This window comes from Cannabis sativa, chromosome 7, assembly GCF_029168945.1.
Source record: "Cannabis sativa cultivar Pink pepper isolate KNU-18-1 chromosome 7, ASM2916894v1, whole genome shotgun sequence".
NCBI classification, from domain to species: Eukaryota; Viridiplantae; Streptophyta; class Magnoliopsida; order Rosales; family Cannabaceae; genus Cannabis; species Cannabis sativa.
Window position 1 is genome coordinate 52,453,482 of NC_083607.1, and position 144,179 is coordinate 52,597,660.

The following is a 144,179-nucleotide window of genomic DNA, read 5'->3' on the forward strand; positions in this document are numbered from 1 at the left end:
CTCGACCTGACATTAGTTTCTCTGTCAACAAACTAAGTCAGTTCCTCAAAGCACCAACTGATGTCCATTGGTCTGCAGCCAAAAGAATTTTACGATATTTGAAGAACACTCAAGATCACGGCCTGCATATCAAACCCAGTGACAGATTAACTCTTACTAGTTTCACTGATGCAGATTGGGCTTGCTGCCCAGATGATAGGAGATCAGTGGCTGGTTATTGTGTCTACTTTGGAGACTCTCTTGTGTCATGGTCATCAAAGAAACAGGCTGTTGTTTCCAGATCCAGCACTGAGTCCGAATACAGAGCACTTGCTCAAGTGACAGCCGAACTTACATGGATTCAATCCTTACTTCAGGAAGTGCAATTTCCTCTCAAACATACCCCGATCATCTGGTGTGACAACATGGGGGCAAGTGCTTTGGCTTCAAATCCAGTTTATCATGCAAGAACTAAACATATTGAGTTGGATGTGCACTTTGTTAGAGATAAAGTCCTTGCTAAAGCCCTTGACATTAGATACATTCCCTCTCACGATCAAGTTGCAGATTGTTTAACAAAGAGTCTGTCCAATTCCAGATTTCATTTTCTTGTTGACAAACTAGGTGTGGTTCACACCCCACTTAGTTTGAGAGGAGGTGTTAGAAAATGAAAGTGTTACTAGTTACCAGCTTCTTTTCATTTACCTGTTACTATTTACTGCACTGATGTATATTTGTACAATTATTAGGCACATGATTTTCCAATCATTGCCAATCATTCTTTCTCTCTCCTTTCCGTTATTTGTCAGAGAATGTTCTTTGTATTCCAACCTTTTGGGGTGAGGTGTCCCCCTTCTAGATTGTACCATTCTTGATGCTCTAGTGGTTATATAATGTAAAGTTTGCAGCTGTGCTCAGTGAGCTAAATTTCACAAATACTTGTGCTATTATTTTATCTAGTATAACTATAATTTTTCAATTAAGAAGGTTAAACTATAACAAGCATAAAAGTATAAAGAATTTAACTACAAATTATTTTATGTTTTATTAAGGTGTATTATGTTTGGTGTGCAATAATAGTTTATTGTATTGTATTACTAAATTAAATAAAAATTAATATTTTCAAACTATTTCAACCACCATGGCCCGGACTCGATTCCAACTCCAACCGTGTCAGGACACTTATCCATTCTCACTAACCAGCCAATCGAGATATTTACATAATACTAGTGAAGCTATACGTGCTCCGCACATGCATAGCACACATAGAATGTAGAATATTGAGATTATAATTATTCACTTTATATTAATTTTAAGTGACAAATTTTCAATGTTCGAAAGCCTATATATAAGAGGAGCACATCCAAGCTTTTTATTACATCTAATCTTCATTAGAAGCCTTATTTATGTTTCTTCGTCAGTAATTTTATGTTTCTTCTTTTTATCATCAGTAAACTTATTTATGTTTCTTCTTTTCACCATAAGCCTATATATATATATATATATCAGCAAAATTTTATAAGAAGGAGAAAGTAGAATGAGTGTTCCTTACAGAACACAGCATTTTCAATTCATCACTGTCTAAACACAAATCTTTAACTGTCTGTTATTCTTAACTATGATCAACCATCTCTAGCATCATTCCAGCTTAATTAACTCATAAGAGATCAACAAATTTATTCATAGCCATATAGCAAATTTTAACAACATTGTAATCTCTACGAATTGGGTCAACTCCAGAGTAAACCTTTGTTTATTATTAGTTTTTTTTTTTCAAAAATTAATTCAAAATTCCAATAGATTCAACAGTTCAAAACAAGTACCAGTATCACCTAAGCAGGTAGCTATTAATTTCTGTTTATTAGATTTAATGTCAATTATTCATTCTCAAATATATACATCCATTCATACTAAAACAGATAAAAAAGAAGAAAAAAAACTATCAAATCATAACTAAATTAAAATTACACTAAAGGAACACAAAAGTATATTGATCTCAGAAGAAGACCCACTTGACTATGTTAATATGATTCTAGATAACCCTTCAACTTCGTTTATTAGATTTAACTGCATAATCGTTTTGAGACATAAAATCTCTTTAATACTACTTGTTCACTTTCCCTTTTCTCTTCTCCTGCTATAACAACACCAGAAATTTTTTCTCATCAACACCTGTCATTGGATAGTTGACACGTGAGAGAAAAATAAACTTGTCAACATTTTGTATATCCTTTTCAGAAAAGAAAACATTTATGTGCATAAATATATGGTCAAATAACTATTCTATTTTACTATAAAGGATATGGATAATAAATAAGGGTTTTTTGGTAAATTAACTATGAAAGGCCGAAACTAAATTATTCTCCTTTTTATAAAGGTTATAGATAAATATACTATAATTGGAATTTGATCACGTCGAGTCTCGACTTCAAAAGTTTTTATTAGGTGTCTTTTTTTCGTTTTTTCAAAGCAACTTGTCATCTTCTTCTTAATTTAATATATGAATATATAGGGAAGATTTCAACTGTTATGTCATCCTTTCTAAAAATTAAAAGATGTTCAGAAGCTCTTGCTAGAAAAAAGAAGCTACTGTCATTGCTCCACATAGTACATGAAAAATATTTTTTTAATCCTTCTTTCTTTTTTTTTTTTGTTTTTTTTTTTTTGATGATACAAATACAAGCCACACATGCATATAGAGATAAGGAAATGCAATATGAGAAACAATAGTCGAACTTTGTTTGCAATGAAGTAGGGCAAACCAAAAAAAAAAAAAAATAGACAACTAATCAATAGATAGATAAAAAAGACCAACAGTCTTAATACCAATCATTAAGAAAAATAAAATTAGCATGGATATTTTACTTATATATAAAATTATATATTTTAGTTTTGACCTCAATTTAACATAAAGAGAAGAGAAAAAGATAAATCTATATTTGAAGCAACTTAATTAGGAAAAGAACTACTGAAAAAAATATCACTTTTACTTAAAATTTCTATCAAACAGATTGTGTACCAATAAACAATAATATAAAAAAAATAGAATATATATATATATATATATATTTATATACTAGCAAAAATTACGTGCGAGGCACGTATACTAAATTTTATGCTAGTTTTTTTCTATGTTATTTAAAAGTGATACAATAAAAAATTAAAGAAAAATATTATTAGTTATTAGGTGAAATTATTATTATGTGTATCTAAATATTATAATTTATAATGTTGTCAATTAAAAGTGAATACCGAATGCAATATATTAGTGTTTAAGAAAGCTTTGATGATTTAAATATGTTCTTAAGTTAATCCAAAAATAAATTAAAAATTGATGTTCCAATACTTAAAGAAACATTACTTAAATGGGTGTAAGATAAAAAGAAAATTAAAAATCAATCTCTAAATTATTGATAATTGAAGATAGCATTTGTCTAAAAATTGTAGATAAGAAAACTAATGATAGTCATTGGTGGATTTCAATCTTCCTTTGCTTCGATAGTGTAATTTTTGTATTTTGCACTTTTTTATTCTAGCCGGTTCCGCATATATGTGGATTGTCTATTTTTTCGTTGATAAATTGAATATGTTAGTGTCGACAAAAAGAAGAAACCATGTTTAACATAAAGCGATAGTATTCTATAACAAAATACTATTAAATTATTAAAATAAAACTCTATACGATTAAAATTTCATATTTATCTTTATTCAAAAAGAAAAAAAATTGATAAAAAAAATGAAAAGTTTCTATTATTTGAATTTCTCATAAACCATTTTATTTTTAATAATAAACCATTTTATTTTTAATATAAATAAAAAGTCACCCATGAATTTCTCATACACCAAGAATTTTGTTATATAGAAACACTTTATATAGAATAGATATATAATATATATATATATTGCTGAAAAAGTTCTTGAACATATATTTGAAGAAAAATCTAGGTGTATGTAAGATGAAAGAATCAAATGATAACTTAGTTAGTTTGGGGTTAGCACTATTTTTTTTTTCACATCTAAATGATCAACAAAAAAAAATAACTTTCATTCATTATTTCCTACCATTTTTATCTTTTCTCAAGAATTACCAATTTAAGCAATATTTTCTATTTTTTTATATTATTGTTTATTGGTACACCATCTGATTGAAATTTTGAGTAAAAGTAATATTTTTTTGAGTAGTTCTTTTCCTAATTAAGTTGCATCAATTATAGATTTGTCTTTTTCTCTTCTCCTTATGTTAAATTGAGGTCAAAACTAAAATATATAATTTTATTTAAGTAAAATATTCATGCTAATTTTATTTTTCTTAATGATTGGTATTAAGACTGTTGGTCTTTTTTTTGTTTCTCATATTGCATTTCTTTACATGTGTGGCTTGTATTTGTATAGATGTTGAGAATATATTTTTTTTGTATCTTTCTGTATACCATGTGTATTTTTTTCCTGGTTATATTTTTTATGACATGGGTTTTTGTTCCTTCTCTTATGCTATTTTTTATGTATGAAAAGAAAATAAAAAGACTATTGTGCTTGAGAATGTATATATATATTGTGTTTTCAAACATTCCTTCTATATGAGCAACTGTTGAGTTTGTTTTTCTGCTACTGTGTGTGGCTTTAAAACATTTAAGAGTTTTGTATTTTTTTTTTCTTTTTTTGGTAATATTTACTTTCAAGGAAAATCAAGAGAATTTTAGTTGTTGGAAGCAAGGTTTATAGGCTTACACTTTTCTTTTTGCTGTTTCATATAATGATGATTTCTTCAATAACTTTTGTTAAATATCCTTACAGATGGATTCTAAGGAAGATTGTGAATCTAGAACTAGCAGTCACACCTCCAACTTCAAAGTATTCTATTACAAATAGAGAAGGAAGTGTACAAGTTGGGCGTCCTACACCTTTAGTACAAATCATTTTTCTTTCCCTTAAAATCCCAGACACTATTTTATGTATGTTTTAATTGTATGTTTTTTTTTGTGCTTAATTTAATTATGTTATATTACTACCTTCGGGTATCTATTACTTCAAAAGATAGTAAATAAATCAATCTTACAAGAATTGGAAGAAAAAATTACTGATAGGCTATACCAAACTTATTCTTTTGAATTTTCTGTATAAGGTTTACATATGGTGGAGATAAAAGGCAATACCCAATATTTATTTGAAATTCAAATATTTATTAATCTATCCATGTATTTTTTCTTAAACTTTATTATAAGTGCCCGTGCAACGCATAAGTCCTTTAACTAGTATTAAATATATAATCTATATTTTTTTTTAATTGTTGAATTATTATTAATAGTTGTGATTAATATAAAAATTAAATAAAATAATTAAAATATATTTATAATCGGATATTAACTTAATTTTATTTATTTTTTATAAATAAAAAATATTTATAACTATTAATTGTGAAAAATATTTTATTAAATATTTTAATTAAAAAATTATTATATTTTATGTATATAATTAAGGGAAATTATTCTTATATATTATTTTTTTTAACCTTTTTTTTTAAAATTATGAGTTGATATACGAATTTTAGTTGCGATTTAGTCTGCTAAATGAATTTGTATGTGTTATAACCGAAATTTGGATGTACTTCAGAGAGTGACACGTGTCGAACAAATGGAATGTGAACCACCATATATAATAACGATTATGTTATTAAATGCAAAATAAAATAACTCATCAAATATAGAATTAATAGAGTATATTCATAACTCGCTGACTGTATAGTCTTAGGTGAGACAAGGATACACAAACTATCAATTCGTGTATTGACGAGAAACTATCCTGCCTCGAAAGACATAATCCCGAGGGAACCATGTGTTGGGTTTTGTGCCCTAAATAAAACACATTTCAATATAATCAGATTTACTTATTAATAAAGATCAGAAATAACATTTTATGTTGCATGGTTCACATGATTTATTTCATGATTATATATATAATGTATGAATTCTATTTAAGTCCAGAACATATGAATTTGTTAAAGATTATAGTGTTGTCAGCACAGTGGAATATAATCTTAATTATATGTTCGAAAGTTTATTCCCTGATTTGTCAGAACACTAGATTTAGACTGACATGGTATAATCAGCGATAGGTATTCTTACACCTTGGAAAAGTGTTATGTCCTTTCCAAGACATTGGCAAAGTTTACCAGTATCGGATGTATGGAGTATACATCGGAAGGGACCGATATTGAACTTTGATTAGATATATTAAAATTTACCGTAATATCTATTCAATTCAATATCACCCGTTGATCCTACTTTTATAAGAATTAACAAATACATCCTCCATTAAAAAAAATACATCCTAAATATTAATTCTAATATTTAACATAAGAATTCTATTAATTTATTTTAAGTAAAACAACAAAATTAAAATATAGTACATTATTTATTATTTAAAATATTAATTATTATATAAAACATAACTTAAAGAATTATAAAAATGATACTAATATACTAGAAAAATACAAACACATATTATAAAATTTAAATGTATAAAAATATTAAATTACATAAAAATTAAAATATTACATATTGTATTTACTATTCAATATACTAATTATTATACAAAACATAACATAACAAATTATAAAAATGATACTAAAATAAAATACAAACACATATTATAAAATATAAAATATTAATAAAAAAAATAGCTTATATACAAACACTGTATTTATTTAACTTTTTAATTTAATTTTTATTTATACTTATTATATATAATTTATACTTAATTTAATTATACTAATAATAAAATAATATATATATAAAAATAAAATTAGATTTTTAATAAAAATAAAAAAAAAAATGTTAAAACACAAAATTTTAAAGCTGAAAAAAATTATAGGAAGCCCCTATAGAGTCAGCTATTTCATAATAACCCTACGGAGTCGGTTATTTCATAATAACCGACACCATAGGGATCCTACGGAGGCATTTTTTTATAATAACCGACTCCATAAGGTCCTTACAGCGTCGATTGTTTTTAACCCTTATAGTGTCGCCTTGTACAACATCGGTAGCGAATTTTACTAAAATTGACGCTGAGAGGCCTTAAAAACCATCTCTAAAGCCCAATTTTGTAGTAGTGTTTAAATTTGAAAGTTTCATAAGAATATTGTTGTAGTGTGATTGTTTATTATTAATTTTACTGATTTGCCCTCAAATTTTGTGAATTTTTTCTTCTTCTTTAAGTTAATTTTTTTTATATGTATATAAGGGCACACCTTCCATGTGTTTGACAAAATGCCTAACATAGTTATTCTTAATCATTAGCCTAAAGAAAGAGGGCATCTTCAATTGTGCTATTGTAGTTTTTATTTTTCTTCAAACTGGGATTTTCATATTGTTCCTCCGATGTTATTTATGTTCATTTTGATTTTATGAATTAGTAAATTTAACAATAAATTTGATGCAATATTGTTTATATTTTTTTTATACGTGTTGTTTTGCTATTGCAATAGAAAGAAAAAAATATTGATTCTTAGTGTTGAAGTACTTCCAAGTGGATTAGGATAACTTTGTGACAATTTCTATTCCTTTGGTAGAATAAAGTAAGTTGAACACATTGAGAGTGTACAAGAAAATGCTCTATAGCTGTGTGTGTGTGTGTACAATATATAAAAATACACATGACACGTGTTTGGTGAAATACCCGAGAGAATTGAGTTTTCACTAACATAATGAAAGAGAACATATTCAATTATATTTTTTCTTCTTCTTTAAGTTAAACTTTTATATTGCTAATCTTGTTATTTTTTGTTCATTTTGGTTTTATGAATTTGTCAAGTTTTATTTATAGATTTTTAATAATTTTTTTGATATAGTATTGTGTTAACGTTGTTTACATGTTATTTTGTAAATATTTTCAATGATTATGTTGATATATCATTGTTTATAAGATGTTTATATGTTATTTTGTAAAGGCTTTAATTTTTTTATTTTGTTGTTTTGCTACTGCAGTTGAATGCAAGAAACTTACTTTTCAGTGATGATGTACTTCTATGTTGATCAGAATAGGCGCTCCGTCCATTTCTATTCCTTAGGTAGAATGAAGTGAGTTGCATACATTAAAAATGTACAAGAAAATATTCCAATCTTCTTAGAAGGTTCAAGCTATTGTGGATGAATTAGTGATTGAGAAGTGTGCTTAGTTTTGATAATGCGCTAAAGAGTAACATTTTTCAAGAAATTTTTCTTTTATATATTTTAAAATTTTTTTCTAGTTAATTTTACATGTATCTTGGACATGATATTGAACATTATAATTTTACTTAATTTGTTTATATATTTTTTTAGTACAGTGAAAAATAACTATTATTATATTTTTAATTTATACATTAAGTATTTGTATAATTGTATTCTTCTTTTTTTTTTTTCAGAAAAAGACAATAGTTGTTAATAATTTTTTTAACTGTTAACAATATTTAGCCATGATATAAAAATATAAAAAATAATTGTATATATAATTTAAGGAATCTAAAATTTTTAACTACTGAAATTCAACATACAAACAATATAAAATTAACATGTTTAAAAAGTAACGAAATTAAACAATGTGTTTACAATTTTAAAACAACTATAAAACAACAAACAATGATATTACCAAACATAAGTAATTTTTATTCATACTTACAATCTCTTTCTATCAATGCCCCCACATGATTCAAAATTGACATAATGTATGTTCTCTTATTTATTTTCCATGTCTGAATGTAAGAGATAAAATAAGTTTTTATTTTAACATGTAAAACTCTGTTGCTTTAATTGTTGAACAACCAGTGTAATGTATAAGAAATTCATAACAAACTTTACAATAATGATTTTATTTTCAAGTTAAAATTATACATCTCTGCTCTGACAACATCGACAATATTGTGGCCCGAGGGTATATGTACGAGCATGTGGGTATGATCAAAGTTCACTGCCAGGATTACGATGATTCACATGCCCGGATCATGGTTTCGGAAATCCTGCAAGAGGACGCTGAAATCCCAGTCCCAATTGAAGAGTGCAGATATGTTAGGGACGTATACCAGATGTTCCTTCCTTGGCCTAAACACTTAATTTTAACAACCGAGGTAACTTCTCAACTCAAATTAATTATTAATGATTAGTGGAGTTTGAATATCTTCAATATTCATCCGTAGTGAAGTAGGTTCTGCGAATATATGTGTTGCGGTGGGATGGATGAACAAACTACTGTTATATATGTGTTATTTATCGTTATACAGCCATGTTCAAAATTTTTGGGGTCATTCAATTACAACCGTTATGCTGCCAAAATTTCGGTAGAATTTGGATAAAATTTGATATATATATATATTATGTTCTGTTTTGTTTAGGGTCCACTCGCTCAACCGCCCTCAAGACGTGATGCGTCAAAGGGGAAAGCTCCGATGCTTTCTTCACAAGGCCGTGGTGCACGGGAAGATGACTTGTTCACGGAAGAGAAGATGGCGTTGATCCCTAATTCGCTAAAATGGATGATTCATGAATTCCTAAGGCTCAAAGATAAACGTGATATAATCACAATTCCTGTCTCCCGAGGATTCATTGCACCGCGTACCCAGATCACGTTATCTGGAGAGGATTTGCAGCAGGTTGCTACGTGTGACTACATCGGCAACCAGGGAATGCTGTTTGGAATGATGTATACTCTTCTTTAATCTAATTAACCTTATATCAAATTATAGTTAAATTATTATAATGCACTAACACTTTTTTTGGCAGGCACATATGGGAGAGAATCAACGGTCTAAGAAAAATTTTCAAGTTTTACGACCCAGAGCTTCTCACAGTGCATGGGATCAACGATGAAGAACAGAGTCAGTCTTTTGACGATGCGGCAAGAAGATTGGCTAATTGGTTATCATTAATGAACAACAACCACCAAATGTTCTTTATTCCTTGGAATATCGGGTAAACTTTATTAAATTCTTTAGTGCTAATTGTTCATTTCTATATTATGTCTTCAAATTATTTTTATACTATCTTACTTATATTCCAATATAATTTTCTAGGATGCATTGGACGCTAGTGGTGGTTGCGCCAAGGAAAATTATCCATTTAAACCCTGTAAAAGGCCGCCCAATTCCCGAAGAAATAGAACAAATGATCGGAAGGTAATAATTTAATGACTTCTTATGTAACGAATTTAAATTAACTAACGAATTGAAATGCTAATATAATTTTCCCAAACAGGGCATTCATGTATATAGGGGACGCACATCAGTATCTTGGCCCGTGGCAAGGAATTTCACAAGCAAACTGTCCAAGACAACCTAAAAGCCAAGAATGCGGTTTTTATGTTTTGAAATATATCACTGACATCGTTGCACGTGCCAACCCCACCCGTTACATACAAGATCAAAAAGCTGTAAGTTTTAATTATTGATTATAGTATATAAATTTTATAATAATAAATATATAATATACATATACATAAACTAATATAAATTTTTAATTTTTTTAACAGTTTGGGGGTAAGAAGCAATATGATCCAAAAACAGAATTGTTACCACTACAGCGAAAGTGGATCGAACAATTGATGGCGGTGATTCACGGTGATTGAGGTTCAAAGGTCGAAGAATTTTTTTTTCATTATGTAATTTTTATAGATTAACTTGTAGTTAGATTTATTAACTTATTAATATTTTTAACCAATTTTACATGTTTGTGTAATATTTAATTACTTTTATGAAATCAAATTATGTTTTTACCCAAATTTAATTACTATTTAATTTAAAATGTAATTAATATATAATTAAATTAAATAAATATGTAATTTAAAATTTAAATAAATATGTAATTTAAATTAAATAAAATAATATATAAATTAATAAATATAAAATTAAAATAATATAATTAAATTAAAAAAAATGAAAAAAACTGAAATCTGCTCACTTTTAGCGTCGGTTGCTACGCCACATATGGCGTCGGTTCATATAAACCCTTTAGCGTCGCCCTGATCAGCGTCGGTAGCGAATTTCGCGAAAACCGACGCTGAAAGGGCTTAAAAACTGCCTCTAAAGGGTGTTTTTGTAGTAGTGGATGTTGCAAAAACAACACAAAAGAAACTTCATAATAGCATGAAAATAACAATTATTTTTTATGTAGATATTGTGTAGTTTTGCACCAAAAATAATATCAATTGATGAACAAATAAATATAGATTTTTCAATATTCAACTTCTTCAGGGATTTTCTTTTGGTTGTTTTTCTAGTTGATGTATGGTTTGTTTCTGGTGTCAAAGTGTTAATATCAACCAAAATAATATCTTTTGAAATTGATCCCCTCCTTAAAGTAGATAAAAGTTATTTAGCTGTTGTTGTTGTGTTGTTATCATGTTGCTGTACATCTGAGTGTATTGAGTGATTGCCATTTTCTTTCGTTATCACATTGTTGCACACTATTGTTTGGGTAACTGTAAAAAAAAATTTGCTTTTCTATGTTGATGAATATGTTCACACGTAATGGATATTGCGTGAAATTAGTTTCCTTGGTTAATAGCTTTATGTAAAACATCAAACTTTTGTCACCCTTGAGTTGGAGTGGTTGACAACCTTCCTTCAGTTAGTATTTTAATTGTTTCACTATTGCATTGTAGCTTCTCCATCATTACCTGCACTAGTTTAATAAAAGTGCAATCTCTTGATACTAGTTCTCCACTTAATTCGTAATTAGCATAGTGCTTATTGTCATCTCAATGACTATTGCTCTGTACCAAAATTTACAGAGGTTCCATAACTGAAACTAATGTATCAATTTTTTAATTTTGTTAAGCAACTATTTTAATACATGAGAACAATGTATAAACAACTATTCTGTGACAGTAATCAGTAAATAATCTTAAATATATAGCTCCTCTCTCTATATATATATCTCTCTCTTTCTCTCTCTCATTTTGTAAAGACCGCTTAGTTTAATTTGGAAATTAGCAGTTAATCATGTTTAATTATGAAAATTATTTATAGCTATTTAAATAATTATTTATACTGTTATTGTTGAATTCTGAGATGCATTTTATGTCATTTAGTAGTTTTCATAATTTTGCATTAACGGTGTCCGGTAACATGGAACTCGGTGTTTGGCTCAGTAAAATCACAACTTAGTATGTTAGTAGATTGGGACGGTTTATTAGACATTGGGAGTGTCGGAAATGGCCAGGAATTTAGAATTTCCCAAAAATACCCCTTTAGTGTTATTTATGTGATTTTAGTGTGAAGGGGCAAAATGGTCATTTTGCCCCATTGTTAGTTTGTCTTTTTGTGACTTATTAATTGGATTATATATGTTTAATAATGCTTTATGTTGGCTGAAGTAAAAGGGGTTAAGTGGCATGTTATTTCAGTTATTCAAAATTTCAAACTTAGAAAAAAATAGAAAAAAATAGAAAAAAATTTCAAAGCTCTCTTTTCCTCTCTCTCTCTCTCTCGGCTGGTAGGGTGTTTCTAGGGCTGGGATTTCTTGATTTTAAAGCTCTTTCTCCTTCAATCTAAGTGTTCTTAAAGCTTTGGTAAGGTCTCTAAACCTTTCCCTTTTGTAATTTATGGAAAATGTTTAAAAAATGATTGTTGCATGTTGATTTGTTGTGATGCTTGCTGCTGTGATTTGTTGTGGTTTTCAGAGGATTATTCTTGTGATTTTAAGTAGATTAGAGCTAGTTTAAAGCATGATATTTGCTTTGATTCAAGATTGAAAGTTTTGAGCTCAAAAATATGATTTTCAAAGAAATGTGTTGAATCTGTTAATTGATTGCTGTAGATGGTTGCTATTGGTTTCCAGAGGTTAAATTATGCATGTTTATGTAGATTTGGGCTGAATTGAATGCATGTTAGTAGGGTTTGATCAAGTTTGAGTTTAGAACTCAAAGCTTGATGCTTTAATGGTGGTTTTGGTTTGGTTGCATGAAGCTTGGTTTTTATGCTTTAGAATTGTTCCTTAGGGTCTAAATAGCAGGTCTGGAAGTTTTGGTATTGTTTGGATTAGTCTTGTGCAATGTGTGAATTTTTGAAGTTCTGCCTGCGAGGAACCGGAATTCCGGTTGTGCATCCGGAATTCCGGATGGGTTTTGAAAATTCCCAGAACTGGAATTCCGGTTGGACAACCGGTCTGCCGGTTGGGGAAATTTCAGAAACCCTAGTTTTCCTCGTTTTTATGTTATTTGGGGTATTGCCATGCTTTTTATCGATAGGGAAACTTTTAGTTCCAAGTTTAAGTCCCCGGGAAGTGATTTAGCGTATCACTTATAGTGTTGTGATTTTTATGGTTTAGGAGCCTGTAATCCGCCACGCAGATAGTTCCAGTCAGGTTGACCGGCACACCTGAATTCAGAATTGAGGTAAGATTAGAATAACAGTATGCATATATAGATTACATGTTTAGCGTGCATGTTAGGAAGCCTGTTAGATTACATTAGATATGTATGTTGGCTTCGAACCATCCGACTGTGTCACATCGGTATAGGCTAGAGTATGACTAGCAGCTGGAGTATGACCAGTATGACCGAGTATAGGCTGACACTGTATCACATCGGGACAGGCTAGAGTAAGACTAGCAGCTGGAGTATGACCAGTGTGTCGAGTATAGGCTGATACTTAGGTTGGTGGTTCCGTACTATTTGACGTATCACATCGGTACAGGCTAGAGTATGACTAGCAGCTGGAGTATGACCAGTTCGACCGAGTATAGGCTGATACTGTAACACATCGGTACAGGCTAGAGTATGACTAGCAGCTGGAGTATGACCAGTTCGACCGAGTAGGCTTTTACTTGTCAATAGTATCGTCCTTATGAACGTTCAGGACTCAGTATCGTGTTGGACACGGCAGTTAGGGTTATGGTCAGGGGTATGGGCGTCTAATCATGACCGAGATTTATGTATGATTATTATTATGCTTTTCTTACTGAGTCTGTCTACTCACAGTGCTACGTTTATGTGTAGGTAAGGGCAAGGCTAGGGCTGATGGACCGTGAGCGAGCCGGTGAAGATTGTACATGTCGGGGCGGTTAGGCCTGGAGCGTACGATCATCGGGACAGCGAGGCTATTTTTGTAATTAGTCGCTAGGCAACAAGTATTTTGTATAGACAATAAACTTTTGTAAATGGTTTTGTAATCGGGATCCCGAGTATTTTGTATAAATATTTTACAAGTTTAATTAAAAAGCAAAAATTTTAATTAATCACGTTTTCCATAAACCTCGTTGATTAGCAACGAGCTGCACAGTATGTTTAAAAGTCACGTAATACGCCTATGCTAGTTAGGGTGTTACACATTTAGTCAAAAGCCTAAACAATCAGACCGCAAGTCCTTTCAAGGACCGATCTTAATGTTTCAACAACACAAAAAAGGGATATTGGCGGCTAAACCACCTGAACTTTACGGTTTGTAACACTTAACCACAAAAATTAATTTTTTGGCGGCTAAACTACCTAAACCCTGGTTCCGTTTTGCTCTGCACACCTCCGTCCAAAAATCACAGTTAAGTGACACGGTGGACTGTACACGTGTACACACTTGTACACGTGGCAAATTTTTAGTGGTCCACGGAATATTAATTTTAAAAAATAATTATAAATATTTAAAAAAATTTAAAATTAATTTTTTTTTCTTATTTAATTTTTTTAATTTAAAAAAATTAAAAAATTAATTTTTTTTCTTTTTCTTCTTCTTTATTCTTTCTGTAAAAACCCTCCAACGCCAAACTTACCCCAAAATCAGCCATGATCAAATGTAATACATGCTCAAGCACAAAAATTACAAATAAAAATCAAAGTGGGAAAACCCTAACCAGGGAGGGCAGTCATGGTGCAGGAGGCAACAAGCTTGGAGACTTCTCTACTTCGACAAGGCACATGCGACAGTTACCGGCAATGGAAAGGCGGCTATGGTAGCAGAAGCGTGGAATGTCAACGCCGACAACCTCGCAGGCTTGCAAGACAGTGAAGCCCTTGGGAATCTTGACTGGGTAGCCATCGACGAAGACCTCGATAGCGTCTTCCGGGTTGGGTAAATGGACTCGGGCACCTCCCACCGGGGTCCGCGGAGAAAGATCTGGAGTGGGCTCAGGCTGAGCCTGGGCGGCCGCCGATTGGTTGGCGTTGTGGAGGATACGACCCTGGTGAGGAAGAAACCATTTTTGTGGTAGTTGAGCAGCCTAGAAGCTGAGGGTCTTATGACTCTCGAAGCTAGCAATCCCAACCTGGTGAGGAAGAAAGAAGAAAAAAAAAAGAAAAAGAAAAAACAAATAAAAAAAATTAATTTTTTAATTTTTTTTTTAATTAAAAAAGTAAATAAGAAAAAAAAAATTCTAATTTTTTAATTTTTTTAAATATTTATAATTATTTTTAAAACTAATATTACGTGGACCACTAAAAATTTGTCACGTGTACAAGTGTGCACACATGTACAAGTGTGTACATGTGGACAGTCCACCGTGGCACTTAACTGTGATTTTTGGACGGAGGTGTGCAGAGCAAAACGGAACCAGGGTTAGGTAGTTTAGTCGCCAAAAATTTGGTTTTTGTGGTTAAGTGTTACAAACCGTAAAGTTCAGGTAGTTTAGTCGCCAATATCCCCACAAAAAATAAGGCCACCAAATTTCTTATCGCTCATACTAAAAAGCAAAAAATAAAGAAGAAAAGAATATAAGAGAAATTTTTTTTATTTATTTTTTATTTTTATTTTTATTTTAAAAAAAAAAAGAAAAGAAAACTAGTTATTTCAGATCTATAATTCTTCTTTTCCTGCTCAATACAAACAAAGGGGCTTGGACTATAGAAGAAGATGATCGACTTAACGCATATATAAGGGCTCGCAACCATGGTTGTTGGTGCTCACTACCGAAGGTGTGGCAAGAGTTGTAGGCTTCGTTGGATTAATTACCTCAGACTTGACCTCCAACATGGAAATTTCACAAAAAAAGAAGACGATCTTATCATCAATCTTGTATGATTTTTGCTTTACGATCCCACCCTTCTCATTATACAGCTAGTATGATTTTTTCAGACTTGAAATTGTCCCTTGGTTAAGAACAAAAATGGAGGAGATGAGAAAGTTTTGGTGCAACTGGAAATGAAGGAAAAAATAGAAAGAGGGGACTCTTTTGTTCAGTTCGAATTTTTTTTAAGAAAAAAAGTTTTCTCTTTTTTTTTTTTTGTTTATTTTTGCATACTAAAATAAAAATGTAAACTTTGATCTAAAAAATTTAGGGATTTTTACATTGGATACTATCTTTTTGTTTTTCTTTCATTTTTACTGTAGCACGCGAATATTTACATAAATACTGTATTTGTTTTATACTAAGCACTATATTTTTTATATTAAAACATTGTGTGACATTTTTAGTGATATGTGTTACCTTATTCATATTTCTTATCATTTTTATTATATAAAATAGTTTAAAAGTTACTAATTTTAAAAAAACTATTAGTCTGCTCTGGAACTTTCTAGGGATTTTCCCTTCTTTTCTGGTCTACCCAGCTTCCGCCTTACCCGCGTGGTGCCCAACCGTTTCTTCTTCCTCTTTCAACCTCTCACTTCCAATTAATGCTTTCCCATTTAATGTTTCCCCATAATCATTACAAATATTTAATGCAACTTATTCATTTTCAAAACCGAGAACTCCATTTATTACTCTTACAGAAATCCTTTGGCTATCCGCTTCTCCCTGATTTTTTCAAGCATTTAATTCCAGACGCCATACTCAGGTGGAGACGAATCATTGCTATGATTCTGGGCAGAATGAGATCTAGACATCCGATAGCTAGGATGGAAATAGCATCCTATCATCTTTTACTCGCTATTCACTCCAGGTATTCTCTTCCTTTTTTCACCTATTTAAGGTTATATTGTTTGGGTTTTATTTACTCCATCCCTGCTTTATTCCCTTTGTCTCCTCTGCATTTTTTTTTTCCATATTTGCTCACCACCATGAATACCTTGCCTGATAATCATTCCATCCAACTCACGGAAGAAGAAGCTCTTATCCATGACTTTGATCATGTGTCCATCCATCCCAAACCACAAGCCCACTCTTTCTGTTTGGTTGTCAAGATACTCAACCCCAAAACTATCAAAGCTGACTGGATCCACAAAGCCATGAAAGATGCCTGGATTGTCCGCTGCCCTTTCTCTATATTTGAGTACCACTCTGGTATGTTCCTGGTTCGATTTGGTTGTGAGGGTGACTGCAGAAGGGTGATGGAGGGCCAGCCCTGGTATTTTGATCACTCTCTCATGATTTTCGCCATCCCAGATGATTTTGATACCATACTCCCCAATCAGCTTCGTTTCATTCCTCTATGGGTCCAAGTCCATCTTATTCCTTTTGGTTCTCATTCTTATAGCTTTGCCCAATTTGTTGCTGATACCATCGGTGATCTTATTGAGGTGCACCTTGCTTCTCTCTATGATGCTATTACCCCATTTATGTGTGTTCGTGTTTTGCTTGACACAACCAAACCTCTTCATCGTGGCATGAATGTCCACTTCCGAAAGCTATCTATTACCAAATGGCTTAAACTTCTTTATGAAGGAATCCAGAACTATTGTTACCACTGTGGTAAGCTCGATCACACTTTCAACAAGTGTAAGAAATTTCTTCACCACTGTGATAATAATCCTTTTCCCCCAGCCTTAGCTACAAAGATTCCCTTCGAGCCCCAACCAAGTCAGTTTACAAAAAAAGCATTTTTGAGTTCTCCACTTCCATTCCTTTTGAGGAACAACCAACTCTATCAAATGCTGTGAACTCTGATATTCAGCAGGTTCTTGATCATTTCCTTATCCCAAGTATCGCTAACACTACCCTTACTACCATATTCCTTACTGTTGAGGCTACTACAGTTGCCCCCCCCCCCCAACATCTCCTCCACCTACCATTGTAAGCGTTACCCAAAATAACCCCATCTCTTCCACCATCAATTGCCCACTCCCCTCTCGTCCTCTCATGACCCCCACTGTCATAACCTCATCTTCCAAAGGAAAAGATCCAATGTACCCTGAACCCCCTAGGAAAAGCTATTTCTACCACCAGGAAACAGTCCTATACCCGTCACAACTGTGAAGTGGGCTCTTCTGTTGGTAGTATGCTGAAACGTTCGCGTGCCTCTAATTCTGACTTTGCGATTATTCATTCCATGTTCGATAATGATGAATCGGCGGGTGTTGCTCAGCAACTCTGCCTAGAATAATGAGTCTTCTCAGTTGGAATGCTCGTGGATTAGGGAGTTCCCGAGTATTCCATAACTTCTCCCTCCTTTGCAAGCAACACCAACCTCAGATCTTTTTTCTTATGGAAACTAAACTTGTTGCTCACTCTACTTTTGTTTCTAAAGCTAAGATGTATTTTGCTAATGTTCTAGAGGTTCCTAGGAATGGTTTAGGAGGAAGTCTGATTCTTTTTTGGAAGGATGATGTCCATGTTAATATTTTGTCTTACTCCCTTCATCACATTGACTGTAATGTTACTATAAATAATAATATGTTTCATTTGTCTTGCTATTATGGTTCTCCTTATATTACTGATAAAAATAATTCTTTGACTCTCTTATCTTGTCTCTTTGATGTTGCCCCTTTGGCACCGTGGATTATCGTTGGAGACTTTAATGATTATCTTGGCTATAATGACCGTAACAGCCATTGTTTGCCTCCCCCTCATGCCATGCATCATTTCCAGAACTTTCTATACAAATACTCTCTTTCTCCTTTACCTTTCTCTGGCAGTCGTTTCACTTGGAAACATGGCACTTCCTTAGAGCGATTGGATTGGGCCATTGTTGACCACAAGTGGAACACTCTTTTCCCCACTGCTTCCCTTCACCACCTTCCTTTTTTTTTTGGCTCGGATCATAGGGCTATTAAAGTTGTCTTTGATGGCAATCCTATGATCTTCAGGCATGACTCCCATTTTTGTATTAAAAACCACTGGTAACTGCATGTAGACATAGTAAATTTATCCTTTTCTATACATGCCTAAAATCTTAAGCAATCTGCTAACTTTATCCTTTTCTTTTGTTGTTGATTAGGACATAGTAACTGCATGTAGACATAGTAAATTTATCAACCAAGTGTTAAGAACCAATGCATATTTATTGTACTTAATATATGTGAAGATTGAATATGAAAAGTTTTGGAAAGAGAGAGTAAGAATGTTTGATTTCTTTTGTGGCTGTTTATGTTGGGTTTTATGCCCTAAATAAAACTCATTTCAATATAATCAGATTTACTTATTAATATAGATCAGAAATAACATTTAATGTTGCATGGTTCACATGATTTATTTCATGATTATATGTACATAATGTATAAATTCATCTGAAACCCTTTTCACATACTTGATCCTGTTTATTGTGCCGTCAACACATTGGAAAGTAAACATGACTATGTAAATAAAGTTTCCTAGATTTATCAGACACAGGGTTTTACTGATATGATAATCTACAACAAGAGTTTACTTGTATTTGGAGAAATACTATGTTCTTTCCAGAACATTGGTTAAAGTAAAGCTCAGGTTGGATGCATGGAGTACGCATCGGAAGGGACCGATATTGAACTTTGACTTAGATTTAATTAAACTTACCGTAATATCTATTCAAGTCAATATCGCCTAGTTGATCCTAGATCAAATGATCTTAATCCTGTTATGATTAGGCTCAATCTTGAAAGGCTATTCGTGTTCCTTGAATTGTTAGTTAAGCCTACCTTTTGGTCAGGGTGATACGTACTTTTTGGGAACACGGTAGTGCAATTGAGTGGGAGCGCTAGCATAAACATGGAATCTATAACTTCTATCTGGCGAATAGTAAGCAAAGGATGATCTCCTTCGAGCTTGACCAAACGAACATAAATGGTGGAGTACTCATTTCACATAAGCTGAAATATCATTTATACGGGGTCAAGTGTTTTAAGGAATAAATACATTGTAGGGTGTAACGGTAATTTAATCCCTTTACAGTGTAGATCATTCATATAGAGGATCATTGATCACATTAGGATTATAACAATGGATAACTAATGATGTGTCTATATGGTGGAACATATAGAGCATTCTATATACTGAGAGTGCAATTCTAAGTTCTATGCGTGGATTCAACGAAGAATTAATAAGTTAGTGAATTTTAGTGCTAAATTCTTGATCTACTTATTGGAAGCTCGGTTATATAGACCCATGATCCCCCCACTAGTTGAGATAATATTGCTTGTAAGACTCATGTAATTGGTTTTGATTAATCAATTATAATTCTCAAATTAGACTATGTCTATTTGTGAATTTTTCACTAAGTAAGGGCGAAATTGTAAAGAAAGAGTTTTAGGGGCATATTTGTTAATTATGATACTTTGTATGGTTCAATTAATAAATATGATAAATGAAAATATTATTTAATAATTATTTATAGTTATTAAATAGTTAGAATTGGCATTTAAATGGTTGAATTAGAAAATTGGCGTTTTTGAGAAAATCAGATGCAGAAAAGGTAAAACTGCAAAATTGCAAAAAGTGAGACCCAAATCCACTAGTATAGGGCCAGCCACTTTTGTAGGAAATTTAAACTGATATTTTCATTATTTTAATGCCAAATAATTCAAACCTAACCCTAGTGGAATGCTATAAATAGATAGTGAAGGCTTCAGGAAAATTACACTTAAATTTTCTATTTTTCCTTCAGAGAAAACCTGAGCCTTCTCTCTCCCTATCTTTGGCTGACCCTTCTCTTTCTCCTTCCCTCCTCAATTTCGAAAATCTTAGTGTGAGAGTAGTGCCCCACACATAGCAAGTGATACCTCAATCATAGTGAGGAAGATCGTGAAGAAAGACATTCAGCAAAAGGAGTTTCAGCATGAAAGATTCAGAGAAAGAGATCCAGGTTCAGATATTGATAATGCTCTGCTACAGAAAGGAATCAAGGGCTAGATATCTGAACGGAAGGAGTCATTATATTCCGCTGCACCCAATGTAAGGTTTCTTAAACTTTATATGTGTTTAATTTATCGTTTTAGAAAGTTCTTATTTAGGATATTAATAAACATACTTGTGAGTAGATCTAAGATCTTGGTAAAATAATATCCAACAACTGGCCTCAGAGCCATGGTAATTGATTTACTTGCAAGAAATTTGGACTTTAAAACGATTGTTTGTATGTTCTTTGGATGGTATCATGTTGTATTGAGTGTTATTTGATGATTGATTGATGTTTGTGAAATTTTTGTGAAAAATAATTGTGATTTCGTTTCTGGAATTATTTTTATTGGATATTATGGAAAAAATTAAGCAAGTTAGCCTTTTACAGAACTCAATTTGGATTTTATTTGAATTAGTTATGATTTTTTGAAGATTTGACAAAATCGGGGCTGTGCTAATATTTTCCTGCGATCGCAGAACTGTCCGTACAGTTTCGAATTTTTTCTTTTTTCTTCAATTTTTCATACTTTTTCATGGAATTAACTTCCAATTTTTGTATGGTTTTGTATATATACTATTACTATTCCTAATTCAATTCTAATTATCATTTTGAATTAATTTAATTTTTTTTAATTTAATTCAAGATATTAGTGTAATTTGAATTTGAATAGAATTAGTAATTATCTTTTTGCTTAAAAATCTATCTTATTTTTAAATTTGATTATATTTTTTTAAATTTAAGGTCAGATTTTATAAGATATTTATAATATCTTTTAAGATATTTTAAAAAATATCTTATCTTTTAAGATATTTTTTTTAATAATATCTTATCTTTTAAGATTTTTTAATTAAATCTTTTTAGATATTTTGACCATATTTAAATTTAAAATAAGATATTTATAATCATGTAATTTTAAATAGATATAAGATATTTTGCTAACTTTTAAATTTTGTTATTTTATTTATTTGAATTATATTTAAAAATCTGAAAAGATATTTTATTTATCTTTTCTATTTTTTTTATTTAATTTTTATTTATAAAATAACATTTAAAATTTAAAAGTAGTTAGCAAATTTTGAAATGATATTTAGGTTAGTTCAAACCTAATTTTTCAAAATTGTAGGTTTAATTTTAAATTTAAATATTTAATTAATTTTCGAAATTTTTTTTTAAATTTTTTTTTATTTTTTTTGAAAATCTTTTTTAATAATATTTCGAAATTAATTATTTAATTTAAAATTAAATAAATCCTACATCCAACTATCCAGCTAACCCTGTTGCAGGAGTATGTGTTTTAGCTTGTTTGTAAGTTTTCAAAACCTATTATTACTTGATTGCAAATAGCCATGGTTACTTTTTTCCAGATCTAATGATCTGATGGCTCCCTTGGTCAAGATAATAATTTGTAACAGGTATATTTACAATCTTCTTTCATCTGTGTATGACCTAGCAACATGATAGGACCCATCCAAAGTGTGCCTGTGTGAGCCTATGTGTTTAATTTTATTATAGATGCATATAGGTTAATGTTGCTAAAATAAATTATCATAGTTATTGATAGAATTTATTTAGGCCCATTTAGTTTTTGGGCCTATTCAATTAATAACAGTTGTTCTTATTAAGGTTAAATTCCTCTCTTTTGGGCCTTGTGTGAGAGTTGGGAGCCATAGAAGTGGGTACGACATACTGAACCCAGCACCCCCTCACACAAGTCACCCCAATTGTGAAGGCCCATTTGCCTGATTTGAATGACTGTACTAGGTTAATTACACTAATTTAACCTAATTAAAATTGATTAGCAACATAATTAATTTCATTTATTTTGAAATTAATTTAGAAAATCATAGTTTAAAGAATTTTATATTCTAAGCTAAACTATATGTATTTTCTTGTATTTAATTAAATATAGAATTATAACCATCTAGATTCTTTCTGGAACTTAATTTAAATTTTTCATTAAATATTCCTATTTAAGTTGATATTTAGTTATCTTCAACTAACCAACTTAAATCTGAATATCTTTTGAATTCAAAATTTCAAAATTAAGTTGAGGAATTTTAGGCATTGGTTATTAAGATTCTTTAGATATTTTTTAAGTTAATAACTTTTCGAATATTAACTTAAAATGGAATATTTTCAAATTAAGTGGTTACAACTTAATTTTTGATATTTAATTAAATTTAAATTTGAAAATATTTAAGTTCTAGATTTTTCTAATACAACTTAAATTAGATATTTTTTCAAATTTTGTGGAAAAGATACTTAGTCAAATAGGATATTTTCTAGATAGTTATTTCTAGACTACTTATTATTTCTAATATTAAATAGGAAAATATTATACATTGTGAAATTAATTATTTATATAATTAATTTTGGTACAATTTATTTTAAGTATATTTTTCCTCGTATTAAACTAGAAATTAATAATTAAGCCTTCTCTACACTTAATTATTTATTTCTTGAATTTAATACATTTAATTAATTTGAAAAATTAAATATCTAAGTTGATTTTCATCATGATACTTAAATATTTCTTTTTAATGACATTTAATTAAATAGAAAATTATTTTTAGTTGAAATTTATTTTTTCAACTAAATTTAAATAATTTTCAAAATATATTTTTTCTTTATTTTATTAATCAATTTTCGAAATTGCATTTCTTAAATGCTAGAATTTCGAATTTTATCTTGAAAAATAGATTAAGTTGTAAATTAATTATTTATTTTAATTAATTCTTGGATCAACTTAAATCAATGATTTTTTCATTTATTGATTAATTTAAAATAAATTGAATTAAAGTATATTATTAGAAATTAAATTAATTAGTCAAAGGAAAATCTAGATAGATGATATTTTTGCTTGAAGTTTTTTTCTAGTGTATTTAATTAAATAGAAAATTAATATTTAAGTTGATTTTCATCATCATACTTAAATATTTGAAATTTTTCTTATATATTTAATTAAATAGGAAAATTATATTTTTTGTTGTAAATTAATTTTATTAATTAATTTTGGGCCAACATTAAATTAGAATAATTTTTTCAGGATTTATTTTTTATTTTAATATGCATTTTTTCGAAAATTGTATTCTTATATACTTTAATTTTTCGAAATGCAATATATATTTATAGAAAATTAAATTTGAGTTGTAAATTAATTTTGTAACAACTTAAATTGAATATTTTTCTAAATATTTATTGGAAATTATTACTAAGATGGAAATAATTCATGTTATTTTCATATCCATCTAAGTAAAATTTATAAATATTAAATTAAAATTTATATTTAGAATTTTTCATTCTAAATTGGAAATTTTAAATAAATATATATTTAAAATAAATAGATTAAATAAAGAGAATCAAAGAAAATACAACTCTTTTTAAATAATGAGCTTTATTATTAAGATATTCGATCTCCATTGTGGGTTTTACACCGCGTTTGTTTTAGTGAGTAATCCTCCCTAATGGAGGAACGTTCATTAGCAATTTCGCACCGTTTAATCTCGAATGATAAGTAGTTTGTAAGTGTTTTGTATGGTATGGATCACCCTAATGGTGGCGACCATACTTGACTTGCAAATTATGAAACAATGGTGGAAGCTCATAAGATAGAATTGCCTTGACTCTCGCCTAAACGGGACAACGCTCAATTCTAATCTTGATCGAATAAAAGGTTGCTAGAATGTTTAACATTTTAGACGAGCTGACAACTCTATTCAATGAATGGTAGCTTTGACTCTCGCCTAAACGGGACACTGATATCAGTTTGTTGAAAACCTTGGAAATTATTTAGGATTGTAAGTTTTAGTATTTTCACTAGTCATTCCTACTTGCTATATGTTTATAATTTCTGAATTGTGTATGAATTTATATTGAACTATGTTATTTTCTGTTATTAAGTTGTAGTTTAATTTCGAATCTTCATTGTTGGTCTAACTTGGCTAGTTTATCTAATGAGATAAATCCCTAGTGGATTTTCACCATTAGACATACATAATAGTGTTAGATCTCGAAAGATAAATATTGTATATGCGACATCTAGCTGTTCATCAATTGATGACACCTTAGACTAGTATTTTTACGATATGAAACAAGAAGATTGTATAAATAAGATTACTTTGACATTCGCTAATCGAAGCATCGTTGGATTCTTATCTATAAACGAAATTATCCTAATTCCTCTTAGCTTATTCATTGCGAATTAGCTCAATAACATATCATTGGATGAATGGTCTATAAATCATTTCATGTCATTTTATATGACGCATATGATTATTGTTGACCGAGGTTTTCGGCAACTATTAAAATATGATTATAATGAAGAGCTGTAAGAAAGTGAGATGGAGATTTTTTACGTGGTTGGGGCGTTAATGAGCCTTAGTCCACGAGCCTCTGTTATTAATGGATGTATTTAATACAGATTCTACACTTGAGAGAATGTCTTTCTCTTAAATACAGAGAATGTTCTTGGTGAGTATTTTCTCTTCTTGCTCTTTTGCAAACCAAGATTCTCGACCCCATTAAATGAGCTTTGAGGGGGTATTTATAGTGTTTTGGTGGGGTAATCCCTAGAATTGTTCTTACACATGTATCTGTAAGTATCCATAAAGTTCGGCATTTCCAATGAATATACCATGGGTGATGCATGGTCAAATCCCTAGGTGCTATAGGGCTTTTATGAAGAATGTCCTTTTTGCCTTGTGATTGACGTGACTCTTCGCAGAGTAGCCGTCGCTAGACTTAAATGATCATTACTGTAGCGCTGCTGTTTGGGGGTTGTGCCATCAGACTTTATTGCGTGTTACAGTCCCAACACGCTTCCTCCCATGCAGCATTAAATGCGACTTGATTGCTCAGGAGAGACCTGACATATCCCGGAGAGCCTTCACGCCATACTAGCTTCCTGGAGTACCTTGTACTCCGGGTGCCTCCTCCGGGACCCATGCTAACAGCGCTTCCTTGTGGCGCACAAAGACTTAGCAAAGGTTTACCAGTTATCTGATCCACGTGTCCCCTCTCGACTGGTCCACGTATTTTAGGCGAATTCTGGAGCAACATTTACCCCCCAAGCCTTGTTTACTTAGTAAAAATAAACCAGGGCTTGTTCGAGTGTCTCCGGTCGACTCCTTGTTTCCCTAGCTCAAGCCCCGAGTGCGTGGGGGCAAATTAAATGATGTCATTTAATGCAGCAATTTGCTTTTTGCACGAATGTCTCCAGCCGCCTCCTCGGTCTTCTGACACGAACTCGGGGCGCGTGGAGGTGCGTCTGATAATGGCATTAAATGCAGCGATTCGCTTTTACAGAGGTCGATTCGTTTCACGCCCCATGATTGATGCGGCGCATTAATGGTGTCAGACGGATACTCAAACGTTTCCACCGCCTTAATGGTAGATTGATCTGATCCATTGATTTTCGGGAATTCGAATCGTGCGTCTCCCCTACCGTGCGATTGGTAGGTGATGACGCCTGTTCCTCATGCGTTTTTGCCTATAAAAGCCACCATCTTTCCTTCATTTCGGTTACTTTCCATTCCTTGCCATTTCTGCTCGAATTTCCCAGAGAGAAAATTCCTCAAAGTAGCACGAACTGTCTCAACACTTAGACACTTCATTCAGTTTTCCAGTGTTTGACTTTGCCAGATCTCCTCAACTTTCACTCAACCACATTCAGTACCCCCAGTTCAACGATCTACTGTAAGTTTCTTGCATCCTTAGATAATAACATGCTTATATTTACTTCGTTCGTTTTCTGGGTTTGTACATAGAGGCTTCTGGGTGTGTGAGTGTTTAAGTTCTCCGAGTTCTGCTTTATGTTTACTGCGTTAGTTGTAGAATCGCCATTATCATGCCCCTGTTGTAGTCATACAGCTTTGCTTGAAGAGGGCCATGCATTCTTCGTTTAACAGTTGCTTAGGGCATAGGATGGCTTTTCTGTTTTTTTTTTTTTCTTTTTGCAAAACCACTTTCTGCGATTTCACCGCACCCGACACTTGCTCAGGGATTCTCTCCAGAGTTTCTCATGTGACACGTGTCCGGAGGGGGCCTCTTTCCAACGGTTAGGGGACCCCCACTCCCTTTTTCTTGATTTAGGGCTTGGTATGGGACCTAACTGCTGGACTTTTCTTTTTTTCCTTTTTGTTTTTCTCAGAAAACAAAATGTCTGCTTCTGGCTCAAAATCTTCGAAGAAGAAAGGGAAAGGTATGGCCACGCTGGAGGAGGTTTCTGTGGGACCCGTTGCCCAGGAGGGGTATAAATCCCGCGCAACCGGTTGGGAAGCAGCCGAGCTTCGATCAACCCTGACTTGTCCTCACCAGCTGGAGAACATTATTAATGTGGCTGGGATCAAACCCTCCACCTCAGGGACCTTTCACCGGCCTCCTCGTGACTCGGAGACGCCTAATCATAACTATGACGGCTTCGGGGCTTGGAGTCAGACCCATTTGATGACCGGTGCCATGCTCCCGCTCCAAGATTACTTTGTTAATTTTCTTGTATTTGTCGGCCTTGCGCCATACCAACTTATTCTTCAAGCTTACTGCCTGCTCTCAGGCTTATTTATTTTTTACACCGCCCGTGGCTGGGGGTCTCCCAGCCCGGCGGAAATTTTATACTTTTATGAACTTGTATCCGTCCCCAAGAAAGGGGACAAACTTAAGGATGGTTTTTATGGGTTCCGGATCCACCCTGCTAACGAGGGGGTGGTTCCGTATAATAGGCAGACTCACGTCAAGGAGTACCGCCACCGCTTTTTCTTTTCGTCCGGGTTCAGGGCCGTTGACCACCCGGAGCTTCTCACGGAGTGGGTGCGGATCCCACCTTACCAGCGGACGCTTCCCACTCAAGCTTTTCTCCGAAGGGCCCAAGCCTTCGCCTCCTATGACCATGCCGATCTTGATGTCGGGGGCCTAGTTACCACGGAGAATTGTAGGAAGGCCAAACTTATCCTTTCTCACCAATCCGTGGATGACTCCAACCTCTCACGGGTCATCTGCCCCAATGTGAGGGCGCCGGTTGCGGAGAAGGCCTTCCGGGACGAGCTCATTGCCACGGCAGAGAAGAAGTACCAAGATTATCTCTACCGGAAGGCCCAGGAGAAGGCGTACTCTAAGGCCCAGGCTGCCTCTGGGAGAGGGCTTCGCGTGGGGAGTCCGGTGGTGCGAAGGAGCCAAGCCATTGGCGGGAAGTCCAAAGCTAAATTTTTTGACAAGATACTTCAAGAAGAGATTGGGGATCATCCCGCCGGGAGGCCCCTTCGTCTTGAAGATTCTTCCGAGAAGCAGACTTCCCGGCCTCAGCCTTCAGCCCCCGAACCAAACTCGGGTGCTCCCGGTGCTAGCACTTCCGGTGCCGGCGGTAAGTCCCCCTTGATAATTCGCTATGTTCCTTCCGTTGATGAATATACCAGTCATAGGCCCGTAGGGTTCGACGAGCGTCTTTGTAGATTCAAGATGCCGTTGACCCGGTGGGGGGATCGTTTGAAGGAATTTTATTTTACGAACTTAGGAGATTACCTAGGTCGGTCGCGGATGGGCTCCGGCCCTCCGGAACCTATTCCCTTAGGTCCATCAGCTTACATAGCGTCCAGCTGGTTTCGGCCCTCGGACAGTTATCTTGGAGATGATGCTGCCAGCATTAAAGTACAGGACTTTGCTAGGGCCGAATTAGGAAGTTCGGGTAGGAGTAGCTTATTTGTTGTTTCTTTTATAAGCGGTTCCTCACGAACTTCTAATACTTGCTTATTTTTTGGAACAGGTACCTCCATGGATGCCATCCTGGAACAGCTTTCCGGGGTTCATACTCCCGTGGCTCCTCCGGCCTTCACCCCCTCTCCCCCGGCCCCTTCCTTGAAGGTTCCTTCCGGTGCTCCCCCCGAAACCATTGACTTAGTGGATGACGAGGAGGGGCTTCCGGGAGAAGGCCAAGGGAAGAGGTGGGACTTCTCGGAGGAAGCCGTTGAGGGCGCAGGAGAGCCTCAGGCCCTTCCGGAGGTAGCAGAGGAGGACGAGGAGGAGCCTGAAGCGGCTCTGATTCGCAAGCGTAAGGGCAAGATGATTGCCCAGGACGAGCCGAAGAGGCCTCGGAGGGCCGACACTCCTGCCCATGGCCTAGATGGCGGGGTCTCCCCGATGGAGGAAAATCCTGCTCCTCCCCACATCGAGCTTACCCCGATTCCGGGGGATGAGGTGAGGCAGGAGCTTCGCATAGCCAAACACAACTATGCTATGGATGAGTACTCCCGGGGGTATGCCGAAGTGGAGGCCCTTAGGAGGATTTTGCGAGCTGAGGTTGAGGCGAGCATCAACCACCCGGAATACCATGATCCGTGGAACCTTAATCTGGACCCCTTAACGGACTGGTTCCGTCCCCTCCTAGGGCCTACCTTGGCTCCCTTTGCCGCGGAGATGACCGGCGAGTTCGCTTCTCAGCTTACACGTTGCGCGCCCAAGCGGTTTGCCACTTGTGCCTCCCTGAACTCCATCTTCCAGGTCCAGGACCTTAGCCATTCTCTCACGGTGGTAAGTACTTTGCAATTTTTGCGTTTCCTCTTTGTTGTTTATTTTGTTTTCCTCTGAGAAATTTTTTCTTATACTTTGTTACGGCTCAGCTTGCTGCTGAGGCTGGCCGCCTCTCCAGGAACATCATAAACCATGGCTTCGCTCTGTCCGATTTTGGGGACATGAATGACGTCAGGAAGGTCCTCCAAGACCTCACAGCGGAGAGGCAGATCTACCAGGAGGCTGCTGAGCGCCAGGAGGCAGCGGCCAAGGCCAAGGAAGAGGAGGCCAAACGGAGGGAGGCTCAGGCGGAGGCCATGATCTGGGACGAGGCTTAGCGGAGAGACAGGATGGAGGCGCAGCACCAGGAGGAACTAAGGGCTCAAACCGAGGCTGCTGAGAAGGCCAGGCGAGATCTCCGGGAGGCCAGGGAGGCTTTGGATGAAATGGTCGCCAAGGTGAGATCTCTAGAGGAGACTCACCAGTCGGACATTGAATCCAAGGCCGCTCTAGCTGCGGAGTTGAAGGAGCTTAGGGATTTCAAAGAACAATCCACCAGGAAGGCCAAGAGGGCCGAGCTCCTTTCTCCTGTTTCCTGCGCCCGGTGTCCGAAGCGCTTTGATGATGGTGTCTATATGGCTTGGGCCACCAATGATCAGAGTATCAAGCTTACTTTTTATCCCAAACCCGAGGAGATGATTGCCAGATTTCGGGAAAAGAAGAAGAAGCTTGATGCTGCGCTTGAGGCACGGATTGGACCTCGTCTTCCTCCGCGGGCTGACTGAGCTGCCGTATTATTGACCCAGATTCTACCCGTTTCTTTTATAACTCTTTTTTTTTTGTTTGTACATATTTGCTGCTGCCTTAGAACAATTTACATATAGGCGGCAGCTTTCATTTGAAGGGGAGACAATTATATTTTAAGGCCTGTCCCCGGGCCATTTATATGTATATGACCTGCCCTTTGGGCTAGGATATTTTTTTTTTATATATATATGCGATCTTTATTTGTCACACTTATATATTTTAACCTGTCCTTTGGGTCAGGATATTTTACTTAATTTGACCTGCCCTTTGGGTCAGGATATTTTACTTAGTTTGTTTTTGTTTGTCCGTGCGGTATACCCTAGTACCCCCCCTGAGTGGCATAGAAACTTTGTTTTTAAGGCACTCAGTTTTATTTAATATAGAGGAGGTATACATTTGGACGGTACAAACCCTTTGAACAAAATCTAAGTTTAATTCGCTACTGGTAATATTTTCTGAGGTGATCGGCATTCCAGGCTCTTGGGACAGTAGTTCCGTCCATTCTTTTCAGTTTGTAAGTGCCAAAACCGATTTCGTCCTCGATTTCATATGGTCCTTCCTAATTTGGTCCAAGTACCCCCACTCCGGGTTCTTGGGTGGCTGGAAAAACCCTTCTTAGGACCATATCCCCAATAGCGAATTTTCTATTTTTAACCTTGGAGTTAAAATACTTGGTCACCTTCCTTTGATAAGCAGCCATCCGTATTTGAGACTCATCCCGGAGTTCTTCGACTTGATCCAAAGCTTCTTGGAGCAGTGCCTGATTGGTGGCCGGATCATAAGTCGTCCTCCTGTGGGATGGGAATAATGTTTCCACCGGGACCATCGCTTCACAACCGTACGCCATTGAGAACGGCGAGTGACCGGTTGTGGTTCTGGGGGTCGTCCGGTAGGCCCACAATACCCTTGGCAATTCTTCAGGCCAGTTATTTTTACAGGCCAGGAGCTTCTTTTTCAAGGTGACCTTTAGGATTTTATTGACTGCTTCCGCCTGGCCGTTTATTTGAGGCCGAGCTACCGCGGAGAAGCTTTTTACCACTCCGTGTCGGTTGCAAAAGTCAGTAAATTCCTCGCAATCAAATTGCTTTCCATTGTCTGAGACTATTTTGTGAGGCAAGCCGTATCGACACACTATGTTTTTGATAACAAAGTCCAATGCCTTCTTAGCAGTTATTGTCTTCATAGGCTCAGCCTCTGTCCATTTGGTGAAGTAGTCCACTGCTACTATTGCATACTTTACCCCTCCTTTTCCCGTAGGTAGAGACCCGATGAGATCTATTCCCCACACCGTGAAGGGCCAGGGGCTGGTCATCAAAGTGATCTCATTTGGAGGAGCTCTCGGTATGTTTGCGTACCTTTGGCACGAGTCACACTTTTGGACATAGTCTATACAATCTTTTTTCATTGTTGGCCAGAAGTACCCTTGCCTCAATATTTTCTTTGAGAGGCTGGGTCCTCCCGTACGATCTCCACAGAACCCTTCATGGACCTCCAGCATGATTTGTCTAGCTTCAGGGTCCGATACACACCTTAAATAAGGCATGCTGAGTCCTCTCCGGTAGAGAATTTGATCCATCATTACATAACGATGAGCCTGATACTGAATCTTTCGAGACAGTGCCCTCTCTTGGGGCAACTCACCTGTGGTTATGTATTTTGTGATGGGGACCATCCAGCTGGGTTCTTGCCCAACCGTTTGTGTGGTCTCTTTTATTTTGATGCTTGGCTCTGCCAAGCGTTCCACTGGTACTACCCCCAGCTCTTCGACTTCACTGTCCGAGGCTAACTTAGCCAGACAGTCCGCATGAGCATTCTTCTCTCGGGGGATTCTTTCTACTTTGTAGTCCGTGAACTCGTGGAGCAGTTCTCGGACTATTGCTACGTACGCGGCCATCCGTTCGCCGCGAGTTTGGTATTCTCCGGAAACTTGGTTTACGACCAGCTGAGAATCACTGTAGACTTCTACTCTTTTGGCTCCTACAGCTTTAGCCAATTTTAGCCCTGCTATCAGGGCCTCATATTCGGCTTCATTATTCGAAGCTGTGAAGTTGAATCGGAGTGCCGCCTGGAGCCGCAATCCAGTAGGTGATATCATAGCCACTCCGGCTCCTGAACCGTTCTCATTAGAAGCTCCGTCCACAAATACTCTCCAAGTGGGGATTGGTGGTTCCGGTGTATTGGCTGTTGCCTCGGCTTCATTGCATTCGGTGATGAAGTCTGCCAAGGCTTGGCCTTTTATGGAAATCCGGGGCACGTAATGTAAGTCGAACTGACTCAGCTCCATCGCCCACTTGAGGAGTCTTCCGGATGCTTCAGGCTTCTGGAGAACTTGCCGGAGCGGATGATTGGTCAAGATTCTGATCGGATGGGCTTGGAAGTATGGTCTCAACTTCCTTGATGCCATCAGGAGGCAGAATACTAATTTTTCAATGACCGGGTACCTTGTCTCGGCCCCTACCATGCGCTTACTAACATAGTACACGGGGTGCTGAATTTTTTCTTCCTCCCGGACCAGTGCAGCGCTGACCGCATGCTCGGAGACGGCCAAGTAAAGGAACAAGTCTTCTCCAAGGACGGGTTTCGATAGGATAGGAGGTTTGGCCATGTGGTCTTTTAACCTTTTGAATGCCTCCTCGCATTCATCCGACCATTCGAACTTTTGGCATTTCTTCAGTATGTTGAAGAAGGGTATGCACTTGTCCGTGGATCGTGAGATAAAGCGGCTCAGTGCGGCTACCTTTTCGGTCAAGCTCTGCACATCCTTATGTTTCTTGGGGGATGGCATGTCCAGGAGAGCTTGGATTTTCTCCGGGTTCGCTTCGATCCCCCTTTGGCTGACTATGAAGCCCAGGAATTTTCCCGACTTGACCCCGAAGGTGCATTTTTTCGGATTGAGCTTCATGCCGTATCTCCGGACGACTTCGAAACATTCTTCTAAGTCGCTTGCATGGCTGTTGCATGCTTTGGATTTGACGAGCATGTCGTCTACATATACCTCCATGTTTCGTCCCAGGAGGCTTTTAAACATCCGGTTAACCATTCTTTGATAGGTTGCTCCGGCGTTTTCGATCCGAAAGGCATGACTGGGTACGTATACCCCACTTATCGGTCCTGAAGCTAGTGCACTCCTGGTCTGTCGTATGCATTTTTATTTGGTTGTACCCAGCATAGGCATCCATGAAAGACAGCAGCTTAAATCCGGACGTGGCGTCTACCATCTGGTCGATCCTGGGCAGCGGAAAGCAGTCCTTTGGGCAGGCTTTGTTTAGATCTGTGAAATCTATACAAACCCGCCAAGTCCCGTTCGGCTTGGGCACCAGGACCGGATTGGCCAGCCATTCCGGATAATACACGTCGCGGATCATGCCATTGGACAAAAGTTTATCCACCTCTTTCTCTAAGGCCTCGGCTTTCACCGAGTCGAGCGGGCGTCTCTTTTGCTGTACAGGGGGCATGTCCGGGTTGACATTGAGTACATGGGTGATGACATGAGGGCTGATGTCGGTCATGTCTTCTTGGCGCCATGCAAAGATGTCGATGGCGCCCTTCAGTGTTTTTATTATTTTATCTTTTTCCTCCGGATCCAGGCTCTTCCCTATCCGGAGTTCTTTGGTGGAGTCGTCGTCGCACAGTGGTATTTCTTCGACGTCCTCCATTGGTTCCACGACCCTTTCGGACCCTATGCGAGGATCCAACTCATCCTCTTCAGCCTTCTCTATCTCAGGGGGCCCCCGGACCATGAGTACAGGTAAGTGGGTGGCAACATTGTAACATTGCCTGGCCTCTCCCTGATTTCCCCTCACCGTTCCGACTCCGGCTTCCTGGGTAGGGAATTTTAGGCATAGATGTCGGATCGAAGTAATTGCATTAAAGTCGACGAGGGCCGGTCGGCCTAGGATTGCGTTGTAGGCTGTTGGACAGTCTACCACCACGAAGGTGCAATACTTGAATGTGCTTTGGGGGGTATCCGGACACAGGGTAACTGGGAGCCTGACTTTCCCCATCGGGATTAGCGTCGTCCCGTTAAACCCTGTGAGCTACGATCCGCTAGGCGAGAGGTCCCAGTCGGTCAACCCTATCGCAGTGAAGGCTTCTTTGAAGAGTAAGTTCACGGAACTCCCATTGTCAATCAGGACCCTAGCCACCACCTTATTTGCGATGGGGGTCTCTATGACCAGCGGGTCGTGGTGAGGAAAACGCACCGTCTTGGCGTCTTCTTCCGTGAACGTTATGGGCTGGTCCATTAGCCGAGGCCTTTGAGCCGGGAGTTGAGTAACCTCCCACACCTCACTGTGTCTTGCGGCCTCGGCATATCTTTTTTGCTCCTTGCGAGTGTTTCCTCCGATATGGGGACCTCCGGAGATCATGGCTACCCGTCCATTAGGCCGGGGCGGTAGCCCGGGGATATGCTGGGTGTCACCTGCGGGAGCAGCTGGAGGCAATACTCCTGCTGTACCCCCTGGCGTTCCTGGAGGCATACCCCCGGCCACCTGCCCGGGATTAAGGTGGGGCAACCTACTTTTGATCCACTCGTAGAGGTGGCCCAAACGGATCAAATTTTCAATCTCGTCTTTGAGATTTTTACACTCATTGGTGCTATGACCAATGTCGTTGTGGTACTCGCATCTTTTACTCGGATCTCTCCGGGAGCTATCTTTGTACAACGGCTGGGGCCTCCGGTAGTGCGTATTTTGCCTAGTGGCAAAATATACACGTTCCTGAGAGTCCGTGAGCTACGTGTATCGAGTATATTGGGGTGTGTACCCCTTCTTTTGGCGCTTCTCTCCCGTTCGGGTGCTGCCCTTGGAGGACCTTTTGCTCCTCGACCCCTGGGTAGGGCCTGTTAAGCTAGCAGTCGGGGCAGCCTGTGAAGGAGTTCGTCCATTCACCCCGGACGGGTTGCCGTAATGGGAAGATGCCGGGGCCAAAGCTTGACCCTGGCTGTATCCGGGAGTAGCGGAGAACTGTATGCCACTTACTGGTGGAGTTGCGGTCGGGACAGCACCCGATGGCGACACTCCTGGCATGTATCCTGTTATCCCGGTGGGATAGTAGCCTCCGTAAGCCACGATCTGGGCTTCTTCGAGGTTAATATATTTTTGGACTCGCTTCTGGAAGTCCTGAAGGCTAGCAGCGCCTTCTTGCTGCAACTCGTTCCAGAAGGGAGTCCCAGTGCGGATTCCTGCTTGGAGAAGCGCAAGCTGTTGTCCGTCGTCGACCTTCTTGGTCTTCGAGGCTTCCTCTCGGAACCTCTTGATGTAATTCTTCAAGGTCTCGGTGGGCAGTTGCTTGATGTTGGTCAAGGCACTGATCTCCAAGTTGACCTTCCTGGCAGCAACAAATTGTCTCCGGAAGTTGGTTTGGAGTTTGTTCCAGCAACCCACCGATCCTGGTTCCAATTTTTTGAACCATTCCTCTGCTGATCCGCTCAGAGTGAGGGGGAAGCACAAGCATTTGGCGTCATTGCTGACCCGCATGACTGTCATGACTCGGTTGAACCGTGACAAGTGATCACTGGGGTCGGAGTTCCCAGTATATGCCGCCATTTCGGGCATCTTGAAGTTTTTAGGGAGCTCCGCCTCCAGGATATGTTTGGCACAAGGCTCCCGATCCTCACTGTCCGAGTCAGAGTCGTCTCCCTTCTGCCTCCGGGAGACTCGAGCAATATCTTTTCGAAGTATGGCAAGTTCCGCCATAATCCCTTCGTTCACAATACCCGAGGAGACCACGGGCCTGTATCTTTTTTGGTCAAGGTGATCCCGGAGGTCACCTTGATTCCCATTGATTTGATTTCTCAGATCAATGGGAGGACATCTCTGTCCTCTTCTTCCTCTACCCCCTGGTTCCTGGTGCACGGAAACGCTTTTCCGGTCCCCTCGATCCTGAGGGCCAAGACTCCCTCTTTGGGGCTTGCCCCTCTGCGGACCTTTCCCTTTAGGGAAATCTGAGCGGACCCTTCGCGGATCCTGCACCTTTTTCTTTCGCCCAGGGGTAGAAGTAGGGTTCTTTGTTTGGTTTTCCTCAGCAGGGTGCCTTATAGGGCTAGGTTCCCTAGGTCTTTGCTGCTGGGAGTTAGGCGAAGACGTCGCTGGCTCCCCGTTGAGCCCAGCTGCCATCGCCTTGGGATGCACGTGAATACCAGCTGCCTCCATGGCTTTCTGCATGGCTAGCATCACTTCCTGCATTTTTTGATTTTGCACTTTCTGAGCTTCGATCTCAGTTTCATGATCGATAGCTTTTTGTCTAAGGAGCACCAACTCCGAGTAGCTTCCTCCGTCATAGGCATACTCGTCGAGGTGTTCCTCGTAGTTCTCGTCGGGAACTATTTCTTCTTCTTCTTCCTCGGACTCCTCTGCTGCCCTTGAGGCTACATCTTCCTCATTGGGATCTTGAGCGTCTTCTAGAGGGCGAGGATGACGTGTAGCTCTTGTCTCCACCATTGTTGTGAAGTTAAATGCTTGTTATGTAGCAGCTTTCCTCAGCTCTCAATGAAAGCACCAAAATGTTGACCGAGGTTTTTGGCAACTATTAAAATATGATTATAATGAAGAGCTGTAAGAAAGTGAGATGGAGATTTTTTACGTGGTTGGGGCGTTAATGAGCCTTAGTCCACGAGCCTCTGTTATTAATGGATGTATTTAATACAGATTCTACACTTGAGAGAATGTCTTTCTCTTAAATACAGAGAATGTTCTTGGTGAGTATTTTCTCTTCTTGCTCTTTTGCAAACCAAGATTCTCGACCCCATTAAATGAGCTTTGAGGGGGTATTTATAGTGTTTTGGTGGGGTAATCCCTAGAATTGTTCTTACACATGTATCTGTAAGTATCCATAAAGTTGGGCATTTCCAATGAATATACCATGGGTGATGCATGGTCAAATCCCTAGGTGCTATAGGGCTTTTATGAAGAATGTCCTTTTTGCCTTGTGATTGACGTGACTCTTCGCAGAGTAGCCGTCGCTAGACTTAAATGATCATTACTGTAGCGCTGCTGTTTGGGGGTTGTGCCGTCAGACTTTATTGCGTGTTACAGTCCCAACACGCTTCCTCCCATGCAGCATTAAATGCGACTTGATTGCTCGGGAGAGACCTGACATATCCCGGAGAGCCTTCACGCCATACTAGCTTCCTGGAGTACCTTGTACTCCGGGTGCCTCCTCCGGGACCCATGCTAACAGCGCTTCCTTGTGGCGCACAAAGACTTAGCAAAGGTTTACCAGTTATCTGATCCACGTGTCCCCTCTCGACTGGTCCACGTATTTTAGGCGAATTCTGGAGCAACAATTATAATCCCGAAATTCTATTCCCAATTGATATAAATCCTCAATCTTAGAAATCTCCTATTTGTATGGGAAAATCAGACTTAGACTTAAATAGTAGTGGTGGTCCAAGATAGAATTACTCATTATATTTGGTATAAATTTTAAGTCTTTGACTTTAATTTTAGATTCCAAATAGAAATTTTCTTATATTTCTAATTCCAGATACAATACAGTTACACTTTCTCAAGTGTTTAATATCCATCTTTTATTAATGGATTCAAACTGTATGGAATATGAGTTAGGTATTCTGTGACCAGGATCCACGTGGTATTCAAACCTAAGTCATCAAAAGACACTACCATTTTTTTTAAATCTATGGCATTTGTATCTTGTTCATAGTGGATTTGACAAGATCAATCTCTGCAAAGAGTTAATATGCCTATATCCACTGAAAGTAGTTCATCTAATTCGCAGATGGATGTACATTCAGGGGTGGATATGAGTTTTTCGTTGTATTCTTAAAACGATAACTCTAGATTATACCTTTTAGCAAGAAATTTGAAATGTTTAAAAATTTCATTAATTTCTAGCAATGGTTAAACACCATTAAGGTATGTGGTTAAAGATCTTGCGAACTGATAGGGGTGGAGAAATAGTTAATAGATATGCAATTCAAAGATCATTAAATTGATTTTTGAATTATATCCAAACTTACCTCCCAAGAAATTTCGAGTTGCATGTTGATGATTAGTTACTAGTCGTTGCCTAAATCCTTCTATGGTAATACAATTTCAGAATGATGTAATGGTTGGCTACTTAATGTAAATCATTACTAGATTCATGGATGACCTAATCAAAATCTTAAGAAAAGCTAGAACCATTAATCATGGTTTGTTAGCTATTCTAAGTGATTAGGGGTGGACCATCCCATTGTCAATAGATAAGAAAGTGTTTGTTCAAACAAATACTACTTTTCTAAGAAAATGACTAAGTCTGAAAAACAAGTAGCAAATAAAGGAGATATTTAATTCTTGATTCCAAAAGTGTTCTATCATCTTATATGACATATGATGATCCCACTGCCTCTGTTGTCTTGTCACAACCAAAGAGGTTAATACCATTTAGTTTTCTTCGACATAATTCACGGTACCTTGTCGTAGTGGGAGAGTTTCTAGGAACTCACCTTCTTATGACTTGGAAGACACTAGTGATTAAAATCCATTGTGAGTTTAAACAAGTAATGGATTGTCAAGATAAGAAACTAAGAAGAAAGCCAATAGAACTATGGTTTAATCCATTCACATGGAGTAACCTAAAGTTTTCTATTACAAGGACATAAAAGGAAATTTTTGTTTATAAGTCCATTCAATAGACTTAACAAAACTTCCTGTTCCTAGTATTATAGGTTTGAGCTTATCTAAACCTATGGCTTGTGGTATACTTGGGAATTACTTACTCTAATGCAAGCAACTTACTTAGTAGGATGCTGAAGCATTTTTCTTTCTAATGGCAATCTATAGAAGCTTCACCACTTCTTAGACATAGATTTTATTTATCTAAGGAAAAGTCTTAACTATTCCAGAAAAGATAAAGCCATGAAAGAATTTCTTATATCAACAGTGAGAGGTCTTAGATATGCTTTTGTATGCCTTAGACCAGACACCTGCTGTTGAGTGGGAGTAATGAGTAGGTATCAGATTAATCCAGGAGAAGAACATTGGAAGACAATCAAGTAAATCTTAAGATTAAGAAGAGGAACTATATGTTAGTTTATAAGGGTGTGTTTAAAACTCTTAGACTACACCATATCAGATTTCGAAATTTGCCTTTGTGCTAGAAAATCTTTCTGATAAGATGGTGATTACTCTGGGGGTGGAATAGTGATTTTGGAGAAGTGTAAAAACCTATCTGAAGTCTCTAGGTCTACCAGGAAGGGACTGAATGTTATTGTTGCAGGAAAGGTACTTATTCAGTCTAAGGAAAGTTCTATACATTTTTGGCATCATTCCGAATTGCCTTAAACTACTAGTGTTAATTTCCTGATTAACCAAAAGTAGTTGCCAAAAGATATAGAATCCAGTATCCCAAGAGAGTAGACATATAGAGAGGAATTTCACATTATCAATGATTTTGTGATTAAAGGAAGAGTAATAGTGGAGAAAAGGTTGTGGTTAATTCAACCTTTCAGATCCTATTACGAGGAGTTTACTACTACTACACTTGATTTGTATATCAAGGTGTTGAGATTATTTGAAACGCACTTTTTGTTTTATATTAGTGCAAGTGGGAGTTTGTTGGGTTTTATGCCCTAAATAAAACTCATTTCAATATAATCAGATTTACTTATTAATATAGATCAGAAATAACATTTAATGTTGCATGGTTCACATGATTTATTTCATGATTATATGTACATAATGTATAAATTCATCTGAAACCCTTTTCACATACTTGATCCTGTTTATTGTGCCGTCAACACATTGGAAAGTAAACATGACTATGTGAATAAAGTTTCCTAGATTTATCAGACACAGGGTTTTACTGATATGATAATCTACAACAAGAGTTTACTTGTATTTGGAGAAATACTATGTTCTTTCCAGAACATTGGTTAAAGTAAAGCTCAGGTTGGATGCATGGAGTACGCATCGGAAGGGACCGATATTGAACTTTGACTTAGACTTAATTAAACTTACCGTAATATCTATTCAAGTCAATATCGCCTAGTTGATCCTAGATCAAATGATCTTAATCCTGTTATGATTAGGCTCAATCTTGAAAGGCTATTCGTGTTCCTTGAATTGTTAGTTAAGCCTACCTTTTGGTCAGGGTGATACGTACTTTTTGGGAACACGGTAGTGCAATTGAGTGGGAGCGCTAGCATAAACATGGAATCTATAGCTTCTATCTGGCGAATAGTAAGCAAAGGATGATCTCCTTCGAGCTTGACCAAACGAACATAAATGGTGGAGTACTCATTTCACATAAGCTGAAATATCATTTATACGGGGTCAAGTGTTTTAAGGAATAAATACATTGTAGGGTGTAACGGTAATTTAATCCATTTACAGTGTAGATCATTCATATAGAGGATCATTGATCACATTAGGATTATAACAATGGATAACTAATGATGTGTCTATATGGTGGAACATATAGAGCATTCTATATACTGAGAGTGCAATTCTAAGTTCTATGCGTGGATTCAACGAAGAATTAATAAGTTAGTGAATTTTAGTGCTAAATTCTTGATCTACTTATTGGAAGCTCGGTTATATAGACCCATGGTCCCCCCACTAGTTGAGATAATATTGCTTGTAAGACTCATGTAATTGGTTTTGATTAATCAATTATAATTCTCAAATTAGACTATGTCTATTTGTGAATTTTTCACTAAGTAAGGGCGAAATTGTAAAGAAAGAGTTTTAGGGGCATATTTTTTAATTATGATACTTTGTATGGTTCAATTAATAAATATGATAAATGACAATATTATTTAATAATTATTTATAGTTATTAAATAGTTAGAATTGGCATTTAAATGGTTGAATTAGAAAATTGGCGTTTTTGAGAAAATCAGATGCAAAAAAGGTAAAACTGCAAAATTGCAAAAAGTGAGGCCCAAATCCACTAGTATAGGGCCAGCCACTTTTGTAGGAAATTTAAACTGATATTTTCATTATTTTAATGCCAAATAATTCAAACCTAACCCTAGTGGAATGCTATAAATAGATAGTGAAGGCTTCAGGAAAATTACACTTAAATTTTCTATTTTTCCTTCAGAGAAAACCTGAGCCTTCTCTCTCCCTATCTTTGGCTCACCCTTCTCTTTCTCCTTCCCTCTTCAATTTCGAAAATCTTAGTGTGAGAGTAGTGCCCACACATAGCAAGTGATACCTCAATCATAGTGAGGAAGATCGTGAAGAAAGACATTCAGCAAAAGGAGTTTCAACATGAAAGATTCAGAGAAAGAGATCCAGGTTCAGATATTGATAATGCTCTGCTACAGAAAGGAATCAAGGGCTAGATATCTGAACGGAAGGAGTCATTATATTCCGCTGCACCCAATGTAAGGTTTCTTAAACTTTATATGTGTTTAATTTATCGTTTTAGAAAGTTCTTATTTAGGATGTTAATAAACATACTTGTGAGTAGATCTAAGATCCTGGTAAAATAATATCCAACAGTTTAATTATATATCGATTCCTCTAGTTATGAATGTGAGACTCATACAATACTCTATTTCTAAATTTGTAAGTAAAGACACCTTAAATACCATCAAATTTGTTTTTTTCTCTTTCTTTTCATTATATACATATTAAATACAATTATAGGTGTTCTGAATAAGTGTGTGATATTTTATATGCTAATTTCACTTTTTGTGTAGGTCGCTCAACATAGTTAATAAAAGCTTAACTAACTGCAATGATCGTCTCATTGAGTGGATAACTCCGATATGTCCACAACAACCAGACGGGAAGCAATGTGGATATTATGTCATGAAATTCATTGAGAGTTTCATGAACGAAGAAGATCCAATACGCCGAGTGAGAGAAATGGTAAAACTTATCTTCTGGTAGTCATTATATATTACACAATAATACGTAAACATAGTAATGATAGTCTATTGTAAGCTTCTCTTTCACTAATTTCGTGGTAGTTAGCTAGGACTTAGTATAATGTATAAGGTCTTTTACTAATTAATATGTAATTTCTTTCAATTTTTTTTTTTTTTGCAGGGTAATAGCGATCCGTACTCAAATGACGAGATGAATATTTTGTGTGATCAGTGGATTGAATATGTTCGAGCACAAGCAGTGCGACAAGGGCTTTTACAATGATCAGTTTCTGTTTTTGTTTATACTTTATCCTAATTAATTAGTGACAATATATAGTAAAAATTAATTAATGTAGGGAAAATTTTACTATGTAAAACAGGATCTGTTTAAGTTTCACTAATGACAATATATATACTTTATCCTAATTATTTTTTTCTTTTTTTTTTTTACAATCCAATGATTGGCAAAAACCGTCGTTGAAAAATACGAAATTTATAATTAGATTGAAAACTTTACTATAGGCGACGGTTTAAATCTGTGCTTAAAACATTATATGCCACGGTTAAAAACTGTGGCCTATAGTATAGGCTACGATTTAAAACTGTGGCTTATACTAAAGGCCACGGTTTTTACCTGTGCCTACAACATTATAGGCTACGGTTAAAAACCGTGGTCTATAGTATAGGCCACGGTTTAAAACCGTCGCCTATAGTGTTTACTATAGGCGACGGTTTTAAACCGTGACCCATACTATTTTCTAGACAGTTTTCGACCGTCGTTAATTTTATCCAGTTTTCGCGACGCTCGTATAGCCGACGATTTTATGAACTGTCGGGAATTCTTTGGCCAACAGTGTAAAATCGACGGGAATTTGGGATTTTTTAGTAGTGTATTAGGATTGTAACATTGAATAATCATAACGTATCTATACCGTGGTACATATAGAGCATTCTATATAATTGAGATTGTTATTCAATTCCAAATCAATAGTGGTGCAAGGCGGAATTAATAAGTTAGAGAATTTACTTGGTAAATTCTAGATCTACTTATTGAAAGCTCGGTTATATAGGCCCATGGTCCTCTCACTAGGTGAGATAATACTGCTTGCAGACTTAGTTAAATTATAATTCTAAAATTAGACTATGTCTTATTTAAAAAATTTCACTAAGCAAGGGCTTAATTGTGAAGAAAAGAGGTTTTGGGGTCAATTTATTAATTAAGAGACTTTGTATGGTCTAATTAATAAATTATATAAATGACAATTTTATTTGAAAATTAATTATAATTATTAAATAAATAGTTTTGGCATTTATAGGATTGAATTTGAAAATATGGTATTATTGAAAGAAGAATAAGTTGTTGAAATAAAGTGACAAAAATCTAACTAGAAACTGGTCCATTATTGTGTACGGCCTAGAAGTTATTTTTGCCCAATTTTTTATTCTTTTTTAATCCATATAATTCAGCCATAATCTCTAGTTAAAACACTATAAAAGGAACATGATACTCTCACTCATCCACTTGATGCTTCAACCAAATCAAACCTAGTTTTCATTCTCTGACAACTAGTAGATGAGAGAGTTCCTTCCTTAGTGATTTTAGCCTCCTTCATTGTTCTCCATATTCGAAACCCATAGTGAAATAATGACATGCCCACACATAGCAAGTCAAGTACTCAATCATAGTGAGTAAGACGGTGGTAACCAAACCCAAAGGAGAGAAAGAGATCCATGTTCAGATCTTGATAATGCTCTGTTACAGAAAAGGAATCAAGGGCTAGAGATCTTGAACAAAAGGAGTCATTATATTCCGCTGCAATCAATGTAAGGTTTTCTTAAACCCTTATGTGTTTGTTTTATTGTTTTAGAGAATTCGTATTTAGGATGTTAATTCGACATACTTGTTAGTAAATCTAGATCCCGATAAAATATTCCCAACAATATCTTATATATCTCAATGCTTGCAAGTCACGATATAATCCCTACTTTTGTGGGATAGATTCGTGTCTTTAGAGAATAAAGGAAATTAGCCTAAGTTTTCAATTTCCTTCATTATAATTATGAAAATAAACTAGTTTTCCCTTTTATAATTGATTGATTTAGGGAAACTAATTTCATGTAATTGATCCCTATAAATAGTGGACTCATCTCACTATTCAGGGATATGAAAATATTCAGAAAGAGAACACTTAAGAGAGAAACCTCATTCTAAGATTAAAATACTCAGAGATTATTGTAAGAGCATTCGAAAAAGAGTAAGTCATTCTTATTCATCTTCTCACAAGTCAAGAAAACAAAAAGGAGAGTAGGCTATTACTAACCATAAGGGGCCGAACATCTATAAAATCTATTGTTTTCTTTACTTTATACTATTTACTTTCTGCTATTTAATTTATTCTTAATCGCTTTAATTTGACTTATCGTCGTTGGCTAAAAGTGAAGTCAACATATAATAACACTCAAAAAAAATAAAAATTGACAAAAATTTAACAAACAAATATATGTGGAAATTATAAAAAAAAAAAAAAAAAAAAAAAAACAAAAATTGGTATGCATACATAATGAGAAGTTGCTCTGCTTTATAGTCTATTTTTTATTATTTTAAAATATATTTAATACAAAATAAAAGGAACGAATGAAAATGTATAAAATATAGTATTCCTGATAAATTTTACAAAACTATGGCATAAAAAACCCATAAAAAAGTAAACAAAACAAAAATTCCTTAACCCCTATGTATTATTTAATTAGATAATTACATTAAACACCAATTTTTGTAAATTTTTTATATTTTTACGTGAAAAGTTTTTTTTATATAATTTTACGGTATTTTATTAAAACACAAGAAAACCATATGAAAGTAACAAGAAAAAAATATCAAAATAACATAAAAAAAAAATAATATACAATTGACAATAAAATAACAAGGTAGTTTTAAAGGTGAAAAGGGGCTTAGACAAAAGAACTCGTTATCCCCTTTGCTTTTTGTTCTAATTATGGACTACTTGACTAGAAGTCTTCAGGTTGCTACCCATAACTCCCTTTTCAGGTTCCACCCTGTAACGCCCGTATTTAAATATTTTTAAACTCAAAAAAATTACTTAATATATTTCATAACTTCATACTTATATAGGTCGGGATCCCGAGTATCAAAATACGATTTAAAAGTACTTTACTAATATGTACATATATAATTTTTTTTAAAACTCGCTAGCATGCAATTTCAAAATACAGACTCCAAGATAGTAAAAGACCGAAACCCTCCAAGTTGCACTGCCGCGATATGTACAATCACTGCCGAGCTCTATCTCACTGTTCCTCCAGCTTTGCTTTTCCTTTACCTACACAAGGTAGCAAACTAATGAGTCAACAGACTCAGTAAGATATGCAAGATATATATTTAAAAATAATGTGATGATGGCTTTATGATTAAGCCGCCCTGAGCTCAATAATTAAGCTCACCAAATGGATAAGAATGTTCTTAAGGGAAGTACGACTACTGTACCAATGGACTAAAGTACCAACCCTGTACTCATGTTGGTAGAGCCTTAATTGTACTCCCGAAAACTACTAAGTGTTGTACCACAGGCACAACGTACCCCCTTGTACTCGTGTTGGTAACACTGTATCCATACAAATATGTCACACTATACTAACACTCTTAAATCACATTCATTTTAGCGCTAGTAGTGCAAACATCCAAAACAAGCATACATTCATATATATATATATATATTCTTATGCTATCTTACCTCGTTCCGTGCTCGAGTGTGCCAGTCAACCTGAGTAGAAAATGCAGCTCGACGCTTTACAGGGCCCTAAATCATAATATTGAGAACTCAACTAGTGGTTATAATAGGAATAGGGAGGTGGTTTTTAATCTCTTTGGAAGAAAGTTAGAAAATAAAATTTGTAACATCGTTAGGTTCCCTGCTAACAATCCTGACATGTTAATTTGGAAAAAACTTAGTGACGACAGGTTCTTAATCAAACGCGCATATGAGGGAACTTAGAGGACCTTCACAAGGTCAGCGAGTCGCTTATGGAAGTTAATTTGGAATTAGAAAATTGATTACATGCTCTCTTTTATGATTTGGAGAGTGGTGGTTTGTTGTCTCCCTACTAGAGATAAATTGGCTTTTGTTAAGGACAAATCCTACCTATTTTGTGACTTGGTCGAAGAAACACCTATGCATATTTCTTGGGAGTGTCCTTTTGTGAGAGCTTTATTGTTCAGTGGCCCCTTTCCTCTAGTGCAGGTTGAGTGGACAAGAGAAACAATATTGGACAGGATTGTTGATATGGTTTCAAAAGTTCCAGGAGAGTTTATTTGGCAATTTTTGTCATTTATGGGAAGTTTCTTAGAAGAAGTTTGGAAAGCAAGGAATGATCTTGTTTTTAGAGGTCGAAAATTTGATATTTTTGCTGTTAGGAAAGTCGTGCTGCTGAGACTAGAAGAATCGAGTCTTTTGCAAGGCAAAGATATTAAGAATTTCAGGTTTAGAAGGCATGATTGTTTCCAGAGAAGGAAGATTCTTAGGTCCACGAGGTTAGTTTATTAGAGTTAGTCTCATATTGCTAATGTGTGGAAATAAATTACCATATATAAGATGAATGGGCTACTCCTCCCATTACCAATTGGTTTTGAGATGGAACCTCATTCATCTTATCCCAAATTTTAATATGGTATCCATTTGGGACTTTCCGGCCAATGTGTGCTAGTTTTCAGTGTTGAGTCTGTTGGAAATATTTTACCAGGATCTAGATTTACTACCAAGTATGTTTGATTAACATCCTAATATGAATTCTAAAACAATGAAATAAACACATAAGAGTTTAAGAAAACCTTACATTGGGTGCAGCGGAATATTATGACTCCTTCCATTCAGATCTCTAGCCCTTGATTCCTTTCTGTAGCAGAGCATTATCAAGATCTGAATCTGGATCTCTTTCTCTCCTTCTTTGATGCTGATTCTCCTTCTTGTTGGTTGATTTTCCACAGTCTTACATACTATGATTGAGGTACCACTTGATGTATGTGGGCACTACTCATTCACTCAAGGGAATTTCGAAAGTTTAGAGAGGAAAAGAGAGAGAGGGGTGGCATAGCTTTTCTCTGAAGGAAACAATGTGCAAAGTCATGAGTATCCTGAAGCCAACACTTTCTATTTATAGAATGTCCTCTATGTTTAGGTTAGAATTGTATGGCATTAAAATAATAAAAAAATAAAATGGTAAGAACCTATGCATAGTGGGCGGCCGAGATAAGGAAATTGGGCCTCACTTTGCAACTTTCCCATTTTGTTATTTTTCATTCCCATTTTCTCAAAAATGCCAATTTTCCAATTTAACCTTTTAAATGCCAATTCTAATTATTTAATAACTTAAGAATAATTAGTAAATAATATTTCCATTTAATATATTTATTAATTTAGACATATAAAGAATCTTAATTAATAAATAAACCTAGAATCTCTTTTCTTTACAATTTCGCCATTGCTTAGTGAAAATTCATAAAGTAGACATAGTCTAACTTTTAGAATTATAATTGATTAATTAAAATCAATTAACTGAGTCGTACAAGCAGTGTGGTCTCAACTAGTATGGGGACCATGGGTCTATATAACCGAGCTTCCAATAAGTCGAACCGAATTTACCAAGTAAATTCCCTAACTTATTAATTCCTTATTGAATCCACTCTTAGAACTTGGAATTGCACTCTCAGTCATATAGAACGCTCTATATGTTCCACGATATAGATACGTCATTAGTTATCCATTGTTATAATCCTAATTTGATCAATGATCCTCTATATAGATGATTTACACTGTAAAGGGATTAAATTACTGTAACACCCTTCAATGTATTTTATCCTTAAAACACTTAACCCTGTATAAATGATATTTCAGCTAAGTGAAATGAGTACTCCACCATTTATTTTTCGTTTGGTTAAGCTCGAAGGAAATCATCCTTTACATTCTATTCGCCAGATAGAAGCTATAGATTCCATATTTATGTTAGCGCTCCCACTCAATTGCACTACCGTGTTCCCAAAATGTACGTATCACCCTGACCCAAAAGTAGGCTTAACTAACAAATCAAAGAACACGAATAACACTCTTGAGATTGAACCTAATCATATCAGGATTAAGATCATTTGATCTAGGATCAACAGGTGATATTGAATTGAATAGATATTACGGTAAGTTTTAATATATCTAATCAAAGTTCAATATCGGTCCCTTCCGATGTATACTCCATACATCCTATACTGGTAAACTTTGCCAATGTCCTGGAAAGGACATAACACTTTTCCAAGGTGTAAGAATACCTATCGCTGATTATACCATGTCAGTCTAAATCCAATGTTCTGACAAATCATGGAATAAACTTTCGAACATATAATTAAGATTATATTCCACTGTGCTGACAACACTATAATCATTAACAAATTCATATGTTCTGGACTTAAATGGAATTCATACATTATATATATAATCATGAAATAAATCATGTGAACCATGCAACATAAAATATTATTTCTGATCTTTATTAATAAGTAAATCTGATTATATTGAAATGGGTTTTATTTAGGGCACAAAACCCAACAGAGTCTTTAATCTGTTTCAAAATCCAAAAATCTCCCAATGTGTACACCCACAAATTTCCTAATATTTGGCCTTGTGGGATTCTTTCAAATGTCACGTTCGACCCTGTGGTCTCTTAAAGGTCGTTCGTTATACCCACATTTTTTAGGCCCAAACGTGAGGAGGGTGTATTAGAGTTAGTCCCACATTGCTAATGTGTGGAAATAAATTACCATATATAAGATGAATGGGTTACTCCTCCCATTGCCAATTGATTTTGAGATGGAACTTCATTCATCTTATCTCAAATTCTAATGTAGTCTTCTTTACTGATGCATCGTGGAAGGATTGTGGAGCGGGTGGATTGTTTGATCGCGATTTAGATTGCTTATCCTGGTTTGTGAGAAGCTAGAAGGCCAATTCGGCAGTGGAAGTTGAGTTGTTAGCAATATTTTGGGCGCTGCAAATGGGGAAGGAGGTTGGTAACTCTTCTATTGCCATATTCTTTGATGCCCAAATGGTGGTGCGTGCGCTGAAAGAGAGGAGCTTTCCCCCGTATTGGGAAGTTAGACCTTCGGCTAAGAAGGTTTTGAATTTTGATGTTTGTAATTTCCTTTATATTCCTCGTGTAGACAATCGTGGTGCAAATAATGTAGCTAAGAAGGCTAGATCAAAGGGCCATTTTGATGGTGTCTTTGATAAAGAGGGACACCCTGTTGTGATACCCAATTATCTAGTTTTATGAACACTTCCAATTTTTCAATAGCTCTTACAGAGCAAAATATAGTCCAGCTAATAGAACACTTCCAGTGGAACAACTCAACACCCTATTCTTGATAATCAAGATATTCAACAAATGTTCGAGAGGACTAATTGAAGAAAATTCATGAATAATTGATTTAGTCAATATTCCAGATGGTATAATCCATAAATAGATTTACACGATCTTAGAATGCATGAGTCATGAATATGACTAACAAATATAAGAAAAAAAAATTAATTGCCACGTCATCAAGTAATAAGTTAAAATAAAAAAATATATTAATTTTTAAAATTAACTTAATAATCATAAATATCAATCATTAGATTGCCACTTTTTTTAGTACCCGAGTATTACCCATAATTCCATATATGTATAAATATAAAATAGCTATACAACTATAACTACTTATTTTGGCTGATTTTGAAATAACAATTTTGCATCTACAATACTCAGAAGAAAACACCATTTTTATTAATTACTTCCACTCCATATACGATACATTATTTATTATTATTATTATTATTATTATTATTATTATTATATATAAAGCTTAATCTACAGTAATTGTCTGGCCTGCTCTGCTCACTTAGATACCTTGAAATGATAAATTTGAATGTTTTCAACATCAAGTTTTCTGAAGTTACTTCCTTTTCTTGTAGTAAAGAACTTTCCCCAGTTATATGCTTTATATTTTGGAGGATTCTGATCGTCAGTCATCTCTTCCAAAGGCTTGACCATTGTGTAATGTGCTGGATTGAGGAAGAAGGGTATCGAAAACCTCTCTCTTTCAAAATTGACCATCACTCTGTGCTCGACACTCTCGTATCTTTCATTGCTCCAAACCTAAAATATTACAATTATGAATTATGAATTGCTTAATCAGAACATCAACCATCAATTCTTACCATAAAAAAGCTACACAAATAACAGTCTTTCTTTGAAAAAACCATACCTGAATTATATCACCAACGTTGATGATAAAAGCATGGGGTGTTGGTTTGACACGAATCCACTCTCCATCACTCTTTCTCTTAACTTCAAGACCTCCAACATCATCTTGAGCTAGGATTGTCAGCGCACCGGCATCCTTGTGGCGCCCAACGCCGAGAGCAAGGTGAGGATTCGGGCATGGTGGATAGTGATTGAGCCGGATGAAGCTTGTTTGGTCTTTGAAGAAGTCGTTGAACCTGTTTGCTTGTAATCCTAAGCTTATGGCAATTAGTTCCATCAACTTGATCGAGAGCTTTTCAACCTCTCTACCATACTCTTCACATGCCTCCCTGAGGTTACACCAAAATTTCATACAAAGCCGTAAATATGTGTGTTAATAAGAAAACAGAATTTTATTCCATAGGTACTTAGAATAAATTAATTATATAGAATTTTGTTTTCACAAATTAGTAAATTAAAGAACATATTTTCTCCAAAACTTCAAGATGACTATTTTTTTTTTTATCTTTGAATTCCTTGGAGAGGGTTTATTTTTTCTATTTTTTTTAAAAAGAAAGTATGGATTACATCAAACTAAATTAACCGTTATAGGAAAGCTAATAAAATGTGAACAAGCATCCACTCAAATATATTCTCCTAAGGAACTAGTAACAGAAGTAGTCACTACAATACTATTTGCAAAACGCAAAATAACTTTGCAAGAACCAACACAAATAGTTGCTAACAAAGAAATGACATAAAAAATAATTGGCTCACATACATAATTGGAATTAGAACAATTAATCCAGCCTATGACAATTGTCAAATCACTTTCAATAATGTAAATAAAAAAGCCAAATTATCAAGCAATACGCAACGCCAATCAAACTCCAAGTAACTCCACCACATTCACACCAACATCTCAACTAACCCCACTGCCTAGTGTTATGGGCTCACCTTTTACGGCAGCGAAACACCCATGCAGCACCTTGACTTCTCTAAGCTAAATTCAGCCTTCCAACCACTCGAGTATTAATGGGCTCATTTTTCATCCGATTGTGTGCCTTGTGTACACTTCCGTCTCTTCAACAACTCCCGCTAAGTCATGCTCGCAAGCATCCGTGAGTGCATCCATGCACCGGGGCTCTCTAGCCAATATACTCGCATTGTTAATAGGTTCCCACTATGATAAGGCAAATCCCAATATTGTCGCTCACCTAAATGCCAACACCAAGCAGACGTGCCAATGCTTCTAATCATGCCCCATTCGATACTGTCTGAACCGTCTTCCTCATCTCCCAATGACTCCCATACGTCCATGGCCTAATCCTGAAGGCACCAGGCCTCCATGTATGTTGACAGGCCCTCAAGACAAGTCACCAAACTAGTTGCATACGTTAGACTTCTGTCTCGCGGAGCCGTTAATGCATCGATGTTCCCATACCCTGAACATTACAGCATAGGATACTCATTGTGAATGGAGAGTCAGCTCAGCAAATTGCGCCATTACTTCATCAATCACCACATAGGACACACCCAAATTCGAACTCAATTCTCTCCCTCAGATATTAAATCATCAACACCACAGGAGACACACCCGAACTAGAGTTTGGTTTCACCCTTCTACCGTCCATACACACATCGAGGCCACTCTTTCGCTTTAGGCCACCAAAAAAATGGCCAAGACTTGATTCTTTAATCAAATTGATTCGCTTGTGCGTAATAAGACGATGATTACTATAACTTGACATGGAAATGGGTGGCTTGACTTGTGTCACTTCCAAGTCTTCTTTTTTTGCAGCTTTGACAATAGGCTCAAAAGTCTTCATGAGTTGTTTACCACCCTCAACTTTTGATTGAACAATGGCCTTCTCCTTATCAATCCTTTTAAGCCTAGTGGCACATCTAGTGGCATCTACAAATTGGCAGTGGTCGTTTGGATTGAAGGCATCTACGTTGGAAAGGGTTTATTTTAAGTTATGGTTGAGATACAGAATTTACACAACATATATATTTTTCCTTTTTTTGCCAGCAAAACTTATTTGCGAATATATATACTCCATACCTATCTCACCAAATATGCGGTTTTGAATTAGAACTATTTGTAAATATTTTTAAAAGACTAATTATTTTTTTTTAAGAAAAAATATATATGTAGGTTATATATTGTTGAGGATACGGCTTAGGATAGCGGGAATCATGGAATATTATGTGGGTATCAATTTTCTTCCACTGAAAAACTTCTGGTTATAAAAAAAAAAGTCACTTCTGGACAGTTCCTCTGAAGGTGAGTGCGATCTAGGGCTCAAACCTTGCGCCGTCGATGTAGTTGTTGTCGTCGTCGCCGTTAATCGGCATAACAGTCCGTCCTTGCCTCCTTCCCTCAAGTGACGGTTCCACCTCCTCCCTCCCACTTCAGTTAGCTGCCATCAAACAGAATCCCTCATTTAATTCTTTTGTCTTCTCCCTTACAGGTAAATTTCTCATCCACCATTACTATTGTGTTGATGTCCCATCTGAATTTAATTCTTTCCCATCTCAATTTCTCAATTTTTCTCTGCTTGAATACAAAGGAAAGCCCTTTGCTGAAATGGTATTAATTGAACCCCAACCTCCCGCACCCCCTGGATGATCATTAGATCTATTGTTGTAGAGGTCACTGCCATTTTTCTAGGAGCCACTGGCATCTTTGTAGGAATAATCATTTGTTCCCCTGACATGGAGAAGTTACTCCTTGCCGAAATGCTCTTGCCAGAGTCCTTTCAAGTTTGCTCAAGCCATTATATATCAGACTATTACTTGATTTACTTTGCAACCTGTCTCTTTCTGCAATATTTCTTTTTATATCTCTGTCTAAATACTGGTTTTTCCCCTTTTGTTGGCTTCCTTAATCTCTGCCCTGCCTTGATCATGGACGACTTGTCCAATTCCTTCACTGCCACTCTTAATCTTACTGCTCTTGAAACTCAAATTCATTCTTTCTCTGAAACACCTGACCACCCTGAGGATGATGGACGTGAAGAACCCTCTGCCTTCTTAGCCGTCAAGCTTCTGACCAATCGCCATTTTAATCCTGAGGCCTTCAAGAATCGGCTCAAGCAAATGTGGCCTGAACGATTTTCCATCAATATCCTTGAAAAAGAACCCAATTTCTTTACTGTCGAATTTGGATGCTTCGGGGATAGGCGTCGGGTACTCATTGGCCAACCTTGGCATTTTGATTACAAACTCATCGTTATGACACCCTTGGAAGCGGGTTCTGTAGTGACCGTTGAATCGCTCACAACCACTCCTTTCTGGATACAAGTCTCTGGAATTCCTTTCTTAAAGCGGTCCCGTGCTTTGGCTCAAAGACTTGGTGAAGTCTTGGGACGTTTTATCGAAGTGGACACAACCTCCCTCAAAGAGACTTGGGGTCCTTATCTCCGAGTCCGAATTGAGATCGATGTAACTCAACCACTCCCGCGTGGTACGGGCTTTCAATTTCAGGGAATGGCTGCCCCAGTTTGGCTCGAATTTCGCTTCGAAAATTTACCCGATTTCTGTCATTACTGTGGAAGGCTCAGCCACATTGTGAACCACTGCCATGAATTCCTAGCAAAGTGCGACTCTTCTTCAGCCCCTCCTTTGCTTCACTATGACCAGTCTTTAGGAGCCAAAATTCGCATTACCTCTAATCCTTTTTACATTGCCTGCTCTCGAACTCGGCTGCGACCACACATCGCCAATCCGACTTCATTGGCCCCGCCTCCTCCTTACCGTTTACACCAAGCTTCCATCATCCCCGAAGGTACTTTCAATGATCCCACTACCGCCTATGGTGTCCAACATTTCAGCCAGCCACAAACCACTCTTATGGGCTTATACAATGCTCAATCCTCACCCCACATTAACCTTAACCACTCCCCTCCTAATACCACCATATGGCCTTATACACAGCCTGTTGTCGCTACTACAACCACCACTGCTTCCCACACTAGTTCCCCGGCCATCTCATCGAATAACCTCATTTCCCCTCATTCACAACCACTCCCACCCATTACCACTGCTGAACAACTAGCTGCTCCTTTACCTCGGGCTCTCTCCACTTCGGCCGAGACTTTGGTGGCCACTACTGGTGCTCCTCAGCATGTGGTGTCGGTCTCCCAAGCTTTTTCTACTATTTTGGCCGACTTGCATCCATCTCAGCCGCTATGTTTTGTTGTTGGTTCTTCTGCGAACCCTGCCCCTAGCTCCTCTCGGGTTCGAAAGTTCAAACCCCAACGCCCTGATTGTCTAAATGCTGCGGAATTTTGAAGAATGCTCAAACGCACACGCAACCTAGCCAAGTCCCTTGATGAAGAGACAGTTGAAGAGGCGGGTGACGCTCAGCGTGCCCGCCAGGAGCCATGAGCATCATCAGTTGGAATGCTCGTGGATTGGGGAGTAAACGAGCATTCCGTTCTCTCTCCCTGTTGGTGAAACAATACCGCCCAATACTTTTGTATATAATGGAGTCTAAACTCCCTGTTGGTGCTTTAAATAAGTTTGCTTCGAGTCTTAAATATCCTAACGGTTTAGAGGTCCCACGTGTCAGGCTTAGTGGTGGTCTTTTGTTGCTCTGGACACATGATGTGGATGTAACCTTACTCTCCTATAATATAAATCATTTTCACTGTTATCTTAAATTTCCCAATTTTACTGCTTTTACTTTTACCGCTTTTTATGGTGCCCCACACACTCAGAATAAATTGCATACTTGGAATTTACTTGATCGTATTAGTTCTAATTCTCGGCTCCAGCCTTGGCTCATAATGGGCGATTTTAATGATTACCTATCGCTCACTGATAAAATAGGGGGTGATATGTCTCGTGCCCCATCTCCGCAATTTCAATCATTCGTTGACACTTATGCCCTTCACCCTCTTTCCCTTTTAGGTAATCTGTTCACATGGACTAATCGCCAAAAACAGCCCTCTCACACTCAGGAAAGGCTTGACTGGTGCCTCTCTAATGATGCTTAGGACGTCATTTTTCCCGCTTCTCGTCTTAATCATGGCGATTTTTTTGGTTCCGACCATAGGCCCCTAATTCTCACCTTGCATCATCTAAATGATCAGCGTAATCATCCCCCCCGCTTCATCTTTGACAAGCTTTCGATGTCTGAACCGGGGTTCGAGGATTGCTTGCGAGACGCTTGGATGCAGACCAATTCTAATGATCATTCAAATCCTTTAATTGGTCTTCATGAAAGATTATCAAATTGTGCTTCACGGCTCAAACAATGGAAGCATTCTTTGGGTCCACTGCTTGCTACTCAAATCCGGGATGTTCACGCCCAACTCAAAATTGTCAATTCCCTTCCCCAACCTACTAATGACCAATTAAATCAAGGAAGGCAACTTGAAAACGAGTTAAATGAATTGTTGCAAAAAGAGGAAATCTATTGGCAACAGCGCTCCCGTGTCACATGGCTTCAGCATGGTGATAAAAACACTCGCTATTTCCATCGTATGGCTTCTATGAGGCGCAACACCAATAAAATACTTTCCCTGCAACGCTCGGATGGCTCCTGGGCCAATGATACACCATCCATTCTGACCACCATTGAACAATATTTCACTCACCTGTTTCAAAGTCAATCCCCTGACAACGAGGTCATTGAATCTGTTCTATCTGGCATTTCTGAAAGACTTACCATTGCTGAAATTGAGCTTACCCAGGCTACATTCTCGGCTACTGAAATTGAGACTGCTACTTTCCAGCTAGCTCATGACAAAGCTCCTGGTCTAGATGGATTCAGTGGCAATTTCTTTCAAAAGAATTTGCATTTATTGGGTCCTGAAATTATTAGTGCTGCTCTCAGCTTCCTAAATGGGGATGTAGATTTATCGGCCATCAACCAGACGCTCATTGTCTTGATACCCAAACGGCCAAACCCTGAGCAGATCACAGAATATCGTCCCATCAGCCTTTGCTCCACTTTTTACAAAATCATCTCTAGGGTCCTGGTCAATCGCCTTAAACCAATCCTGAGTCGCATAATCTCTCCCACTCAAAGTGCTTTTCTTTCGGACCGTTTAATCTCCGATAACATAATTATCGGACAAGAGGTCATGCACTCTCTCTCACACCGCAAAACTGGTAGATTGGGATGGATGGCATTAAAGCTTGATATGGCCAAAGCCTTTGATCGGGTTGAATGGGTATTCATACGTAAAGTTATGGAGAGATACTCGTTTCCTCAGCGCTTCATCGATCTGATCATGGCTTGTGTCTCCACTGCCACTTTTTCCTTCTCCATTAACCAACAAGTTCTTGGCCAAGTTAAGCCTACCCGAGGAATTCGCCAAGGCGACCCGCTTTCCCCATACTTGTTTCTTCTCTGCTCTGAGGGGCTTTCATCACTCATCCATCACAAAACTCAACAGCGCCAGCCTCGCAGCCACTCCCTTGGCATTAAAATTGCTCGGCGAGCCCCCACTATCTCACATCTCTTCTTCACAGATGATAGCCTTCTCTTCAGCTCAGCCTCCATTGAAGCTGCGACATCTATCCAAAACATTCTTCACGACTACAGCCGTGCGTCTGGACAGCTAGTTAACTTTAATAAATTGGCATTATATTTTTCTCCGAATACTGCTCCTGAGCTCCAGCATGCAATCGCTTCGCTTCTTGGCATTCCTGTTCGTGAAACTATGGAAAAATATTTGGGCCTTCCTCAAACTTTTGGACGATCTAAAAAAGATGCTTTCAATTACATTAACGATCGTGTCTGGTCTCACTTAAATAAATGGAACTCTAAGTTTTTTTCTAAAGGTGGCAAAGAAGTCCTTTTAAAATCGGTTGTTCAAGCCATTCCTTCATATGCCATGGCTTGCTTTAAACTTCCTGCCTCTTTTCATTCAAAGATTGAATCACTCATGGCTCGTTTTTGGTGGGGCGGAACTGAGCATAACAGGAAGATTCATTGGAAAACATGGTCCTTCCTTTGTTATTCAAAATTTCATGGTGGTCTTGGATTTTGTTCAATGAAGGCTTTCAACCAGGCGATGTTGGCTAAACAAGCTTGGCGGCTACTCCAATATCCTCACTCTCTTGTGGCCATCCTTCTTAAAGCTCGTTATTTCCCACACACTAGTTTTCTTCACTCTGGCAAGGGTCATAGACCTTCCCTTGTTTGGTCTAGTATTAATTGGGGCAAAGAGCTTCTCCAGTCAGGCCTTAGAAAATCAATTGGTGATGGTACTACCATTAACATCTTCAATGACGCTTGGATTCCTGGCTATGGCAAACTTCAGTTCCTTCGGTTTTACTCAAATGGCAATTGGACTGTGGCTGACCTTATCACCCCTACCAAAGAATGGAATCATGCCCTTATCCAATCCATTTTTCCCACAGACATCCAACAAGCTATAGTGGTCATCCCCCTTCATTCCATCCCCACCCAGGATGCTCACTTTTGGTCCCTTACCCCTCATGGTTCCTATACGGTCAACTCAGGCTACCATCTCGCCCATAGTCAACTTCATCACAATGAGCCTACCCCCTCGGAATCCAAATCTTCAACTACATGGTGGAAACATCTTTGGACCCTTCCCCTGCCTCCAAAAGTGAAACATTTCCTATGGCGCGTTTGTCATGATATCCTCCCTACTAGCCACAACCTGTTCAATAGGAAAACCATCTGTTCCCCACATTGCAGTCGGTGTCACTATCATAATGAGACCCTAGAGCACGCTCTCTTCAGATGTCCCACTGCCCAGAAGGTATGGAAATTAACTAACTTTAACGATTTCATTTCTAAACACTCTGCACTTCATTGTATAGACTTATTATATATTGCTGCCAATGAATTTGTTGCTGGACATTATCTTCTCTTTGTTTGTTTGCTTTGGAAGATCTGGAACTGCAGGAACAATTGGTTACATGCTGGACTAACCTTTCCCCCAAAACAGGTTCTTTGCGAGGCCACAAACTACCTTCACCAATACTCGGGCTGCATCCAGAAGACCATCATATCTCCACAAGTCCATGAAGATCAACCGTTAACCGCTGCATGTCGCACAGCTGCTCCAACCTTCAACTATCGGCTTTATGTTGATGCTGCCCAAGATTCAGAGCTTCTCAAAATGGGGTATGGCATGACTATCCATTTCAAAACAGGGGATGTTCTTCTGAATTTGGCATCACCTAAAAGTGGCATAACTACACCTCTGTTAATGGAAGCACAAGCCTTCCATTTGGCTCTTTCTTGGTGTCATGATCATTCCTTTTACCCAGATAGTGTTGTTTCAGATTGCAAGATTTTGGTTGATTATATTTGTAAAAATAGCACTCATAATTTGCATCTTAATCCTTTTGCTACTGAAATTAAAAGCTTGCTCTCTTACTTCCCTAAGGTTTCTCTTAGCTACATCCCAAGAGGGGCAAATAATGCTGCCCACTGTTTAGCTAGGATAGCTTTAGGATTAGAGCAGGAAGCTTTATGGAGGAACTCATCTTTCCACTCATAACTGTATCTTGTACTTGTTTGATTGTTTTAATGGAATCAGGTTCATTCTCAAAAAAAAAAAAAAATAGGTTATATATTGTTTTTTTTTTAAGGCTCATGGATTTTTATCTCCTGAACTTTAACATGTACTAAATCATGCTCCTGAATTTATCTGGCCGTTAAAAATTTTCCTTCTATTGAGATTGTTAGATTTAAGGACTTTTATCTAATTTCATTCAATTTTACTATTTTAGTGATTGTTTATGTACTAAACCATGCTCCCTAGACTTTGATATTTACCAAATCAAGCCTCTCGAACTTTTACATGTACTAAATCATGCCCTCGAAACTTTAATCCATGTTAGCCTTTTTTTTATTAAAATTAGACAAAAGTCATTAAATCTAATAATCTCAATAGTTTAGTGGGCATTTTTAACGACCTAAAAATTCGAAGAGAATAATTTGGTACATGTCAAAATTCAAGAGGTAAAAATCCCACTCTCTTTATTTTTTCTAACATTTTTTATTTTAAAAATTAACTATAAATATCTGTGCCAACCCAATTTAACTCTAAACACATATTTTTATTATAAGGGTAAATACCATTTTGGACCCTGTGTTTTGCAAAAGTTACCAATTGGACCCTGTATTTTGTTAAATGACAAAATGGACCATGTATTTTCTAAAATAGTACAAATAGGACCATGAATTAATTTTTAAAGTTTAATTATAATCCGATCTAAAAGTGCTATGACAAAACTATTTACATTTTTTGTATCTGTCCATATTAGGAATTGTGTTCAAGTTGGTTGTATTAAAAAAAAAAGTTGTCTAAAATTAAGCTAAGGGTCCTATTTTTACCATTTTAGAAAATATAAGGTCTATTTTGTCATTTAACAAAACACAGGGTCCAATCTGTAACTTTTATAAAACAGAGGATCCAAAATAATATTTACCCTTATATTTTTATATAAACTAATTAGAACATGTTAGCCAAATCGAAAAATAACTTTAATAGTTATTACAAGCTAATATTTATCAAAATTGATCTCCATAATTCAAATAATAAAACTATAAATCAAATACGTTTAAACACATACTAAAAGCATTTCTACGAAAGTTAAGCGGCAGATGCTCAAGTTCATGGCCTCTAATATGAATTTTTTTTAAAGAAAGACATAATTTATCAAGATAAATTTACTGTTACAGTAGAGTTCAAAATTTGAGGACAAACTTCTGTCTAAACACGATCTTTTAAATTAGTAATAAAGGTTGTCGGTGTGTGGGCATGCAACACCATTTGCCGATCGCAGAATGGCGCTTTAAGAACCACCACCAACAGCAGCAAATAAAGAATAAATATCTAATAAAATAGACTGAAAACTAAAATTAGTATAAAGTTTATTAATTAAACTAATTACCACAGTAAAATCAGTATTAGTAATGGATATACTAAAACAAAATTAATCTGCTAGAGTCAAACCAGACAAAAGTTAATAAAATATTCGTATCTTGTCTCTTCATTTTGAACTAATATTAATTTTACTTATTTTAGCTGGTCCAATAATTATTAAAAAAATAATTGTCAGTCTTCCTAATTTTTTTTATTGTTATTGTTTTAAATAATTTTTTTTACAAAAATTTACATAAAAATGCAACAGTAATTTAAATTGCAATCAAAATTTAAATTATAAATTAAGAAAAAATCAAAAAAATAATATGTGAGATAATAGTTTTTTTTTTTTATTTTTACACTTCAAATTAATTTTTTTGTCACATTTTTATGAAAATTCTCATAATAATCCTTATAACAATAGCAAAACAATTTAAATAGTAATTAAAATTTATGTAACAACTCATATAGAAATCAGGAAAATAAATTGAAGGATCAATTAAAAAAAATAAGAAAATAATATAAAGGCAGTTTTCCAAAATAATATTAGTTCATTATTTATTTATTTTTTATCAAAAGAAGAAAAAAAAAAAAAAACTAGTCCGGTAGCTCCGTCCCTGGTGGCGTTTTTGTTTTACTCTAAGAACAAAAAGCAGTGACACATCTTTATAAGAACAGAGATTGATATGACTCCTAGGGACAATCGGACAATGTATATTTAACATATTATAAATCACAATGTTATCATCATCATCATCATTCATCAACCCCTCTACATGTATAGTTCAATAAAAATTAAAAATAAAAGGAAAATTTACATCTGCACCCTTAAAATACATCTAATTTACATATATACCGTAACTTTTAAAATTATCAAAACTACAATTATATTTATACCCTTTTAATTTTAATCATGTTTTTTTGGTTCAGTTAACACTTTGTCTTGCTTTTTTTTTTCTTACTTTATATATGTGAAATTTTATTTAGTTTTAAAGGATTTTCTCTTTCCTCCTCGTTTTTCACTCATTTTTTTTTTGGTTAACTTTACAATTGTAATAAATATTATTTAATTTTAAAAGATATTCTTTTTCCTTCTCTTTTTATATTTTTTTTTTAAAAAATGGCTACACCACTAATTATTTGGCATGAAGAATTGTGTCATTGCAATCTACATTCTAAGATGATTATTTGTATAAGTGAAAAGTATATTAGAGGTAACATTTTAGTTTATTTCAAAAAAAAAAAATATATTTGTCAAAAATCTCTTTTAAAATCATTTTATGAAAAATAATTCATTGTTATCATAACCAATTGATCCAAAAACTAAGCATTATTTATAATGATTTTTAAAATAATTTGTAACTTTCTTCTTTATTTAATTAATAAAAATTTTTATATAATTCACATTTAAAAATTGTGGGTGACTTAAACGTTTATGAAATATATACTTTTAAAATATAGTTTACTAAAAGAAAAAATTACATTATATACCCACTTTACTTTATTTATTTTAATTTTTACCTCCATTTTTATATTCTTTAAAATATACATATTTTTATAGATGATATCCCTATTAGATCCCTTATGTTAATAAAAATTATATGCTAGACTTAAGTAGAGAGTGAGGGTATATTAGGCAATCCACTCAAAAAAGTGGGTATATTTTAATAAAATATAATATAAGAGTATTTTTTATTAATGGATATAAAAAAAAAAGAGGTATTTTCAACTTATCCCTTACTAAAATAATAGCATGTTATACTACATTACAACTAATTAGTTTTGAAAATAAACTTGATGGTACTCAAACTTATTAATATAACCTAAAAAATAATTAATTGATTATTAAAGTGTTACACAAATAAGTTTTGGAGGTAACGAAAATGTATTTTAAATTATATAACATAAAAATAATATTTTTATTATATAAAAAAGTAACTAATTGGTTTCTTATTATTATAAGGGGATATTTGCGGCATAAATACCATATGTTTTCGGTTTTATACACTTAAATATCACATGTTTATTTTAATATGCCAAAATAAACTAATAGATTTATTAGCATATATGATAGCATAGCCTATACGAAAAGACTATTATGTAAATAAAGAATGAAAATTTGTTTCAATATACCAAAATAAGCTAATGTATGAGTATAGGCATAGTATAGCCATTTATGGCAAATAAACTTATTGTTAGAGATTTTATAACAATGGAAGAAAATCAAGATTTATTACAACTCTATTGTAAAATAATACAAGGACTAAAATAAGAGATTGATTAAATATATGTTACAATACATATATATACACTATATATTATATATATATATATATGAAAGGTAGAAGAGAAAATTACAACACATGCAATATAAAATATGTATATATATAATAAGAGAATAATATATATATAAACACTCACTCACAACCTTGAGTGTAGATTAGTGGGGATCACCATGACTTGAACAAGGTATTACACCTTTGTCCAAAAGCTTATTTCCCCCTATCTCTAAGCACTAAGGGAACTCTCTAGGAAATAGCTTTGGGAATTATCAAGCCTTAGGGTTTTCTAGCAAAGTGCTTTCTTGATAGAAAACTTCATCTTAATGAGCACATTAGACTCCTTTATATAGTGTTTAGATGATCACTCTTAGGATTCAAAATACCACATCATTTCTCTCCCATAAATGAGTATTACATTTTGTAACAACTATATCATCATAATTTTGAAATCCTTAAACCAAATTGTGTAACAACCCTTTTATTACACTAATAATGTGTGATCAACACAAGAGTTACAAATGACAACAAATTGTAACTCCTCTCCAAGTTACTATGTAGGTTACAAAAGTGTAGGTTAAATTATAGGTTACACATTTATTTACCATACACTTAATATATATTATTCACATAATATTATATATTACCACATTTTAATCTACATATTATTATATTAAAAATAATATAACAATCCCCCACTAGATTAAAATGTGTGACACACTTGTAACACACTTGTAACATTTATTTAATCAATCAAAATATTATATCAAAATATAACATTCCCCCACTTTGATTGAATAAATACACACTTTTAAAGAAGTCTTGCTTAGGTGCATTAGGTAAAATATCTTTCGACTTGAATTTTACCTTAGTGTAGTTACCACAAAGTTTGATGAAATTTTGGTTGCCGTAGCATTGAACCACTATTTCTTTAGTACAAACCGGTGATAACACACACACCCTCGCTAATGCTCACTTGAGACCGCGTGTCTCGCTCTTGCACCGTTAATGGCCATGTGCAAAATTCCAATTCATAGACTCTCTAGAGAATACTCCCGATTCTCATAAGAGGCGGCACCACCTCTAGTCCATATAGGTGGAGTTTTAGTGTCTCACCACTCGTTAGACACTTCTTAAGCTTAAGTGAGTTTTCTTAAGCTTAAGCTCCATTAAAAAACCTTTTGGTTTTAACCCTCAATTTTACAACATGTACTCATCCATAGATGGGACAATTGAGTACCACATTCACTCTATTGACTTGTTATTACCTATTGAACTTAAGACTAGATTTTTACTAGTGTTAAGATAGGTTACCATCAATGAGCAAAACGCTAAGGGAGTTTAGGTCCCATCCCTCGAAAATTCATCCTTTAATCTTGTACGGAGATTAAGCGATTTGTTATAACCTCTCACTATTGATTCCATGTGAATCATGCATGCCAAAAAATATAGTGTTCACTTTGTGACCACTTTTCTCCTTAAGTACTTAAGCTTTGAAAATTCAATCATAAAAGATTAATTTTCACTCAACTCAAATTCTCAATAATTTTGATACCAAGCATATCAAAAATACACTAATTTAGACACCAAATATGTCTAAATTCTCATATTTTAATTTTAGACACCAAGTATGTCTAAATTTTCTCATATTGGAGTATGCACCCCCACATTTTCACATTTCATTATCAAGACAATATCTTGATTTTAAAATATAGAAGACTACTTTGTCTCTATAATTTTTTTTTTTTTTTAAAAAAAAAATTCCTTCTTGAAATTATTTTTACCAAAACTTTGACACTAAATATGTCAATATTTTCACTTATGCACATAGCCAAACTTGATTTAGAATTTGAATTCAAAATCAAATAAATTAATCAATAATGTCTCAACACATTTTGATTAAATTTGTGGCTCACCCCCACATTTTTACCATAAAGTGTATATAAAATATCACTTTTGTGTATTTTTCTCTTCAAATGACTCTTTAAGGCCACTTTAAAAATACCATTTGACATTTTTAGTTTTCTCAACAAAACTAAAATATCAAACTCACATTACTACTCATAAAATAATGTGATTATTTTTACTCATAATTTTAAGGTTATCTACTTATTGAGATTAGCCCAAAATTATACCAAAGTTAACAAAATTCTCATCAATTTTGTTCACAACTTTGATCATTTCATATTCAAAATTGCTTCTCCAATTTTATTATCTTTTCACTATTTTTGAATCCACATTGATTCATTTACTTTTGAGTCCAAAATTGCTCTTCCAATTTATGGCTCATTTCACAAGTTTGGATTCACTTTTAATCCATTTGTTCTTGCTATGACAAGACAATTCTCTTAAGTGTAACTCTTATAGTTCACTTTTTTATCTCATAAAGTGAGATAATTATCACTTTAAATTCTCAAAGAATGTAACTTCTCACAAGTTACAATTTTTTTTTTTTTAAAAATCACTATTGAAAAAAATAAAATTCAAATTCTCTTTATTCACAATATATATGATAATAATCTCCACATCAATAGTAATAAACACTATTATACTACTATTAATATTATTATCATATATATTATATAATTTGTATATTAATATACAAAATTAATATATATAACTCTCATGCATGAATTATAACTCTCAAATAATAATTCTATGCCAACTAATATAATATGTATGTTACTAATAAACATCAAATATGTAACCATACACATAATATCAATATTAAATTCACAATATATATGTTACATATCTCATATATATAACATATATACTATAATATACATATATATCATATACACATAATATATACATTAATTACACAACTATATATGTTACATACCTCACACATATATAACATATATATATACACTTTAATATACATGCATGATATATATTATATACACATATATACATATATTATATATGCATGTCTCACATAAATACATAGAAGTAATTATTTCTACATATTTAATCTCACTAATATATATTATATCACATGCTCTACATATATGTAATATATATTACTCATACATACATATTATATATTATATATCTCACATATATACATATAATAACATGATATAAAATTCAAATATAAAATTCAAATTCTCTTTATTCACAATATATATGATAATAATCTCCACATCAATAGTAATAAACACTATTATACTACTATTAATATTATTATCATATATATTATATAATTTGTATATTAATATACAAAATTAATATATATAACTCTCATGCATGAATTATAACTCTCAAATAATAATTCTATGCCAACTAATATAATATGTATGTTACTAATAAACATCAAATATGTAACCATACACATAATATCAATATTAAATTCACAATATATATGTTACATATCTCATATATATAACATATATACTATAATATACATATATATCATATACACATAATATATACATTAATTACACAACTATATATGTTACATACCTCACACATATATAACATATATATATACACTTTAATATACATGCATGATATATATTATATACACATATATACATATATTATATATGCATGTCTCACATAAATACATAGAAGTAATTATTTCTACATATTTAATCTCACTAATATATATTATATCACATGCTCTACATATATGTAATATATATTACTCATACATACATATTATATATTATATATCTCACATATATACATATAATAACATGATATAAAATTCAAATATCATATTATATAATACTATATATATTAATATGATATAATCACATGATCACATATATGTCACATATATATATCATATATATATTACTATCATATAAAATAGTAAATCACATAATATACACCACCATGCTCACCCATGAATGGTTTTCACATAAAATCTCTTATCCTTGTATTCTCACAATCTTGATTTATCTCCTCTTCCATTGAAAAGGAATAAGCTTTTGACTGTTAGAGATTTTATAACAATGGAAGAAAATCAAGATTTATTACAACTCTATTGTAAAATAATACAAGGACTAAAATAAGAGATTGATTAAATATATGTTACAATACATATATATACACTATATATTATATATATATATGAAAGGTAGAAGAGAAAATTACAACACATGCAATATAAAATATGTATATATATAATAAGAGAATAATATATATATAAACACTCACTCACAACCTTGAGTGTAGATTAGTGGGGATCACCATGACTTGAACAAGGTATTACACCTTTGTCCAAAAGCTTATTTCCCCCTATCTCTAAGCGCTAAGGGAACTCTCTAGGAAATAGCTTTGGGAATTATCAAGCCTTAGGGTTTTCTAGCAAAGTGCTTTCTTGATAGAAAACTTCATCTTAATGAGCACATTAGACTCCTTTATATAGTGTTTAGATGATCACTCTTAGGATTCAAAATACCACATCATTTCTCTCCCATAAATGAGTATTACATTTTGTAACAACTATATCATCATAATTTTGAAATCCTTAAACCAAATTGTGTAACAACCCTTTTATTACACTAATAATGTGTGATCAACACAAGAGTTACAAATGACAACAAATTGTAACTCCTCTCCAAGTTACTATGTAGGTTACAAAAGTGTAGGTTAAATTATAGGTTACACATTTATTTACCATACACTTAATATATATTATTCACATAATATTATATATTACCACATTTTAATCTACATATTATTATATTAAAAATAATATAACACTTATGAGCAAGACATTTGATGTGAACAAGGTATTTTATCATATTTAAATCTTTGACAAGTGCATATATTGTCTAAGTTTACTATGTAAGACATGTTACAGTCATGTACTTTGTATACAACCAGATTTGATTTCTAGACTTGAAAAAAAATAGACTAATTAGTCTGTTATTTTATAGCACACATTGTGTTTGAAATAAAAACTGAATTGTAGTTCCAATATACGAAAAATATACTAATAGGTTTATTGGCGCATACATTATGGTTGACTATAGTTTACTTTGTATTGAAAAATTAAAAATGTTGTTCCAACAAACAGAAACTAGTAGGTTTATTGACATATATAATAGTAGGCTATATGAAATAAAATAAATTGTTGTTCCAATATACGAAAAAAAAAAAATCAAAATTTGTTTCAGTATGCCAAAATAAACCAATAGATTTATTAGCATATACGATGGTAGGCTATACGAAAAATGTAAACAAAGAATGAAAATTTGTTTCAATATGCCAAAATAAACTAATCTGTTTATTTGGCATATATGAGTATATGCATATTTGATTATAGGATTTTTGGTCTGATCATCATCTTTTTATTTTGAAATTGATGATTTTATCAAAAGTAACTGATTGATATCTTATCAAAATCATAATTAATTGGTCCAAAAAATGTGTCTTATTAGTAATGATTTAAAAGTTATTGTAATTTCATTCTTTATTTAACTAATCAAAATTCATGTATTAATTTATATTTAAGAAAATATGGGTGACTTAAATATTTATAATATATATTTTTTTAAAATACAGTTTGCTAAAATGATAGGTTATTGGACGATAACTTATTATTTTTGAAAATAAACTTGAAAGTTACTCAAATGTATTAATATAACCTAAATAATTAATTGGTTATTAAAGTATATACATGTAAATTATAGTAACACATTAGTATATCTTATTGTAAATTAAAGATTATCTATAAGAGATAGTTTTATTTAAAGTGGATCATTTTATAAAAAGTAACCAATTCGTATATTAATGAAATCATAATTAATTTAAATATTACTATAAACTATATTAAATAAAATTATTTCATATTTATGCTCATTTATTATACTATATGAAAATTAATTAGTTTCTATTGTAAACTTAAAAGGTAACTAAAAATATAACTTTAAAATAACTAATTAGCAATTTACATACTTACTAATTTTACCAATAAGTTCTGTGAGGTTTTTTTTTTAAAAAAAAAAAAAAATTATTGTAATTTATTAGTTTTAAATATACTTGAAAGTAACATAAATATTTTTACATTTACAAAATAAAAAATAAGTAACGTAAAAGTATTTAAAATAACAATTTGATTTCATATAATTTGAAAATAAACACATAAGTTTCAAGGTAATAAAAAAGGTATAAAAAATAATTGTTAAATAAAAATACTAGCTTATTATATTATATGACAACTCATTAGTTTTGAAAATAAACTTTAAGGTTACCCAAATATATTTTAAATAATAAAATAGCACAATATAACTCAAAAATAGCTAATTGATTATTAAGATGTTTACAAATAAAGTTTTAGAGGTAACCAAATTGTATCTCAAATTATATAATTTTAAAATGATATTTTTTACGTAAAAGTAATTAATTAATTTTTTATCAGCATCATAAGTAACCAAAATGTTACTTTTGAAAACTCGGGAAAATAATAAAAAAAAAATGAAATTTGGGATTAATTTTGTTTCAGGCATATTATTTTAAAATTAAGGTATTTTTTAATGACGTGGCAAGGTATTATTGTAATTGAGATTTATAAAGGTATTTTTGTAAATAATTTATATTTCAAGTATATTATTGAAAAAATATCAAAATAAAAAGCACTAAAATTTACCTTAACACGTGAGGATTCTGATCGGGCCATTGATTATGCCACGTGGTAACTCTCTGATCATCAGCATCTACCGACGCCGGAACAATGGTTGGATCCTCCACCACAAAATCAAAGACCTCCTTCCAATCCCTAACGTTCTTTGTATGTTCGGTATCGTAGTATCCCAAAACCCTGACTTCGTCCCTCTTCACTCTCATCTTCTCTTCCTGTGGCCACGCAAAGAACTCCCTCGCCGCTGACTCAATCTTCCGTCGACTCTCAGGCGAAACTTAATGGTTGATCACTTGAAAGAACCCCCACTTTCTGCAGGCGTCGCCGATCTCCTTGGCGAGGTCATCGATGGGCCCGGTCGAAAGGTCGATCAATGGTATTCCTTGGGCTTCGAGGATTGTGGGCTTGGGCCTGTGCTCTGGTGCTTGAATGAATGCTGGGTCGAACTCCGTTCCCATTGCTGCTGTAGATTAACGTGAAGGTTTGTTGGTAAGACGTTTCTGGTACCAAATCTTAGGCTGAGAACTGAGAAGTGAGATGATTGCTTTATAATTGTAAATTAATATTATATATATGGGTATACTTTAAGGGATATTACCTATGAATGTGTATTCTATCATTACTCATTGGATCAAATCTAATAGTTGATATTTATAACTATTAATTAAATTTTTAAATTTAATATTTTTTATTTTAACCTACTACCTGATGACATGGAAGTCATTTTTTATCTATTATTTCTATTTTTATCTCATTCTATATATATATATATAGGAAATTATAATTACACACCATAAAATAAGGGGAGTTAAATTTTTTTTTTTTTTAAATTATAATAACAAGTATTTTCACTCAAAAAAAAAATAAGGAGAGTTATATTTATATCCCAATAATTTTTGACAGTACTCCAAAATTTTAAAAGAAATAATTACATATTTAATTTTGTATGAAATGACCAAACTAGACTATGTAAGTTATCAATTTTTTCTTAACAAAATACATCCTCATTTACGTATTTTTTTTAATAAATACACCAACTACTTTATATTCAATATAATTCTAAAATTAAAAACTGATTGTAAAGAGTATTTTTCAAGCCTAACATTATTAATCAATGAAAAAGGTTTTGAGATTCCATCAATCAATGTAAAGAGTATCTTTATAAAATACTATGATGATATGTCTTTTTCGATTTTCCTAATTAACCATTTATATTGATAAATGTAATCCATATGAAGATGATATTCAATTAATAAACAAAGTGTGAATTGTAGTTTTCAAGAAATGCTATTTGCATAGGTGAGTTTCAATAGATGTTAATTAAGGTGTCATGAGGATCATTTATATTGTGATTATTGGGGGATAGATGGAGATGCCTTTGTAATAGAGAAATGCTAAAGGGTACCACTGGTGCCTAGCACCCTCCTACGTGTCAATATCGCTATTGGTGCAATTAAGTATCGGGTCCCATATAGTTTAATATAATAATTTTTATAGAGTATCGCTAGCCAATTGCAAGTCGACACATTTAGAAGGTGCTAGGCACCACTGGTGCCCAATAGCAATGCTCCTTTGTAATATGAGAAATGCTAAAGGGCATTAGTGGTGCCTAGCACCCTCTTATGTGTCAGTATCGTTATTGGTCCAACTAAGTATCGAGTCCCACATAATTTAATATAATAGCTTTTAGAAAGTATCGCTAACCAATCGCAACGTGACATGTCGAGAAGGTGCTAAGCACCGTTGGTGCCTAATAGCAATGCTCGTTAATATTTACACACTATAAAAAACAGTTACTTTTAGTGATAACTTTTTAGTCATCACATATTTTTTTTTTTTGACTAAATGTAACTTTTAGTCACAACAAAATGTTGTGACTAAAATATAGCATTTAGTTACAAGTTGTCACTAATTTAGTTTTAGTCATAACAAATATTGTAACTAAAAATATATTTAGTCACAACAAATTGTAATTTTTGTAACTAATACTTTTAGCCACAGACTTTTTAGTCACAACATAAGAATCACGATTTATAATTAGTCACAATTTTTTTACTTTTAGTCACAAGTAGGGATGCATATTTCCCCCACGGGGATGGGGCCCCGCGGGGACCCGCCCCTAATGGGGCGGGGATGGGGATTACTTTTTGTCCCCGAATATTAAACGGGGCGGGGACGGGGATCACACTCCCCGCCCCGACGGGGACCCGTTTAGTATTTTATCTTATATTTCTAGTAATATTTTATAATTTATAATTTATGTTTGTATTTTTTTTAGTATATTAGTATCTTTTTTATGAATTATATGTTGTGTTTTGGATAATAATTAGTTTATTCAATAATAATTAATGTGTAATATTTTAATTCTTATGTATTTTAATATTTTTGTATATTAAAAATTTTATTATAAACTTTATTTTTCTATTAGGGGATTCTCCGCCCCATCCCCGCCCCCATTAGGGGAATCCCCGTCCCATCCCCGATGGGGAATAAACGGGGATGGGGATTAAAATCCTTAACGAGGATGGGGACGGGGGGAGCACTCCCCGCTAATTCCCCGGCCCGTGTGCATCCCTAGTCACAAGTTTTGTTGTGACTAAAAGTAAAAAAATTTGTAGTGACAGTAGCAATTATAATTAAAAAAGAATAACAGGAACGGGTGCGATTCTTAATCTTCTCTTTTTTTTTTTTAACAACATCATTGTATTACTTGAAAGTTTTGGGGTGTACTAAGAAAATACCCTTTTAGTAAATGGGAAGGGGTGTGATTATAAAAAGTAAAATTTAAATTAAATAAAAGGGGTCAATTTAATAATGGGGTATAATTAGAATTTTATGGGGTATAAATATAATAAGTACTACACCCCAATAATATATTTACATATTTAAACTCTATTAAAATAACCAAAATAATTATTTCTACTCCACTACTAATAAAACTGATTTGATTGTTACATAGTTTTTTTAAGAAAAAAAAAAATATTAGTTAAAAACTTTTAAATTGTAAAATCGTTCATCAATGGATAATTATTAAATATAAAAATAATACTTTTGAAAAATTGTTCCATCTATTCTTATTATTTATGTTTATGTTTACATTATACTTAAATATGCAAAAATTTAATGATTTATAATATATAATATGCTGGATATTGTCACTAGATCTTTATTCATTTATCTTTTTTTTTCTTTTTAATTTTTTTTAATAAAGCAATATGTAATGCATCATTTTTCATAAAATAACTAAATGCAGAGGAGTAAATCATGGGAAGTCTTCTTATTCTTTGAGGTTTTTTTTTGTAAAAAAAAAAAAAACTTTAAAGAAAATTTTGAGGTGTACTAAATATACCCTTTTATTTTCGCGGCATAAGTACCCAACGTTTGTAAAACTGTAATTTTTCTCCAGTTTCGTCAGTACAAACTTTGTTTTGAAATTAGTTACTACATATTTCTGTCTAGACCCAATGATTAAGAATCTAGGCCTTATATATGCCCTGTTTAAGATAATAACAGAATTTGTACAGACAAAATTAGAGAAAAATTACAGTTTTATAAACATTGGGTACTTATGCCGCTAAAAATAAATATTGAGTTTATGCCACTTACAAACTTAAAATTTTAGGTACTCACACCATTATTTATCCTAAATATTAATGACCAACTACCTTTAAATATTTGGTATTTTTACCACAATTAATTCTTTTTAAATATAATAATATGTTTTCTATTACACTACGATTAATGACAAACTAAATCTCCACTTTGTATAACTAGTTTACTTTTTAAAAATTAAATCTTTATATATGATGTGCTATTGATTAGTAAATTTTAGGTAAATATTAAAAATTATTTAGTGTACATTCTTTAAAAATAAATATTCATATCAATATAAAATGATTTCATTATTATTATTTTTTCTTTACTGTTTATAATTTTACATACATTTTAAGAGAAATTTTTAATTTTAATTCCTACTTTTTTTTTTCATGTTTCCTTCTTTCCTTCTTTAGTTAGTTATTATTCATAATTAAATAAAATAAAAATCTAAGCTTTCAATTAATTAATCATTCTTTCAAAAATATAAAAAATAAATAATAATATTATCTAGAAGAAATCTTCAAAATATAATTGTCATACTAAAATAGAACAATTATTTATTTTAGTTAATGTCAATTTCTCTATTTTCTTAAAATGATCATATTTTATACACACTGTTTTATTGTCCTGGTCCATATACAGTTAGAGAGCATGAACTAATGGAGCAAAAAAAAAAATAATACACATCTCGATCTTCTTCTCTCTCAACAAGCAAACAAAGTACAAAAATTTAGAAATATTTGCACCAATAACTATTATTATTAAATTATTTAAGAATTTACCCTTACCTATTTTAATACTCACAATTTAGGCATTTCTTTTTTATAGGTATACCAATGTATATTTATTGCTTCTCTCTCTTAAACTCTGCCTACATGCTAGCTTTTTTTCTTTTTTTTCTTTTTCTAGACAGTAGCTTTTTTTTTTTTTTAATAAAAATCTTATTTTTTCAAAATAACAGTAAACTAGGTTGATCAAATATTTTTTTTTTTTTTACATTCTATTCTTTTTTTTTTTTTATTTTACATTCTTTTTTGTTTTTTAATCTAATTAGTAGTTTTAGAAAAAAATAATTATATGTATCAACGTGAATTGTATTTATGAAATTTTCTTAGACCATTTTATTGTTTTCAATACCGCTACACGCCTACTAAAATTAAAAATTAACCATATGTTTTTTTTTTACATTTTATTGACTCTCCTAGTTGATATACAATCAGATTTTTTTTAAAAAAAAAAAAAAAATTATGTGAATAAACGACACAAATTGTTATTATTCTCACTTTCTTTATTTTTTTTTATTTCAAAAGTTTTTTCAGCCACGCAATTTATTATTTGGAAACAAAAATTACACTATTATAATCTATTTTTTAAAGTGATCATTTTGACATGTTAGAAGCATATATTTTTCTGCTACAAAAAAAAAATGACTAAAATTAAAAGTTAGACTAAGGTTTCTTAAACAACAAAATAACACACTATAATTTAAAATCTAAACAAGAAATTATAAGTCTCCTCCAATATTTATCTTTTTACTTTTTTTTTTCCTTTTTGTTTACTTCTTCTTTTTCTGACATTATTATCTTCTTCATTTATTTATTAATTTGTTTTTTTGAAAAAATCTTCTTCATTTATTATTATTTTTTTTATTATTCTTTTTCTCTAAATTTATTATTTCTCTTAGTTTTTTTTTTTATTTTTCCTCTAACATTTAGATATCTCTCTTACATTTTAGTATGTGTTAAAAGAAACTTTTTTGTTCATTTTTTATATTTTGTAACAAAAAGTAATAAAATTTAAAATTTAATAAAGTAATAGAGCACCTCCAAGGAGGCAGCAAATATTCAAAAATGGAGTAGTTAATGCTCCAAGGAGGCACCATCATGCACTGCAAAATGAGGATATATCTACAGTGCACGGCTTATATGCCGTGCACTGTAGCCACTGCATTTTTTTTTTTTAGTTTTTTTAATAATTTAATTAATATTTATATATATTTATATTATTATATTTGTAAAATTAAGAATTATTTTTTGGGAAATTTTTTAATACACATTTTTAAAAGTGATGTACGAATCTACTCCTATTTATTTCGGCACCCGAGAAACTTTTTTAGTCTATTTTTTTTATATAGTAGTGTATATTATAATTATTTAAGACATCCTGTAAAATTTAAAAAAAAATTAGAAAAATTTAATAAGCCGAAAATAGAGCACTTCTCTAAAAGTGGTGCACTGATTTACTCCTACCTGTTTCGGCATTCGGGAGACTTGTTTAGTCTTTTTTTTATGGTCGTGTACATTATAGTTATTTAAAACATCTTGCAAAATTTTAAAAGTGGTGCACTGATTTACTCCTACCTGTTTCGGAATATTTTTTTTAGTGTAATTTTTGGTGTTGTGGTTGGAGTAGAAATAATTTTTGACACCAAATTTGGTGATAGTGTAACACCAAATTTGGTGTCTCTTTGGAGATGCTCTAACATATCAAGTAACATCATAACTTAACTTAAAGTCTTTTATTATTTTGTATTTAAAAGTTAAAATATAGTATACTACTAATAATAAATTTATTTAATAAAAAGAATTTAATATGTTAATAAAAAAACTTATAAAGTTACCAAATAGTATCTAAAACATAATAGAATTAGTTACAATATGAAAATTATTATATATATTAATTTTAAAGTTGTCTGATCAAAATAAGCAACCAAATGTGTATTAATTGATATATTATTTACATCAAAAGCAACCAAAAGGTTGCTTTTTTTAAAATTTGCAAAACACTAAAATTTCTGGAAGCGAGATTTTTTTTTTTTTTCAATTTTCGGTAATTATTTTATATTTCGGTATTTATGCTGACGTGGCAATCGGTATTTGTGCAAATAATTTTCTTAAAGGTATTTTTATAAATAAAATCAATTTTAGGTATAATATTGAAAAGACCCCAAAAATTTATGTAGGATTTGTAAAATTAAATATTGGAGAAAACATTTTCTAGTTTAAATATTTTACTAATCACATGTTTACTTACCAGCACCAAACAAAAAATTCAAGCACTAAATGTAATAGAATAATTCTTAGAATAAAAACAAAGAACTGAAAAAATAAAGCTACTCATTTTTTTTTCTTTTTGTAACCATAAAATCAAACAACTTAATTTTTTTTCCTTAACTCTAAAAAAAAAACTCATCAAAGAGTGTTAGAGTGAAATATCACTAATGACCCTTATAATTTAATAAATTTCTATTGTTGGTGTAAGGATAAAGTAGTAATTTAAACAAAATAAGTAAGTTTCTAAAAATAACTTTTAATTATTTAATACTATTGGTTAGAATTATTATTCCCTATTATTAAATAAAAAATATATTAATTTTTTTTAAAAAAATAAAATACTTGTTGGTAACCTGCTATAGGAAGTCAACATATTACCACATCATTATTTTTTTTAATACCCATTGATGGGTATTACCCATTAAAAAGTGTTCCATATCTATAACCTTTATAAAAAAAAAGAATGTTTTAGGCTTCCACTAAGTAAATTACTTAATTAACCTTTACAAAATATTAAACTACAAAAAAATAATAACTTGTCCATTTATAACTCAAAAACCATACATATTGTAATCCTTTTACAAATAAAAAAATATATATTTTTGAAATCTTTTTATATCTCACATTTAATTAATGAATAATAATTTATCTTTCTACAAAATAACTTAAAAGTATATTATTTTATACAAAAATTTTTAAAAATTATTTCAATTAATGAAAATAATTTACTTATTATTTTATTAAATAAAAAATAATAAAAAAAACACAATTTTTTAGTTATATAAGTATATATACTAAATTAAAATAATAGATTTATAAAGTTTTAAAATTGTTATATTATATACATTCACTTATATTTTTAATATTAATTTGACACGCGTAAGAACAAACCAATTTATTGATGTGTGAGGACCATAGCCTATACTAAAATAATATCACACTTAAAAAAATATATATATTTTCTAATTTCATAATTATAAAGTAAAATAGTAAAAAAGCTCCAAAAATTAATTTAGTAATAGTTATTATAATTTTTGTTTAATGTGGACAGTGAACACAAATATCTTTAGGAGAGTTTTATTTGCACTCTAAAAATTTATAAATGCACCATATTAGTTTTTTTTATCAAAATTCCTTCAATTCAAATTGTTAAAAAATAAATCCATCAAAATATTTTAAATATTATAATAAAAAAATTAAAATAAAAAATTATATGAAAATCTATTAGAAAAAAAAATAAAAAATATATATAAATTTGAAAAATAATTATGACTTTTTTTTTAAAATAAGTACTAAAATTAACACAAAATAATGTGAGAAAAATAATTCAAAAAAATATTAAGAGTAATTTTTAAAAAATAATTTTAAGTTTATTTTTTATAAAATATTAGGGTGTACTTATTAATTTGTCGGGTGCAAATAAATTTTTTTATATTTTTATAATAAATGAGTTTCCTAAAAAAAAGGGCAATTACCCCATATACTATTTTTTTTAACTTTTATTTTCAAATTTATGGTTTGAGTTTCTAAAGTGGTTGCAGCGCTAGTTGCAATAGGAGTTTCTATACGATTTTTTGGTGCAATTTAGGTTGCAGCGCTAATTGCAATATGAATTTTTATTCCGTAAAAATATAAAATAAAAACTATTTTGAATTGTAAAAATAAAAAAACTCCAATAAAAAATCATATTAAATACACGTGCGTATCACGTGTGCCTACCACTAGTATATATATAAAATTTCTACGGTGAGTAGTCATATTTTGTACTTTTTTGAACTGTAGAAAGGGATGACTTTTGAAGGTTTATTTTAACTATTATGTGATTGCAAAAAGGCCATATGTTATTCTTGGAAATATAAAAAGTTTTTTCTGGCAAAAAGGCTGATTTTTGGTTTTTTAAAAAAATAATAATTTATTTGGTTAGTTTTTCATCTCCAATTCCACCAATATGAGCTACTTTTTTTTCTCACTCTTCTACTCTTTTGATCTTATCACATTCTGAATCCAGTACGAGAGATTTCTTTTTATTAAGATTATTGGATCTATAAAATGATTTGTTCTCCAAATTAAGAGTTGGATTTTTCTATAAGTAAAGCATGTTTTTAGTTTGATACTAATGTTTTTAGTTTTATAGTATCAGTATTTTGATTTTACTTTATAGATTTGACTATTAATTTTTTCGGTAAAAATTTGTGAGTGTATACAACTTACTTTGTAAATAGTTTTTATGTTTTATATAAAGTTTATAATATGGGTTGAATCAATTGGTCAGTATTTGCAAAATTTTCTGGATTTTTAATTATAAGTTGTATATATCTGTTTGTTAAGATCATCTTTAGAATCCCTTTCAAAAAAAAAAAAAAAAAAAAAAGATCATCTTAGAATGATCATAGCCTGATATGCACTGAACAAAATAAATTTGGATATTGACTATAAAATCGTTTCACAATTAAACTTACTTATGCACAAATTCTCTACAGTTCATCTTTATTAAATAATTTTTAAATTAACTTTCAAGATCCACCAGTAATAATAACAAACAATTTTAAAAACAAATAGCAGATTCGAGTTAACCATGACATGCTGATTATTTTCTCTTATTTCATTTTTTTTTAATAAAAGACCTTTATTGAACTTGAAATACAGTCACTCAATTGATTGAAATACAATTTTTTCTACTGTTCCTCTCACCTCAACCGATTCAACCCAATATGATTATAGGTATAACTAGCAACCCATTAATTAGTTTTGTAAATAAAAGAATTTCAAAATTTAAAAAAAAAAAAAAAAAAAAAAAGAAAGAAAAAAAGGAAAACTAACACCAATGACCACCTTCATAGTTCATAGCACCTTTTTTCAAAACTGAAAATTATTAATTTATTAAATAAAAAATATTAATAAATTAATCCAATAAAATAATAGAAATATTCAGGAAGAGTAAGGTCTTCTGTAACTATTGTGTTCCTATACAATTTTCACCTATAGAGGTGTAATGGATGGATAAAAAAATGTTTCTGGGACAAAAGTAATGTTCTTAGACTAGAAGTATCCTATATATATTATAGAAATTTTTTTATTTACATTTAAACTATTATTATTTTTTTTACATTTATATAAAAATACATAACAATTTAAATCGCAATTTAAATTTATATCGTAACAACAATCAACAGACCAACTTAAACTGTAAGTACAAAATTAAAAAAATTAATAATAAAATAATTCCCATTAATTGAATTTGTTATGCTTCAATGCATAATAATGAAATAAATGAATAATTATATTAATAAAAATAAAAAGTATTATTTATTAATGATAATTAATAAATAAATATACTTTATTCAAAATATTGTAAATACTATAGGTTTCGATAATTAAATTAAATATGTAATTATGATGGTTATATTTACTTTTAATCATTGGATCATTATTAGACGGTTGTAATTAATTTAAAAATTTATTAAAAATAATTAGGGTGCGTTTGGAAAGTCACATGGTAATTAGATTTGTGTGTAATTAGAGGTAATTACACAATTTGGCATGTTTGTTTAACCATGTAATTACACTGTAACTATGTAATTGGAAGTAATTGAGGGGTTCCAATTACACTCTCCAATTCTCATGGCCCCCCATGAGAATTGAATGTAATTACACGGTGTAATTACTAAAAACTTTCCATATTAAATATTAGCAACTAAAAAATATTATTTTCCCATGTAATTACTAACTATTTTGCCAAACAAGATATTAGGAATTTATATGTAATTACCACCTCATATCCAAACACACTTTGCATTTTAAAATATAGTGTAATTACTACACTGTGTAATTACCACCCTAGTAATTACCCTACCTAGTAATTATACAGTTACTTCCAAACGCACCCTTTAATAAATTACTTATAATGTGATACTAACATGAATTGATTTATTTGTATAAAATAAAAAAAAAAATTTAAATGTATATTTTTAAAAAAGTTTTATTAAAGATTTTGATTAAAAATTAATTTATTTAAGTATATAACTAATTTAAGTTTAAAAATAAAAATTTTATCTGTTAATGACCTATTATAGCATGTCATAAAAAAAATGTAACTATAATTACATTTTTATTAACGAATACTTACCCTTATAAATAAAACTAAATACATTTAATGAAGAAGTTTAGTTTACAAAAATACTAAAATAGAGCATTTCATCACAAATTTGGCACTCTCTTAAAAGATGATCATGTTGATGTGTAGTTTTGTTTTTTTACAACACAAAGTTGGCAATAATAACTCCTTATCATTATTTATTTTGGAACATTATGAAGTGATGAGGTGAAAAATTGGATTCAATGTAATTTGTCTAGATTCAATGAACTTATACTCGACTCGACTGAGGAGTAGTTGATTTTTTTTTGGAAGTATATTAATTTAAAGCTCTAGATGCTTTGCTTACAAAATAACACAAAAAATTCTAGATGCATGTTTTATTTTTTATTTTGTTATATTTTTTTAGAGGAACAAAAATAATGTCTTTCATTAATAAGAGTGGCACTTTTGTGTTCGTAAATTATGTTCATGTCGTATGAAGGTTTAAGTATTACAAGAAAATATCAAACTAAAACCCAACTCATTTATTAATTATATAAAAAATCATGCTTAATTTTAATTAATTTTATCAACTCATTAATATGTTTATGTTGACCGAGATTTTCGGCAACTATTAAAATATGATTATAGTAGTGAGCTGTAAGAAAGCGAGATGAGGATTTTTACGTGGTTGGGGCGTTAATGAGCCTTAGTCCACGAGTCTTTGTTATTAATGGATGTATTTAATACAGATTCCACACTTGAGAGAATGTTCTTCTCATAAATACAGAGAATCTTCTTGGTGAGTATTTTCTCTTCTTGCTCTTATGCAACCCAAGATTCTCGACCCCATTAAATGAGCTTTGAGGGGGTATTTATAGTGTTTTGGTGGGGTGATCCCTAGGATTGTTCTTACAAATGTATCTGTAAGTATCCATAAAGTTGGGTATTCCCAATGAATGTACCATGGGTGATGCATGGTCAAATCCCTAGGCGCTGTAGGGTTTTTATGAGGAATGTCCTTTTCGCCTTGTGATTGACGTGACTCTTCGCAGAGTAGCCGTCGCTAGACTTAAATGATCATTACTGTAGCGCTGCTGTTTGGAGGTTGTGCCGTCAGACTTTATTGCGTGTTACAGTCCCAACACGCTTCCTCCCATGCGGCATTAAATGCGACTTGATTACTCGGGAGTGGCCTGACACATCCGGGAGAGGCTTCATGCTACGCGAGCTTCCGGGAGTACCTTGTACTCCGGATGCCTCCTCCGGGACCCATGCCCAGGGTGCTTCCTTGTGGCGCACAAAGACTTATCAAATATTTACAAGTTATCTGATCCACGTGTCCCTTTTCGACTGGTCCACGTATTTTGGGCGAATTCAGGGGCAACAGTTTATAACAAATTTAACATATTTATAATCTTGTTATGGTATATTTATGGGTAATTTAACATGTTCTTGTCCTATTCAACTAAAAAATATAATTTACATGTAATAAATTTAAGAATGTATACTCTTACATAAGTCATTATCGTGTTATTTTCGAATTAAGTTTGTAAACTCAAAAATAACCCAAACTCATTTAAGGCAAACTCAAACCTATTTATTTCGTGCGGGTTTTGAGTTGTGTTATTATGTCTGATCCAGATTATCAACCTTTGAGAGTCTCATTAATCAAAATGAATAACCTCAAACATTAGAAAGGAATCATAAGCAATCCAAAATTTAACAATTTCTAATTTTAGGGCATACTTTAGTAGCACTTAAAAAGATGAGTTAGTGAAACATAAAGATACAGGATAAAGCCTAGCCTTTTCCCTATATATCAGTCAAATCGTATTTATCAAATTCTTGTTTGATAAAATTACTTAAAATACCACTGCCTCTGTAGGTCACACGACCTGTAAAATGCTCAAAGAATGGAACTATAAGCTTTGGAGGCATCTGCAAAAGGGAAAAAGGTCAACCACATAATTAAAAAAATATCAAAAAACTATCGACAAAATTATTATTCCTTAAAAATCAAAACACATATAAAAAATCGATAATTTAATAATTATCCGGAAAATATAAAGTACAAGCAACTTTATCGACAAACATCAACAAAATGTTGATATCCTATCAATATTCAATAAAGGAAATGAAAAAATAGATAAGCTAACACTATCAATTTCTGAATTAATATTTTATCGATATCCTATTGATATTATATCGATAATTCATTGACATGATAGTAAAAAAACAAACCATAGGCAAACTAGAAATAATCGATAAATCATTGGTAACAGTCTAGAAAATATCAACAATATGTCGATATCCTATCGACAATTCAAAATTATCTAGAAAATATAAAGCACAAGCAACTTTATCGACAAACATCGACAAAATGTCGATATCCTATCGATATTGATCAATAAAAGAAATGAAAAAACAGACAAGCTAACACTATCGACTGCTCAATTGATATTTCAGCGATATCCTATTGATATCTTATCAATAATCCATCGACATGACAGTAAAAAAAGTAGAAAGTCACAAGCCTAACCAAACCATCGACAAACAATAGATATCCTATCGATATTCTAATGATAACCTATCGAAAAACATTAAAAAAAAAATAGAAAAACAGTTAAGCTAAACTATCAACTACCCCTTGGTTCCATAATCGATATCCTATCGATAAATTATCGATATCACTGTGAAAATACACAGACCACCATCAACAAAACACAGAATCCATAAAAATCCATAAAAATTCAACTAATCTCAACAACATACACAAATCTACAATTTAATCTATGAAAAATTTACATTTTTTTTAAAGAAAAACTTACAATTCGACTGTGTTTAAGTTGTCGTTGTTAGTGGTGGTCTGAACTCCGTTCTTGGTGATGGTGGCGTCGTTCAACACTATAAATGGTGGTGGTGGTTTCGAACTTTTATTAAGGTTCGATTGGGTTTCGTGTTGGGACTTTCGTGTTTTAGGTTAGTGCGTCGTGGTGACGGTGATTGGGCGACAAAAGACGAGGAGGGGGTCGTCGTGGGTGACATAAGACGAGGAGGGGGTCGTCGTGACCAAAGAGAGAGAGGGAGGAAGATAGGTGGGCGACGTCGTGGTCACGGTGGTTGGGTGCCCTTGGTATGTAACGTTAAGGGGGTTGGCGTTTGGGTTCGGTGAAGAGAGAGAGAGAGAGAGAGAGAGAGAGAGAGAGAGAGAGAGAGAGAGAGAGAGAGAGAGAGAGAGAGAGAGAGAGAGAGAGAGAGAGAGAGAGAGAGAGAGAAATTAAATGAAAAGAGCACTGTGAGTAGTTTAGGAAAATAGTGGTATTATTTTATATAAATTAGTTTTTCGAATAAATTTTGATATTTGGAGTTTAATTATATATAGAATAATGAAACTTTCATTCATATATTCATTCATATATGTTTTCTTTTTGTTTTATGCGAAATGTAGGTATGTCCCTTTAGAAATATTCTATCCTTCATGTTTGCTTTTCCTTTTATGGTAGGATTGCTAATAGTACTTCGACATACTTATGGGTAAGCTAACTCTTTCTTTGAATAATCATTATGGTTCAGGTCCGGCGACCCTAATTGTGTTAGTGTCTCTTTACCGATTAACTTTTATTGGTTAATGATATTGTTTTAACATTCTTTTTTCTCATGACATTTTCGCCACTAGATTTAAGTTTTTAATGATAGCTAACTTTTCTAAAAGAAAAAAAAAAACAAAAAATAAAAATTAACATTAACATACATAAAATTAAAAAGACTAGACAATAAAATTAACATTAACTTTTCTCATGACTTTCCACGCTATACTACTCAGGAGAAATAACATAAATACATTAATTGACTCTGTCTTATTGAATTTATGGTAAGATTTTTATCTATATATAGAATATATCATGGAAGCCAAATCTCTTGTCCATGCACTAAATTAGTTCCAACTTCACCAGGTGGAATCGGACTACAAGACACACTGATGCAGTCACCTCTAACCGTGAAAACATCACCATATTTGGTGATTTAAGAGACCGGTGGAATACTCTGTTCATGAGAAAAGAAGTTATCAGGATCGATTTTACTTTTAACACTCACCAATCTCTTGAAGTTACCCTTGAAATACTTTTGACCCCAAACACTAGCTTGTTCGAAGCTTGTAGCACCACCCATCTCGTTCATCCCAATATCAAGATCTCTATAGTTCACATAAGCTTCTCGTGGGGACATAGAAACATAAGGAGTCATATACTCATACAACTCCCTTACCCAATTAATGTGCCTCTCCCGATTTTGGTCCTCACTACTTCTCCATAAGCTCAAGTACTGACTCATAAAAATGATTCCTTTCCTATGAGGGAAAGGAGAATAAGATTCAGGAATCAAGCTCATCTTTCCACCATAAGGAGTCCAAATAATTATTTTTCCCTCAAGCTCTTTATCCAACATCCTTTTCCATATCCCCTCCAGAGCCACTACAGATATAGGAACTTTAACATAGTCTGACTTGGCTTTGAAATATGTCCTGTACAAAGATTTCGATTGAAGAAGGTATTCAACTGGTGTTCCAATTGGTTTTCCTTCGAAGAAACCCACAGATTCAAGCCAACTCATTTTGATACAATCATTTTGTGTCAAACCCAACTCAGGGAAGCTCATTTTCATAATTCGAAGGAGTTTATCTGTCTCCGAGAAAAAGAGCTTCATAATAAGTTTCTACAGTACCATTAACAACAACCATAGTGACTTTAATCATAAGATCTTCATGAAGTTTATCCACAATTTGTTGCCACTTTTGGATGATCTTCTTGCTCCAAAGTCTTGGTAATTCGAAAAACGGTAACTTTTTCGGGGACGGAAACAAGTTTAATCTTCCACCAAAGAATGATTCCAATGTTAGAAAAATTAATAATATACCCAAGATCTATTTGTATATAACATAGAACACAATAGTAATACATAATAATTAGGTATGTGTACTTGATTGATCCATAACAATTATCTCAGTTTGATCCACAACAGTTACTCCAATTCGATAGTGCAATACTATCAACTAAGTCTTCCTCCCTAGATCTCTAAATCAGAAGCAGTTTATTTTATCTGATTATCAAAAGGTATACAATTGTGATGAGACAATATGTATTTATAGAGTTAGGGAGGGGACTTAGCTACAAAACCCTAGTTGGGCTGGGCCTGCTCATCAAAGGCTTCAGTCAACTAGAAAAGCCCACACTTATGCTTCACCTAGACTTTACACACAGATGCTAAGCCCATTAACAATTGATCACCAACAACATGGGCTAACACAACAAAGAACTATCCAATCAACCCAAGTTTTAATAAAACCAATAAAATTTAATGTAAGCCCAAATAAAAGTCTAACATTCTCCCACTTGGGCTACATTGATTTTAATACATATATATTATATATCAAAATAATTTTGTTTGAAAACGACTCATGGGTTGAACAACAGGAAAACATTTATGGCCACTTTAAAAAAATGATAGTTCTCTGATAGCATCTCAACATACCGGTCCAATTTAACCTTTGATAATGAATGATGACAATCATATTGTTTTTAACTCAACAAAAGACATTCATAATCATAAATACCAAAGTATTAAATCGACATGGTCAATAAGTCTAGTTGTGTGGTAAGGAATTATGTTCAACATGTGATCAATTTTAAATAATATAATATTCTTATTAGTCCTCAATTTCACTGATACCGTGATGCTTAATAAATAAGCCAGTGAAATTAAACATACACCACTTAAAATAAGTAAGTGTCACTAAATATGCTTAAAGAATTAAGCCAACAACATATCATTGTCATTAAGCAAATAAATTTAAAAGACAATGATCACAACAATATGAACCACATGCTTTCAATTCAATCATTCTCGAGAATATAACAAAACATAATTGAAAACATATCCATTCAATAATAAAAAATATTGAAACATAAAATGTAGTTCATAACTTTATTCAGAAAATTATAAATAATAATTTCTAAAAACAAACAGAAAACAAAACTCCCACTAACCCAAAAGATCAAAAGATTCTAAAATGCCCATACTAACAACATGTTTATTAAACAGCACGGCACTTAACCCTTTGGTTAGAGGATCTGCTAACATCGACTCGGTCTTGCAATTTTCAATGACAATGTCTCCTTTCTTGACCAAGTCTCTCCGATGCTGAGATACTTTATTTCCATATGTTTAGAAGCACTACTAATCTTGTTATTCTTTGAAAAGAAAACAGCAGCATTATTATCACAATAGATTAGCATAGGTGTGGAAATAGAATCAACCACTCGTATCTCCGAAATAAAATTCTTCAGCCACAAAGCTTGCAAAGATGCCCCATAACATGCAACAAACTTAGCATACATAGTAGATGATGTGATCAAAGTCTGTTTGACACTCTTCCAAGAAATAGCAGCACCAGCCAAGGTGAAAATATAGCCAGAAGTTGACTTCAAATCATCTACACAACCACCAAAATCTGAATCTGAATAACCAACAACTCGAAGATTGTCAACATGCTTATACACAAGCATAAAACTCTTCGTTCTTTGCAAATATCTCAAAACTTTCTTGGCTGCAACCCAATGATCATGGCCAGGATCAAATAAATATCTCCCAAGAACATTGACTACGAAAGCTATGTCAGGTCGAGTGCAAACCTGAGCATACATCAAACTCCCTACTACACTTGCATAAGGGATGTTCTTCATTGGTCCTCTTTCCAAGTCGTTCTTAGGACATTGTTGCTTAGTGAACTTGTCCCCTTTCAGAATAGGAACAGAACCAGCTTTACACAAATCCATGTTGAACCTTTTGAGCACACGATTAATGTAAGCTTCTTGAGATAAGCCAAGAACTTTTCGATTCCTGTCATGATGGATCTCAATCCCCAAAACATAGGATGCCTCTCCAAGATCTTTCATATCAAAATTGGAAGACAGAAAATTTTTGGTCTCATTTAGTAGTGACAAATCATTGCTGGCAAGTAAAATGTCATCTACATAAAGAACAAGAAAAATATAACGACTCCCACTGATCTTCATATAAATACACTGATCAAACTTGTTCTCTACAAAACCAAACGATGTCACAACCTTGTCAAACTTCAAGTACCACTGGCGAGATGCCTCTTTGAGACCATAAATGGATCGTTTTAACTTGCAAACCAAGTGTTCTTTTCCATTCTCCTTGTAGCCTTCAGGTTGAGACATATAGACTTCCTCATTCAATTCTCCATTCAGAAAAGCAGTTTTAACATCCATTTGATGCAACTCTAAATCAAAATGCGCAACTAAGGCCATAATAATTCTGAATGAATCTTTAGTGGAAACAGGTGAGAAAGTTTCAGTGTAATCAATACCTTCTCTTTGAGTAAAGCCTTTAGCCACTAAACGCGCTTTAAACCTTTCAATCTGTCCCTTTTTATCCCTTTTAGCCTTTAAAATCCACTTACAACCTATTGGTTTAAAACCATCAGGTAATAAAACTAGCTCCCATACACCATTTTTCTTCATGGAGTCGATCTCCTCATCCGTAGCTGCTAACCATTTTGAAGATTGTGGACTATTAAGTGCTTCACTAAAAGTGACAGGATCCACAAAATGATCAATATCATATTCTCCTTCTCCAAGATAAACAAAATTATCATGACACTTGGTTGACTTCTTTTGTCTCTGAGATCTTCTTAGAGGAGGTACTTCTGGAATAACTTCTCTTTGTTGATCATTGTTTGGAATAACATCTTCCACAACTGGAATTTCTTCAATAACAGGATTCTCATTAACAATAGGAGCTTCATGATTAATAGGCCCTTCATCAATAATAGGCCCTTCATCAATAATAGGACCTTCATCATCTTCGATATCGGGAGCAATGTATTCATCAACAATGGGAGCATTACCAACTGGATTAGGATTGAGACTACTATTATCATCTCTTAAAAATGACATAGGAATACAAATTCCTTTAGATGACTCCCCCATTTCAAGAGATGTTGAAGGAATTTTTTCAGCAACATCAAATTCCAGAAATTTAGCAGTTTGAGATTCAACAATTCGCGTACCACGAGTAGGACAGTAAAAGCGATAGCCTTTTGAGTGCATTGGATAACCAATGAAATAACAACGATTTGTTCTCGGATCTAACTTTTTCAAATTAGGATCATAAATCTTTACTTCAGCTGGACAACCCCATACACGAAGATGATTCAGACTAGGCTTCCGCCCAGTCCACAACTCAAAAGGGGTTTTGGGAACAGATTTACTCGGAACACAATTTAAAATATAAGTTGCAGTCATAAGTGCTTCACCCCATAAAAACTCTGGAAGATTTGTTCTACTCATCATACTTCTAACCATATCCATGAGAGTGCGATTTCTCCTTTCAGCAACGCCATTTTGCTCAGGTGAACCAGGCATAGTGTATTGAGCAACTATACCATTTTCTTGTAAGTACTCTGCAAAAAGCCCCATGTGTTGTCCAGATTCTGTATAACGACCATAATATTCTCCTCCACGATCAGAATGAACAACTTTGATGACTCTTCCTAATTGTTTCTCAACCTCATTTCGAAAATTTTTGAGTTTATCAAGGGCGTCAGATTTTTCTTTAATTAAATAGGTGAATCCATAACGAGAAAAATCATCGATAAAAGTGATAAAATACTTATTTATGCACAACGTGGTGGAATAAGGACCACTGATGTCCGTGTGGATAATTTCCAATAAAGATTGACTGTGGTTTGCAGTCTTCTTTCTTGTTTTAGTTAATTTTCCACGAGTACAATCAAAACAAGTATCCCAATCAGAAGCATCAAGAGGAGGAAGTATTTCAGATTTAATTAAACGATCAACCCTTTCTCTGGAAATATGACCCAATCTTTTGTGCCATAACAATAAGGATGTTTCCTTAATATGAGGTCTTTTACCCACAGTATTCACAACATTAAAAGAGGAATCTAAAGGAGCCAATGACAACTTGTAAAGACAATCAGAATAAAAGCAATTTCCAATAATTCGAGAGTCAAGCATAATGTCAACATTATCATTTGCAAAATGAAAAGAATATCCTTGTTTAACCAAAAGCGGAAGCGAAACTAAATTCCTTTTAAAAGTAGGAACATAAAAGGTATTGTTCAAAATAATCTTAACAGTAGACTGTAATTCAAGAATAAATGTTCCAACATAGATAACGTCAACTCCAACATCATTGCCCACTTTAAGCTTGGACTCCCTCTCACTTGGCTTCCTGAGATCCCTTAGCCCCTGTAAGGAAGCAGAAACATGAACAGTAGCACCACTGTCTAACCACCAAGAATCAATAGGAACATCAACTAGATTAGATTCAAAACAAACACATGCTAATGGATTACCTGATTGTGCTTGCTTCTTTTCTAACCAAGTCTTAAATTTGTGACAGTCCGTTCTCCGATGCCCCAATTTTTCACAAAAGTAACACTTCACATTAGAGTATTTGGACTTTCCATTGTTATTCTTCTGTTTATTCTTATGCTCCTTACCATTACCATTCTGTTTAGTAGCACCATCATTTTTATTCTTGAATTTTTCTTTTCCTTTGTTGGGCTTGAGGTGAGAAACATAGTTAGCAGATTCATTCTTCTCCCTTTTAAGCTTGCTTTCTTCAGCTACACACTGAGAAATTAGGTCGCTGATAGTCCATGTTTGATTGTAAGTGTTGTAGGCTGTCTTGATAAGGCTGAAAGAGGCAGGAAGAGCATGAAGAGCTCGATGAATAATGAAAGAGTCAGGAAGAGGAATACTATGATCTTTCAACTTGGACCGAATATTCACCAATTTCAGAATAAAATCTCTCACTCCTTTTAATTCATCATACTTAATGGTTGTCATTTCATCCATAAGATGTCCAGCTTCAGCGTTTTCACCAGTGTCGTATAATTTTTCTACAGCATTGAAAAACTCTTTGGCATTTGTAGTGTCTGGCAAACCACTCAATAGATGTTCAGGAATGTATTTTTTCATAGTAAGAAGACTAAGACGGCTTGACTTTTCCCATTGTGCATGATGAGTTCTCTGGGCAGCTGTACTGGAGTCAGTAAGATCAGCAGGTTTTTCTTCTCGTAGGCACAAATCCAAATCCATTATGCCTAAAGTAAATTCCACATCTCGTTTCCATGTCTTGTAGTTGGAAGCATTCAAAATATGGATGGAAGCATTATTGTTATTCACAGAAAAGGAGACTGAAAAATTCAAAAAATTAAAACTTGAATAAGCAATATGAGCAATGTATTAGAAAATATTGTAGAATCAATCGGTCATTATAAACTCCCCTTTGGGGTGAGAATATAACACACACATGATCTACCTTCATGAAGTTAACAACAAAGAAAAAAAAAATACATATCATTTAAGAATTTTATTACCTTTGGGCAAATAAATTTCTTAAAAATATGTATTAATTCAAGCAAAAAATAATAAATTTATATATTTAAATTATTACCTTTGGGAAAATAATTAATATATATATATTTAATATTAACTCACTTCATGGAATGTGAACTAATATATGTAAATACTACCTTTGGGCAAGTAATTACACATATAGTCAACCAAAAGATATAATATTTTCTTCAACATGTGAAATTTGGTGTTAAAACAACCTTTGAAGATTAATAATTTTCAACCAAATTTCCAAAAGAGATATATAATTGCTTTTATTATATTGATAATCAAAAAATAAAGTGTCCACCATAACACATTATTTTTGTATCAAACAACCAAGTTTTATAACTTTAGAACAACAAATAATCAAAAGATGTGAATATAAGAAAATTGGTGGAGACTACATAGTCAAGATAAATCAAATAAGAGAGTGACTATGTCTTATGGAACGAGAAGAAACCCAAAATATTTCTATGATTGACAGATTTCGAAAAATCATCAAAAAATATTTTTAATAATTTTTTAACTACATAATTATCATTAATAATAATAATTATTAAACGGAGTCAAAAAATTAATTAAAAATCATAGAAAAATCAGAAATTAAATTTTAAGGACGCTGGAAAAAAGAACGTCGAAAAACGACGTCGCACGAGGCTTCACGCGCCCCCACGCGCCGCCTGCGCGAGTGGGCGTTGCTGCTGGGAGCCCTCCTTCAACCTCCAGTCGGATCTAAGACGGGTCACGCGACCCGGTTCGGCCCAGTTCGGGTCTGTCCTGTTTTCCGGCCAAAAAATCGACGAAAACACCGGATTTTGGATGGGTTTTGATCGGGAATCGATTTCTAGTCAATCTATATTTCTAATTTCGAGTATGAAACGCTAAATATCTAGATCTCATGGCAAACAACAATCCGAAAATTAAGAACATCAAATAAAATAATTGTAATACCAATCTCGGTCAAAATACAAAATTAATCATGTAAGAACAATCATAAGCAATTGATAATGAGATATTGATAATCAATTTTAGATCAAAAATAATAAAAATAAAAACACACAAATTATAATTTCATATTATAATCATATAAACTCTAAAACTTTAAAGTTAAAATTCTCTTAATATACACAATTATTTCATGCATATAATATATCAATAGAACGAGAATTTAATGATAAACAAAACCCCTAAAGTTTTAAGATTTAAAAATAAAAAATTCAACATAAAATAATAACAAAATTCATATGTAATATTATGGATAATTAACATATGCAAATTAATTATACTAATTATAGGTTCTAAATCATATACAATAGGCAATCTGATACCACATGTTAGAAAAATTAATAATATACCCAAGATCTATTTGTATATAACATAGAACACAATAGTAATACATAATAATTAGGTATGTGTACCTGATTGATCCATAACAATTATCTCAGTTTGATCCACAGCAGTTACTCCAATTCGATAGTGCAATACTATCAACTAAGTCTTCCTCCCTAGATCTCTAAATCAGAAGCAGTTTATTTTATCTGATTATCAAAAGGTATACAATTGTGATGAGACAATATGTATTTATAGAGTTAGGGAGGGGACTTAGCTACAAAACCCTAGTTGGGCTGGGCCTGCTCATCAAAGGCTTCAGTCAACTAGAAAAGCCCACACTTCTGCTTCACCTAGACTTTACACACAGATGCTAAGCCCATTAACAATTGATCACCAACAACATGGGCTAACACAGCAAAGAACTATCCAATCAACCCAAGTTTTAATAAAACCAATAAAATTTAATGTAAGCCCAAATAAAAGTCTAACATCCAAAGCTTCCACCACCACCACCTCTTATTGCCCAAAACAAGTCTTCTCCCATGGCTTTTCTGTTGAGAATTTTACGATTAACATCAACGATTAACGCGTCGACAACGTTATCAGCTGCTAGGCCATATTTTCTTAGCAGAGAGCCGTAACCACCTCCTGTTATGTGGCCACCAATGCCTAAACTTGTGCAAAGTCCAGCTGGGAAAGCATGTACTCTGCTTTTTTGAGAGATTCTGTAATAGAGTTCTCCATTAGTGGCACCGGCCTGAACCCAAGCCGAGTTATCTTCGATGTTAACCTCGATACGTCGAAGATTGATGAGATCAATAACAGCGAAACGACTTTGGTTTATTGATGCGTAGGAAACTCCTTCGTAATCGTGGCCTCCACTTCGGACTCTGAGCTTTAATCCGAGCTCTTTCAAACAAGTAATGGATGCTTGGACGTGGGAATCGTGTAATGGTGTGAATATGAAGTCTGGTTTTGGAACTGATGGTTCCAAGAACCTAAGATTTGTTGCTGTGGATCCTAAAACAGAAGTATATGATGAATTGTTTGGTGTGAAGAGGGTTGTGGTAACTGGTATGGAAAGTTCGGAATTTTTTGATACGCATTTGATGAAGTTTTCAGTTGTTGAAGCTGGGGTTGCACTTGCAGCCCATGTGAAAGTTAAATATTGAATAAGAAGAAGAAGAGAGCTCAGTTGTGATGAACGAACCATTATGAACTTAATTTTTTTTAGCTGTGGCCTGTCTTTTAGCCATGGAGACGACGGTCTTTTTGCATCTTCCTTTTGTGATGGTGGAGAGTGATTCAGAGATTGTTATCAAGAACCTAAAAAGGGATAAATCTATTTGGGGGATTGAGAACTATGTGCGATATTACAAGTTCTTCTCTTTTTTTTTATGGCTAATTGTAATTTTTCTTGTATTTCTAGAAACTATAACTATGCGGCCCATAATGTGGTCAAATAGACGTTTGCCAACAATGTTACGGGCATAGTAGATATATCTACTATATCTGTTAATATTTTTTATAATGACCATGAGGTCTAACTTTACTTTATTTATAAACGCATTTTTTTTTTTAAAAAAAAAAAAGAAAAAAGAAAACAAGAGTCACGGGCCGGCAAGTGAGTGGAACGCGTCAGTGTGGAGAATATAAATATTTATGAAAGTACATAATGCAAGAGAACTTGACAAAAGAGATAGGACTAGATTAATAAAATATTAAAAAAAATTATACATGTGTATATCTTATTTGATAATATTTTTTAAAATGGTAAATGTAATTAAATTAAAATTATAAAAATAAAAATAATATTAACCATTACACAATTATATATATAATATATATTACAGAGTTGATAAAAATAATAATAAATTATCTAAATTTTAACTAATAGATAACTAAGAATATAATCAATTAAAAATAAGACAGTAATTTAAATTACACAAAAAAATAACATAAAAATCTTAATGTGTGCACCCAAAAAAAATTAAACATACAAATATGTATTCATTTTTTCTCCATAGTTAGACAATTAACTTATAATGGATAAAGTCATAAATAATTGAACAATAATCCCATGTAAAATAAAAAGTAATTAAGTATCAACACATTATTATGTCAACTAAAAAAAAACTAAAAAACAACACACAAATAATTATAAAAATTAAAAACAACTACAAAATACTTGTGCAACAACTTAAAAATATATGTAGCCACAAATAAATAAATAAATAAATAATTTTATGTTGATTAATCAACTTAATACAACTAACAAAACAACTCTCTAATAACACTTTTTAGATATACACATTAAGTGAACATAAAAAAAATATTAACAACCTTAAAAAAATACAAACACAACACACAAATAATTTTAATACATATACTCATGAAAAACTATGTATATTAATATTTTTTATTGTTTAGACAACTAATAAAAACAACATAATAACAACTTCACTTTAATATGTAAATTAAATAGATTTCAACACATTTTGATAACAGAAATAAAAAATAAAAACAACACAACAATCAAACAAACTAACAATTAAAAAAAAATTGTTTGCAACATTAAAGATATAAATACAACACAAACAAACTTATTACATGTATTCATGAAAAACTAAACATACAATTATTTTTCTATTCACTACAAAAAACTGCTACTTTTAGTAATAATTTTTTAGTCACAACATAATTTTTTTGTGACTAAATGTGGCTTTTAGTCACAATAAAATGTTACTTGTAACTAAAACATAGTATTTAGTTATAAGTTGTCACTAATTTAGTTTTAGTCACAACAAGTATTGTGACTAAAAATACATTTAGTCACAACAAATTGTAATTTTTGTGACTAATACTTTTAGTCAAGGACCTTTTAGTCACAACATAGGAATAATAATTTATAATTAGTCACACTTTTTTCACTTTTAGTCACAAGTTTTGTTGTGACTAAAAGTAAAATTTTTTGTAGTGACTGTTTGAACAACTAAATAACAACAATAAAAAAAATATAATAACAACCTCACTTTAACATACAAATTAAAAAGATTTCAACACATTGCCATAACAAAAATAAAAAGTTGTATACATCACCTCAAAAATAATTTTAAGTAATTTCAACATATTATCTATATTTAAGATGGGTTCCACCTATCAAAAGTGACTTGTTATATAGGTGTGTGTCATGCTATGTGTGTACATATCATTACTCATTTTCAAAAGAATGAAAAAAAACAAGAGTCATAACAGCCCAACATATATGTATTTATAGCATTAACTTGAATCTTTTTCTATGCAAACTTTGATTCAAATTACAAAAATAAAATTTCTTAAATATATCATCACAAATCAAATGAATTTCAAATATTTTGAATAAATAAATAGTGTGGGATTAAAATTGCTAACTTATATTCATTTTTTTTTTAAAAAAAAATTGCTAACTAACAACATAAACACAGCACACAAAAAAATATTAATACATGTTTGAACAACTAAATAACAACAAATAAACAACAGTATAACAACTTCACTTATTAAATTGGCATTAACATACAAACAATAATAAATTAAAAACATAAATCAATAATCTAACAAAAATAAAAAATAAATAAAAAACTTAAAAACAAATATAAAACAATTGCTCACTAACTCAAAAGTATATTGTAGGTGCAAAAAATAAAAAATGTACTCATTTTTTTTTATTGAATAACTAAATAACAACAAATAAAATATTTGATAGTAACTCTAAAAATAAAAATTGTACATCACTTAAAAGAAATATATTTTTAAGAAATTAAAAAGTAGTAAAAAATAAATAAATATTTTATTAGTCAAAGTTAAATAAAATATAACATTTTCTTAATTAAACATAAATCATGTTATCTTTTAATTTTTCATAATTACTCTTATACTTTCTCATTAATTCTTTTCTTAAAATGGTTTTCTCAATCACTTTCACATGACAATGATACCACCTACACGTCCTTTCATTTCTTACTTTTGTTTAATTGTTTTATTTACTTTTGAGACCGTACGTATAAATGAAACAAAAAAAAAAACATAAAAAAGAAAAAGAAAAAAAAAGCGTGTCACACTAAATTTATATATAAGAAAAGTTTTTAGTTACTAGGTGTAAATTTCTCATAAAAATAAAAGAAGACAATATAAAAAAGGTATAGAATCTAATTTCCTCACTAAATTTAGTTTCAATTGATTGGTAATCCAAGTCAATTATAATTTTGTAGTTCGCTCAAGAATTTTAAAATCCTTACTCGCGTAAATCAGGTTGTCTTTGATTCAAATGTTCATGGAGATCTAGCTGTGTTCGTTCATGGTTGCTCAAAGACCTTGTATCCGAGTAACTCTCAGATTGACAGCTCCTCGTATTACTCCTACTCTCTTGATCATTATTACGGCGAGGTCTATCTCCTCCTCGCGTATGCCTTTCTGATCGACTGTGTTCTCAGGATCTTGAATGTCCTGAGCTAGAACTTGCCTTGCCTTGCACAGGCCTTCTCCTTCGTGTAAGGTTAGATACACGCCCTCGCTGGGGTATGTATATGCCTCCTCCCTATCAGTTCGAGAAGGATGATGGGGGTGTCTCGGAAGTAATCCACTTGTCCTAGGTTGTAACCCAGGATTTCTCTCGTTATTACGAGGGATCTCCTGTTCCCTAGTTTTGGGCTGCCTTATGTTCTCGTTCCTACGAGAAGATTCTGGCATGTCATTGTTTTCATTCCCGTGTTTCGTAAATCCCTGAGGTCTTCGAGGTACTCCTCGACGAGGTGCTTGATTGTTCTATTGTTCATCTTATCGAACATCCCTAGTTTCCCCAGGTTGCTCCTCCTGGGTGTTCTAGGGATTTTCCTAATTTGTCTCCAGCCTCCTGGTTCTCGAACCTCGAGGTATACCTCGTGGCCTTCTCACTCCTAGATCAGGTTGGTTTTGTGTGTTGTTCCCCTGAGTCACCCTAGCTACGGTTGCCTCTCTTTCCAACTCAGCGTTTCGTTGGTTACACTCGGTCAGACAAGATATTTTCAAATTTGTTCCATTTATTATTCGAATTTTTTTTTTCGAATTTAAATAATAATTGAAAATTAATTGAAGTTGATTTTTTTATTTAAACCAACTTTAATTTGTAATTTTTCATTATTATATTATGGAACTAGTTCGATATTTATTCGAATTAACTAATAATTAAAAATTAATTGAAGTTTTTTTTTTTTTTTTATTTAAACCAACTTTAGTTTGTAATTTTTCATTATTATAATATCGAATAAAATGATTGTACAAAATACATATATTTTTTTTTTTAAATAATGAGCTTTTAATCAAAAGATATTCGATCTCCATTGTTAGTCTTACAATAGTTAAATTTTTTCAATATAACCTCGAGACGCTAGACTTCGTCCCCCTATGGATGGTTATTCGTTGAACACTTTTAACACCGTAAGATTTCATTTGATAAGTGTTTTGTGAGTTTTCGTCTCTATTAAACTCTCCCCTACGGTGACTACTTAGAGATAAACTCATAAAACATGAAACAATGGTGGAAGCTCATAAAATGAGAATAACCTTGACTCTCGCCTACCGGGACAACGTTGGATTCTCATTTTGATCGAATAAAAGGTTGCTAAAATGGTTTTATTTTAGATGAGCTGACAACTCTATTCAACTAATGTTATCTTTGACTCTCGCCTACCAGGACACTGTATTTCATTATGTTGGAAACCTTGGAAAATAAACTATGTTAGATTTAGTATTTTTATAACATATGTGATTATTTGTTATTTTCTAAACTTGTGTATGAATTTTGAACCAAAGCCTTACTTCTCTTTTATTGATGTGTTGTAGTGTCTATAACCCTCTTCCCATTCCACTCCTAGTTAATATCTTAGCAATTGAACTTGAAGTTATAAACTCCTTGTCAGAGTAATACTTCACATATGCTCACGATGCACTTTAAATTCCAGAAAGCAGGTAAGCTGGGAATTGTTCACTCTGAAGAACAAATAGTTCATAACCCCATAAATCCTACTACTTCAAGCTTAGTTGAGAACATAAGAGAAAGTTATTCCACTTCCTCAAGTTATACTTCACAACAAAATGAACCAGCAAGAACAACAATTAACAAACGAATAAGCAGTAATGCTTTAGTCTTCGAATCATGTGTGTTAGAGAATGATAAATCCATCTGGATTCTTGATTCTGGGTCTACAAACCATGTAAGTTGTTCATTGCAATTGCTTGAGAATTGGAATTATTTGAAATCCGGAGAGTTGAAACTTAAAGTTGGTAATGGCGAAATGGTTTCGGTTAGAGCTAGAGGAAAAGCCAAACTCAAGTTTCAAAACATAATTTTGGAATTAGACAATGTCTTATACATTCCAAATTTCAGTAGAAACTTGGTTTTTGTTTCATGCTTACAATTACAACAATAAAAATTAGATTTTTCGAGTTCTGGTTCTACCATTTCTCGAAATGACATTGATATTTGTGTTGCATCCATGGAACATGGGCTTTATGTTCTTAGATTAGAAACACCATTTGCCCTACATAACGAACTTTTTAAAGTAGCTAAACCTAGAAACCACAAAAAGCAAAAGATCGTTGATGATAATGAAGCATATCTATGGCATTTACGTTTGGGTCACATTGGCTATGACAGACTAAATAGGCTAACCAAAGACGGTCCATTGAAAAATGTCATCTTAGGTGAATTACCTGTTTGCGAATCTTTCCTACAAGGAAAGATGACCAAACGTTCTTTCTCTGCAAAGGGAGAGCGTGCCAAACAACCCCTAGGGTTAGTGCATTCCGATGTCTGCGGGCCTTTGAATGTCAAAGCCCGAGGTGGTTATGAGTACTTTGTCACTTTCATTGACGATTACTCCAGATATGGACATATTTACCTTATGCATAAGAAATCTGAAACATTTGCAAAGTTTCAAGAATTTCACGCATTGGCTCAAAACCAATTGGGTAAAACATTAAAGATCTTGCGAACTGATAGGGGTGGAGAATATATGGATATGCAGTTCAAAGATCATTTAATTGAACTTGGAATTGAATCCCAATTAACCGCCCCTAGCACTCCACAGCAAAATGGAGTTGCAGAAAGACGGAATCGCACGCTTTTGGAAATGGTTAGGTCCATGCTTAGTTTTTCAACTCTACCTACGTCCTTCTGGGGATATGCAATTCAGATGGCAACCCAAATTTTAAATGTTATTCCATCTAAATCAATCCCTAAGACACCGTTAGAACTCTGGATTGGTCGTACACCTAGTTTACGCCATTACAGAATCTGGGGGTGCCCTGCTCATGTCTTAAGAAAGAAAGACGGCAAACTTGAGTCACGAACTGAAGTTTGCATGTTTGTCGGTAATTCTAAAGAGACTAAGGGTGGACTATTTTATAGTCGCAAGGATGATAAATTGTTTGTTTCTACAAACGAAACTTTCCTTGAAGATGACTATATTAAGAATTTCAAATCACAAAGTAAAGTAGTGTTGGAGGAAATGCTTTCAGATATAAGTCCTTCCAATGTTCCGTTCTCTTCCACACGTGAAGAGGACAATCCCACTCCCTCAGGTGAACCAACTGAGAAATCTACTACTAAAGTTTCTGTTCAGAAGACCACCGTTACCTCGTCGTAGTGGGAGGGTTTCAACAAAACCTGCTCGTTATGGCTTGGATGGTGAAATCAATATGGTCGTAGGTGACGGTATTGATGACGATCCATTGACCTATAAACAGGCAATGGCTAGTCCGCAACGGAAACGATGGTCAGCTGGCATGGATTCAAAAATGGATTCCATGAAAAAGAACAAAGTCTGGGAATATGTAGACGCACCTGACGACTATCACCCGATAGGATGCAAGTGGGTTTACAAGAAGAAAAGAGGAGCTGGAGGCGAAGTCGAAAATTTTAAAGCTAGACTTGTAGCCAAGGGTTATACCCAAAGAGAAGGCGTGGACTATGAGGAAAATTTTAGTCCTGTTGCCATGCTCAAATCCATCCGAATTCTTCTCTCTATAGCTGCTGCTTTCGATTATGAAATCTGACAAATGGATGTCAAGACTGCCTTCCTTAATGGGGTACTTGAAGAAACCATCTATATGGAGCAACCAGAAGGTTATGTTCTTCCTGGGCAGGAAAAGAAAGTTTGCAAATTAAATAGGTCTATCTATGGACTTAAGCAAGTTTCTCGCTCATGGAACAAAAGGTTTGATGAAATCATTAAGACCTACGGCTTTCTTCAGAATGAAGATGAACCTTGTGTTTACCAACTCAAGGAAGACCAAATAGTAGTATTCCTGGTCCTTTATGTTGATGACATTTTGATTATTGGAAACAATGTCAAGAAAATGCTCACATCAAGGAATGGCTCAACACTCAATTCGATATGAAAGATTTGGGTGAAGCAGCCTATGTTCTTGGTATTCAGATTATCAGAAACCGGAAGAACAGATCTCTTGCTCTCTCTCAAACAACCTACATAGACAAAGTCTTAGAGAGATTCTCCATGAACAACACCAATGGGGCAAATATGCCTTCTAGATATGGTATTCGTCTATCTAAGGAACAGTCTCCGACTGATCCTCAAGAGATAGAGGACATGGCGAAAATTCCCTATGCCTCTGCAGTTGGAAGTCTGAAGTATGCAATGCTATGCACTAGACCTGACATCTGCTATGCAGTGGGAATCGTGCGCAGGTATCAGTCTAATCCAGGACATGAACATTGGAATGCAGTTAAGTATATTCTGAAATACTTGAAAAGTACAAGGAATCTTGTGTTAGTTTACAAGGGTGGTGCTTTAAATCCCATAGGCTACACTGATTCAGATTTCCAGGCAAGTCTTGAAGACAGGAAATCTACATCTGGGATGGTGTTTACTCTTGGGGGTGGAGCAGTGGTTTGGAGAAGTGCTAAACAAACCGCGATATCGGACTCAACTATGGAAGCTGAATACATAGCTGCAGCCGAAGCTGCTAAAGAACTTGTCTGGCTAAGAAAGTTCTTCACTAGTATAGGTGTCGTTCCTGGAATGGAAAAGCCTCTTGTCCTACTTTGTGATAATAATGGAGCGATTGCTAATAGTAAAGAACCTCGAAGCCACAAGAGAAGCAAACATATTGAAAGGAAGTATCACATTATCAGAGAATATGTGGCAAGAGGGGATGTACTAGTTGAGAAAGTTGACACAGAGGACAACCTAGCTGATCCATTTACCAAAGTCTTGGCCGTGACAGCTTTTGAAAAGCACCGTCAGAATTTAAGATTAATTGATATGTACTAATTAGTTTTATATTAGTGCAAGTGGGAGTTTGTTGAGTTTTATGCCCTAAATAAAACTCCATTTCAATGTAATCTATTTTATTCAACATCAATAAAGAAACAGAAGTATTTTTCATTCATTTGTGTATGTTTTGGTTCACTTTATCAATTGCTTGTCTATTTGATTTATAAATTCATCTTAAACCCTTTTCACATACTTGATCCTGTTTATTGTGTTGTCATCACATTGGAAAGTAAACATGACTATGTGAATAAAGTTTCTTAGATTTATCAGACACAGGGTTTTACTGATATGATAATCTACAACAAGAGTTTACTTGCATTTGGAGAAATGCTATGTTCTTTCCAGAATATTGGTTAAAGTAAAGCCCTGGTTGGATGCATGGAGTATGCATCGGAAGGGACCGATATTGAACTTTGACTTAGATTTATTAAACTTACCGTAAAATCTATTCAAGTCAATATCGCCAAGTTGATCCTAGATCAAATGTTCTTAATCCTGTTATGATTAGGCTCAATCTTGAAAGACTATTCGTGTTCTTTGATTTGTTAGTTAAGCCTACTTTTAGGTCAGGGTGATACGTACATTTTGGGAACACGGTAGTGCAATTGAGTGGGAGCGCTAACATAAACATGGAATCTATAGCTTCTATCTGGCGAATAGTAAGCAAAGGATGATCTCCTTCGAGCTTGACCAAACGAACATAAATGGTGGAGTACTCATTTCACATAAGCTGAAATATCATTTATACGGGGTCAAGTGTTTTAAGGATAAAATACATAGTAGGGTGTTACGGTAATCTAATCCCTTTACAGTGAAGATCATTCATATAGAGGATCATTGATCAAATTAGGATTATAACAATGGATAACTAATGATGCGTCTATATGGTGGAACATATAGAGCATTCTATATACTGAGAGTGCAATTCTAAGTTCTATGGGTGGATTCAATGAAGAATTAATAAGTTAGTGAATTTTAGTGCTAAATTCTTGATCTACTTATTGGAAGCTCGGTTATGTAGACCCATGGTCCCCGCACTAGTTGAGATAATATTGTTTGTAAGACTCATGTAATTGGTTTTGATTAATCAATTATAATTCTACTATGTCTATTTGTGAAATTTTCACTAAGTAAGGGCAAAATCGTAAAGAAAAAGTTGTTAGGGGCATATTTGTTAATTATGATACTTTGTATGGTTCAATTAATAAATATGATAAATGATAATAATTGTTTAATAATTATTTATAGTTATTAAATAGTTAGAATTGGCATTTAAATGGTTGAATTAGAAAATTGGTATTTTTGAGAAAATCAGATACAAAAGTTTTAAAATTACAAAATTGCAAAAAGCAAGGCCCAAACCCAATAAGCCATGGCCGACCACTTTTGTAGGCATTTTAAACTGATATTTTCATTATTTTAATGCCAAATAATTCAAACCTAACCCTAGTGGAATGCTATAAATAGGTAGTGAAGGCTTCAGGAAAATTACACTTCTGAATCAGAAAACCTGAGCCTTTCTCTCTCTACCTTGGCCGCCACCCTCTCTCTCTCTTCTTCCTTCATATTTCGAAATTACCTTAGTGATTAGAGTAGTGCCCACACATAGCAAGCAATACCTCAATCATAGTGAGGAAGATCGTGAAGAAAGATCATCAGCAAAGGAGTTTCAGCATCAAAGATTCAGAGAAAGAGATCCAGGTTCAGATCTTGATAATACTCTGCTACAGAAAGGATACAAGGGTTAGCGATCTGAACGGAAGGAGTCATTTGATTCCGCTGCACCCAATGTAAGATTTCTTAAACTTTATACGTGTTTATTTCATCGTTTTAGAAAGTTCATATTTAGGGTGTTAATAAACATACTTGTGAGTAGATCTAAGATCCTGGTAAAATAATTCCAACACATACAAACTCCTTTAGCAGCCTAAATCGCAACTAAAATTCGTATATCAACTCATAATTTAAAAAAAAAGTTAAAAAAATAATATATAAGAATAATTTCCCTTAATTATATACATAAAATATATTAAGTTTTTTAATTAAAATATTTAATAAAATATTTTCACAATTAATAGTTATAAATATTTTTTATTTATAAAAAATAAATAAAATTAAGTTAATATCCGATTATAAATATATTTTAATTATTTTATTTAATTTTTATATTAATCACAACTATTAATAATAATTCAACAATTAAAAAAAAATATAGATTATATATTTAATACTAGTTAAAGGACCTATACGTTGCACGGGCACTTATAATAAAGTTTAAGAAAAAATACATTGTTAGATAGTGGTATCTTTTAATAAATATTTGAATTTCAAATAAATATTGGGTATTGCCTTTTATCTCCACCATATGTAAACTATTAAAGACTACTAATTGTTAGTCTAAGTTACTCGTTTTGTATCTTACTGCAAGTCTTATACTGAAGGTTCTTACTGTATGTTCGATTACCTTTCTTACTCAATTCCTTGTTTGTAATCTGTTACTAACAGATAGGAAAGTTAGTTACTATTGTTTGGGAAAGTTAGTTGGTATTGTTAAGTTAGTTAGTATTGTTAAGTCCTATAGGTCGCTTGGTCCCTAGGCTATATATACTTGTCTCCTTTCTCTGTAATTCATTCATTCAATCAATAAAGCTCAATTTCATTTTTCTTCATTCCGCAATATGGTATCAGAGCGGGAAAGGAATGCTTTCCCTTGATCCAATCTCTCGTCGTGCTTCTTCTCCGGCGACGCTACACCAAGAACTCTGTTCTGTTCTGTTCTTTCTTCTCGCTTCTCAGTTTCTGTTCGAAAGTTATTACTACTGAAGTTACTACGAATCTTGAATCGCAACTGATGATCAAAGCTCAAATCAAGGTATCGACAATGATGGAACACCTGCCATGGTTGGAGATACCTCCAATTCGACTTTTCAAGCTCACCTGAATCAACAAGTGGTTCAACAGAGAAGCCACCTTGAAGATCCTTCACATCCGTACTATTTGCACCATGGTGACAATCCTGGTAATGTGCTGGTGTCTCAACTTCTTACTAGCCAAGACAATTACATGTCTTGGAGTAGAGCCATGATCTTGGCTATTTCAGTCAAAAATAAACTTGGCTTCTTGGACGGTACCATCCCTAAACCCTCTCCTTCTGAAACTGTTATGTACAATGCTTGGTTTAGGAATAATAACATTGTAATTTCTTGGATATTAAATTCTGTGTCTAAAGAAATTTCATCTAGCATTTTATATGATGAATCCGCTGCTGCTATATGGTCTGATCTTAAGGTCCGATTTCATCAAAGAAATGGTCCTCACATATACAATTTAAGAAAAAGTTTGATGAACTTGAAACAAGAAAATCAAACTGTAAGTATGTGCTATACTAAATTGAAGACCATTTGGGAACAATTGTCCAACTATAGACCAGCCTGTGTTTGCAATGGGTGTACTTGTGGTGGTGTCAAGAAACTTCAAGAACACCATCACATGGAACACATAATGGCTTTTCTCATGGGACTTTCTGATTCCTTCTCCCAAGTTCGTGGAAGTATATTGATTATGGATCCCCTTCCAGAAATCAATAGGGTCTTTCACCTTGTTACTCAAGAGGAAAACCAGAAGGGAAACCTTAGCACACATTCTGAGCCTAATCCTGGAGTTGCTTTTGCCTTTCAAGGAGATAAATCCAACTCAAACAGATCCGATTCTCAAGGAAATAAATCTCATCCACCCAAGAAAAGAAGGTCATTTTGCACTCATTGCAACATCCTTGGCCACACCGTTGAGAGGTGTTACAAGATCCACGGGTATCCCCCTGGATACAACAAAAACAAACCAAAAGACGCTGCTGCTAATCAATTGCAGACCAACCAAGAAATCAGCAGCAAACCAGTGGAAAACCAGACCCTGCTGCCTCAATTAACAACTGTGCAATATCAACAGCTCCTCAATTTGTTGGCTGGACAGCAAGCTAATATTCCCAATCCTGAAACTAACAATGGTACAGGTAACCAAGGTATTGTGATGTCTAACATAATTAATTTTCAAATTAACGATTCATGGATCTTAGACTCAGGGGCAACTAGACATATTTGCTCTAACATAAAATTGTTTCAATGTGTATGCAATGTCACCCCTACAAGATTACTTCTTCCTAATGGGAATTTTATTTTTGTCCATCAAAGTGGATCTGTTGCTGTCACAGATCAGATTACATTGCAAAATGTTCTTTTTGTGCCAGATTTCAAGTATAATATAATATCTATAAGTTGCTTGATAAATGATAATCATGTGAAGGTTAAATTTACCATTAATGAGTTCATATTGCAGGACCTTGCCAACAAGAAGAGGATTGGCAGAGGTAATTGTACAGATGGTCTATACATCCTGGACCAAAAAGCTGCTAGTTATCCTATTTTCAATGTCACGGCTGAAACTTGGCATGCTAGGCTGGGACATCTATCTGATAAATACTTGAAATTGCTAGAAAATAATCTCAAATGTAATACTTCTTTGTTGCATAAAGACTCACCATGTTACATTTGTCCAAAGGCTAAGCAAAAGAAACTCCCATTTCAAAATAGTGGTAAATTTGCTTACAAAATTTTTGATCTTGTGCATTGTGATATTTGGGGTCCTTATCATGTACCTTCTCATTCCAATTTTAGATTCTTTCTAACTCTTGTGGATGACCACTCTCGATTTACTTGGATTTATCTTTTGAAACATAAGTCTGATGCTTTAAATGTTATTCCTCAATTCTTAGCTTATGTTCAAAATCAATTTGGTTGCATGATTAAAACCTTTAGATCTGACAATGCTCCCGAGCTAAGTTCTAAAGATCTTTTCTTAAAAAATGGAATTTTACATGATTTTACTTGTGTTGAGACTCCTGAACAGAATGCCATTGCTGAAAGGAAACACCAACACTTACTCAATGTTGCCCGAGCCTTATACTTTCAGGCTCATATGCCCATAAAATTTTGGGGAGAATGCATCTTGACAGCTGCCTTTTTGATCAATCGCACTCCATCTCCAAATTTACAAAACAAAACTCCCTATGAATTATTATTCAAAAGACAACCTGATTATAACCATTTAAAAGTCTTTGGTTGTCTGGTTTTTGCCTCTACCCTCACTGCTCATAGGACCAAATTTGATCCTAGAGCACACACTTGTGTCTTTCTTGGATATCCTCAAGGAGTGAAAGGTTATAGACTTTATGACATTAATAATCACCAAATTTTTATCTTTAGAAATGTTATATTTCATGAGCACATATTCCCTTTTCTTAAATTAAATATTGATGAGACTAATGTTGATCCTTTCACTACCACGGTTGTCCCCTCTAATAATGTTTCAAAAACTATTGTTGAGGATTACCAACACATTACTACTGATATACCTGAGTCTAGTTCATATGCAGAAAAAGAAAATAATACGCCTACTGGTGCAGACAGTACACCAGCAAACACTGCAGAAACACAAAGAAACACCTGTGACAATCGCAATGATACAGTAGTGGATGTCCCTCGCAGAAGCACAAGAACCACTCGACCTCCTTCCTACCTTAGAGACTTTGAATGCCATTCTGCAATACAGGACAAATCATCTACACCTCATGCTTTAAATAAATACCTTTCTTATGCTAGACTAACCGAATCATATAAAGCATTTATACTTGCAGTCACATCTTTGAAGGAGCCACAAACATAGAAACAAGCAATTCATTTTAAACAATGGCTTGATGCTATGGATGCTGAGCTCACTGCCCTCAGAAACAACAAGACTTGGAGTGTTGTTCCTCTCCCACCAAATAAAAGAGTTATTGGTTGTCATTGGGTTTACAAGATTAAACTCAATAGTGATGGTTCCGTTGAAAGATTCAAGGCTAGACTTGTTGCTCAAGGGTATACGCAACAAGAAGGTCTTGATTTCTTTGATACTTTTTCACCTGTGGCCAAAATGGTCACTTTTAAACTCCTCCTTGCTATATCCACTATTAAACATTGGCATACTTTACAAATTGACATAAACAATGCGTTTTTGAACGAAGACCTCAATGAAGAGGTTTATATGGCCTTACCACCTGGTCTAACCGTGTCTAATGATGTCCCTACAGGTACTAATCTAGTTTGTAAACTTCACAAATCCATCTATGGATTACGACAATCATCTCGACAATGGTACAAGAAACTCACATCAACTCTTTTACAAGAAGGTTTCACACAATCAAAGGCTGACTATACTCTCTTCACAAGAGGCAAAGATGACAAATTCATTGCTCTACTTGTCTATGTGGATGACATTGTCATCACAGGCCCCAACATTGAAGCCTTACATCAACTTCAAAACACTTTACACCAGCAGTTTAAACTCAAGGCTCTCGGTCAGCTGAAGTACTTCCTTGGCTTCGAAATTGCCCGTGCTTCTCATGGTCTTTTCATCTCTCAACGGCAGTATACTTTACAACTCCTTGAAGACAATGGATACATTGGTTGCAAACCTGCCAAGGCCCCCATGGATCCGAGAACTCGACTTGATGACCAACAAGGAGAACCTTTGACTAATCCTTCAACCTATAGGCAATTAATTGGGAAATTACTCTACCTCACACTTTCGAGACCCGACATTACCTATGCCGTCAACACATTGAGTCAATTCATGGCCAATCCTAGAACTCCTCATATGCAAGCCGTTTCTCATCTCCTTAGGTACCTTAAAGGGAGTCCTGGACAAGGGCTGCTATACCCCAGAAATTCTTCTCTTCATTTAAGAGGATTTTCAGATTCGGACTGGGCAACTTGTCCAATTACACGAAGATCTACTACTGGATTTTGTGTGTTCATAGGAGATTGCTTAATCTCTTGGAAAACTAAGAAGCAACCGACTATTTCTAAAAGCTCTGCTGAAGCAGAATATAGAGCTCTCGCTGCCACGACAAGTGAACTTACATGGCTTCAATACTTGCTGCAAGATTTCCAAATTTAACAAGATACTCCTGCCTTTATTTACTGTGACAACCAATCAGCTATACATATCGCCAACAACCCCACTTTCCACGAACGTACCAAACACATCGAGTTAGATTGTCACTTCATTCGAGACAAAATCAACAATGCAACTATCCGTCTAATTCCTGTCTCCAGCAACTTGCAATTGGCTGATGCTTTCACCAAACCACTGCCTTCCACAACCCTCGCAACACACATCAACAAGATGTCTGTATATAATCTATACAGTCCATCTTGAGGGGGGGATATTAAAGACTACTAAGTGTTAGTCTAAGTTACTCGTTTTGTATCTTACTGCAAGTCTTATACTGAAGGTTCTTACTGTATGTTCGATTACCTTTTTTACTCAATTCCTTGTTTGTAATCTGTTACTAACAAATAGGAAAGTTAGTTGCTATTGTTTAGGAAAGTTAGTTGGTATTGTTAAGTTAGTTAGTATTGTTAAGTCCTGTAGGTCGGTTGGTCCCTAGGCTATATATACTTGTCTCCTTTCTCTATAATTCATTCATTCAATCAATAAAGCTCAACTTCATTTTTCTTCATTCCGCAATATAAACCTTATACAGAAAATTCAAAAGAATAAGTTTGGTATAGCCTATCAGTAATTTTTTCTTCCAATTCTTGTAAGATTGATTTATTTACTATCTTTTGAAGTAATAGATACCCGAAGGTAGTAATATAACATAATTAAATTAAGCACAAAAAAAAACATACAATTAAAACATACATAAAATAGTGTCTGGGATTTTAAGGGAAAGAAAAATGATTTGTACTAAAGGTGTAGGACGCCCAACTTGTACACTTCCTTCTCTATTTGTAATAGAATACTTTGAAGTTGGAGGTGTGACTGCTAGTTCTAGATTCACAATCTTCCTTAGAATCCATCTGTAAGGATATTTAACAAAAGTTATTGAAGAAATCATCATTATATGAAACAGCAAAAAGAAAAGTGTAAGCCTATAAACCTTGCTTCCAACAACTAAAATTCTCTTGATTTTCCTTGAAAGTAAATATTACCAAAAAAAGAAAAAAAAAATACAAAACTCTTAAATGTTTTAAAGCCACACACAGTAGCAGAAAAACAAACTCAACAGTTGCTCATATAGAAGGAATGTTTGAAAACACAATATATATATACATTCTCAAGCACAATAGTCTTTTTATTTTCTTTTCATACATAAAAAATAGCATAAGAGAAGGAACAAAAACCCATGTCATAAAAAATATAACCAGGAAAAAAATACACATGGTATACAGAAAGATACAAAAAAAATATATTCTCAACATCTATACAAATACAAGCCACACATGTAAAGAAATGCAATATGAGAAACAAAAAAAAGACCAACAGTCTTAATACCAATCATTAAGAAAAATAAAATTAGCATGAATATTTTACTTAAATAAAATTATATATTTTAGTTTTGACCTCAATTTAACATAAGGAGAAGAGAAAAAGACAAATCTATAATTGATGCAACTTAATTAGGAAAAGAACTACTCAAAAAAATATTACTTTTACTCAAAATTTCTATCACATGGTGTACCAATAAACAATAATATAAAAAAATAGAAAATATTGATTAAATTGGTAATTCTTGAGAAAAGATAAAAAGGGTTGGAAATAATGAATGAAAGTTATTTTCTTTTTTGTTGATCATTTAGATTTGAAAATAAAAAATAGTGCGAACCCCAAACTAACTAAGTTATCATTTGATTTTTTCATCTTACATACACCTAGATTATTGTTTATTGGTACACAATCTGTTTGATAGAAATTTTGAGTAAAAGTAATATTTTTTTCAGTAGTTGTTTTCCTAATTAAGTTGCTTCAAATATAGATTTATCTTTTTCTCTTCTCTTTATGTTAAATTGAGGTCAAAACTAAAATATATAATTTTATATATAAGTAAAATATCCATGCTAATTTTATTTTTCTTAATGATTGGTATTAAGACTGTTGGTCTTTTTTATCTATCTATTAATTAGTTGTCTATTTTTTTTTTTTTTGGTTTGCCCTACTTCATTGCAAACAAAGTTCGACTATTGTTTCTCATATTGCATTTCTTTATCTCTATATGCATGTGTGGCTTGTATTTGTATCATCAAAAAAAAAAAAAAAGAAAGAGAAGGATTAAAAAAATATTTTTCATGTACTATGTGGAGCAATGATAGTAGCTTCTTTTTTCTACCAAGAGCTTCTGAACATCTTTTAATTTTTAGAAAGGATGACATAACAGTTGAAATCTTCCCTATATATTCATATATTAAATTAAGAAGAAGATGACATGTTGCTTTGAAAAAACGAAAAAGTGACACCCAATAAAAACTTTTGAACTTATCAAGAAAAAATAATAATAAAAACTTTTGAAGTCGAGACTCCACGCACTACACCAAAAATCAGGTTTAGTGACATTTTTATTAGTGGCTTTTTTTAAAAAAATGTCACAATAATGATATTTTAATGACATTTGCTAAAAAATGTAACTATAATGAGAATAAATGACATTTTATTTTATGTTTAGAGTTTTTTTATATATTATTGACTTTTATGTTTAGAGTTTTTTTTTTTAAATACATATATAAATTAAAGTTTTTTTTTAATACATATATAAATTAAATAAGGAATAAAAAGATGAGTAAAAATTAAAAAATTACGATGATTTATATATATATAAAATTCTATTATTTTAATTAAAAATAAATAATACATTATTATATATAATTTTTAGTGGCCTTTTAAAAAAATGTCACTAGTATAATTTTTTACATTTTCAAAATGTCACTATATTATTTTTTAAACATTAAATATATAAATAATAAATATTATGGTGACATTTGAAATTGTCACAATTCATATTTAGGTGACATTTTCAAATGTGACTAGAAAACTAATTAGTGACATTTGAATTTTTAGTCACATTAACATAATTTATATTTTATAAAAATGCCACTAAAATATAAAATGTCACTAAATATTAGTAACAGTGACATGTTAAAAATGCCACTAATTAGAGTTTTTGGTGTAGTGACGTGATCAAATTCCAATTATAGTATATTTATATTATGTAAAAATCTTGTATATATTGGCTGGTTAGTGAGAATGGATAAGTGTCCTGACACGGTTGGAGTTGGAATCGAGTCCGGGCCATGGTGGTTGAAGTGGTTGAAATAGTTTGAAAATATTAATTTTTATTTAATTTAGTAATACAATACAATAAACTATTATTGCACACCAAACATAATACATCTTAATAAAACATAAAATAATTTACGGTGAAATTCTCTATACTTTTATGTTTGTTACAGAAAGTCATTCGATCCAATTTCAACTGACCGATCCAATCTCAACCAGTGACGGACCCAGAATTTTTACTTTGTGGGGGCTTATTTATCATTAAAAAATATTTATACTTATATTATAATCACTCTTACTAGATTTATTTAATTTTGTGGGAGATTTTTTATTATTTTAGTCTATAATTATCAAATTAAAAAAATTACATTTAATTTTTTAAAAGGCAATATTTTTGTTAGTGGGTGCTATAACCCCCACATTGATACTACTAGGTCCGTCCCTGATCTCAACCGATCCAATAGAATCGGATATCCAATCATAATTGGATCGGATCGGATGTAAATTTTAAAAGTCCAATTAGATCAGATCGGATGTAAATTTTAAAAGTCCAATTGGATCGGATCGGATGTTGGATGAGACATTCGATCTAATGGATAATTTTAAATATTTAATTACTTTATTTAATATTTTATATATTATTTTATTGTCTATGTTGGATTATTAGGTTTTAAATTAAGTTTTTTCATATATATTTTTTTCTTTTTAATCAAATCAGCGTTAATAGTGGTTAAAATAGATTGGATTCATCCATTGGATCCATTGGATGGATCCAATCCAATCCAATAAAAAACTAGTTAAAGCATCCAATGGATGGAACCGATCCAATCCAATTGGATTGGATCGGATGGAAAAATCCAATACCCAATAAATAATTGGATTGGATCGGATGGGTTCAAATCCATTGGATGTGATCCAATGAACACCCCTAAGTTATACTCCCTGAACTCGACAATCGTTTTGGTCTATAGTCCTTCCATCTATTTTGGTCTGTTAAGTGCCAAAGTAGACTGCCTATACACAAATATACACATGACATATTTTCATTGGCCTTCTTAATATTAATAATTTATATATTAAATTTTTTTTAAAATATTTAAAAATAATTAATTTTTTTTTTCTTTTTCTTCTTCCAACCCCAACCCAAAAATCACCAACAGATATTGAACTACATTCCGCTGGTCCTCAGAAATAGGAGTGTCAATGGGTCGGGTCGGATCTGATCCGGCTATGATCCGACCTGATCCAGATCATGTAAGCATCTGCCCCGCCCCACTAGATCAGATACTCGGATCGGATCAGATCCGACCCGACTTATTCGGATCGGATATGATCTGACCCGACTACTTTCTTTAAGAATTTTAATATTAACTTATAATTTTATATCCATTTTAATTTTGTATTATTATTAAATACAATACTATATTTGGTATTGACGTGTAAAGATCCGGATCCGGGTCCGGGTTCGGGTCTGGGTCTCGGTCCGGGTTTGGGTTCGGGTCTCGGGTCCCGATCCGGGTTCGGGTTTGGGTCTGAGTCCCGAGTCCCGAGTCCCGATCTGAGTTTGGATCCTGGGTCTAGGTCCGGGTCTCGGGTCCGGAGTCTGGGGTCCGGGTCCGGGTCTGGGTCTTGAGTTCGGGTCCGGGTCCGGGTTCGGGTCCCGGGTCCGGGTCCAGGTTCAAGTTTGGGTCCCGGGTTAGGGTCCTGGGACCCGAACCCGGGACCCGGACCCGGACCCGAACCTAGACCCACACCTGGACCCGGACCTGGACTCGAGTCCGGGTCTGAGTCCCGTTATCAGGTCCGGGTCCGGGTCTGGGTCCAGGTCCCGGGTCCGAGTTTGGGTCCTGGGTCTGGGTTCGGGTCTGGGTCCCGAGTTCGGGTTCGGGTCTCGGGTTTGGGTCTCGGGTCTAGGTCCCGATCCCGGTCCCGATCCCGGTCTTGGTCTCGGGTCTGGGTCTGGGTTCGGGTTTGGGTCCCCGGTCCGGGTTCAGGTCTGGGATTTCAAGTCCCCGTCCGGGTTTGGGTCCGGGTCCGGGTTCGGTTCAGGTTCGGGTTCGGGTCCGGGTCCCGGTCCCGGTCCCGGTCCCGGTGTAAAGACCGCTTAGTTTAATTTGGAAATTAGCAGTTAATTAAGATCTAATTATGAAAATTATTTATAGATATTTAAATAATTATTTATGTTGTTATATTTGAATTCAGAATGTATTTTTATGTCATATAGTGAAATTTCATAATTTTGCATTTTTGGTGCCCGACAACATGGAACGCGGTGTATGGCTCAGTAAGATCACAATTTAGTATTTCAGTATTGTGGGACGGTTTATTTAGACATTGGGAATGTCGGGATTAGTCGGGAATTTAGAGTTTTTCCAAAATACCCTTAAGTCCTCTTTTACCCCTTTTAGTGTTGGAAGGGCAAAATAGTCATTTGCCTTTATGAGATTTGTCTTTTATGAATTTTTATAATATGTTATGTAATCTGATTTTTATTTGGCTTTGGCTGAGTTAGCTAAAGAAAATGAAGGTTATAACTCATTTTATTAAAAATTGAAAAAAAATCAAGAGAAAAGCAAAATTCCTTTTCCTCAAACTCTCTCTCTCTCTCTCTCTCTCTCTCTCTCTCTCTCTCTCTCTCTCTCTCTCTCTCTCTCTCTCTCTCTCTCTCTCTCTCGCTCTCTCTCTCTTTCGGCCCTCTTTGAGCAGCAAGAAGCTGGGCATTTTCTTTGGTAATTCAAGTTATTTTCTCAAGTTTTAGTGATCTCTAATTGTTGGTAAGGTTCTTATAACTTTCTCATTTATTTCTTGAGTTTTTTTGAAGAAAAATGATAAGTTGCATGCTTAGTTTTGGATTGTTGCTCCTGTGATTATGTGTTGTTTTCAAAAGTTTAAGCATGCTTGATTGAGTGAAATGAATCTGATTTTGATTCATGATTGGTTGATTTTAAGCTAGTTTAGAATTTTGGCTCAAAAACTATGATTTTCAAGGTAATATATGATGATTTTCGTTGCTGTAGTTGTTGTTATTTTTCAGTGTTGTTTTCTGGGGTTACATTATGGTGAAACATGGTGAATTGAGCAGGTTTTAGTGCATGTTTGTTAGATTTAACTAAGTTTGAGTTTTGAACTCAAATTTTGGAGCTTTAATGGTGGATTTTGATTCTCTGCGTGTAGGGTTGTTTTGTTGCTTGAAATATGTTCATTGGGGTCTAATTAGCAGGTCTGGAAAGTTTGGTTGAGTTTGGAAATGTTTTGATTAGGGGTTTGATTTTTGTGGGATTTCTGGGTACACTGCCTATAAAATCGGTTACCCGGATTTTGCAGCAGGGGGTGAAAACCGGTTTTTCTCAGCTTGTCATTTTGTGCTAGTTTCAGGTTTTCAGGCAGTTTGTTCCCTGCTAGTTTCGGGTATTTTTGTATTAAGTTGCAGTAGGTTAAGAGTGGTTTTAAAACCTTTGTCCCAGTTGTGATTTAGCGTGTCACTTATCAGTGTTGTGATTGTTACGGTTTAGGAGCCTATAATTCGCCGAGCAGATCGTTCCACTCAGGTTGACCGACACACCTGAATTCGAAATTGAGGTAAGATTAGTATAACAGTATGCATATGTATTTACATGTTTAGCGTGCATGTTAGGAAGCCTGTTAGATTACATTAGATATGTATGTTGGCTTCGTACCATCCGACAGTATCACATCGGTAAAGCTAGAGTATGACCAGTGTACCGAGTATAGGCTGATATTATGGTCGATGGTACTGTACTGTTTGACTGTATCACATCGGTAAGGCTATAGTATGACTAGCAGCTAGAGTATGACTAGTGTACCGAGTATAGGCTGATACTGTAACACATCGGTAAGGCTAGAGTATGACTAGCAGCTGGAGTATGACCAGTGTACCGAGTATAGACTGTTACATTGTCAAAAGTACCGTCGTACGAACGTTCGAGACTCAGTACCGTGTGGGACACGGGGATTAGGGTTGTGGTCAGGGGTATGGGCGTCTGACCATAACCCGGGATTTATGTATGTTTTATGATTTATGCTTTTCTTACTGAGTCTGTCGACTCACAGTGCTATGTTTATGTGTAGGTAAGGGCAAGGCCAAGGCTAAGGAACCGTGAGGACGAGCCGACGAAGATTGTACATGTCGGGGCGGTTAGGCTTGGAGCGTACGATCCTCGGGACAGCAGCGCTTTTGTAGTAAGTCGCTGGGCGACAAATATTTTGTAAAGAATTAATTAACTTTTGTAAAGTATTTTGTAATCGGGATCCCGAGTATTTTGTATGAAATATTATAAGTTTTAATTAAAAAGCAAAATTTTAATTAATCACGATTTCCATAAACCTCGTTGATTAGCAACGAGCTGCACAATACGTTTAAAAATCACGTGACACGCCTAGTCTAGTTAGGGTGTTACACCCGGGTTCGGGTCCAGGTCCCAGTGTCGGGTCTGGGTCCGGGTCTCGGGTCTGGGTCCGGGTGCCGCGTCAGGGTCCGGGTCCAGGTCTGGATCCGGACCTAAGTTCAGGTGCGGGTCCAGGTTTGGGTCAGGGTCAGGGTTAGGGTCCGGGTCTGGGTCCCGGGTCCCGGGTCCCGGGTCCGGTTCTCGGGTCCTGGTTCGAGTCTAGGTCCAAGTCTGGGCCCGGGTCCCGATCTGGGTTTGGGTCCGAGTCTGGGTTCGGGTCCGAGTCCAGTCCTAAGGGATCCAAGTCTTGAATTAAGTTTTTTTTTTAAATAAATTGAAATCGGGCCAGATCAGATCCGATCCAAAAAAAAAAAATTAGGCGGGGCGGAGCGGAGCGCATCTGATCCAAGGTCTAATAAGTATCCGGATGTTTCTAATCAGAGGTGATCCGTCGGGTCGGAGCTCTGACGCGCTACAACTAAATAGATCTTTTTGACATGCCTACTGAGAAAGGCTCAACAAGTGCATATTACAAGTATTGCCTTCATACCAAACTGAAGATATCCCAATGCGGGATTTAATCATATCATCCTCAAAAAGCCCCACTCCATGAAAAATGGCTTGAGACGCACCTTGGGATTTGGGCTCAGTAATTTGAGAGCTGTACTTGTTGAGATTCTGGGTCTTCATCGGTTGGGATTCCACTGTGATCGATGACGGAGATTGAACGACCTGGATAGTGAAAGGGAGTCGTGGGTTTAGGGTGAGACGTGGCCTGAGGGTTAGGAATGCGGCTTGCATGGTGGCGGCTGCGGTGGCTGGAGATGAAAAAGGAGAGGTTTTTGGAAAGGGAAGCGAAATCCAAGTGGAAAATGACTGTTGGTGATTTTAGGATTGGGGTTGGGGGTAAGAATTTTTTGGGTTGGGATTAGATTTTTTGGGTTCGATTTCTGGTTGGATTCGTAAGGGTGGGGGTTATGATTTTTGGGAAGAACGAAGAAAAAAAAAAAGAAAAAGAAAAAGAAACAAAATAATTATTTTTATTTTTTTTTCATTTTTAAATATTTTAAATTATTTTTTAATATATAAATTATTAATATTAAGTGGGCCAATAAAAATTTGCCATGTGTTTATTTGTGTACACTGTGCCAGTCCACTTTGCACTTAACAGACCAAAATGCACGAAAGGACTACAAAGCAAAACGATTGTCGAGTTTAGAGAGTATAGCTATAATTTTTCGAGTAAGGAGGTTAAACCGTAACAAACATAAAAATATAAGGAGTTTGGCCACAAATTACCTTAAAATATATAAAAATAATATTAAGAAATTCAATTTAATACTGTACTATATAATATAGTGTATGAAATATACTTATTAGTTTATTAGTACTTAGGCCGTATTTAATTAAAGATAATAAAATCGAAATAAAATAACTTTTATTTTTTTTTAATTATTTGTATTTTATAGTATTAAAATATCATTTGATTTTTTTTAATTATTTTAATGAAATAACTATTTCATTTTATAAAAAATAAAATAACCATTCAAGATGATAAAAAATTAATAATTTTTTTACTAATTTTTTTTATATATTTTAATTTAATTTTGTTATATTTCCCTTTTTATTGTTATTCCTATATTTTAATCCGTTTAGCCAAAAGCCAATTGTCATTTTCTATGCAAAATATTTAGCAGGAAAATAACCTAAAAATCTACTTAAAAAAAAGCATTGAAAATTAAACAAAATTTAGTCAAAGAAAATTAAATTAATTATTGTAACATAAGTTTATATTTGCATTTTTTTATTCAAAGATTAGAAATGATATTTAAACTTAGATTTTCAATAATTTAAAATTTTAAGTTATCTATCATTTTGAAATATATTTTAATTAAGTTTTATAAGAATAATTGAATTAAAATATTTCGGGCCAATATTGTGATGTGGTCATATTTAGGAAAATTTACACCCACTACTGATTTTTCCCATTTTATTTCATTTATACTGTGCCACGGTGGAAACAACATTTATACTGTTTTTTTTTTTGGCAGTTTACTGCCTTGCAACTTTAGCCGTGTAAGGGGCTGGTCATTGCCACTTGTCACGATAGGGTTTTGCCACGTTTTTTTTTTTTAAAAAAAATTATTTTTAATTGTTTGATTTGACGGTTATGTGTTCTTATCAAAAGGTAGTGCACTTTTGTATTTTTCTTTTATTTTTTTTTTATTATTTTCGAAAATAAATTTTGTAATTGTAAATATCTCTCCTCTCAACTGTTCATCTTCTTCCCCATTTTCAGTTTTCTTATACGGTTGTAGTAGTGGGTGGTTTTTTCATTTTAAAAAATTTCAAATCCCATCCCACTTTCTTAAACTTCCCTCTCATTTTCCCTCCCATTTTTATTATTTTGTCTATAAATACCTTCATAGTTCTTGATAATGGCCGTTACTCGTTCATCACCATCTCCGGCTAAAGTTACAAAACCCACAAAACAATCGCAGAAAACCAGACCCAAATCAAAAATGGGTAAAAAAAATCTGAAAGAGAACCCTCCTAGCCCCACTTCCCCTTCTGTTAAAAGAAAAACCATTGCTGGACCTTCGAAGAACACTCGAGGAAAAAGACCTCGAACTGTTGTTGAAAATTCAGACTCAGATTTTGAGTTGGATTCTGAATTTCTTAAGTCGCCTGTTTCTGTTAAGGTATTTTACTATTTATCTGTTGTTGTTTTTGAGGTTTTTTGTTTTTTTTGTTAAATTCGATTTTTGAAGTTCATATATCTGGGTATTTGTTTGTTTTTGTCTCTGTATTTGTAATGGTTTTATATATCTTGTTTGATTTATTTATGTGTTTTTGTTAATTTTTTATTTGTTGTTTTGTTTTATTTTAGGGCAAGGGTAAATCCCCTGTAAAGGTGTTGCCATCATCAGGTGTTTCTGAAGAAATTCCTGTTAATAGGATTGTTGAGGTTTGTCATGTTATGCATTCTGTTCTATGTTTTTTTTATTGTGTTTTTGTTGTTGTTATTTTCGTAGTGTTTTATGGTGTTTTATCAGTGTTTTTATGGTTCTGTTTTTTAGGATTGGGAATGCAAGTACACCCGATCTCAATTCTATCATTCTAGAGTAGTAACATCTGGGTATTACTCTGTACTTGGAGACATTAAGAGAATTCTAACTGAAAGCCAATTGGAAATTTTTTCAAAATCTGTGTTTGGTTATTTTCTTCGGATTTCGGAGTACATAATTCATTACCAATTGCTTCATTGTTTGCTGTTGAGGGAGGTTCAGCAGCCTAATGGGTTGGAGTTTTGGGTTTGTGTCCAAGGGAAACACCTTAGGTTTAGTATCGAAGAGTCTGCGTTGGTCACAGGGTTAGATTGTCATGTTGATTCTGATTTTTATCAGTTTAAGCAAGATGATAATGAATTGGTCAAACATTGTTTTAAGGGGTACAAAAAAATTACCAAGGGTGCTATTCAGACTGCTTTTATTGCTGACAATCTTAAGGATAACGACGATCTTGTAGTCAAGTTGGCTGTATTGTATTTTGTGCAGTGTTATTTGTTAGGTGGTCCCCCAGGTAAAGTTGTTTCGTCTGAAGAAATAGATGTTGTCGATAGTGGTCGATATAATGAATTTGGTTGGGGCAAGCATTGTTTTGATATTACTATGCATTCTTTGAAGGGTAAGATAGATTCTGGTTATAAGAGGGTAGTTCGTAGTGACGAGGATGGTGGGTATTACAGGTTATTGGGTTTTCCTTTGGCTATTCAATTCTGGTTTTTCGAGTGTTGCCCGTATGTTATTGGGAAACTGTCGTTGTACTCAAATGTTGGCATTCCAAGGATTTTGAATTGGCCTAAATTACCCAAGGACAAGGAGGGTATGGTGAAAATGGATGTCATGAACACCCTCATTTTCGATCGGTCTTTGAAAGAGGTAATCCTATTGTTTTTTTACACTATTTCCACTGTTGTTTTAATGTTGTTTTTGTGTACATTATTTATACTTTATGTTTTGATTGTTGTTGTTATTTTATAATTTCAGTTTCATGTGCATATTGTTTTTTGTTGGTTTTTCTTGTTTCAGTTAAAATTAAGAAACATCACTCCAACTTCCGTTGACTGATTTTTTCTCTGGTGAGACTACTCCCGAGGCTGTAAAATTCAAAATTAAAGGTGGTTCCAAGCCTGCTGGTCAACCTGGCTTGATGGGTGCTTCTTCATCATCTGCTCATGAGAATGTCTCCCGAGTTGAGTTTGAGGAATTTAAAAAGTGTTTATCTGTTGTTGTCAACCAGTAAGGGATACTTATGAAATCTGTTGCTGAGATGAACAAGAAGCTGGACATTCTTATTGAGGTGTTTTTTTTAATTGTCATTACTTTTTCTGTTATTTTTTTAGTAGTGTTTTTATGTTGTTTTATGCGGTAAATTAATTTTTTAATTTTTTTTGTTCTCAGTCATCCCAAGGTGGTCTTACTCACAATGGATCTCAGTCTGAAGATGCTCTTCGTACTTCAGAAAATGAGGATGATGAAGATTACACTTCGGAGGAAGACGAGAATGATAAATTCGACGATGACAAAGGAGATGATCATCATGACGATGAAACTGATGATGATGATGATGATCTGGGTGGAGATGGTGTTGGTGCTGGTCAGGATGAGGCTCACACGGGCGATGTTCGTAACGATGAGGGTGTTGTTGTCCCCGAGGTTGTTTCGAGGGATGATGATACCGGCAAGGTGGATGATGCCAAGAATTCTGACCCTGTGGAACCTCTTGCAGAGATCAAACAGGTGTATTTCTTGTTTGGGCATCATTTTTTTTGTGCTTTTTTGTGTGGATTTCTGTGTTTTGTGTTTGTTTTAATAATTTTTTACTGTTTTTTTTGTTGTCAGCCTGAACAGTCTCAAGGTGGGGAGGAGAACATTGATGTTGATGCAACAATTGCATCTGCTGTTAAAGCTGTGGAGAATTTGGTTTGTGTTTCTGTTTTTGTTTTTTGTAATTTGTATTTATATGGTATTCTATTGTTGTTTTTATGGTGTTTTGATTGTACTATTTGAAATTTAAAAAAAATCTTTTTTTTCCTTTTTCTTTTTTAGATTGGTTCCTCAACTCATGTCCCTGCTTCTGTTGAGACTTCTGAGAAGTCTGATCTTGAAATGGTTGTTTTTCAAGAGACTCCTATTTTACGTCCTCAAAAGAGGGATCGGAAGAAAGGAGCTGTTTTGAAATCCCCATTCATTGAGCTTGCTTCTGGTGCATCTAAATCAGGTTCATCCTCAGTTTCTCCTGATGATTCTGTGTATAAGGTCGTTAAATATGTGCGTGGTTTGTGCCCGTTGGACAACAAGATTGGTGAACCTGTCGATCCGCAATTGGAAGCTGAGTTTGTCAAGTGGGTTGATACAGGTCTTAGAAAGCATAAATCTAAGTAAGTATTTTTGTAGGTGTTCACAGTTATATATCTCTTATCGTTTTCCATTTATTTTTTATTTTTTTATTTGTGTTTTGATATTTTTTTATTTGTTTTTTTTAGCACAACAACTAATGTCTATTGTAAGGGTAAGGACACAATATTTCCGCCATTTCGTTTTGGTGTTGAGGATATCAGCAACAAGACGTGGTTTCACAACCTTGCCTACCCTAATTGTTTCCTTACTAATTCTGTAAGTTTTTATTTTATTATTATTATTATTTTACATATTGTTTTTTTTATTTATTTTTTTTAATGTTTTTAAGTGTTGTTCTGTTAGTTTTTTATAAGTTTTAATGTTTTTTTACTTACTTTTTTTTTTCTTTTTGTTCAGCACATTGACATCATTTTCTATTATCTTCGTAAGAAAATAATGTACTCAGCCGAGCCGAAAATCAAAGTCACCACAACTGATTGCCTCTTTTGTTCTAGCATAACAACTTTGTATGAGAAGTTTGTTGAGAAAAACAACGATATATCGGTGTTGTCTCTTTCTCACAATGTGGCCCAGTACATTCAAGGTGGTAAGATATTATGTGCCACTCCTTGGCATTTGGTTGATCATGTTGTTATGCCTATCAATGTAAAATTACAGGATCATTGGATTTGTGGTCGTCTTAACATAGCTGAGCGGCGGATATATCTGTACAATTCATTGCGTTCTGGGAGGTAAATGACAGCTGCCAAAGAGGCTTGCAAGCCTTTCTCTGTTATTTTACCATATTACTTCTCTATGTTAGACTTCAAAGGCCTTCGCAACGAAGCTAAGTTTAGCACTATGGAACCGTTCCCTATTGTTGCTGTTGATGGTTTACCCGAGCAGGTCACAGCGTAAGTTTTATGTTTAGTGTTCAATGTTTTTCACTGGTTGTTTGTATTTTTATTTTTTTGTTATGTGACTTTGTTTTTTATCAGTGTTCTCATAGTGTCTGTTTTTGTGTTTTCTTGTTGTTTTTTTTTCCAGTGATTGTGGTGTTTTTGTAGCATCATTTGCTGAGTATTTCATTGATGGCAAACCCATCCCATCCTCTGATTTTGATGTGGAAATTCACCGCGATCGTTTGGCTGTGTTATTTTATCAATATGGCATGAAGAAGCAAACTGAGAACATTGAAAGTGAATCCGAGGCCCCTCCCAGTCTTCCCAAGAAGTGATTTGTTTTTTCAATCAGACTGTCATTGTTCTTATAGTTTTTTAATGTTGTTTTTATGTTTTTTATGTTGTTTTTCGTAAACAAACATTGGTGTTCTGTTATGTTTCCTTACGTTTTGTGTGGACAATATGTAATCTTTTATTTTTGTATGTTTTTTCTTATTATTCTTATGTACAAAAAAGTTGGTATGTTAAAGTTGTTAGTTTTTTCATTTCACATCCCTTCTTTTTTTGTTTTTTTTTTTCTTATAGTTTCTCTGTTTTTTTGAATACAAATATTCATTTCAGTATTAAAAACACAAACTGTTTCAATAACAAACTTCATATATATATATTCAATTTAGTATCCAACATCTTTTAATATCCAATCTAAAGTATCAACAATTCCCAATGTAATCAATGTTTTTCAAATAAAAACTGTATTCCCTTTGTATTTCAGAAATTTAAATTCTTCAATATCTCATTCTCAAAACGGATGTGTAGTTTTCTTTTGTTTTTCCACTGTTGTTCTGTTGTTGTTTTTATTCCCTTCTACGTCTTCTGCTGCATGTTCTTTTGTTATGCCCCAGTTCACCACATTTGCTGCACTTGTTCTGTTGATCCTTTTCCCATCCAGCCTTCCTTCTTAATGTTTTTGGTCTTCCTGATTTTACTCTTTCATGTGGAGGCAAGACTATAATATTCTTCACTTCTTCCGGTACCTCCCACTCACTTTGGTGTCCTATTGGGTACACTGTCCCTGAATAAGTTGCCAGCCAATTTTTTTTTGTGTAGTAATCTGAACAGTAGGTGTACGGGTCCATGTTCATCTCCCTCATCACGGCCACAGCGTGCCCGCATGGCATTTCATCTATTTGGAACCTGTTGCACGTGCATGTTCTTTTTTCTAGGTCTACTTCCCACGATTCTTTCATTCTTGTTACCTCAAACAAGTAATCTGTTGTTGCTTTAACCTGTTTTAAATTTTATTAAAAAAAAAAAAACAAACATAGCTGTAATTCCTACAACAACAATACAAAACTATTAAAACAACACTACAACAACACCTTTTACTTACTGTTTGTTTTTTTTTTTTAAAAAAAAAAATGCATAAATAATATTTTACCTCCAGATTCAATGAGTATGTGTAATTTTTCAACAGTATGTCTTCTCCAGTTGGTGATAGCTTAGTGAAGGTGTTGTGTGCTTTTGTCCTATTAGTATGGGTCCATTGTTGCACCAATGCTCTCAAGCATTCTAGCAGCGTTGTAATTGGTAGCTCCCTTGCTGCCAAATTTGCGACGTCAAAGGATTCCGATATGTTTGAGGTCATTGTGGAATACCTCTTGTTTTGGCTATGAATTCTTGACCACTTTTCATAACCGATTTTTTTTAGGTAAGGTCTTATGCGTTTGTCCAATCCATCCAATTCAGCCATGTGGAACTCGAATTGCTTTTCTGTGTAGGCTTGGACTGCTCCAAAGAATGGCAGATTGTATTTGGCAGCATGTTGTTTGAAGCTTGTTTTAAGGTTGCTCAAAATGTGTTAACCGCAGTAACTGTGTGTAATTTCTGGATAGATTTCTCTCGCTGATTTGATGAGGCTTTCATTTCTGTCTGAAATTAGGCATTGGTGTTCCCGTACCCCATACGCTTCTTTAAATTTTTTGAAGAACCATTTCCAAGATTGGTCATTCTCAGAATCTGCAACACAAAACGCTAGTGGAAAAATATGACTCGTCGCATCTTGTGTGCATGCGCACAACAAAGTTCCCCCATAAGCTGCTTTGAGGAACGTTCCGTCCACAACAACTATCGGTCTGCATGCTCCCCACCCTTTTATGGATGCATCCAACGCCATGAAAACAAAGAGCAAGCTGTTGTCTTCTGCCGTTTTCAGATCGACAAATGATCCAGGGTTTGTTTTTTCCACCATGTGTAAGAAACTCGGTATTAGGCTGTACGAGTCACTAGCATTACCTCTCCAGTCGTTTACTGCATGTTCCTTACTTCTCCAAGCTTTCATATAGTTCATTTTGATGCCATATCTGTATTTCAACTCCCCTTTTATGTCCATCGCTGTTGCCTTGGTCTTTATGTTCAAGAACTTCGGTTTTATGCATTCCCCTATCAGTTTCGATGTTGCTTGCCTTTGGTCTTCATGCCTAATATTTATGGGGCATGTGTGCATATTTGAGAACCTATTGAAACAAAAAAACAACAAAAACAACATTAAAAAACTATTAAAACAAACCTGTTGCAGATACCAAACATGTGTATTTCAGTACAAATTGTGGAAACAGGGCATTTGTTAAGGCTGACAACAAAAACAACATTAAAAAACTATTAAAAACCAACCTCCTGATTATGAATGTGTTTGTTGGGCCATTTCTCGATGCTCTTAGTGACCAATTGCAGCTTTCGTAAACACATTTCAGACTGTACTCTTGAGAGCAGGACTTCCACACTTTGTACTGAAAGTTGTTTTTGATTACGTAGTAGCTGAGGACATTTTTTAGAGTTTCTTTGTCTTTGTATGCCTGTCCTTTTTCCACTTCGGGGTGTTGCTTGTCTGTTATTAACTTTGCATTGTTGATGTCGATTTTTGGATCCAGTTTTTTACTGGTGTTTTCAAGTTGTTCTACCATTTCTTCAGCAACCAAATTTGCAAAGTCAATTATGTCGAATTTGTCCTCCTCATCTTCTATTGTTTCTGACTTTTCCCCTTCTTCTATTTGCTGTCCCGTTGTGTATGATTCTGTTGTTGTTATGTTGTTTTCAAGCGTTGTTGTGTTGTTTTCGATCATTGCCACATTATATTCATACGGTGTTGTTGTGGATATCGAATTTGGTGTTGCAGCAGGTGTTGTGTTGTTGTTTTGCTGGTTGACACATAGTGGATATGTAGTGAAATCTGCTTCCTTCATTTTCAATTCCAAGTAAAAGTAGAGGCTTCGATCGTTGCATATTTTGATCGGTGGTATTCCTTCTTTAGCTTGGTACTGTATTTGTAGTGTTGTGCTGGTGTTTTCGCAACCCAATGAAGTAAGCAGTATTTGCAGTAGCTCTTCGTACTTGCATTTTGTTGGTATGAATTCTCCACTAGCCACATAGTTCACATAATTGTGATCTTCATTCCATCGTCCATTGCTCTTGATGAGTACTGGTAGACGTTCCATTACCTGTCATTCCAGGGTCTTATTTAACGTTAAAACAATAGTACAACAACAATAAAACAATAACAAAACAACAAAAAAAAAAAAAAAAACAACAACGATAAAACAACACAAAAACAACCAAACAGAAATACCCATTATATTTTTTGTTAGTTTTTATTATTATATTTGTCTGATACATATATGTAGGAATGTTTTTGTATTACTAACCGCAAAACAACATTAGAACAACCCTAATTTTGTGTTTGAATTATTGTACTAATTTATCAAATTTTTTTTCGAAATCATTTTGTGTTACAAACGTCAAATTAACAATAGAACAACCCTCATTTATCTTTTTGCATCATAAATTAAAGAATATCACATTTGTGTTTTCGTTTTTTTTTTAAAACTTCAGATCTAAATCTTGTTTTTTTTTATTTTTTATTTTTTTTTTGGTTTCTTAAGAATTAAATTATTTTTTGGGTTTTGTTGTGTTTACCTCTGTTATTTTGAGGGGACAGTTTTCTGTACGTCTTGTTCTTCAATTCTGATTCCTTTACAAAAAATTCTTCGCCGGATTTAATGGTTTTTTCTTGGTGATTTCCGTCTCCGGCGACTCCCCACACACGAAGCAGGTTGTTTCCCGTGTGTTTTACTGTTCACAGTATAAATGAAATGTTGTTGGGCTTGGGCAGTACAAAAGTAATGAAATTGGGCTGGGGCAGTAAAAATGTTGTTTTTGCCGTGTCCCAGTATAATTGTAAAGTTTTGGTCCAAAAACAGTATTTTTGTAAAATTCCCCATATTTAACCATTACCATGATAATTAAATTGTAATGAGAAATTTACGTTTATGGCTTGTTTGGAATGCCGTATTAGATCATATTGTATTATATTAAATTGGATTATATATATATTATATTTTTATATAATACTATGTTAAACTTTAATTTATACTTTCTTGTTTGAACTTCGTTGCTCATCTCTTTGACTTCCGATAAAATCAATATGAGTTGAGCTGTGGACGCTTTCAGTTTCTCTGGTCACTTACGTCGTTTCAGTGCGTTGTAGTCCTTCTAACGTATCTTGTGATTGGAAGAAACTAGTAACAGGAAAGGAACCTATTAAAACAAGACAGAAAAGTTATTATTATAAAGAGTACAAAAAAAAAATAAAAAATAAAAAACGTTGATTAACAAAAAAGGATAGATGGACAAAAACTATTTCGTTTTAGGATTATTCCATGTACGTTTACTTTTTTTTGTTCTAAGCATAGTTCATCTGGCGCTATCGTTTTTTTCCCCTTCTTTAGGGTCTCATCTTATAATACTTCAGGTGCTAATGAAACTATGTAAGTGAAATTTAATTGTCTTAATTCCCGGGCAATTGTGCCAAAAATTCGAGTTCCTTTTGGATTTCCTTCTTGATCAATAACAACCGCAGCATTGTCATCATATCGTATTATCATACCGGTATTATATATTTGTAGTTTTTAAAAATATTATATATTTGTGTGTTCATAAAAGTTAATGCAACATATAGTTTTACATAAAATTATTGCATAACATATAATCGACTAGTCTTCGGGCTACGAGGTATATAGGGCGAGAGCCCGCTAAGGTAACCCTTAAGCCTAAATCTGGCTCACATACAAAACCTTATTCATCTAAATATTATTGTAGAGAAACAAGACACATTATTTGACTTTATATGTATTATGTAAATCATTTTCGAGGTGGAACACTCTGTTCATGCCAGAAGAAGTTATCCGGATCAACTTTACTTTTCACACTGACCAATCTATCGAAGTTAGCCTTGAAATACTTTTCCCCCCAAACTCTTGATTGTTTAAAGCTTGTAGGGTTGTTCATCTTCTTGTTCCTCCCAATATCAAGATCCCTATAATTCACATAAGCTTCACGTGGAGACATGGAAACATAAGGAGCCATATACTCGTACAACTTTCTATTCCAATTAATGTGTTTTTCAGGGTGTTGCTCTCCAATATTCCAAGTGTTAAAGTACAGACTCATGAAAATGATTCCTTTCCTATGAGGGAAAGGGGAATCAGATTCCGGAATCATGCTCATCTTTCCACCATATGGAGTCCATATTATGGCCGCTTGAATATCTTTCTCCAACAACCTTTCCCACAGCCCCTCCAGACCAACATCTGGTATGGGTTTCTTGATAAAGTCAGACTTTCCTTTGAAAAAGGTATTGAATATAGATTTCGATTGAAGAAGGTACTCCACTGGTGTTCCATTCTGTCTTCCTTCAAGAAACGCCGCAGTCTCAATCCAACTCATTTCCATACAATCTTTCTTGATCAAACCCAACTCAGGAAAGCTATGATCCATAATTCGTAAAAGTCCATTAGTATTTCCAAGGAACAGAGCTTCATAAGTAGTTGCTATAGTTCTTTGACCAATCTTTGTACCGTTAGCCACTGTCGTAGTGACCCTAAGGAATAAATCTTCATCAAGCTTATCCGCAATATGTTGCCACTTATGGATGATCTTCTTCGCTCCTTGCTCCAAAGTCTTAGTGATTCGAAAAACGGTAACTTTTTCCGGGACGGAAACAAGTTTAATCTTCCACCAAAGAATGATTCCAAAGCTTCCACCACCACCACCTCTTATTGCCCAAAACAAGTCTTCTCCCATGGCTTTTCTATCGAGAATTTTACCATTAACATCGACGATTAGAGCATCAACAACGTTATCAGCCGCCAGACCATATTTTCTTAGCAGAGAGCCATAACCACCTCCTGTTATGTAGCCGCCGATGCCTAAACTCGTGCAAATTCCAGCTGGGAAAGTATGTACTCTGCTTTTCTGAGAGATTCTATAATAAAGTTCTCCATTTGTGGCACCGGCCTGAACCCACGCCGAGGTATCTTCGATGTTAACCTCGATACGTCTAAGATTGACTAGATCAATAATGACGAAAGGGGCTTGACTTTCAGATGTGTAGGAGACTCCTTCGAAGTCGTGTCCTCCGCTACGAAGTCTGAGTTGTAATCCCAGCTTTCTCAAACAAATAACGGCTGCTTGGACTTGGGAATCATGTACTGGAGTGAATATAAACTCTGGTTTTGGGAGAGAAGGTCTCAAGAACCTGAGATTTGTTGCCGTGGAGTCGAGTATTGAATTGAATGAAGAATTGTTTGGTGTGAAAAGGGTTGTGGTGACTGGTACTGAAAGTTCGGAATTTTTGGACACGCATTGGATAAAGTTTTCTGGAGTTGAAGCTGGTGAAGTTGGAGTTGCAGCGCATATAAAAATTAAACACTGAAGAAGGAAAATGGAGCTTAACGATGAAACACTTGCCATTATTGACTTACTATAGTTTATTCTCTTTGTTCTCGTTATATGTATATATATATTATAGTAACCTATATTCAACCTTTCATACTCAATAAACTGTTTAATAACTTTCTCAAATACATATTTCCTGCTTTTTGACCGTGAATCATGATTACGAATCTTTGAATCGAATGAATGGATCAAGTTTCTGTCTGTTTAATTAGGTGAAAATGCCTAGTTATGGCATAGATCGAAATCGCACTTAGGTTTCAACAAGTGGCATACCTTATTAAATACGGGTGACAATAATATAAAATTGCTTGGTTATGGGATAGATCGAAATCGCTGTTAGATTTCCAACTAGCGACGTACCTTATTAGATACGGGCGATAGTAGTATGAAAATTATCAGGTTATGGCACAGAATGAAACCGTTGTAAGATTTCCTCCTGGCGATGTGTTGGGTGTAGGTATGGGCGTTAATGACATATGAGAACCGGGCATAGGTACAGGCTCGTCTGATTAGGCGATGCGTTATATTGGTACCAGGTCGTGGCACGAGCTCACCTGATTAGGTGGTGCAATGGTATTATATATGATATTGCATTATGACACGGGCTTGCCTGATTAGGCAATGCAAATATATGAGTCTATCCATTTTTATGCATATGGCAAGTTATATTACCTATTGTTCATGAATGTTATGGTATAATCATTTTTTGATAATGAAATGTATAATTAACTATTTAATGTATCTTTCTTTATTATTTTTCTTGCTGAGTCTATGTGATTCACGGGTGCTCTATAGTACATGTAAGGGCAAGGAAATGTAAGAACAGCCATGAGATGACAGTCTTCTCCAACAATGTACATATTGACCCCATCGGCCTGTGTGTCGAGTTGCCAGGAGTTATTTTGGACTGGTTGTATCTATTGTATTTTGAATTGTTATTGTATATATTCTTTTGAGTAAATCTTTTATAACAGGGATCCCGGAAACACATTTCTATTGCCGTTATGATGTCTGTTTTTAGTGATTTATATTAGTCAAGTTTTTAATAATATCACTTTTTTTAATCTAAGTGTTTATATATTAACTATCTTTTCATTAATATTTTATATTTCACATTATGTGTTTGTATTTTTGTAGTATATTAGTATATTTTTTATAATTTTTTTAAGTTATGTTTTGTATAATAATTAGTATATTAAATAATAAATAATGTGTAATATTTTTTTTTTATGTAATTTCATATTTTTATATATTTAAATTTTTCAAGAACAATAAAATGAAACAATAATTTAAGGACCAGAATAAATGGAAAAAATTAGAGAAAGGGCTAAACTTTGCATACTAAAATCATGTTATGCACCCCTTTCACCCAACTTTTTGTGTTTTATTTTGCTATTTTACTTAAAATAAACTAATAGAATTCTAATGTTAAGTATTAGAATCAATGTTTGTGATGTGTTTGTTAATTCTACTACAATGAAATGTGCAATACTAATTTTCTTTTATATCTCTTTTAATATTTAAATAAAATCATAGTAGTTAATTTATATAAAGATTGTGTTTTGGTATATTGGTAAAGACTTATCAATTTATCTTTTTGGTCACAAGTTCAAATCTCATTAGACCATTTTTTGTATTTTTTTTTTTTTAGCTTACTATATCTATCCTATGTATTATATCAATAACATTCTAAAATTACTCTAAGTATTTAAGAGTTATCTAAATATATATTAAAAAAAATATTCTTATAAAAGTAAGTTAAAGAAAACATACCTTATAGTAAAAATTATGTACTTGACTTTCGATAAAGTCACTTCCGATAAAATCCTAACAACCGAGTTTAAGAGAAAAAAAAATCAAATATTATCCTAATTCTACTGAAATTTCGGCAGCATAACGACTATAATTGAACATTTTCAAAAAAATTCAAACCTATTAATAACAACAAAACACAATTCATAACAATATAAAATAATCACAACAACATTTAGCAATATAAAAGTTTACCACCCATCTGACTGCAGTATATGTATTCACAGAACCTACTTCACTACGGATGAATATTTAAGATATTCAAACTCTACTAAGCATTCATAATTAATTTATAATAAAAGTTAGTAAATGTATACCACGAGCTACCTTGAAACCGATCAGCACCAAATATGTCGGATACTTACAAATTGACCTCACAATCTACAACATAAAGAAATACAACAAAATTACCAATTTCTTTATTTAGCCACTACTACTTATATAATTTATGAGTAACTAGTTAGTAATAAAAATACATGAATATGAATGAAAATTAGTAACTTGCTAAATACACTACTACAATGTTGGTGTTTAGAGGCTGTTTTTTCACCCACATTTATAAAAAGGGAAGCTAAAGGGTGTGAAAATACCCGCTTTGTTCGAAATTGACATTTAGAGGTGGATTTTTGATAAAAACCGTAGGTATAAAATTGCATTATACCATTTAGATGCGGTTGGAAAATAAAGCACACTGGGTTTTTAGGATAAGCCCTATGGCGTCGGTTCCTATATAAGAACTGACGGCATAGGGTACACGATTATTGTTGGGTTTTGTGCCCTAAATAAAACCCTTTACAATCTGATTAGTTATCAATATAAGAAATTTGAAGTGATTTATGTTTGCATGAATTTTTCATGCTAATGGTTTAATATTACACACAAAATCAGTTAAATCCAGATCATATGTTTATTCACAATTACAGTATCGTCAACACAGTGGAATGTGATTGTGATCATATGAATCAAAAGACTAAGTCCCTATTTCATCAGTGTTTTGGATTTACACTAATGTGATAATCAGCGATGATGTGTACTTACACTTGGAGTAAGTGTTATGTTCTTTCCAGGACATTAGTAAAGTATACTAGTTTCGAATATATGGAGTATACATTGGACTGGACCGATATTGCAACTTAGTTAAGATATTATAAACTTACCGTTATATCTTTCCAAGTCAATATCAGTAGTTGATCTTAAGATTAAAAGAATCTAAATCCTGATATGCTTAGGCTCAACTCAGGAGTACTATTCATGTTCTTTGATTTATTAGTTAAGCCTACTTTTGGGTCAGGGTGATACGTATATTTTGGGAACATGATAGTATGATTGAGTGGGAGTGCTGAACATAAATATGGAATCTATAACTTCTACTGGTGTATAGAAGTCAAGTGATGATTCCCTTCGAGCTTAGCAAATAAAAGTAAATGGATGAGCTCTTGTTTAAGTGACTAATTCTTAGATCATTAAATACCATTTACAGGTAGCTAAGTGTTTTAAGGGGCAAAATACATTGAGGGGTGAGAACGGTAAAATTATCCCATCTCGATGTAAATCATCTATATAGAGGATCTTTGATCACAATAAGATTATAACAATGGTTAAATGAGATAGCATATCTATATCGTGGAACATATAATATGCTCTATATAAGTCTGAGAGTGCAATTCTAAATTCTAAGAGTGGATTCAACGAAGAATTAATAAGTAGGAATTTACTTAGTAAATTCGGTTCACTTATTGGAAGCTCAGCATATAGATCCATGGTCCCCATTCTAGTTGAGAACATACTGCTTGTAAGACTCAATAATTGATTTGTGATTAATCAATTATAATTCTAAAGTTAGACTATTTATGAATTTTCACTAAGCAGGGGCGAAATTGTAAAGAAAAGAGATTCTAGGTTTATTTATTTATTAATGGACTTTATATGTCTAATTAATAATTAAATTAAATGACAATATTATTTAATAATCTATTTTAGCTATTAAATAATTAGTTTTGGCATTTAAATGGTTAGAATTGGAAAATTGGCGTTTTTGAGAAAATAGAAATAAAATTTGTTAAAACTGCAAAAACAAGTGGGCCCATTATATACACCTTGGCCGACCACTTATTTAAGTTTTTCAAATTGATATTTTCATTATTTTAATGCCAAATAATTCCTAACCTAAACCTAGTAGTTGCCTATAAATAGAAAGTGATGGCTGAGTCAAATCATAAGTTTTCATAACAAGTTTTTCATTATTTTTCTGACAGAAAATTCTCTCTTCAGAAAACTGAGCCTTCCCTTTTCTATTCCTTGGCCGAACCTCTCTCTCTCTCTCTTTTCTTCTTCTAAATTTCGAACCTTAGTGATAGAGTAAGTGCCCACACACAGCAAGTAGTAACTCAATCATAGATTGGAAGACTGTGAAGGACCACAAACAAAGAGAAGGACATTCGGGCTCAGATCTTGATAATACTCCGCGACAGAAAGGATACAAAGGTTAGAGATCTGAGTGCTAGGAGACATTAATTCTGCTGCATCAATGTAAGGTTTTCTTAACTTTATATGTGTTTATTTTATTGTTTTAGAAAGTTCATATTTAGGGTGTTAAACAACATACTTGTGAGTAGATCTAAGATCCTGGTAAAATAATATCCAACAATTATTTGACATGTGTACCTTATGCTTTCGATTCTTACATAAGAACCGACGACATAGGGTTATAAAAGAAACCCTGGCGTCTCATTTCCTCACCTTCTTCCTCACTCGAACAAACAGCAGCCCAGCGAAGGAACCAGTATAGAGCTCGAAACCCTCGCCGACCACCGCCTCCACCACCCTTTTCTCCCCCATTTCTCAACCATTTGAACCCATTTTTTTAAAATCTTCTATTTTTGATACTTAATCACATACACCTAAACATTTTTTGTTTTTTACCCTTTTTGAGTGTCATCCGAACCCAAATAGAAAATTTTGGGTTTAAAATCCGGCCACCATTTTTTGTTGAGAAAACATTGAATCTCAACCTCTTTTAAGGTATAAATATAGTTTCTAGTCATTTTTATAATGTACATTGTTTTATTTTTAGTTTTTGTAAATTATTTTTTGGGTTTTTTCATTTTATTAGTAATATTGTTGTGTTGTATGTGTATAGTGCCCGAATTTTTTACGGAATTGCTCGTCGGATTGCGGTTATTAGGTAAAAATTTAAACGTCAATATATAGTATATATATGTATTTGTATATTTTATTGAATATGTGTGTATATAATGTGTGTATATATTGTGTGTATATAGTGTGTGTATATTTTTGTATGTGAATACAATTTGTAATTGTATTGTATATATTCTTTGTAATATACTTCTTAATGGGTAATACCCATTGATGGGAACGAAAAAAAATTAATAAGGTAATAATCTAATAACCTTTTATGGCAAGTTTCTAACAATTATTTTCTTAAAAAAATTATATTTATTTTTTACAAAATTAGAAATAATAGTTACAACTAATAGTTTGAAAAAAAATTATAAATTATTTTTAAAAATTAATTAAAATTACTACTTTATTATTTTATGAAATTGTGAGTTTATTAATAATTTATTATTGTAAAACTAAAAATCATTTACATGTATATTAATGTGTTTTTTTTTTTTATTAGGAGAATAAAAGCTTGATTGTGGAATCTAATTGTCTTAATATTATTCATACTCTTAAAAATAAAACGCTACAATACTTCTTAGTTCTTACTTAGGCTATCATTGTTAGATAAATATTATTATCATCCAATAATTTCTTTGATATTACCATGCATCATTCTTGTAATGACCGCTCTAGTAATGTGGATTAGTAAAGGCAATTAGCACTAATTTTTATTATTTTATTATTTTATTATTATTTGTGAATTAATTTATTTGTGGACCCCAATATTTAGAAATAAATGTTAGAGTTATAATTTCTCAATTCCGGAGATTTTATTAAACTCTAGGGGTATTATTTAGCTTATATGTGAAATATGTTAATTTTGTAATTTTTTGCTCGGCGACAACGGAAAATGTGATGGATGGCTAGATAATCACATGAGTAAGTTTAGAACCCTATTTCATAGTGGGGAATATTTTAGAGGAAATAAATTATCGGGATTGAGCGGGGTTATGGAAATTGACCATTTTACCCCTAGCTTTGGAAATACTTAAGTTATGTCTTTAAGGGTATTTAAGTCTTTTTAAAAGATTGGTGTAGTGGCTGCCTAGGGAGGTGACAAGTGGCCTTTACTTTCAGCCAAGGATTAGTCAATCCTTTTCCCAATTTGGAAAATCAAGGAAAAGAAAAGAAAAAAAAAAAACAAACAAACAACATTTCCTCTTGAGCTCTCTCTCTCTCTATTCGGCTGAGGCAAAGCAAGGATCAACCAGAATTTTTCCTTCCATTCCTTTGAATTTAAGCTAGGATTCAAAGTGGTTTCATCTAAGGTAAGCCCTAGAACTCTTGCTTTTTTTTTTTGAGCTTTTTACTTAGTTTGAACATGTGATTTTGGGAGTAAGTGGCTGTTAGGTTTTAAAATGTTTAGGGTTCGAATTTTAGGGTTTAGTTGAGTTGATTCTAAGCCCTAGCTGCTGGTTTTAATGGGTGTAGATGGTTGTTATGCAATTTTAGGTTTAAAGTTCAAAGCTTTGTTCATTAATGGCAATTTGAGTTGTGATGGTTTGTTCTGTGATTTGCTGCCTGGAAATCATTGTATATGCATTGTATAGGTATACTGGAGAGTTTGGTAAAGTTTGGGATTGATTTGAATCAAGGGGGTTGATTTTTGGTTCCCAGCAGTAGAACCGGAATTCCGGTTACGGGTGGTCTGTACCAACCGGTCGACCGGTTGGTGACCCAGAACCGGGATGCCGGTTGGGAACCGGTTTACCTGTTGGGGGATTTTCCAGAACCCTAGTTTTGGCCAATTTTGAGATATTTAGGGTATTGCCATGAGGTTTATCGATAGGGAAACTTTTAGTTTCGAGTTTTAAGTCCCGGAAAGTGATTTAGCGAGTCACTCATCTGTGTTACCATTATTGTGATTAGGGCATCCATCTAGCACGTGAATTCCGTTCAGGTCGGCCAGCACACTTGAATTCGGAAAACAGGTAAGAACTGTGTATAACGTATGATGTGATTATCTGAATGTGTGTATGTGTGTTTATATATGCATGCTTGAATTATGTTAAACACTACCAACACTTGTATGAATAAGTTATAGAGTGTATTGGTACAGTGAATGTTGTTAATGTGAGTACAATACAGTGATACCAACACAAGCATAAGAAAATGCTAAGGTGTGTGGTACATCACTCAGTGTTACTCAGTGATCGGGATAAACCCTACCAACACTTGTACAGTGAGGTACGATGTGTATATGGTATAGTGGTTGTACCCTGGTAATGAACGTTCATACTCATCTGTTAAGCTCTGTAAATAGGTGTATGGGCGCCTATTTACAGGTCGGAAATTATATGGTATGTTATATGCATTTCTTACTGAGTCTGTTGACTCATAGTTTCTGCTTCCATGTGTGGGTAAAGGAAAGGCAAAGGCTGAACAGGAATGAACCTGAGCTCGGGTGAGATTGTACATGTCAAGCGGCGCGACCTGGAGTGTTCGGTCTCGGGACATCTGGGTGTTGTATTTTGAAAGTCGCTGTGCGACCCAGAACTTGTATATTTTGAATGTAAAGTTTTAACAGTAAATTTTCAAAAGTTGAAATCGGGATCCCGAGATTTGTAAATATTATAATATATTACAAAGTTTAATATTTAAAGCAAAAGTTTTAATTTGACACGTTTTTCGAGAAATTTCTTTGATTAGCAAAGATTGCACAATAATTGAAAAAGCACTGTAGCGTGCCTTAGCATTAGGGCGTTACAATTTTGGTATCAGAGCCGCCAGGTTTGTCTACCGAAGCTTACTATGACATGTACAATCTTCATCAGAGAAAGCTCGGTTCACGGTTCAGTAAGCCCGTACTTGTTTAGTATTTTAAATAAATGTGAATGAGAAAGCATGTTAGGAAGCATATTAGATTTAAATTAAATATATTGCTTTAAAAAGAAAAGAAAGTGTGTTGCCTTTAAGTTATTAAGAGCGGTGTTAATTTTGATCGCTGTCTAACCTGCCTGGCTTATGGATTCGCAGGCTAAGTCCTATTAAATGGACGCCCCGCGAAATACAAGAAGTCAGGGTGGCATGGTTGAGACCGGAGGCGGTCAGGGGAATCCTCAAAATCCTCGTGGTCGCGGCCGTGGCCGTGGTAGAGCTCAGGGTGGTCGCCCTGTAAATCCACCTCAAGCTCCTCCTGATTGGGAGCAAAGATTTGCGGAGATGCAAGATAGAATCCGCCAGCAAGATGAAGAGATTCAGAGGTTGAGGCAGCAGGTCCTCCCCGCCGTGCCTCCTCATGAAGTTCGGGCCGTTGCGGTTCCGGCGGTGCCGGCGAGAACAACTTTGTTGTTGGCAACCGTATGGAACCGTTGTACGAAAGATTTCGAAAATGTGCACCTCCAAAGTGTTTACGGGAGGCCCCGATGTGATGAAGGCTGAGCAATGGCTTTAGATGATTGAGCGTATTCTCAACTTTATGGGAGTGGTTGGAAATGACCGGTGACTCGCGCCACTTTCCGGTTTCGGGGAAGATGCCCTCGTGTGGTGGGAATTGATAACCCTCACTCGGGACGTCACGCCGATGACACGGGAGGAATTTAGGGAGTTATTTAACTCCAAGTATTACAATGAAGCGGTCCGCAAAGGAAAAGCGGAAAGAGTTCACCGATCTAGTTCAGACCGAGGGAATGTCGATCCGAGTACACAACGAAATTTGATCGGTTGGCTAAGTTGGCGGCGGAATTGTGCCCACGGACTTCGCAAGAAAGAAAAATATTTAGCGGGTTTGAGTGCAAAGATCCGGCATGATCTGGTTATTACCACTACTGAAGCAACCACGTATGCAGATATGGTTGAGAAGGCTTTGAGAGCCGAGGGTGCAGTAAAATGTCTTCAGGAGCCCCGGGTGACTCCGAGTGTGGGTGGAACCCCCACCGTTCCTACCCCTGTTTATGGTAGGGATGGTGGTGACTCCACCACTGAGCAGAAAAGAAAAGTTGTTCCAGCTTCTGGTGGCTCGGGGCAAAGCAAGCGGTTCCGTGGGAACCAAGGCAGAGGAGGACGCCAGGGTTACTCTTATCCCGAGTGTCCAAGGTGCAAGAAACATCATCGGGAGAGTGTAACCTAAGACATGCTTTCCGTGTGGCATGGTGGGGCATTTCAAGAAAGATTGCCCCTGAGCAAAGAAAGAGGAGCCGAAAGCTGAGGTGAAACCGGTTCCTGCTCGTGTGTTTGCCATTACCCAAGCCGATGCCGCAGCCGGTCCTTCATTGTGACAGGTCAGCTTCCCGTCAACAATTTGTTATTTACAGTATTATTTGGCTCGGGAGCTACACGTTCATATGTGGCTACAAGAGTGATTGATCTTTTGGGTAGGCCTTGTGATATTTTAGAAAGAGGGTTTGGAACCCTAATGCCTAGCGGGGAATTGGTTATCTCTAATAGGCGCATTAGGTCTATGCCGATTAGGATCGAAGATAGGGAATTGAGTACTGACCTTATAGAATTGAAATTAACTGAGTTTGATATTATACTGGGAATGGATTTTCTATCCAAGTATTCGGCCAGTATAGATTGTAGGCGTAAAATGGTGATTTTTCAGCCGGAAGGTGAAGATCCATTTGTTTATGTTGGATCGGTTCAAGGGTCTCGGATCCCGGTTATTTCTGTGTTGAGAGCTAGGGATTTGCTATGCAATGGTTGTGTAGGATTTCTAGCGGTAGTATTTGACTCCAGCAGGACACGAAACATTTGGGCCTGAGGTAGTCCGGGTGGTGAAAGATTTTCTTGATGTGTTTCCCGAGGAATTGCCGGGATTGCCGCCACAGCGAGAGATTGACTTTGTAATTGATTTGGCACCTGGAGTCGAACCTGTTTCTAATGCTCCATATAGGATGGCTCCAGCGGAACTCAAGGAGCTTAAGTTACAACTTCAGGGGATGCTTGATATTGGGTTTATTCGACCCAGTGTATCGCCCTGGGGAGCTCCGGTTCTTTTTGTGAAAAAGAAAGATGGTTCCCTCAGAATGTGTATTGATTATCGGGAACTAAATAAGCTGACGATTAAGAACAAGTACCCGTTGCCCAGAATCGATGATCTGTTCGATCAGCTTCAGGGAAAGACTGTGTTTTCAAAGATTGATTTACGGTCGGGTTATCATCAACTCAGAATTCGAGACGAGGACATACCGAAGACTACTTTTAGAACCAGATATGGGCACTATGAGTTTCTGGTAATGTCGTTCGGGTTGACCAATGCTCCTGCAGCCTTTATGGATCTCATGAATAGGGTGTTCAAGGATTTCCTCGATAACTGCGTTATAGTGTTTATCGATGACATTCTTGTATACTCTCAGTCAGAAGAGGAGCACGAGCATCATCTTCGAATGGTGTTACAGCGACTTAGGGATCACAAGCTGTATGCCAAGTTCAAAAAGTGCAAATTCTGGTTGTCCGAGGTGTCCTTTTTGGGTCATATTGTTGGGAAAAATGGAATTATGGTCGATCCAAACAAGATAGAATCAGTGAAGAATTGGCCGAGGCCCAAATCTGTGACAGAAATTCGAAGTTTTCTCGGGTTAGCAGGGTATTATCGACGTTTCATCGAAGGATTTTCTAAACTTTCTATGCCCCTAACCGAATTGACCAAGAAAAATCAGAGATTTGTGTGGTCAGATAAGTGTGAATCAAGCTTTCAGGAGTTGAAGCAACGTTTGATAACAGCTCCGGTGTTAGCTTTGCCATCAGATCAAGAGAAATTTGTTGTGTATTGTGATGCATCCAGACAGGGTCTGGGATGCGTTCTGATGCAAGCTGACAGAGTCATAGCTTATGCCTCTCGTCAACTGAAGGATTATGAGCAGCGTTACCCAACTCATGATTTAGAGCTCGCTGCTGTGGTTTTTGCTTTAAAGATTTGGCGACATTATCTTTACGGTGAAAAGTGTGAGATTTATACGGATCATAAAAGTCTTAAATACTTTTTCACCCAAAAAGATTTGAATATGAGGCAGAGAAGGTGGTTGGAGTTAGTTAAAGACTACGACTGTGAAATACTATATCACCCCGGGAAAGCCAATGTTGTGGCCGATGCTCTGAGCAGAAAAGGTCCCGGTCAAGTGTGTACTACGGTGATGATAGCTCCTCAACTAGCCTCAGAAATGGTTAGTGCAGGAATTGAGTTCGTGGTCGGGAAATTACATAATTTAACACTCCAATCTGATCTGTTGGAGAGAATCAGAAAGGCACAACTGGAAGATCCCGAGCTAGTTAAAGTTCGAGATGAAGTAGTGGCTGGTCGGCCTAGAGGGTTTTCAATCTCGAGCAGTGGAATGTTGTTATATAAAGCTCGAGTTTGTGTTCCTAGTGTTGATGAGCTTAAGAAAGAGATACTTGATGAAGCTCACACCACGCCTTATTCGTTGCATCCGGGAACCACCAAGATGTATCAGGATTTGAAACCCTACTTCTGGTGGTATGGGATGAAAAGAGATGTAGTGGACTATGTGTCCAAATGTTTAACCTGCCAGCAGATTAAGGCGGAACATCAGAGGCCGGCGGGGTTATTGCAACCTTTAGTCCTTCCAGAATGGAAGTGGGAGGACATCGCAATGGACTTTGTAACTGGTTTACCTAGAACTACAGGGATGTATGATTCTGTATGGGTCATTATGGATAGATTTACAAAGTCGGCTCACTTTCTACCAGTGAAAGTTACCTATTCAGTGGATCAGTATGCTGAATTATATGTGAAGGAGATAGTTCGTCTCCATGGAGCCCCTAAATCCATTGTGTCAGATAGGGATCCAAAGTTCACATCGAAGTTTTGGGTGAGTCTTCAGAAGGCTATGGGTACCAAGTTAAAGTTTAGTACAGCCTTTCACCCTCAGACTGATGGTCAGTCAGAAAGAACTATCCAGATTTTGGAAGACCTACTGCGAGCCTGTGTCATGGACTTTGAGGGTTCATGGAGTAAGTACTTGCCTTTAATTGAGTTCTCCTACAACAACAGCTACCAAAGTACAATAGGGATGGCTCCCTATGAGATGTTATATGGTAGAAAATGTCGTTCTCCTATTCATTGGGACGAGACAGGAGAAAGGAAGTACCTGGGTCCAGAGTTAGTGCAAAGGACCAATGAAGCTATTGATAAGATCAAGGCTCGGATGCTTGCTTCTCAAAGCAAGCAGAAAAGTTATGCTGATCCGAAGCGCAGAGATGTCACATTTCAGGCAGGGGAACATGTTTTCCTGCGAGTTTCACCCATGAAGGGTATTAGGCGCTTCGGGAAGAAGGGTAAGTTAAGCCCTAGGTTCATTGGACCATTTCAAATACTCGAGAAGGTCGGGCAGGTGGCGTATCGGCTAGCCTTACCACCAGCGTTATCAACTGTTCATGACGTATTTCACATCTTTATGTTAAGGAAGTACGTATCAGACCCGACTCATGTCTTGAGTTATGAAGCCCTTGAACTACAACCAGACTTATCCTATGAAGAGCGACCTGTTCAGATTTTGGATAGGAAAGAAAAAGTTCTTCGCAACAAGACTATTGCACTAGTTAAAGTGCTCTGGAGGAACAGTAAGGTGGAAGAAGCCACTTGGGAATTGGAGTCAGATATGAGGACTCAACATCCAGAGCTATTCAGGTTAGATTTCGGGGACGAAATCCTATTAACGGGGGAATAATTGTAATGACCGCTCTAGTAATGTGGATTAGTAAAGGCAATTAGCACTAATTTTTATTATTTTATTATTTTATTATTATTTGTGAATTAATTTATTTGTGGACCCCAATATTTAGAAATAAATGTTAGAGTTATAATTTCTCAATTCCGGAGATTTTATTAAACTCTAGGGTTATTATTTAGCTTATATGTGAAATATGTTAATTTTTTAATTTTTTGCTCGGCGACAACGGAAAATGTGATGGATGGCTAAATAATCACATGAGTAAGTTTAGAACCCTATTTCATAGTGGGGAATATTTTAGAGGAAATAAATTATTGGGATTGAGCGGGGTTATGGAAATTGACCATCTTACCCCTAGCTTTGGAAATACTTAAGTTATGTCTTTAAGGGTATTTAAGTCTTTTTAAAAGATTGGTGTAGTGGCTGCCTAGGGAGGTGACAAGTGGCCTTTACTTTCAGCCAAGGATTAGTCAATCCTTTTCCCAATTTGGAAAATCAAGGAAAAGAAAAGAAATTAAAAAAAGAAAAAAAACAACATTTCCTCTTGAGCTCTCTCTCTCTCTCTCTCTATTCGGCTGAGGCAAAGCAAGGATCAACCAGAATTTTTCCTTCCATTCCTTTGAATTTAAGCTAGGATTCAAAGTGGTTTCATCTAAGGTAAGCCCTAGAACTCTTGCTTTTGTATTTTTTTGAGCTTTTTACTTAGTTTGAACATGTGATTTTGGGAGTAAGTGGCTGTTAGGTTTTAAAATGTTTAGGGTTCGAATTTTAGGGTTTAGTTGAGTTGATTCTAAGCCCTAGCTGCTGGTTTTAATGGGTGTAGATGGTTGTTATGCAATTTTAGGTTTAAAGTTCAAAGCTTTGTTCATTAATGGCAATTTGAGTTGTGATGGTTTGTTCTGTGATTTGCTGCCTGGAAATCATTGTATATGCATTGTATAGGTATACTGGAGAGTTTGGTAAAGTTTGGGATTGATTTGAATCAAGGGGGTTGATTTTTGGTTCCCAATGAAGAGAACCGAAATTCCGGTTCTGGGTGGTCTGTACCAACCGGTCGACCGGTTGGTGACCCAGAACCGGGATGCCGGTTGGGAACCGGTTTACCTGTTGGGGGATTTTCCAGAACCCTAGTTTTGGCCAATTTTGAGATATTTAGGGTATTGCCATGAGGTTTATCGATAGGGAAACTTTTAGTTTCGAGTTTTAAGTCCCGGAAAGTGATTTAGCGAGTCACTCATCTGTGTTACCATTATTGTGATTAGGGCATCCATCTAGCACGTGAATTCCGTTCAGGTCGGCCAGCACACTTGAATTCGGAAAACAGGTAAGAACTGTGTATAACGTATGATGTGATTATCTGAATGTGTGTATGTGTGTTTATATATGCATGCTTGAATTATGTTAAACACTACCAACACTTGTATGAATAAGTTATAGAGTGTATTGGTGCAGTGAATGTTGTTAATGTGAGTACAATACAGTGATACCAACACAACCATAAGAAAATGCTAAGGTGTGTGGTACATCACTCAGTGTTACTCAGTGATCGGGATAAACCATACCAACACTTGTACAGTGAGGTACGATGTGTATATGGTATAGTGGTTGTACCCTGGTAATGAACGTTCATACTCATCTGTTAAGCTCTGTAAATAGGTGTATGGGCGCCTATTTACAGGTCGGAAATTATATGGTATGTTATATGCATTTCTTACTGAGTCTGTTGACTCACAGTTTCTGCTTCCATGTGTAGGTAAAGGAAAGGCGAAGGCTGAACAGGAATGAACCTGAGCTCGGGTGAGATTGTACATGTCAAGCGGCGCGACCTGGAGTGTTCGGTCTCGGGACATCTGGGTGTTGTATTTTGAAAGTCGCTGTGCGACCCAGAACTTGTATATTTTGAATGTAAAGTTTTAACAGTAAATTTTCAAAAGTTTGAAATCGGGATCCCGGGATTTGTAAATATTATAATATATTACAAAGTTTAATATTTAAAGCAAAAGTTTTAATTTGAAACGTTTTTCGAGAAATTTCTTTGATTAGCAAAGATTGCACAATAATTGAAAAAACACTGTAGCGTGCCTTAGCATTAGGGCGTTACAATTCTCTTAGAATAACTAATGAGGTGTTGTTCATTATTTAAATTTTTAGAATTGGAAGATGATAATCTTGTCTAGGGGTCAAATATAATTTTTTGTGCTGAAATTCTTGTATTGGCAATGCCATTATTCAATAATGTATTATGACACTTTTTTCTTCCTTCATTTTTTTTTTTTGGTTAAAATTTTCTTCATTGGTTTTGTTCTTATAGATTTGGTAAGCTCAAGTATTTAAAAAAAAAAAAACATATGAATAATTGTTAATTATTATAAAATTAAAGATTTTAGGTTTAGAAAAAATCTTATACATTTTATATGTATTACAGTTTAAAGATTAAAATTTTTATTTTTTTTTGTTTTCAGTAATGCAATTTAGAATTCCAGTTTGAAATTTTTTTATAAAATGATAAATATACACTTTTTTCTTTTTAATCTTTAAAATAATTTTTATTAAAAAAAAATAGGTTGTTAGTTTTTTTAGTGTGTTTTATTTTTTAAATAACAATTCTATTTATAAATTTTTTATTTCTATTAATAGTTTTATCTATTTTAGGAATATAGAGAATAACAAAATAGGAAATATTAATTTTTTATTATTTAATTAATGATTATAAATATCAACCATTAGATATTTGATCCAATGGTCAAGAATAAAATGCCCATACATGGGTAATACCCATTAAGAGCATACTCATATATATTTATTGTGAATGAGAATGAGATTGGAGGGATTTAATTAGTTTAGAAATAAAAATTTTAAAATTGAATTAGTGTGGGATATAATTTTTTTTTTTGAGATAATAGTGTGAGATATAATTGATTATATATATATGTATGTATAATTTAGTAACTAAGTAACTTGTTACTATTTTTTATAACTAGTTATAAGTAATGAAATAATTAATTTTGCAATTTCGTTGTATT

The 144,179-nt window shown here is 34.1% G+C and overlaps 7 protein-coding genes and 2 pseudogenes across 7 annotated transcripts; 4 read left to right on the plus strand and 5 right to left on the minus strand.

The window, feature by feature from the left end:
- The first annotated feature begins 16,936 nt into the window (after window positions 1–16,936).
- Window positions 16,937–17,755, plus strand: LOC115696477 (uncharacterized). Its single transcript, XM_030623377.1, has one exon. It carries the CDS (start codon window positions 16,937–16,939, stop codon window positions 17,753–17,755), a length of 819 nt encoding a protein of 272 aa, XP_030479237.1.
- Window positions 17,756–49,827: 32,072 nt separating this feature from the next.
- LOC115697997 (jasmonate-induced oxygenase 2-like) lies at window positions 49,828–69,596 on the minus strand (annotated as a pseudogene).
- A 13,994-nt stretch (window positions 69,597–83,590) lies between these two features.
- LOC115696629 (berberine bridge enzyme-like 26) lies at window positions 83,591–84,677 on the minus strand (annotated as a pseudogene).
- Window positions 84,678–92,046: 7,369 nt separating this feature from the next.
- On the minus strand, window positions 92,047–92,775 carry LOC115696628 (berberine bridge enzyme-like 26). The gene has a single exon (XM_030623522.2). The coding sequence runs from the start codon at window positions 92,773–92,775 to the stop codon at window positions 92,047–92,049; it is 729 nt and encodes a 242-aa protein (XP_030479382.1).
- A 13,855-nt stretch (window positions 92,776–106,630) lies between these two features.
- LOC115696627 (uncharacterized mitochondrial protein AtMg00810-like) lies at window positions 106,631–107,869 on the plus strand. The gene has a single exon (XM_030623521.2). The coding sequence runs from the start codon at window positions 106,631–106,633 to the stop codon at window positions 107,867–107,869; it is 1,239 nt and encodes a 412-aa protein (XP_030479381.2).
- An 11,146-nt stretch (window positions 107,870–119,015) lies between these two features.
- Window positions 119,016–119,564, plus strand: LOC133039750 (uncharacterized). The gene is made up of 2 exons (XM_061118688.1): window positions 119,016–119,375; window positions 119,526–119,564. Exons 1-2 carry the CDS (start codon window positions 119,106–119,108, stop codon window positions 119,562–119,564), a joined length of 309 nt encoding a protein of 102 aa, XP_060974671.1. The 5' UTR covers window positions 119,016–119,105.
- Window positions 119,565–121,592: 2,028 nt separating this feature from the next.
- On the plus strand, window positions 121,593–123,129 carry LOC133039874 (uncharacterized). The gene is made up of 2 exons (XM_061118937.1): window positions 121,593–121,750; window positions 121,884–123,129. Exons 1-2 carry the CDS (start codon window positions 121,593–121,595, stop codon window positions 122,071–122,073), a joined length of 348 nt encoding a protein of 115 aa, XP_060974920.1. The 3' UTR covers window positions 122,074–123,129.
- Window positions 122,593–126,675, minus strand: LOC133039751 (uncharacterized). The gene is made up of 5 exons (XM_061118689.1): window positions 126,538–126,675; window positions 124,409–125,232; window positions 123,727–124,251; window positions 123,177–123,570; window positions 122,593–123,024 (listed from the first exon to the last, which is right to left on the minus strand). The coding sequence occupies exons 1-5, from the start codon at window positions 126,673–126,675 to the stop codon at window positions 122,593–122,595; spliced, it is 2,313 nt and encodes a 770-aa protein (XP_060974672.1).
- Window positions 126,676–126,696: 21 nt separating this feature from the next.
- Window positions 126,697–128,839, minus strand: LOC115697024 (berberine bridge enzyme-like 26). The gene has a single exon (XM_030623921.2). The coding sequence runs from the start codon at window positions 128,540–128,542 to the stop codon at window positions 126,932–126,934; it is 1,611 nt and encodes a 536-aa protein (XP_030479781.1). The 5' UTR covers window positions 128,543–128,839; the 3' UTR covers window positions 126,697–126,931.
- Window positions 128,840–144,179: the final 15,340 nt, after the last annotated feature.

Bases quoted from the DNA above. Each gene is read 5' to 3' on its own strand.
- LOC115696477 (XM_030623377.1), top strand. From the start codon at position 16,937: ATGAATACCTTGCCTGATAATCATTCCATCCAACTCACGGAAGAAGAA.
- LOC115696628 (XM_030623522.2), bottom strand. From the start codon at position 92,775: ATGGTTCGTTCATCACAACTGAGCTCTCTTCTTCTTCTTATTCAATAT.
- LOC115696627 (XM_030623521.2), top strand. From the start codon at position 106,631: ATGGATGCTGAGCTCACTGCCCTCAGAAACAACAAGACTTGGAGTGTT.
- LOC133039750 (XM_061118688.1), top strand. From the start codon at position 119,106: ATGCATTCTTTGAAGGGTAAGATAGATTCTGGTTATAAGAGGGTAGTT. The intron at 119,376-119,525 runs GTAATCCTATTG...TTCTTGTTTCAG, and splicing joins TCGATCGGTCTTTGAAAGAG to TTAAAATTAAGAAACATCAC.
- LOC133039874 (XM_061118937.1), top strand. From the start codon at position 121,593: ATGACAGCTGCCAAAGAGGCTTGCAAGCCTTTCTCTGTTATTTTACCA. The intron at 121,751-121,883 runs GTAAGTTTTATG...TTTTTTTTCCAG, and splicing joins TTACCCGAGCAGGTCACAGC to TGATTGTGGTGTTTTTGTAG.
- LOC133039751 (XM_061118689.1), bottom strand. From the start codon at position 126,675: ATGATAATACGATATGATGACAATGCTGCGGTTGTTATTGATCAAGAA. The intron at 124,252-124,408 runs GTTGGTTTTTAA...TTGTTTCAATAG, and splicing joins AACACATTCATAATCAGGAG to GTTCTCAAATATGCACACAT. The intron at 123,025-123,176 runs GTAAAATATTAT...AATTTAAAACAG, and splicing joins CATACTCATTGAATCTGGAG to GTTAAAGCAACAACAGATTA.
- LOC115697024 (XM_030623921.2), bottom strand. From the start codon at position 128,542: ATGGCAAGTGTTTCATCGTTAAGCTCCATTTTCCTTCTTCAGTGTTTA.